The sequence below is a fragment of the Cloeon dipterum genome, chromosome 4 (assembly GCF_949628265.1).
Source record: "Cloeon dipterum chromosome 4, ieCloDipt1.1, whole genome shotgun sequence".
NCBI lineage: Eukaryota > Metazoa > Arthropoda > Insecta > Ephemeroptera > Baetidae > Cloeon > Cloeon dipterum.
The window spans coordinates 31472521-31589608 of NC_088789.1; the positions used below are offsets into that span (position 1 = coordinate 31472521).

The 117088-nt window shown below is 39.5% G+C and overlaps 19 protein-coding genes across 28 annotated transcripts; 17 read left to right on the forward strand and 2 right to left on the reverse strand.

Moving 5' to 3' along the window:
- The first annotated feature begins 3251 nt into the window (after nucleotides 1-3251).
- Nucleotides 3252-11974, forward strand: LOC135943804 (uncharacterized). Its single transcript, XM_065490468.1, has 11 exons — nucleotides 3252-3674; nucleotides 3813-4002; nucleotides 4086-4176; nucleotides 4236-4438; nucleotides 4490-4671; nucleotides 4753-4888; nucleotides 4953-5175; nucleotides 5296-5552; nucleotides 5606-5823; nucleotides 5887-5965; nucleotides 6024-11974. Exons 1-11 carry the CDS (start codon nucleotides 3252-3254, stop codon nucleotides 11732-11734), a joined length of 7713 nt encoding a protein of 2570 aa, XP_065346540.1. The 3' UTR covers nucleotides 11735-11974.
- A 4720-nt stretch (nucleotides 11975-16694) lies between these two features.
- Nucleotides 16695-18731, forward strand: LOC135943805 (PR domain zinc finger protein 5-like). The gene is made up of 3 exons (XM_065490469.1): nucleotides 16695-16789; nucleotides 16846-16940; nucleotides 17003-18731. Exons 1-3 carry the CDS (start codon nucleotides 16695-16697, stop codon nucleotides 18313-18315), a joined length of 1503 nt encoding a protein of 500 aa, XP_065346541.1. The 3' UTR covers nucleotides 18316-18731.
- A 937-nt stretch (nucleotides 18732-19668) lies between these two features.
- LOC135942995 (PR domain zinc finger protein 5-like) lies at nucleotides 19669-25946 on the forward strand. 2 transcript variants are annotated; one of them, XM_065489380.1, is made up of 5 exons: nucleotides 19669-20630; nucleotides 20686-20780; nucleotides 20843-24209; nucleotides 24268-24362; nucleotides 24425-25946. In XM_065489380.1, exons 3-5 carry the CDS (start codon nucleotides 23983-23985, stop codon nucleotides 25597-25599), a joined length of 1497 nt encoding a protein of 498 aa, XP_065345452.1. In that variant the 5' UTR covers nucleotides 19669-20630; nucleotides 20686-20780; nucleotides 20843-23982; the 3' UTR covers nucleotides 25600-25946. The 2 variants fall into 2 exon arrangements, with proteins under 2 accessions (XP_065345452.1, XP_065345451.1); XM_065489379.1 differs by lacking the exons at nucleotides 24268-24362; nucleotides 24425-25946 and having other exon boundaries at nucleotides 19693-20630; nucleotides 20843-22197.
- A 125-nt stretch (nucleotides 25947-26071) lies between these two features.
- On the forward strand, nucleotides 26072-27993 carry LOC135942999 (zinc finger protein 845-like). The gene is made up of 3 exons (XM_065489386.1): nucleotides 26072-26519; nucleotides 26573-26667; nucleotides 26729-27993. The coding sequence occupies exons 1-3, from the start codon at nucleotides 26296-26298 to the stop codon at nucleotides 27976-27978; spliced, it is 1569 nt and encodes a 522-aa protein (XP_065345458.1). The 5' UTR covers nucleotides 26072-26295; the 3' UTR covers nucleotides 27979-27993.
- A 729-nt stretch (nucleotides 27994-28722) lies between these two features.
- Nucleotides 28723-31059, forward strand: LOC135942998 (zinc finger protein 43-like). Its single transcript, XM_065489385.1, has 3 exons — nucleotides 28723-29102; nucleotides 29161-29255; nucleotides 29318-31059. The coding sequence occupies exons 1-3, from the start codon at nucleotides 28885-28887 to the stop codon at nucleotides 30571-30573; spliced, it is 1569 nt and encodes a 522-aa protein (XP_065345457.1). The 5' UTR covers nucleotides 28723-28884; the 3' UTR covers nucleotides 30574-31059.
- A 1035-nt stretch (nucleotides 31060-32094) lies between these two features.
- Nucleotides 32095-34197, forward strand: LOC135942996 (zinc finger protein 11-like). The gene is made up of 3 exons (XM_065489381.1): nucleotides 32095-32714; nucleotides 32772-32866; nucleotides 32927-34197. Exons 1-3 carry the CDS (start codon nucleotides 32473-32475, stop codon nucleotides 34180-34182), a joined length of 1593 nt encoding a protein of 530 aa, XP_065345453.1. The 5' UTR covers nucleotides 32095-32472; the 3' UTR covers nucleotides 34183-34197.
- Nucleotides 34198-35546: 1349 nt separating this feature from the next.
- Nucleotides 35547-37241, forward strand: LOC135943001 (zinc finger protein 23-like). The gene is made up of 3 exons (XM_065489388.1): nucleotides 35547-35942; nucleotides 35999-36093; nucleotides 36157-37241. The coding sequence occupies exons 1-3, from the start codon at nucleotides 35719-35721 to the stop codon at nucleotides 37065-37067; spliced, it is 1230 nt and encodes a 409-aa protein (XP_065345460.1). The 5' UTR covers nucleotides 35547-35718; the 3' UTR covers nucleotides 37068-37241.
- A 323-nt stretch (nucleotides 37242-37564) lies between these two features.
- Nucleotides 37565-45469, forward strand: LOC135942997 (zinc finger protein 58-like). Of its 4 annotated transcripts, none has more exons than XR_010575152.1 (5): nucleotides 37567-38464; nucleotides 41233-41327; nucleotides 41389-43866; nucleotides 43925-44019; nucleotides 44082-45469. XR_010575152.1 is itself a non-coding variant. In XM_065489384.1 (3 exons), the coding sequence occupies exons 1-3, from the start codon at nucleotides 38226-38228 to the stop codon at nucleotides 39931-39933; spliced, it is 1587 nt and encodes a 528-aa protein (XP_065345456.1). In that variant the 5' UTR covers nucleotides 37565-38225; the 3' UTR covers nucleotides 39934-40800. The 4 variants fall into 4 exon arrangements, 2 of the variants coding, with proteins under 2 accessions (XP_065345456.1, XP_065345455.1); XR_010575151.1 differs by lacking the exon at nucleotides 37567-38464 and adding an exon at nucleotides 40791-41175; XM_065489384.1 differs by lacking the exons at nucleotides 41233-41327; nucleotides 41389-43866; nucleotides 43925-44019; nucleotides 44082-45469 and adding exons at nucleotides 38522-38616; nucleotides 38681-40800 and having other exon boundaries at nucleotides 37565-38464.
- Nucleotides 45470-46156: 687 nt separating this feature from the next.
- LOC135943000 (zinc finger protein OZF-like) lies at nucleotides 46157-50368 on the forward strand. Its single transcript, XM_065489387.1, has 3 exons — nucleotides 46157-46570; nucleotides 48948-49045; nucleotides 49108-50368. Exons 1-3 carry the CDS (start codon nucleotides 46359-46361, stop codon nucleotides 50130-50132), a joined length of 1335 nt encoding a protein of 444 aa, XP_065345459.1. The 5' UTR covers nucleotides 46157-46358; the 3' UTR covers nucleotides 50133-50368.
- Nucleotides 50369-52241: 1873 nt separating this feature from the next.
- Nucleotides 52242-56781, forward strand: LOC135944179 (zinc finger protein 780B-like). 3 transcript variants are annotated; one of them, XM_065490970.1, is made up of 3 exons: nucleotides 52242-52746; nucleotides 52803-52897; nucleotides 55478-56781. In XM_065490970.1, exons 1-3 carry the CDS (start codon nucleotides 52523-52525, stop codon nucleotides 56731-56733), a joined length of 1575 nt encoding a protein of 524 aa, XP_065347042.1. In that variant the 5' UTR covers nucleotides 52242-52522; the 3' UTR covers nucleotides 56734-56781. The 3 variants fall into 3 exon arrangements, with proteins under 3 accessions (XP_065347042.1, XP_065347040.1, XP_065347041.1); XM_065490968.1 differs by lacking the exon at nucleotides 55478-56781 and adding an exon at nucleotides 52960-54284; XM_065490969.1 differs by lacking the exons at nucleotides 52242-52746; nucleotides 52803-52897 and adding exons at nucleotides 54879-55263; nucleotides 55321-55415.
- A 1211-nt stretch (nucleotides 56782-57992) lies between these two features.
- LOC135943806 (oocyte zinc finger protein XlCOF6-like) lies at nucleotides 57993-60090 on the reverse strand. Its single transcript, XM_065490470.1, has 3 exons — nucleotides 59846-60090; nucleotides 59695-59789; nucleotides 57993-59630 (listed from the first exon to the last, which is right to left on the reverse strand). The coding sequence occupies exons 1-3, from the start codon at nucleotides 60088-60090 to the stop codon at nucleotides 58288-58290; spliced, it is 1683 nt and encodes a 560-aa protein (XP_065346542.1). The 3' UTR covers nucleotides 57993-58287.
- A 264-nt stretch (nucleotides 60091-60354) lies between these two features.
- On the forward strand, nucleotides 60355-63638 carry LOC135943452 (zinc finger protein 91-like). Its single transcript, XM_065489986.1, has 3 exons — nucleotides 60355-61261; nucleotides 61317-61411; nucleotides 61474-63638. The coding sequence occupies exons 1-3, from the start codon at nucleotides 61008-61010 to the stop codon at nucleotides 62730-62732; spliced, it is 1608 nt and encodes a 535-aa protein (XP_065346058.1). The 5' UTR covers nucleotides 60355-61007; the 3' UTR covers nucleotides 62733-63638.
- A 2-nt stretch (nucleotides 63639-63640) lies between these two features.
- On the reverse strand, nucleotides 63641-66627 carry LOC135943450 (oocyte zinc finger protein XlCOF6-like). Its single transcript, XM_065489982.1, has 3 exons — nucleotides 65837-66627; nucleotides 65685-65779; nucleotides 63641-65622 (listed from the first exon to the last, which is right to left on the reverse strand). Exons 1-3 carry the CDS (start codon nucleotides 66076-66078, stop codon nucleotides 64232-64234), a joined length of 1728 nt encoding a protein of 575 aa, XP_065346054.1. The 5' UTR covers nucleotides 66079-66627; the 3' UTR covers nucleotides 63641-64231.
- A 71-nt stretch (nucleotides 66628-66698) lies between these two features.
- Nucleotides 66699-72076, forward strand: LOC135943451 (zinc finger protein 11-like). Of its 3 annotated transcripts, none has more exons than XM_065489983.1 (3): nucleotides 66699-67131; nucleotides 67189-67283; nucleotides 70277-72072. In XM_065489983.1, exons 1-3 carry the CDS (start codon nucleotides 66908-66910, stop codon nucleotides 71647-71649), a joined length of 1692 nt encoding a protein of 563 aa, XP_065346055.1. In that variant the 5' UTR covers nucleotides 66699-66907; the 3' UTR covers nucleotides 71650-72072. The 3 variants fall into 3 exon arrangements, with proteins under 3 accessions (XP_065346055.1, XP_065346057.1, XP_065346056.1); XM_065489985.1 differs by lacking the exon at nucleotides 70277-72072 and adding an exon at nucleotides 67344-68634 and having other exon boundaries at nucleotides 66752-67131; XM_065489984.1 differs by lacking the exons at nucleotides 66699-67131; nucleotides 67189-67283 and adding exons at nucleotides 69661-70060; nucleotides 70120-70214 and having other exon boundaries at nucleotides 70277-72076.
- Nucleotides 72077-72881: 805 nt separating this feature from the next.
- Nucleotides 72882-77630, forward strand: LOC135944052 (zinc finger protein 354C-like). The gene is made up of 3 exons (XM_065490743.1): nucleotides 72882-73368; nucleotides 73426-73520; nucleotides 73582-77630. The coding sequence occupies exons 1-3, from the start codon at nucleotides 73142-73144 to the stop codon at nucleotides 74931-74933; spliced, it is 1674 nt and encodes a 557-aa protein (XP_065346815.1). The 5' UTR covers nucleotides 72882-73141; the 3' UTR covers nucleotides 74934-77630.
- Nucleotides 77631-77832: 202 nt separating this feature from the next.
- Nucleotides 77833-80065, forward strand: LOC135942957 (zinc finger protein OZF-like). The gene is made up of 3 exons (XM_065489318.1): nucleotides 77833-78579; nucleotides 78640-78734; nucleotides 78793-80065. The coding sequence occupies exons 1-3, from the start codon at nucleotides 78356-78358 to the stop codon at nucleotides 79974-79976; spliced, it is 1503 nt and encodes a 500-aa protein (XP_065345390.1). The 5' UTR covers nucleotides 77833-78355; the 3' UTR covers nucleotides 79977-80065.
- Nucleotides 80066-84429: 4364 nt separating this feature from the next.
- Nucleotides 84430-86434, forward strand: LOC135942901 (zinc finger protein 25-like). Its single transcript, XM_065489243.1, has 3 exons — nucleotides 84430-84811; nucleotides 84868-84962; nucleotides 85021-86434. Exons 1-3 carry the CDS (start codon nucleotides 84588-84590, stop codon nucleotides 85878-85880), a joined length of 1179 nt encoding a protein of 392 aa, XP_065345315.1. The 5' UTR covers nucleotides 84430-84587; the 3' UTR covers nucleotides 85881-86434.
- Nucleotides 86435-86742: 308 nt separating this feature from the next.
- LOC135942844 (uncharacterized) lies at nucleotides 86743-88850 on the forward strand. The gene is made up of 4 exons (XM_065489173.1): nucleotides 86743-86986; nucleotides 87550-87778; nucleotides 87838-87932; nucleotides 87995-88850. The coding sequence occupies exons 2-4, from the start codon at nucleotides 87552-87554 to the stop codon at nucleotides 88510-88512; spliced, it is 840 nt and encodes a 279-aa protein (XP_065345245.1). The 5' UTR covers nucleotides 86743-86986; nucleotides 87550-87551; the 3' UTR covers nucleotides 88513-88850.
- A 1849-nt stretch (nucleotides 88851-90699) lies between these two features.
- Nucleotides 90700-115412, forward strand: LOC135942863 (phospholipid phosphatase 3-like). Of its 2 annotated transcripts, XM_065489199.1 has the most exons (7): nucleotides 90700-90852; nucleotides 94906-95071; nucleotides 111733-111887; nucleotides 112467-112720; nucleotides 113336-113456; nucleotides 113512-113700; nucleotides 114075-115412. In XM_065489199.1, the coding sequence occupies exons 1-7, from the start codon at nucleotides 90736-90738 to the stop codon at nucleotides 114303-114305; spliced, it is 1233 nt and encodes a 410-aa protein (XP_065345271.1). In that variant the 5' UTR covers nucleotides 90700-90735; the 3' UTR covers nucleotides 114306-115412. The 2 variants fall into 2 exon arrangements, with proteins under 2 accessions (XP_065345271.1, XP_065345272.1); XM_065489200.1 differs by lacking the exons at nucleotides 90700-90852; nucleotides 94906-95071 and adding an exon at nucleotides 106503-106665.
- Nucleotides 115413-117088: the final 1676 nt, after the last annotated feature.

Sequence of the window (117088 nt, forward strand, 5' to 3'; positions counted from 1 at the left end):
TTAAAAACATTTTATTTTGTCTGGCTCTGAAGTAATTTTATTTCAAAAATTATAATTTGAAAAGATCTTGATGTGGCCAATTGATTATCATCGCCCTACCGAAGCTACACTTTTTACAAAGTCTCATTATTAACTTTTTAATTTTCATCAGAATTGTCTACACTTTTCATTCCCTTCCTGATTTGAAAAATATTAAACAATAACCATCGGATTTTGATCGGAATTTCCTCTTGCGAAACGTCCGACTTGCAAAATCGCTCAGCTGATAGAAAGAGCGGCACGCGGTTGGCCTTGAAACTATTATCGGGTCGTGCAGTCAGCGCAGCAGAATAGAAGGAAAGTCTAACATTTGGATGCTATCGCGACGCGAATAAAAAAGAGGCCCGGGGAGAGCAAATACGCATGAGGTTAGGCTTAACGCGGACGAGACTTTAAAAATAAAAAAGCTTAAATTCTTACTGATAGTGGCAAAGAAAAATTAGCAGGCAGAGGCGCAGGAGTGACGAATCCGTCTGCCACCTCAAAGGCTCGGGGAATGGGGGAGTGACAACCCTTAAATTGGGGTGTTACATAATTATAGTGATTGGAAAAATACATTTTAGGGCTAGGGAGACGCCAGATCTACAATCAGTTTCACAGCGCCCGCTTGAAGTTTTTAATGAAAAATAAAGAAAAGCTAATTTTTTCATGAGAGTAGTGACTGGTAGTGACCGGACGTGCAGTCGCGTGCGCGCTGCGCCTTGTGTCTGCTGGCGCGTTTTGGGCTCATCAGGCCAGAGAGAATCACGACAATCAATGACCCGCAAATCGAAAGTTTTTAATTAATTTATAATTTTTCTCAATTAGAAAAAGCTGCTCAGTAGTTAATGGCCAGACTTTCTTTTCTTGTTGTTTGACAGTAAAAACGAGGAATATTATTTTGCACAGCCGCGTTTATCCTGTTGTTGGACTTTGTGATTATGATTATGCCTTTTGTCAGACCTCTTTCACAATTTTCAGCAACTGAATATATCCATATAGGACTCTAAATAAATAAAGATTTTCGTTGCGTATAGTTCTTAACTTTGTATTCTTTAATTCTTCAATTTAATCATTTAATCGGGATAATTATTTCGAAAATGGTTTTGGCTCGAAATCAATTTTTGATTAGACTTTTGTCAAAAGTCTACCTCTTTGTTGCGTCACTAATTGCACAAATTCGACCACAATAGCGTAGACTTTCACGCGCAGTGCTAATTTTAGTTTTTATCTTAAACTCGACTGTTGCTCAACAAAAGCCAACACGCGCACACACGCGGCGCTGGCTGTGTGAGAGGCGACGCGGGCCGCGGCGGTCTATCCTTAAATTAGATGCTGCTGCTGGCCAATAAGTCTAGTTTCTGATATCAAAACTCTCTGCCTGCCATGCCAATCAACTCCCGATCAATCCCAATACAAGGGCACGGGAACATTTAAAAATACATGAAAACGCACAATTAATATCTTCCAGAAACACTAAGACTGTGACTGCGCGCGCTTCCTGCTTGTAAAATTAGAGTACAAAAATTCTTCCCCGCGAAGAACCACGCCGCTCCCCGACGGACTCATTAATTTTCCCCAAACCTCAAAATACCCAACTTTTTATATTTATGCTCACCCCAATTTTTCTCCCCCCCCTCTCTCTCTCTCTCTGAGGGGGGCGTTTCGCGCTCTCCCTTCTGGTTGTATTGCGGAAGGTGGCCAGCGTGCAGCTTGACTTCGCACAATTTTCATTTTAATTCCGTTTTCATCATCAAAAAAAATTTAAATTTTCATACGCGGTAAACAATAAATCTGTCCTTGAAAATCAATAAAAATTTTATAAATGTATTATTAAAGCAGTCTCTGGTAGCCATAAGGGTCCGAGTTTACCTCTGAAAATCATAGAAATTATTAAAATGAAAAACATATTTTTCTTAGATATTTCTTGAATAAATTAACTTTTTTTGGAATTTTAATTTTTCCTAAAAAATTTTAAATCTTCTTTAACGACCAACTTAAAGTTTCGGACAAATTTTGTGCGAAAACAGTTAATTTGAGACAAATTTGGTCAGTGGGGAGGAAACTGGAAACTGGTAATTTGATCATCTTTCTGAATTTATGCAGTTTTTAACGCTACTATCAACTAGTGAATTTTAATGAGGCCAAACACTGACCCCTTTCGATAATCAGCAATTTTTGAAAAATAAAAAAGACTCAAAAGAACTATTTTTTATCTTCTCACTATTAAATTTGGACAATTTTTCCCAACCCTAAAGTAATTAATTTCCTTTGCTCGAAAGAGAGGGCGTAACTAGTAAAAATTTATTTTTTGCCACTTGGTCAAAAGTTGATGGAAAAAATAGGTCGGTTACGGTAAAATTTCCATGGAATTTAACTTTTTGAAATAAAAATCATTCTACTTTAATCCTGCCTGGCGGCCTGTTTTTTTAAGCTCAGTGCTAACGCACCTGGAACTATCTGTGAATGAATGTTGACGAGCAGTTCTAGTACTCTTTTAAGAAAGAAAGTCTTCTACAGTTTTTCAAAATATATAGAACTAAAATTAAGACCAATTTCAAACTATAGTCGGGCGTGCGGCCGCACCGCAGCCGACTCTGCTAAAAAAAGTTCAATGCCGAGGTGTTTTGAAGCATCGCTCATCGCAATGAGAATAATTTTGTGGCGTTTTATACACGTTTCAATCAGTCTTTTTAATCAAATTTTAGCGTTTCCTTAAACAGCCTATTATTCTAAATTTGATTTGATTTTATCTCTAATATTCATACGCAATGGAATTATCTGCTGCAACAGATGATTTCACGCGAGTAGAGACATGATCAGCGTTTGGCTATTGTTCCTGCCAATGCGAAATATACAGAAGAGAGACTGACAATGCGGCTCAATCACCTGAAAGCAAAGCCGCTTGCAGGGAAAATAAGTATCTCTTGCAGTATTTGCAGTTTCTGCTAAACTGTATACATCTTAAATAATATATTAAATTTTTGTGTTCGGTCAAATTGGGAAATATTTTACAATGTGAACTCTTTAGTCCTGAAACAGCTTTGTTTCATAATGCCCTAAATTAAATAATTATCGTCAATCATGCATTATCATTACTTAATTAATGGAATTATGTACTATATATGAGTTATTATTCTTCATTCTTTCCTTGTGTCACTTCCTTTGACTACAGATTTCTTAACGAAATGGAAAACGGCTTGTGAAAACGACATTGAAGTCATCCCAGTTCGATGGAAACGGAAGGAAATTATTTCGCGTACTGTTTGGACACGAACACCAAAAAAAATTACTTCATTGTACCGTCTAAGTATTTGAAACCAAGAGCAAATGCAAGACATTCGAATCCAGGAGTTGCCTGGGACACCCTTGGACAAGAATTCTGGGGAGGTGTGTTCCAATCAGCATGGCACGTGTCTTTGGAGGTTGACCTTGACGATGGGTCCTTCCTGGACCAGACACCCAAGACTGACGCAGATTTTGAGCACTTGCTGACCGAGGCAGAGTACAAAGAATGTCTCGTTCTTGCCACTGCTTCCTCTGTCCAAGAACTGCAACAGTACGTTGGAACGTGCAACATCAAAGTTCCAAAAAAATACCGACGGTTGGATTTTTCCGACGCTTCAGGAAGTCAACAACACGACGAGTCGCAGCAGGTATACATCAATTAGAGTTTGTTTTTATTTAAAACACTGTTATTGTAAGTCCTGAATTGATCTTGACGTCTAGAACTTGAAACTTGAAACTTATGAGAAAATGATCAAAAAAGACTATCTACGAAAATGTTTCTGCAGAATGAAAAGCGATTATGGAGTAGCGAATGCAATCAGCAAACAAAAAATGAGGATTTCTCAACGGCATCAAAAAGCTTGGAAAAGCCAAACTCCACCTCAAAAAATGTTTCTACAGGAGCAACTCCTTTCGTTACGCCAATTGTATTCGAAGATCCGATCGAGTCGCATGATGACTCAGAGAATGAGATAGGTAATTACTTTTTAATGTGTGTTTACTAGAAAGGTTTCTATTTGAGTTGTGAGGAAATAATTATTGCTAATAATTTTTTCCAGACTATTCGCACATTCGGTCTGAAGGAGTAGCTAACCTAGGATTTTTTGAATATGAAATAGATGGAAAAGTCAATAGACAAAACGCAGACAAGTAATTATCCAGACTTCCAGAGTTAATTTATAATTTGAAACTAATGTCGCTATTTCAAGTGTTTGTGTCTTAGTCATTCACTACGATTTCATAAATGATCCGCTGTTCCGAAACGGAGACGCCTCTGACATAGACAACCTCAAGACTTCTCTCGGGAAAAACCGAAATTGCAATTTCCGTGACATTCTGTCACCGAGCAAAAAGACTTTGCTCAAACTTCTCAGCGATCGAGAAAAGCTTTTGCGGTTTTTCAACTTACAAGGTGAAACACATTAAATTTAAAATTCATGTATGCTCATTTTCTTTTGTTCAGACGAAGTGCCCTCTGTTTTCATGCTTTTCTTTCTCTCTCATGGGACTGTAAACGGAGAAATATGGACCAACCATTTCGATAGGGAAACCAATAACCGCGTGTCTTTCACAACAGATGAAGTCTTTGACTCATTACAGAAGCTACAGAGATTCGACCAATGTTTGAAAGTCGTGAATTTTGGGGTAAGTTTCAAAAACACAATATCTATAATTTATATTTGAGAGTTTTTCAGTGTTACATAAAAGTATTATTCCATGTTTCAGTCATGTCGGGGGTCCTTGTACGATTCTAAGTTTTGCTCGAAGAATTCATTAGAAAACTATGAAAACAAGAATTCCTGTAGAATAACCAGTCACCCGGGAATGCACAACTGTGTCGTGTTCTATTCGACAGTAGAAAGTAAGTTTTTACGGCAACGATTGCTTCTTTCGTTAAATTAATCTATTTTTAAACATTGTTACAGCGACATTAGCAAATACTGATGGGAGTGGTTCATGGTTTGTAAAAAACATCTGCACAAGTCTGAACGAAGCAATTGACGAGCCCTTGTTGAATTTCTTCACAATTGTTCAGAGTCGAATGCATCAAACGTCATGCAAATTTACGACTTTTGATAAAAATATTCCTTTGGGGCAGACACCAGAGCTCAAAATGTTTACACAAGACAGAAAATTCTTAATCTCAAAGTGAGTGTCGTAAATAAACGGACAATGTCAATAATAAACAACCGTAGATGACTCTTCTTATATCTTTTAATGATCTTGTTAATAATCAGTATAACAAATTCACACGACAATTTTTTTCAGGACGACAATCGCAGCAAAACCTTTTTCAAACACTGATGGGTCTGGTAACGTGAGCAAGGTCTCAAATGAAATACTTTCCAGAGAGTTCTCCTGGAAATCGAATGAAGGACAAGATATCAGGGGTCGCAAAGGTTTCATTTTATCCTTGGCCCAAAACAAACAAGTGCAAGAAGTGAAAAGAGCTCTTCATAAACTAGACTTCCATATCAGAGACTGGTCTCTTAGCAGTTTGTCCAAGGACTTTTATTTTAAAATGGGTGAGTTTCAAAACAGAGAAATTATTAAATTTGGTTTAATTATGGTATTACAGTTTCCGAGTTGGAACCAGACGTGGGCTGCATTTTGACCTGCATATTTGGCCCTGTGTGTGTAAACAAACACAAAGAGGTTTGCGTGCGCGTGCAAAAGGGTCAAGAGATTCCAATCAAGGACATCCTACACAGTTTGGTCGGCCCAAAAAACGATAAATTGATAGGAAAGCCGAAAATTCTGTTCGTTGTTAACGTGGAAGCACCACAAACGGACAATGTAAGCCATTCTCCAACTGATGCAAAAGATATTAGAGTTTGATAAATATCTCTTTATTTATAGATCCCCGTGCCAATGAAAGATTTACGAGTCGATGCTACAAACCACAGTGGCTGGCTGGTGTTGATTCTAAAATTTGAAGGTAATTTTTAAATAGTTGCATGTCTCCAAGGCATTAATAAATGAATTCTCTCACATAGATGCATTAGAGAAGTTGATTGAACTTCTGGGAAATATTGGGGGAAAAAGCCTGCAAGAACATCTGGGGCCTCTGCTAACTCGTGAGTCCAATATAGAGGAGATGGTTCTTCTCAATTCTACTTTGCAGTATCTCTTGACATTTCCTACTTGGCCAAGAACATTTGTCAAACCAGATTTTGCACTAAAAAAAACTGAAATCCCCCGTGGCGAAATGAGTAGATTTAAATATTTAATGGGATATCCTTTTGAGGAGAAGATTGATTTTAAAACATTAATAGGAATGGCCAAACAATTGTTTGAGGAAAACAAAAATAAGATAGAGCTTCAGACAAAGAGTCATCAAAACAAAACAAAATCTTCAAGTGAGGATGAACCTTTGATAATATCACTCAAAAACATAAAAGCTTTCTCTACACCGAGTGATTCATCTGATGCGAGCTATTTTTGGATATTTAATTCAGTTGCTGGAGCAGGCAAATCGACCGTACTCGTAGAAATGGCGCACCAACTCGCAAAAATTGTTGAAGGGTTTCAATTACTGCTGATTCCTCTAAAAAAACATTATCGGTACTTACGTGAAATGCCACTACATAACGTGAATGAAGTCAATTTCCTCGCCAAAACAACTTGCAATTCTCATGACGACATCAACAACTGGATAAAGAAGAGAGAAGTTATTGTTTTCCTCGACGGTTTTGACGAAGTGTGCCCAGATTACAGAGAAAAAATCATCAAAATTTTGATCGCATTGAATAATGCAAGAGTCCCACTCTTCATCGGAACCAGGCCTCATGAATTGCACCACATTCAAGAAAGAATAAAAAACTCGACGATAGTTGAGATTGAAGCCCTGGATGAAGAGAAGCAAATCAAGTTTCTGAAGAAAGTGGCAGGAAAGAAAGAGGAAGAAATCAAACAATTGAGGACAAACTTCAAAGACAAACACATTCTGGGAAACCCACTCTATCTCAAATTGTTGGCGGAGTACAAAGGTGATGGAAACTTGTATGACATCTTTGACAAGATAGTGCGGAACAAAGTGCAAATTTGTTTGAAGAGAGAAAACGGAGGTAACGATGTTGGAGAGGAGGCAATTAAAAATTCATTGAAATTCATACAATTGGTGGCCTCTCGTTTCTTAACAGGAGTGAAGATCGACCAAGGCAGTGTTACTAAAGAAGCATTGGAGAAGATCAACGCTTTTGGAGTTGTGACATACTGCAATGAAAGAGTCGATTTCACTCACCAAACATTTGCAGAATTTCTTACCGCTCAAAAATTTATATACGACTTAATAAATCCAGTAGCTGAAGAAGTGCCCTTGTTCAACGATGAATTGGTGCAGTGCAGGAAGTTCGTTGACCTTTTCTTTTCTATGGAAAAGGGGAAGGACGCGACTTACTTTGATTCCTTTACGAATTGGGCAGCTAAATCAACCAGCCGTTTAAATATGGTCATAAAAATATGTGGAGAGAACTTGAGAGAAATGTTCAAGTTTCTCAAGCCAGCTGATTTCTCATTAAAAGATAACAACGGTAAAAACGCTTTGCACTTCGCATTACGGCACCTTGAGATGGTCAAGTTGGTGCACCAAAAAAATAGCGAGTTGGCGACCGAAACAACCAACACTGGAGAAAGCAGCCTCCACCTGGCGATTGATGACTACAAATGCAGCGAAGAAGTGGCTCTTTGGATCTTGAAAAACACTGAGGTGGGTAAAAATGCTGAAACTAAATTGAATTACGCAACGCTTCTGCTGGCTTGTGAAAGAAAAAAATGGGAAGTAGCAGCCCAGCTTGTAACGAAGCACAATATTGAAGTAAATGATCAAAATAAATCATGTGGAAAATCCATTTTTCAGTACGCCGTCCAGTCGAATAACACCGATTTAGTGCAAGGACTTCTTGATAGGGGCTCCAATGTGAATTCAAAAGATAATTATGGAGTAACAGCCCTTCATCTAGCAGCTGGATCGAATGGAAACTCAGAAATTGTGAAAATTTTGCTTGAAAAAGGTGCCAAAGTAAACGCACAAAACAAAGACAAACAAACTGCATTGCATTACGCCGCAGAAAATAACGAAGTTAAAGAAGTGGTCCAAAAGCTGCTAGAACACGGCGCCGACGTTAATTCACAAGACGAAGAAGGAAACACAGCTCTTCATCTAGCTGCTATGTCATACGAAAAAAACGAAATTGTGAATATTTTGCTTGAAAATGGTGCCGAATTAAACTTACAAAACAATGAAAAACAAACTGCATTACATTACGCCTTCGAAAATTTAGAAGATATGGATGATACAGAAGTGATACAAAAGCTGCTAGAACACGGTGCCGACGTTAATTCACAAGACGAAGAAGGAAACACAGCTCTTCACCTAGCAGCTAGATCATATTTAAATCCAGAAATAGTGAAAAAAATTATTACGAAAGGTGCTAAAGTAGACTTACAGAACAATGAAAAACGAACTGCATTGCATTACGCCGCTGGAAATCACAAAGATACAGAAGTAGTGCAAAAGATTATTGAATGCTGCATCGACATAAATTTACAAGACAAAGAAGGATTCACAGCGCTTCACCTAGCAGCAAGGTCAAATAGAAACCCTGAAATTGTGAAAATTTTGCTCGAAAATGGTGCCAAGGTAAACTTAACAGACAATAAAAAACGAAGTGCATTGCATCACGCCTTTAAAAATGACGAAGTTACAGAAGTGGTTCAAAAATTACTAGAATGCGGTGCTGACGTTAACCTTCAAGATGAAGAAGGAATCACAGCTCTTCACCTAGCAGCTAAATCAAATGAAAACCCAGAAATTGTACAGATTTTGCTTGAAAAAAGTGCCAAAATAAACGAATTAGAAAATGATAAATGGACCGCATTGCATTTTGCCGCTAAATTTAACAAAGCTCCAGAAATTATCCAAATGTTTCTAGAAAAAGGTGCCAACATTAATTCACGAAGTAAACAAGGATCAACGGCCCTTCACCAAGCCGCTGGTTGGAACCCAAATCCAGAAATAGTGAACATTTTGCTTAAAAATGGTGCAAAAGTAAATGAACTAGACAATGATGAACGGACCGCACTCGATTTTGCCGCTAAAAGTAACCCAGTTGCCAAAGTGGTCCAAACGTTGCTGGAAAACGGCGCTGACATTCACTCACGAAGTCAACAAGGGTCATCGCCCCTTCACCAAGCCGCAGGTTGGAACAAAAACCCTGAAATAGTGAAGATTTTGCTGGATAAAGGTGCAAAAATAAACGCAGTAGACAATAAAAAATGGACTCCACTGCATTTGGCCGCTAGATATAACGCAGCTTCAGATATTGTCCAAATGCTGCTCGAAAACGGTGCCGACGTTCATTTACAAAGTCAAGGAGAATTAACAGCCCTTCACCTAGCTGCTGGATCTAGTGGAAACCCAGAAATAGTGCAATCTTTGCTCCTTAAAGGCGCCAAAGTAGATGCGCAAGACGCGAATTATTGGACCGCACTGCATCACGCCGCTAAAAGTAACCCAGTTGCCAAAGTGGTCCAAACGTTGCTGGAAAACGGCGCTGACATTCATTCACGAAGTAAACAAGGATCATCGGCCCTTCACCAAGCCGCTGGGTGGAACAAAAACCCGGAAATAGTGAAAATTTTGCTGGATAAAGGTGCAAAAATAAACGCAGTAGACAATAAAAAATGGACTCCACTGCATTTGGCCGCTAGATATAACGCAGCTTCAGATATTGTCCAAATGCTGCTCGAAAACGGCGCTGACGTTCATTTACAAAGTCAAGGAGAATTAACAGCCCTTCACCTAGCTGCTGGATTTAATGAAAACCCAGAAATAGTGCAATCTTTGCTCCATAAAGGCGCCAAAGTAGATGCGCAAGACGAGGATATTTGGACCGCACTGCACCACGCCGCTAAAAGTAACCCAGTTGCCGAAGTTGTCCAAATGTTGCTGGAAAACGGCGCTGACGTTCATTTACAAAGTCAAGGAGAATTAACAGCCCTTCACCTAGCTGCTGGATTTAATGAAAACCCAGAAATAGTGCAATCTTTGCTCCATAAAGGCGCCAAAGTAGATGCGCAAGACGAGGATAATTGGACCGCACTGCACCACGCCGCTAAAAGTAACCCAGTTGCCGAAGTTGTCCAAATGTTGCTGGAAAACGGCGCTGACGTTCATTTACAAAGTCAAGGAGAATTAACAGCCCTTCACCTAGCTGCTGGATTTAATGAAAACCCAGAAATAGTGCAATCTTTGCTCCATAAAGGCGCCAAAGTAGATGCGCAAGACGAGGATAATTGGACCGCACTGCATCACGCCGCTAAAAGTAACCCAGTTGCCGAAGTGGTCCAAACGTTGCTGGAAAACGGCGCTGACATTCGTTCACGATGTCAACAAGGATCAACGGCCCTTCACCAAGCCGCTGGGTGGAACAAAAACCCGGAAATAGTGAAAATTTTGCTTCAAAATGATGCAAAAATAAATGAACTAGACAATGATGAATGGACCGCACTGCATTTTGCCGCTAAATTTAACCAAGCTCCAGAAATTATCCAAACATTGCTGGAAAATGGCGCTGACATTCATTCACAATGTGAAGAAGGATTAACGGCCCTTCACCAAGCCGCTGGGTGGAACAAAAACCCGGAAGTAGTGAAAATTTTGCTGGATAAAGGTGCAAAAATAAACGCAGTAGACAATAAAAAATTGACTCCACTGCATGTGGCCGCTAGATATAATCCAGCTTCAGATATTGTCCGAATGCTGCTCGAAAACGGCGCTAACGTTCATTTACAATGTCAAGGAGAATTAACAGCCCTTCACCTAGTTGCTGGATCTAGTGAAAACCCAGAAATAGTGCAATCTTTGCTCCATAAAGGCTCCAAAGTAGATGCGCAAGATAAGAATAATTGGACCGCACTGCATCACGCCGCTAAAAGTAACCCAGTTGCCGAAGTTGTCCAAACGTTGCTGGAAAACGGCGCTGAAATTCATTCACGAAGTCAACAAGGATCAACGGCCCTTCACCAAGCCGCTGGTTGGAACCCAAATCCAGAAATAGTCAAGATTTTGCTTAAAAATGGTGCAAAAGTAAATGAACTAGACAATGATGAATGGACCCCACTGCATTTTGCCGCTAAATTTAACCAAGCTCCAGAAATTATCCAAACATTGCTGGAAAACGGCGCTGACATTCATTCACGATGCAAACAAGGATCAACGGCCCTTCACCATGCCGCTGGGTGGAACAAAAACCCGGAAATAGTGAAAACTTTACTTGATAAAGGTGCAAAAATTAACGCAGTAGACTATAAAAATTGGACTCCACTGCATTCGGCCGCTAGATATAACGCAGCTTCAGATATTGTCCGAATGCTGCTCGAAAACGGCGCCGACATTCATTTACAAAGTCAAGGAGAATTGACGGCACTTCACCTAGCTGCTGGATTTAATGAAAACCCAGAAATAGTGGAAGCTTTACTTCCAAAAATTGCCGAGATAAATTTAGAAAATGCTCTTGGAGAGACTGCTTTATTTCTAGCGGCAAAGCATAATCGAGTGAAAGAAGTGGTTCAAAAACTGCTCGACCATGGTGCCAAAGTAAATGAAATGATTAGGAATGACAAAGAATGTGTCGGTGTATTACGTAAAATGAAGGTCAACTCTGAAGTTCTTAAAATACTAAATGAAAATGACTCTGATGTATAGTAGAATGATCGAAATGACTGTTACGTATTTTGTTTGTTCACAAGAGTGCGCAGGATATCCATACCAGAATAATTGTAAATGGCAAAAAAACATCTATAGTTTGCCACACAATTGCAGAGAAGAAACAATTTTTTAATCTGCAATTTGAAATGAGAAGCACAAAGGCCAGATATTTGCAAAGCTACTATTATTGTATTATAATATCAAACACAAATAAACTTTTCTAATTATGTACTATTGATGCATTTATGTACTAATATTTAGTGTATAGCATTATTAACAATTAATCATAAAGACATATTGCCTTATAGAGAAATAAAAATTACTTCAAAATAATAAATAGGTTGCTAGTATATTTTGATTTGTATCAAATTTAATACAATAATAAGTAAATATTTTTATATAATAGCATACAAATGTACATGTGTTTCATTAAAATATTTTCTTAAATGAATAATTGATTTTTAATTAATTTTTATTTCCCTTAAGAATGTATTATTACACTGTGACACATTGCTGAGAATATTCAAAATTAACCCTTTCGCACGGAAAGAGATGTCATTTCAGCTTGAATAATTTAGATTTAGATTGAAAAAATGCTTTCCTTCGTAAAATTGGTTTATATTTAATTTTATAGCTATATTTGTTTGCTCGAAAAGGGATTTCATTCACTATCGAATCACCAATTAACACTGATTGAACTTGAAGTGAGTAAACACAGATAAAAATATCTTTATTTTAATAAAAGTAGATCGCATATTTCATGCAAGTTTTGATTGAGATTCGAAGTGTTTATCTCATAAAACTAAAATATTTCATAAACAGTCGCTACATTATACTTTTAGCTGTCATTTAAAGATTTTCTCAAAGGGTCGGCCACGAGTACACTGGAGGATTTGTTTTAAGGTTAGTACAAAAAGATAATTTTGAAATTTTATGGCGTAAATGACTGCCAACACTCCTTTTTTATCTCATCTACGATTAAATAGTGATAAATACAAGTTTCAAGCATTTATTGTAAAAATATTATTTAATTTAAAAATGTTTTATTTGCTCGTCAAGATGGTGTAACTATATATGTCAATAAATACCCTTATGTTCCAGGTAAAAATGGGTCGATCTGAAGGGTTGGAGCATTTAGGTTCAATTCAACCAGACATATGACTTCGTAAAGGCTTCAGACGTGTACATTTCCAAATATTAGATCCTGCACTGATTCATTTAATTGGAATTTTATTGAAATTGTGGAATACATAATGTTTTTAATTAATAATAATTGGTGTGTAGTTTAATACGTGTAAACATACTGAATTTGGCAGTCACTATCAATGAGTGTTGTTCATTTTAGTGTCGCATTTCTGCATTGGAACATTTTGCAAAGCATCCTATTTTCCTATTATATGCGTAAGTTTGATGTTGTAATATTTCTATGAGAACCAATAACTTTAGCGTTGTGTCATCCTATCACTTAGGGGTTGGTTTACTTAACTGGGGAAATCGGTAGTCTTGGGAAGAATAAATATTCGCTTGGGAAGATACTACTAATCGCGGCACTGAACAACCATCGAGAAGTTCAATCAAGGAATTAAGCACACAAATTAATGGTTATCAAAATATTAACTCAATTCAGATTATTAATAGATATTTTACTTTTGACTTTGCTTTAAAACTCTTACAATACTTGATAGTATTTTGATTTACAATTTAAATCAGACTTTTGTTTACAATTTTAGACCTAACCGACCTAACAGTCTTATTAATCAAATGCACAACTTTGTACTTTTAGTTCGTACTTGGAATTCGCTTTAGTAACACAATTTTTAACTCTGCAATTACAGCGCTTTTGCCTTCACATATTTTACGTTAAAATCCTAACACAACTCATTATCTTTACAATTCTCAGCCTCAAAATCACTGACGCTTAACTTTTATTCGCTCTACCCACCAGCTCTCACATACAGACTTGCCTTGCGTCAGTTTTCCAAAGAAAACACCACCAACAGCAGCAGAAAAAGAAAAAAGAAATCCGTCTTTTTCCACTGCTGAATGCCAAGAGCGCGAAAATCGGATTGTGCAGATATTGTCGGTGTGTTCAAATAATTAGTACAAAATATTTGTTCAATTTTTAAATTCTTTTTACTCATAAATAGATTTAGATAAGGCGTGGTTTTACAATTAGTGTTTTAAATTTGAGATGAGACTTTTTATGATGCGAGTGATGGCTTGGCGCATCCAGCAGCAGATAGAGAGATTAAATAGAGAGAGATCGGCGGCGACGGCGGCGCAGGTCTGCTCGGCACGTCGGACAGCCCTCCCGGCTCTGCGTGGACCGTAAGTTATACAGTAGGCAACAGCCAGGCATAACATTTTTCGTGGTGTTACAGAGAGAAAGGTCACCAAAATTTACTTTCAAAATTAAATGTAATCTCATTTTAATTAATATTTCACATTAACAGAATTTTAAAGCAAAACTAATTCAGTGTGACCTGCCTGCTTATTGTTAGGTTGGAAATCCACGTTTCTCGCAGAAAAAAAAGACTAATTCACTACCTGCTACACTTATATGTGCTGAAATCAATTCTTGATGGATAACTTTGCAAAATGATAGAGAATCTCATTTTATTTACTGCAGGCATTCTCAAAATTTTATTTCCAAATACTTAAGAATTCATGACGAGAAAAAGTTCATTTCTAAAAGCGCCTGCAACGAGAGAGGGAGTGTTGCAGCAGAGCACAGAGCAGCCAAGATTGTGAATCAAAACGCAAAAAGGCGTAATGTACCAACTGCCCGGTTTAATTTTTGACTGAAGTAAATGTAATTATTTATACCATTTTATTTGCGCTCTTATCAAAAAAGAGCATTGCGTTGTTTTTGGAGCCGCGCGCGCGTAAGGAAATAAAAATGAGATAAATCCCAAGCAGAAATAACCATTCCGCCAATCAGAAGGCAGCAATCAAGGAGCGCTGAACGCTGATTGGTTGCCTCTAGAAGCATAAGAGGGTTAAGATGAGGAGTTAATATCAAAACTCAAATATTATAAAAGGTAACGAACGCAAATTCTTTATAGCTCTCTAAGATAAATAACGAATTAAAAATAATTTAATTTTAAAATGAAAAAATTAACAAATAAACCTGATAAAAAAGACAAACCAGTTTCGAATTTTCTACTCCTTGTCGCACTCACCACTGAGAAAAGGGGCGGAGTTGTTGATCAGCAGCTCTGTTTCTGTTATTATCTTGCAAGCACACAAACACGCGACGCGAGACTTATTAGGGTTGTGACTTTGTGAAAAAAACAATATCAATTATCGATATTTGATATGATATTTGAAATATCAATATCACTGATATATCAGCGAAAAAATATCAAAATTTGATATATCAACGATGATATTTCCAGATGATCAAAAAATGGCTGCCGGATGAACCGAAACCGGTTATGGCTATTTTTAAGGCTTAAAAACCGATTTTTTAAGCATTTTTCACCGGTTTTATCATATATATCGGTTAAATAAGAAAACATTTGAAAAATGGCGGTTTTCCGCAGGCATATGGGATGAGTATTCAAATAATTTAAATTTTGCGCGCCTTTAAAACAGATGTTTGAGAAGGGGGTGTGTCGGATCCCACCATATGGCGCCAAAATTTGCATCTGGCTGCTTTCCCTTCCCCCCTACCCGCCACATGGGTGTCTAATTAATTAATTAATAGCTATTATTAGGTAATAAATAAAATATTATAATTTAATTGTGCCATTTAAAATTAATTTTTGAGTTTGATGTTTACAATATCAGCTGATAATGTGAGAGCGTCAATTTTTCTTCAAATTAAAATATTGGGGTGTTTTTCTCCACATCATAATGTGCTTTTCAACCTTTATCTGGTAATAAATAATTGAGTTTAATAGATACACATAAGAGAAATCAGAATGAAATTACTTTAAACCGTAGCAGCTGTTTTGTATTAAGTATTTCAATTTTTAATTTGGGGCTATGCCATCATCAGAGCAATTTTCGCAATATTATTTGCGCTATTTGTACACATTTTGATTGGATTAGTTACAATAAGTTCTTAATTATTCACCATTGAAATCTAAAATCATTGTTTACAAACAATTTGTTACATATTATCATTTTAATTCAACAAGTAAAATAAATGTGGTACTGCCAGCTGACAGAGGTCATCTGTGACCGATCAGCTGGCGTGGGTGGCCTTTATTGTTGTCAGGGTTTTACCTGACCTACCTGACGTTGCTGACCATTGTTTACAAACAATTTAATTTAATTTTCATTCAACACAAAAGCTACTATAAGCTGACCACAGCTGAGAGATCATCTGTGATCGATCAGCTGAGACATTTTTCGCGCCTTTGTGCATTGCGAAAACTTCAATATCGGTTACGCCCATGTTTGGGGACGGAAAGTACAGTTTGATCCTAAACTTTTATGCGAAAACCGGCATGAAAAATGCCATCTGTCGGTCAAAAATGTCAACTAATATCAACCTTGATATCCGACTTAGATATCAATATCAGCCTGATATGATATATCAAATATCAGCCATGATAACTGATATGATATTTGACATATCAAATTTTTTTGATATATCGATATTGATATTGCCAACCCTAAGACTTATGTAGATGTATTGCTTGCAAACAAAGAACAAAGTAAACAAACGACTTCAGAGAGTATAAAAAGCAAGATTCGCGTGAAAAATATTTGTTTGTTTACGACTGCCAACTCAATCAGGAAGTGGGCATTGATTGAGTATTAAAAACAGCCCTTTTTCTCTTGCACAAGCCGTCACTTCAGGAGTCAAGACGAGAGATGCTGCGAGGCAAAGAAGGAAAAACACCCATTCAAAAGCCGCTGTGCAGACTATATATGCGAGTGTCCGACGTCGGACGGCCACGTCCTCGCGTCGCAGGTGGACAGGTTCAAGCTGAGGAAATGGGCCATGAAGGCCCTGAACCTGAGGGAAGAAGACGAAAACTTGCCGGACGTGGTCGGAGAAGACGCTTTGATCTGCTATTTTTGCATCTGGCAGGCAGAGTATGTTATTTACGAATGAAAAAATTGCAGTTTATTAATTTTGACCCGTGTTTTAGGTTTGGGGATGAGTCTGGAGACGAGGCTGTGGCTTGGTGGCCGAAAAATCTCGATTTGGAAGAAAACGCCAGGGTGCTGCGAGAGAATTATTCAGGTGCTTAGGATTTGTTATTAAAAATATTCATCAGAGTAATTTATATTGTTTAAATTTTACAGTTGGAGAAGTAGAGCAGTGTTGGGTGCAGTTGGAAGAGGTTGATCTGGCCAAATACACAAAGGAATCCCCTGAGAAGAGAAAATTCAACATTGATCTGGCTAATTACGAAAAGGAACAGCCTAAAAAGAGTAAAACCGTCCGGGGAGTGTGCTTTTACTGCGGCAAGATGTACAACAGTCTGATGAATCACATCAAATATTCGCACAAAGAAGCCATCAAATGCGGAATTCTGGGCTGCGCCACATTCTTTCACACCGAGGAGGAAAAGGAGCAGCACATGCAGCAAGTTTTACATGAGAAACGAAGCAAACCATGCAAAAGCAAGGAAATTCGTTGCAAATATTGTGAAAGTGACAAATTATATTCCACATTGAAGTTGTTGAGGCTGCACATGAAACGCCTCCATCCGGAATTTTCCATGCGGTGCTCGCGTGTTGGCTGCCAAGAGTTTTTCAAATCCAAGTCTGAGATGGTTGCCCATATTAACACTTGGCACAAACGAGGACAAAAACAGCGTGTTCTCCAGTGCAAGCAGTGCGAGTATTTCACCAGGCACGACGAGCACATTTTGAGACGACACGTCGAGTCGAAGCACATGCCCAAGACCTTCAAATGCGACAATTGCGACGCCAAATTCGGCTCGAAAGCGGCAGTGGATAAGCACTTCATACATTATCACACGTTTGTAAACTGCAAAACTTGTGGCCAGGACGTGGCTCTCGGACACAAACCATACCACGGAAAGCCATCGGTTTGCTACAGATGCAAACTCAGATTCAAGTGCTCGGGTTTGTACCAATCGCATCGGGAAAAATGCAAGCAAACCCTCCTTACTTGCAAAGAGTGTGGAAAATCGTTCCCTGTGGATTCGAGGTTGAAAAATCACGTGAAAAACGTTCACACCAAAACTTTGATTTTTCGCTGCGAGCATTGCGACCATTCTACCCATGACAAGATCCACATGCAGGGGCACATGCAACGCAAACATCTTCCAAAGACGGTTAAGTGTGAATTGTGCGACAAATTGTTTGCCACGGAATCTCTTGTCAATATTCACAAGTCGGCGGCGCACTCGTTCATTCACTGCGCTGAGTGCGCGCAGCAAATTCTGCGCGTTCACAAGTCTACACACATGAGCGTCAAGACTTGCCGCCGCTGCAAGTGCGAGTTCAAGTGCCAGGGACTTCTTGAAATTCATAGCAAGAGCTGCCAAAATAATAATTACTGTTGCGACATGTGCCAGAAATATTTCAAAAATAAGGCTGATTTGTATACTCACGTGGTTAACAATCACATTCGTGTGTATAAATAAATTGTCCCTTTTACAGTTATTTTGCTTAAATTTAAGATTTGGGTGGTGTTTTGTGTCAAATAAAATGAAAAATTTGATTAATTATTGTTTCTTAATTTTAAAGGAGTTTAGATTATTTGAAATATAAAGCTTTCCAACGAAAATATTGCAAAATCTTATTTTCAACACTAAAGCAAGCAATTTCTCAGGTTACCATTTAAATTTTTGAGAAAATTGGCAAGAAAGCATGCTAATAAAAATTTCCTGAGTCTAAAACCATGTTTTGTTTCACAATTTTAGGAATTTATCTTAAAAAAGATGTGAATTTTTTATTTTCAGTAAAAATGCATTCTTTGTTTCGGAAAAATGCTGCTTAATGCGAACCCTGACACCATATATATTGATGTTTAATAAATATATCATTGTATTCTGGCTAAATTGATTAAAATCATATCCTTAGAAATATAGAAATTTCAGATTCAATTAATTAAACTATGATTTACACCATTCTAATTTAAATTAATTTAATTCCGGCCCTCTTGGGCCCTCCAGACGCCAAAGTGGCGCTGACTAAACCTTAAAATATTCAATTTACTTGAAAAGGTCGGTGCGGAACTGCGGAGAATCAAATAACCGACCGGCCGTCGCCGAGCATCACCAGCTTGAAATTACTGAAAATCAGCCTTCGAGCGGATTTCAGGTCGAGATTTACCCTGAGAAAGGTCGTGAGTGTACCGCAGGTCAAAGCCCCGTCCAAGACCTGTCTGTTGAGGGTTCGTGCTGGGCGACGATCAGACCAACGGCTGAATTTTAAGACAAATAAAACCATTTTCGCTTGTGAACATCACTTGTCGTAAAGCCAAAAGACAAAAAAAAAATTTAATTTTTCTATGCGTGCAAAAATTCTGGAAATCGGTTTCCAGTCTGGGAGTATTCCTGCGTTTGCGATGAAGTCGGTAAAATAATCTCGAATTTTGAAATTTCCATGTTATCCATATGGAGAAAGTGCAAAAATAAATAACGTTTTCAAATTTCCGAAATTTCAAAAAATATCTCGTAAGATTTTGATCGGATCGCCCCGAATTTGGTCTCAAAATGATCCCAGACGAATTACGATTGAGGCGGATATATTAAAATCGCACATCAACTTTGTCAAAACTCCGGCTGAAAAAATCTTAACACCTCGAAACTGAATGTATTTTGAAAACTTCGGACCCGGGTGGACGCACCTCAACGAAGGATGTTGATTTTGGTACCAAAATCGGTGCTGTCCTGCCCGCATAAAGCCCCAAAAACAGAAGTTTGAAAGGTCGCAAATCACGTTTTTTGGAATTGAAAAATCAACAACTATTGGTTGCAAACATTACGGCCATAGATTAGAAGGTTGCAAAATGCATAAATCTAGAAAAAAACCATTATTTTGTATTTTGAAAATCACTCAAATAATTTTCAGTTTTAATTCCTGCAGCCTCTTTGATCCCATCAGCCTGTGCACTCACACGTACTTGGGCCGCCAAAATTAAGAATCAAACCCGTGAATTCTTCGAAAAGAGTCCAGCTGATCCAGCTCTGACGTTATGCGTCGAAACCGCGGACATTTTATACACTTTTAGGTTTGCCCGATTTACCTTTTGACAGATTATGCAAAATCATACATACACATTTTCCCATTCTTAAAAAGTCAAGAGCAGTACGCCAATCAGATCGCGGCAATAAAACAGTGCTGGACGCTGATTGGTTGCTTCTAGGATCCCTAGGGAGTAACGACAAGGAGCCATAATAATAACACGACATAAATTTTTAAATAATTGAAGTATAAATCTAAAGCCTTCTTCTAAGATCATGATCATATTAAATATACAATTTAACTTTAATTTAAAAAACAAATAAATAAAGAAAGCCTGGACAAACAGAAAACAGCTAAAAGTTTTCTTCTCCTTGTCGCACACACCACTGCAAAAGGGGGCGGGGATGTTGAAACTTGAAAGCAGCTGAAGACACAGGACTTCACACCTTCGACACCTTCACAGTATATGCAAGAAGTAAGATCCGCGTATAACGAAAAGCACTTCTTGGGAAAAGCTTTCTTCGAAGGAAACTAGTCGAGAGATGCAGCCGCCGAAAGTCAGAAAAGGAAAAACACCCATTCAAAAGCCGTTGTGCAGACTGTGCGAGTGCCCGACGTCGGACGGCCACGTCCTCGCGTCGCAGGTGGACAGGTTCAAGTTGAGGAAATGGGCCATGGAGGTCATGAACCTGACGGAAGAAGACGAAAACTTGCCAGACGTGGTCGAAGAAGACGCTTTGATCTGCTATTTTTGCATCTGGCAGGCAGAGTGAGTTTTTTTCAAGAATTTTAATTTATTATTTTAATTTTGACGCGTGTTCTAGGTTTGGGGATGAGTCTGGAGACGAGGCTGTCGCTTGGTGGCCGAAAAACCTTGATTTGGAAGAAAACGCTAGAGTGCTGCGGGAGAATTATTCAGGTATTTGGGAATATTTAATAAAAAAATTCATCAGAGTAATTTATATTGTTTAAATGTTACAGTCGGAGAAGTAGAACAGTGTTGGGTGCAGTTGGAAGAGGTTAATCTGGCAAAATATGAAAAGAAAATATCTAAGAAGAGAAAATTGGACATTGACCTGGCAAAATACGAAAAGGAAATCCCTAAAAAGAGGAAATACGTCAGTGGAGTGTGTATTTACTGCGGCAACAGATACGGCCGACTGATGGTGCACGTCAAGCAGATGCACAAAGAAGCAATCAAATGCGGAATTCTGGGCTGCACGACTTACTTTCACACCGAGGTGGAAAAAGAGCAGCATATGCAGCAGGACATACACGAGAAAGCTAACAAACCACGAAAATGCAGCAAAATTTACTGCAAATATTGTCAAATGAGCAAATTGTATTCCTCATTGGTTTCGTGGAAGTGGCACATGAAAAGCGTCCATCCGGAACTTCTGGTGGCGTGCACGCGTAAAGGCTGCCAAGAGTATTTCAAATCCAAGTCTGAAATGATTCTCCACTTCAACTCGTCCCATAAACAATGCATAAAACGAGATCTTCTGCTATGCAAGCATTGCGAGTTTTTCGCCACGGATAAGTTTAATTTGCGAAAACACATTGAGGGGAGGCACATGCCAAAGATCTTCAAATGCGACAGTTGCGACGCCAAATTCGGCTCAACAATGTTAGTGAATAGACACTTCAAACAATATCACACATTCCACAGGTGCAAATCTTGTGGCCAGGACGTGACTCTCGGATACAAGGCGTTCCACACAAAGCCATCGGTTTGCTCCAGATGCAAACTCAGTTTTGTGTGCTCGGGTTTGTACCAATCACATAGGAAGAAATGCAAACAAACCCTCCTTAGTTGCAAAGAGTGTGGGAAATCGTTCTCCATGAACCACTTGTTGAATCACCACCTATTAACTGTTCACAGCAAAACTGAGATTTGTCGCTGCGACCATTGCGACTATTCTACATTTGACATGAGATGCATGCAGAATCACATGAAACGCAAACATCTTCCCAAGACAATGAAGTGTGAATTTTGCAACAAATTGTATGGCTCGGAACCAATTCTCAAGCATCACATATCCGAGGTGCACAGATTCCTTCGCTGCGTCGAATGTGATCAGAAGATACGCCATCGATACATGATTAAACACCAGACCGTCAGGACTTGCCGCCGCTGCGAGTGCAAGTTCAAGTGCCGAGGACTTCTTGACAGGCATATCAAGAGCTGTGTGCATGAAAATAATAATTATTTCTATTGTGACAAGTGCCCGAAAATGTATGTAAAAAAGTTATCTTTGTATCTCCATATTGTCTCGAAGCACATTGAAATATAAAATGTGCCAAACTGAGATGAACAGCTGTATTCTGAAAAAATTGCTCTTTTTATCCCTGTCCGCGGACCGGGAAGAGCAGGAATGCTGAAACCCGTGTCCCAATAACACCGCGAACGGATATTATGGGCGCACCAGGCCGCATAGGGACCCAGCCCACTTCAAGGACCACTTGCCTCCGCACCGAGGACTGCATTGAAACGCTAGACATTCGTCCCGTGAAGCCAAATCACGCATGCTGGAAAGGTGCAAAGCAGCCCGTTGAGCAATTTGAGCATTTCGAGTCACTAAACTAACCACTTTTTGCCATTTCTGACATTCAGGTAGCCAGTATTAGATCTCCCAACTGCTCAAATACCTCCCATTGCTTTGACACTCCTGAGAATGCCTTAACAATGCAAGCCAACGGGTTCGCATTTCGAATTATCTTATTATGACCTTGTAGAATAGTGTCCCTTTACGGGTATTTTACTTCACTTTCCGTTTAGGATGGTGTTTTGTGTAAATTTCTTTTCCAATCTAATACATTGCAATATTTACAATTTATTCTAAGTTTAAAGGTTTTTTTATTATATACATATTTAAATATTAAGGAATATACACAAAAATCATGATTATAAAAGGCTCTTGACAAAAGCATATTAAGATCTGTGTGCTTGTATATAATAATGATTTCCATCGTGACATGTGTCCTAAAATTTTTAGGAAAAAGAAAATTTTGTATAGTCATATTGTCAGGTATCACTTTGTAAAATAAATTTGTGACGGATTAAAATGAAAAGCGGATTATGAAATTTTTTCGTTATAAATTTAAAAAATCCACCAGAAAATTTGTCCCACTTATAGTTATTTTATTTCAGCTTTGAATGAGTTTTGTGAAATTCCAATAGTTTAGTTTTCAATCTAAAAATATATTTAATTAAATTTTCATTAAATTATAAGGTCCTTTGAATAAATATTTTAAAATTAAAGCTTTATACAGAAAAGTTGTAAAATCCAAGTGATTAATTTTCCAAAAAAGTCCAAAAAACGTGATTTGTTACATTACAATCTTTTGTTTTCGGGGTCTTGGCGGGGCCCAATTTTCGTCAGTTATTTAAGTCGCGCCGTGAGCCAAAGTATTAACAAAAATTATATGCGGCTCAGAGACCTGTACATTTGGCCGAAAAAAATTTAATATGTACCCCAGTAAATTATTCAGTACTATTAGTTCAGCCCTGAAGTTATGCGTCTTAAGCGAGCGCATAATATGTCGTATTAAAATTTTTTCCCGATTTACCTTTTAACAGACGCATATAGAGCGTACCCACTTTCCTGACGCGTAACGAAATACAAAAATAACACGATTCTTAAATCTTGAGTGCGCCAATCAGAATGAAGCAATCAAAGAGTGCTGAACGCTGATTGGTTGTCTCTGGAAACATGAATGTTAAGACAAAGGAGTTAGTAACACAACAAAAATGTTTAGGCATAAAAGTATTAATCTAAAGCTCTGTAAGTTCATGATATCATTAAATTAATAATTCAATTTAAAAGGTAATAAAAGATGAATAAAACAAGGAAATAAAGACACCGACCAGTTACTAATTTTCTTCTCTTTGTCGCACACACCACTGAGAACGGGGGCGGAGTTGTTGAAAGCAGCTGACCAGCTGTTAGCTTGTAAACACTCGACTCGACTTGAGAGGACAATGCAAGCAGCGAGATCCGCGTGACAAATTTTGTTTGTTTGCGACCACCAACTCAAGAAGAGCCTGGGCATTGAAATTCAACGAACATAAATTTTTGCGAGAATTATTTTGGATAGAGAGTCACTAAAGGAGTCAAGAGATGCAGCCGCCGAGAGTCAAAGAAGGAAAAATTCTCATTCAAAAGCCGCTGTGCCGATTGTGCGAGTGTCCGACGTCGGACGGCCATGTCCTCGCGTGGCAGGTGGACAGGTTCAAGCTGAGGAAATGGGCCATGAAGATCATGAACCTGACGGAAGAAGACGAAAACTTGCCGGACGTGGTCGGAGAAGACGCTTTGATCTGCTATTTTTGCATCTGGCAGGCCGAGTTAGTTATTTTTACGAGCTTAAAAATTGCAGTTTATTAATTTTGACTCGTGTTTTAGGTTTGGGGATGAGTCTGGTGACGAGGCTGTTGCTTGGTGGCCGAAAAACCTTGAATTGGAAGAAAACGCTAAGGTCCTGCGGGAGAATTATTCAGGTACTTGTGAATTTTTAATATAAATATTAAACACCTTCATTTCTTCTGTTTAAATTTTCCAGTTGGAGAAGTAGAACAGTGTTGGGTGCAGTTGGAAGAGGTTGATCTGGCAAAATACACAAAGCAATCCCCTAAGAAGAGAAAATTCGTCAGTGGAGTGTGTATTTACTGCGGCAACAGATTAAACGATCTTAGGCAGCACATCAGACTGATGCACAAAGAAGCAATCAAATGTGGAGTTCGGGGCTGCGCGTCTTACTTTCACACCGAGGAGGAAAAAGAGCAGCACATGCAGCAGAATTTGCACGGGGAATACAACAAATCACGGGAAAGCCGGGAAATATATTCCGAAGAATGTAAAAAAGTCACATTGTTACCCTCGGTGGAATCGTGGAGTTGGAAATTGAATCGCAACCAGCCTGAACTTCCAGTCGCGTGCACGCATTTCGGCTGCAATGAGTATTTCAAATCCAAGTCTGAGATGATTCTCCATGTCAACTCGTCGCACAAACAAGCCATAAATCAAGATCTTCTGCAGTGCAAGCATTGCGAGTTTTTCACCACAAAGCAGTATGAGTTGCGAAAACACGAAGAGGCGAGACACCTGCCAAAAATTTTCAAATGCGGCAGTTGCGATGCCAAATTCGGCTCGAAACGGAGAGTGAATTCGCATTACAAAAGTTATCACACGTTCGACAAGTGCAAATCTTGTGTCCAGGACGTGGTTCACGGATATATATCACAACACAGAAAGCCATCGGTTTGCTCCTATTGCAAAAAAAGATTCAAGTGCTTGGGTTTGTATCGGACGCATAGGAAGAGTTGCCGACAAAACGGTCGCAAATGCAAAGATTGCGGACAATTGTTCACTTCGGGCTGGAAGTTAAGAGACCACATGAGACTCGTTCACTCCAAAAAATCGAAAGTGGAGATTTTTTTCTGCAGCCATTGTGACTTTTGTTCTTTCCGTAAAGATAGCTTCCGAGTGCACATACTAAGCATCCATCTTCCAAAGACGGTCAAGTGTGCAGAGTGCAACAATTTGTTTGCCGCGGAATCTCTTCTCAAGATTCACAAGTACAAGTCGCACGAAGACGTTCGCTGCTCCGAGTGTAATGTTGAGTTGTGCCGCGCATCCATGTTTAAACACCGCGCCGTCAAGACTTGCCCCCGCTGCAATTGCAAGTTTAAGTGCTCAGAATTATTTGCAAATCATTTAGAGAGCTGCCAGAATTAAGATTTTTACATTGACTGCCTGAAAATGTTTGTTTTCTCGTTCATCCTCAGAACTTTGCACAATGATCAACGGATTAATTTGGTTAAATAAAATTAACTGCTTCAAAAAATTCTTTGCGTATACTTAATTATGACAGCCTACCAGAATTAATTTCCTTTGTTATGTATTTTGCGATACATCAAATAACAGTTTAAATAAATGAGGAGAATCTACGCCAATAAGGTTGCAGCAATCGAAGAACGTTGAACGCTGATTGGTTGCTTCAAGAAATACAACTACGAGAGAGTAACGGAAAGGAGATAATGATATCCCAATTTAAATTTTTGCTTAATTGTGTCTGAACATAATGCTATCATTGACCTTTATCATTTTTGAGAAAATGATTATTTTAAAAAGGTCAACAAAATCATTAAAGACGGGGCAATTCTGGCCAGATGCTGACTGTCCGGCTTCAAATTATCTTCTCCTTGTTTTACTACCCACTGCAAAAAGGGGCGGAGCTGTTTTCAACTTCCATGCGTCACGCGTCACGCACAGGACCATAAAAACCGCGTAAAGGGGGTTGGGGGTCTATTTTGTATCGATTTTACGTCTACAAGCCCAAAGCTGAATGCGGCTATGAGCATTTAAAATTGGCGAAAAACCTTTTTTTGGGAAAGATTTTCTTGGATAGGGAGTCGCTTGAGGAGTCAAGAGATGCAGCTGCGAGGCAAAGCAGGAAAAACACCCATTCAAAAGCCGCTGTGCAGACTGTGCGAGTGTCCGACGTCGGACGGCTACGTCCTCGCGTCGCAGGTGGACAGGTTCAAGCTGAGGAAATGGGCCATGAAGGTCATGAACCTGACGGAAGACGACGAAAACTTGCCGGAAGTGGTCGAAGAAGACGCTTTGATCTGCTATTTTTGCATCTGGCAGGCAGAGTGAGTTTTTCACGAGATTAAAAATTTAATTTTGATTTTGACTCGTGTTTTAGGTTTGGGGATGAGTCCGGAGACGAGGCTGTCGCTTGGTGGCCGAAAAATCTTGATTTGGAAGAAAACGCTAAGGTTCTTCGGGAGAATTATTCAGGTACTTGAGTATTTTTATTAAAAATAATAAATACCTTTTTTCTATTGTTTAAATTTTACAGTTGGAGAAGTAGAACAGTGTTGGGTACAGTTAGTGGAGATTGATCTGCCCAAATACACAAAGAAAATATCCACAAAATGGACACACGTCAGCGGAGTGTGTTTTTACTGCGGCAACAGTTACAACAAGCTGAGTCAGCACGTCAAACTGATGCACAAAGAAGCCATCAAATGCGGAATTCGGGGCTGCGTGACTTACTTTCACACCGAGGAGGAAAAAGAGCAGCACATGCAGCAGGTTTTACACGAGAAACCCTACAGACCACGGGGAAGCAGCAAAATTGGTTGCAAATTTTGTGAAAACGACAAATTATATTCCACAATTAAAATTTGGAGACAACATATGAAATGCGTCCATCCGGAACTGTCAGCGCGATGCACGCGTTTAGGCTGCAACGAGTACTTTAAATCCAAGCCCGAAATGATGCTCCACTTCAATTCGCACAAACGAGCCATAAATGAAGATCTTTTCGAGTGCAAGCATTGCGAGTATTTCGCCACGAGTGAGTACAGGTTGAGAGAACACGAAGAGGCGAGGCACATGCCAAAGATCTTCAAATGCGACCTTTGCGACGCCAAATTAGGCTCGAAGCGGGTCATTGAAAAACACTATATCAGTGCACACACGCTTAGCAAGTGCAAATCTTGTGGCCTTGACGTTTCTCTGGAATGCAAGTCACGCCACTTCAAGCCAACGTTTTGCTCCAAATGCAAAGTGAGTTTTGAGTGCTCAGGTTTGTACCAATTGCATAGGAAGAAATGCAAACAAACCCTCTTTAGTTGCAAAGAGTGTGGAAAACTGTTTCCCTTGCCTAGCAGGTTGAACCAACATGTGAGACAAGCTCACACCAAATCTGAGATTTTTCACTGCGAACATTGCGACCATTCTTTATATGGGAAGAACCTCATGTCGTTGCACGTGCAACGCAAACATTTTCCAAAGACGATTAAGTGTGGAGAGTGCAACAAATTTTTTGCCTCTGAATGTATTCTCAAGATTCACAAATACAGTTCGCACTCATTCCTTCGCTGCGCTGAGTGTGCTCAGGAGGTCGGCCGTCAAAAGTTGTCTTCTCACCAGGCCGTCAAGACTTGCTTCCACTGCAAGTGCAAGTTCAAGTGCCGTGGACTTCTTGAAAAGCATATGAAAAGCTGCGACATTAAGAATTACTTTTGTGACCAGTGCCCGAAAATTTATTGGAAAAAGAAAAGTTTGTATTATCATATTTTAAGGAAGCATGTTGAAAAATAAATTGTGCCAAACCGAGATGAACAGCTGATTTCTGAAAATCTGTTGCGAATTATGACCTTCCAGAGGTTGTTGTAAGTTGTGCAATTTTTTCGGTGTACCAGAGGATGAATATATGCAAATACTACTTCTTTTATCTCATTATCTGAAAATTTAATTGCTCCTTAGTCCTAAAATGTAAACTGAAATTTTGGCGATCACGGCACGGAGCTAAAACACAAAAGCCGTCAATCAAACATCAAAATGTGGGCGGATCGAATGTCTACATTTGACAGATAAATAATTATGTTGAAGTACACCAAAATATATATTTACTCCCGCTGTTGAATTCTCAAGCAATTTCTCTAAGATCCGGCGCCGGCGCTTAACGAAATACAAAAGAATATCGGTTAATTTTTTTTAAAAAAAAAAAAAATACAGAATCCACCAATCAGATCACAGCAATCTAAGAGTGCTGCACGCTGATTATTGGTTGCCTCCAGAAGCATGATAGGGTTAAGATAAGGAGTTAATGTCATAACTTGAAATTTTACGTACAAGAGAAAAAATCTAAAGCTTTTTAAGAACGTTATCAAATTAAAGTTGCAATTTAAGTAAATAGGTATGTAATCAAATATTGAAAAGATATAAAATGTAGAAGATACCACCTTCAAATTTTCTTCTCCTTGTCGAACAGACCACTGCGAATGCGGAGCTGTAAAAAGATGATCGATGATTATTGATTATGAGTTAGCTTGCAAACACGCGACTCCACAGGTCCAAAGACAGGACAATGCAAGCAGAAAGATCAGCGGGAAAAGATTGTTTCTTCACGTCCACCTGCTCAAGAAGAGTCTGGGCATTGAAATTCAGCGAAAATCAGTGTATGAGAAATTATTTTGGATAGCGAGTCACTTGAGGAGTCGAGACATGAAGCCGAAAGAAGGAAAAAAACCCATTCAAAAGCCGCTTTGCAGACTGTGCCAGTGTCCGACGTCGGACGGCCACGTCCTCGCGTCGCAGGTGGACAGGATCAAGCTGCGGAAATGGGCCATGGAGGCCTCGAACTTGACGGAAGAAGATGAAAACTTGCCAGTGATTGTCGAAAAAGATGCGTTGATCTGCTATTTTTGCATCTGGCTGGCCGAGTGAGTTTTTCCGAATTTATGAAGTCGCAGTTTATTTAAAATTTGACGTGTCTTTCAGGTTTGAGGATGAGCCTGGAGATGATTCTGTTCATTGGTGGCCAAAAAACCTTGATTTGGATGAAAACGCAAGGTTGCTTCGGGAGAATTATTCAGGTACTTGGGTATTTCAAATAACAATATAAGCCAGCGTAATTCATTTTGTTTTAATTTAACAGCTGGAGAAGTGGATCAGTGTTGGGTCCAGTTGGAGAAATTTGATCTGACCAAATATGAAAAGGAAATCCCTAAAAAGAGGAAATACGTCAGTGGAGTGTGTTTTTACTGCGGAAACAGATTCGACAAACTGATGCAGCACATCAGACAGATGCACAAAGAAGCAATCAAATGCGGATTTTGGGGCTGCAGAACTTACTTTCACACCGAGGAGGATAAAGAGCAGCACATGCAGCAGGTTATCCACGAGAGACCTTTCAAGCCCCGGGGAAGCAACAAAGTTGGTTGCAAATTTTGTGAAATCGGAAAATTGTATTCCTCAGTAAATTTGTGGAGGAAGCACATGAAATGCGATCATCCAGAACTTCCGGTGGCGTGCATGCACGTAGGCTGCAAAGAGTACTTTAAATCCAAGTCTAAAATGACCCTCCACTACAACTCGGCGCACAGCCGAGGCAAAGACCTTTACCAATGCAAGCAGTGCGAGTATTTCACCTTGTGGAAGTCACTGTTTAAACGACACATAGAGGTGAAGCACATGCCAAAGATCTTCAAATGCGACGATTGCGTCGCAAAATATGGCTCGAAACGACTGCTTGAAGAACACTTCATCAAATGTCACACGTTCGTCAAGTGCGAATCTTGTGGCCTGGACGTGGCTTCCTCATGCAAGTCACGCCACGGAAAGCCAATGGCTTGCTCCAGATGCAAACTCGGTTTCAAGTGCTTGGGTTTGTACCAACTGCATAGGAATAGCTGCAAACAAACCCTCCTTCATTGCAAAGAGTGTGGAAAAACATTCACTCGGATCATTGATGTCAATAGGCACTTGAATGAAATTCACACCAAATCCGCGATTTTGCAGTGCGAACATTGCGACCATTCTACAGTTTACAAGAACAAATTGTGGGTGCACATTCAACGCAAACATCTTCCAAAGACGATCAAGTGTGGAGAATGCAACAAATTGTTTGCCTCCGAATTTGTTCTCGATATTCATAAGCAAAAGTCGCACTCATTTCTTCGCTGCGCTGAGTGTGCTCAGGAATTCAGCCGTAGTAAGTTGCCATATCACCAGATCGTCAAGACTTGTCGCCACTGCAAGTGCAAGTTCAAGTGCCAAGGACTTCTTGACAAGCATAAGAAGAGCTGTGTGCTGACCATGAGTAATGCTTACATTTGTGACATGTGCCCGAAAACTTATAGTCACAAGATACGTTTGTATTATCACATTATCTCGAAGCACATTGAAAAATAAATTTTGCCAAACTGACGATGAACAGCTCTATTCTGAAAATTTGTTGTGAATTTTTTATGACCTTTTAGAATATAGTTCTGCCAACAAGATTTTGCTAAAGAGCCGTCGACGTCTGTATATTCACGGCATGGAGCTAAAAAGCAAAAGCCATCAATCAAAATGTGGGTGGAAAAGATATCCCTTTTGACAGATTGGTATGTTAAAGAGTACCAAAAAACATTCCTGCGCTGTTGAATATATTACCATGTTCCGGCGCCGGCGCAAAACGAAATATAAAACATAATTTTTAAATCTCAGGAGTACGCCAATCAGATTGCAGCAATCTAAGCGCGGTGAACGCCGATTGGTTACCACCAGAAACATGAGGGGGTAAAGATAAGGAGTAAAAATGGCATAACTGAAACCTTAACATATTTAGGCATACATCCAAAGCATTTTGAGAACATTATCAAACTGAAGTAACAAGAATTCAATTAAAAGGGTATGTAAACAAATAATTAAAAAAGTTGGAAAGTATAAAATATACAAAACACCTCCAAGTTTCTTCTCCTTGTCGCACAATGCACTCCGAATCGGACCGGAGTTGTTGATAGCAGCTGTTTTGTATTGCAAAGACACGAGGACACACGAGGAGCAAGAAACGCCTGACGCCACAGAAACAGAAAGCCGATTAAGCGGAAAGCCAACGGTTTGCTCCAGACGTAGTCTCAGCTTCAAGTGCTCGGGTTTGTGTCAATTGCACGAGAAGAAGAGCTGCCAAGAATCCTTCTGTGCGTGGAAATTCGGTCACGAAGCCTTCGAAGTGTGATATCCAGGTGAGAAGAGCTCACGCAAAACCGCGAACCGCGATTTGTTTACTGCGTGCTCATTGAAACTATTCTGCATCCAGCAAGATGTTTATGCGGGAGCAGTTGCAACCCCAACACCTTCCAGAGACGATTAGGTGCGATCAGTGCAATGAATTGTTTGCAACGCAATCCCTTCTCGAGCATCACCAACGCAACAGTCACGAATGCGTTAGATGCACAGAGTGCGCACTGGAAGTCCGGCGTCAAAACATTCGTCTACACCGGCGCGTCAAGACTTGCAACCGCTGCGAGCGCAATTTCAGGTGCTCAGGGTCGTATCAGCAGCATATGGAGATCTGCCAATAAGAGCCAGTGTAGTGTTGCTAAAAGTTCAAGGGCCGTGGACTTCTTGGAAAATATATGAAGACCGATTCAATTGTGACAATAAGTGCCCGAACTTTTACAGGAAAAACATCAACTTTTGAATTTTCATATTCTCAAAAAGCGCATTGATGTATCAATAAAATAAAAATGTTCTGAAAAAAGCTGCTATTTAATTATAAAAAATAACAGAATTTGGTCTCTTTTACAGATACTTTTTTTGCTTTTACTTTCAGTTTCTTGGAATTTAAATAATTAATTTTACAATTTGAAGTAAATTTAACTAACAATTTCTTTTAAATTTGAAGGTTCTCTGATTATATTTAACGTTATTTATTGGAATTTTTTTTAAAATAAACGCGGTTTAGTTGCCTTTACAAAGAGTAAAGATAAGGAGTTAAAAACATGACTCAAATTTTTAAGTATTGAAGCATATATCTAATAATATTTAAGATAATTATCAAATGCAAGTGAAATTATACAATTTTCAAAGTCAAAAAGCAAATTTGATAGAAAAGAAACACAAAATCTAGTTTCAAGTTTTACACTCCTTGTCACACACTCCACTGAAAACGCGGCGGTGGACTTGATAACAACAACACCTGAGCTGACAACAAACAACAGTGACAAAAAGTAATAGTTTATTATTATCACTGCCAACACCGACGGGACAGTTTTCAGGAACAGACAACATTGAGAATTAAAGCTTGAAACCATTTTGGGTGGAGATATGGAAAGCATACGGAGGCACGAGATGCAGCCGAGAGAAGGAAAAACACCCATTCAAAAGCCGCTGTGTAGACTGTGCGAGTGTCCGACGTCGGACGGCCACGTCCTCGCGTCGCAGGTGGACAGGCTCAAGCTGAGGAAATGGGCCATGGAGGTCATGAACCTGACGGAAGAAGACGAAAACTTGCCGGACGTGGTCGAAGAAGACGCTTTGATCTGCTATTTTTGCATCTGGCAGGCAGAGTGAGTTTTTTCACGAGATTAAAAATTGCGATTATTTATTATTGACCTGTGTTTTAGGTTTGGGGATGAGTCGGGAGACGAGGCTGTTGCTTGGTGGCCGAAAAACCTTGATTTGGAAGAAAACGCAAAGGTGCTTCGGGAGAATTATTCAAGTATGGAGCTTTTATACAAATAATCGACGGCGTATAATTTCTATTGTTTAAAATTTACAGTTGGAGAGGTAGAACAGTGTTGGGTGCAGTTGGAAGAGGTTGATCTGGCCGAGTACGAAAAGGAAATCCCTAAAAAGAAGAAATGCGTCAGTGGAGTGTGTATTTACTGCGGCAAGAGCTACAACCATCTGATGAACCACGTCAATTATATGCACAAAAAGGCCATCAAATGCGGAATTCGGGGCTGCGTGACTTACTTTCACACCGAGGAGGAAAAAGAGCAGCACATGCAGCAGGTTTCACACGAGAAACAGAACAAACCACAAGAAAGCAGGAAAATTCGTTGTAAATATTGTGAAACCGTCCTTTTTCTTTCCTCGTCGAGTAATTTGAAGAAGCACATGTTTCGCAAGCATCCGGAATTTCCGGTGGTGTGCACGCGTCCAGGCTGCAACGAGTACTTCAAAACCAAGTCCGAAATGATGAACCATTTCAACTCGTCGCACAAACAAGCCGTAAATCAAGATCTTTACCTATGCAAGCATTGCGAGTATTTCACTCCGATGAAGTACAGGTTGAGAGAACACGAAGAGGCGAGGCACATGCCAAAGATCTTCAAATGCGGCAGTTGCGACGCCAAATTCGGTGCGAAACGGCTAGTTGGTATGCACTACAAGGAATTTCACACGTTCGACAAGTGCAAAACTTGTGGCCAGGACGTTTCTCTCTCATACAAGGCAGTCCACAGAAAGCCATCGGTTTGCTGCAGATGCAAACTAAGTTTCGGGTGCTCGGGTTTGTATCAGTTGCATTGGAAAAGCTGCAAAAAATCCCTCTTTAGTTGCAAAGAGTGTGGGAAAACGTTCCCCGTGCTTTGGAAGTTGAATAAACACGTGAGAAAAGCCCACACCAAAACCTCGATTGTTTACTGCGACCATTGCAACCATTCTACACTTGACAAGAGCAAAATGTCGATGCACATGCAACGCAAACATTTACCAAAGACGATTAAGTGTGGAGAGTGCAACAAATTTTTTGCATCTGAATGTATTCTCAAGAATCACAAGTACGAGTCGCACTCATTCCTGCGCTGCGCTGAGTGTGCTCAGGAATTAAGCCGTTGTAAGTTGTCATATCACCAGACCGTCAAGACTTGCCGCCACTGCGAGTGCAAGTTCAAGTGCCAAGGACTTCTTGAAAAGCATATGAAATGCTGCGACAGTAATAATTATTACTTTTGTGACAAGTGCCCGAAAATTTATGACAAAAAGTCAAGTTTGTATTATCATATTTTGCGGAACCATATTGAAAAATAAATTGTGCTGAACTGAGATGAACAGTTGTATTGTAAAAATTTGTTCGAATTGTATTATTATGACTTATGACCTTTTAGAATTTTTCCCTCTCTTACAGTTACTTTGCTTCACTTTTAAAGTACAATTTTGTCTAAAATTTAAGCTTCTTTGAGTCACGTATTTTAAAAATTAAGCTTCTCACAGAAAATTAGCAAAATCTCTTCAACCTAAAAATGAAATTTTTAGCGAAAATCGACAAACAAAAGCCTGAATTATAAAAGCATGTTTTTTTAAAACCATTATTTTCCCTTTTGAAATTTGGCAAAATATTAAATTAAACTTAATCACGGTCTTGATTTTATTACAACATTTTTTCTAGATTAATTATTGCTTAGTTAATTTCTAGAGCAATGAATTTCTTACAACAGTCAACGGTGCGAAAAGTATTTTATTGTTGTTCTGTTTCGTTCTTCAGAATTCCTCAATCATTTACATTTAAAAATTACACAAAATTTGTCTTTCGAATATATACACTCTGCCTAAAATAATTAAAATCCTGTACTTTAAAATTTCAATAACAGATTATATTATTTTTTACATAATTCAATTAGATATGCAATCAAGCAAGTGGCTTCCTCCCCTTGCCGCCAACAGTTGGGATAACGTTCCGTTGAAGTGACGAAATTGACGAAAATATAAGTGACACTGCGCCGACAAATCCGGAAAAATTCACGAGACTTTTGGAATGGAAGGTCGGTGAAGGTTTCAAAAATAATTAATTACTGAGTATCGCCAAAATGTGCTTAGTAGCCACTAGCCAGCCACCGACGTCTGAAATGACGGCTCGGATCAGCAAAGCCAGCCGCAAATCTAAATTAGGGCAGCTTGGATCTGATGTCTACTTTGACAGATTTATAATATGTACGTATTTTGGGTTGAAGTGAAAAGTTTCGTGCCATAATACCCGCTGTTGGCTGTTCAATTCAAGTCCCGGCGCCGGCGCGTCATGAAATACAAAAAAAAAAAATCAAAATTTTTAAAATACAGGAGTACAGTACGCCAATCGGATTGCAGCAATCAAAGAGCGCTGAACGCTGGTTGGTTGCCGTTAAAATCACGAGAGAGTTAAGTTAAGGAGTTATAAACAAGAACAATATTTTTACATTTTAAATCATACAAATCTAATCAATCTAATTCATTGTTATTTTTAAATAACAGTTCGATTGAAAAAAATACAAAAACATAATGAAAAATGTGGAAAAACTAAAAAAAAACCTTCAAGCTTTCTTCTCCTTGTCGCACACCCCACTAAAATGGGGGGGAGTGGCTGGCAAAATCTGCCTATCATATCATGCAAACACATGGCAAAGTACTTCACATTCACAACACACAAACACGCGACTTCACAGGACAATGAAAGCAAATAGATCCGCGTGAAACGGATTGTTTCTCTACGTCTACGTCCACCAGCTCAAGACAAGTCTGGGCATTGAAATTCAGTGAAAATATCTTTCTGGGAAATTCTTTTGGATAGTGAGTGACTTGCGGTGTCAAGAGATGAAGCTGCGAGGCAAAGAAGGAAAAATTCCCATTCAAAAGCCGCTGTGCCGTCTGTGCGAGTGTCCGACGTCGGACGGCCACGTCCTCGCGTCGCAGGTGGACAGGTTCAAGCTGAGAAAATGGGCCATGAAGATCATGAACCTGACGGAAAATGACGAAAACTTGCCGGAGGTGGTCGGAGAAGACGCTTTGATCTGCTATTTTTGCATCTGGCAGGCAGAGTGAGTTTTTTTACGAGCTAAAAATTGCAGTTTATTAATTTTGACACGTGTTTTAGGTTCGGGGATGAGTCTGGAGACGAGACTGTTGCTTGGTGGCCTAGAAATCTTGATTTGGAAGAAAACGCTAGGGTGCTGCGGAAGAATTACTCAGGTACTTGGGAACCTTTAATAGAAATAATTAAACACCTTCATTTCAATTGTTTAAATTTTACAGTTGGAGAAGTAGAGCAGTGTTGGGTGCAGTTGGAAGAGGTTGATCTTGCAAAATACACAAAGGAATCCCCTAAGAAGAGAAAATTCGACATTGATCTCGCCAAATACAAAAAGGAAATCCCTAAGAGGAGGAATCGCAGTGGAGTGTGTTTTTACTGCGGCAGAAGATTCAATGGTCTGATGGAGCACATAAAATCTAAGCACAAAAAAGCCATCAAATGCGGAATTCGGGGCTGCGCGACTTACTTTCACACCGAGAAGGAAAAAGAGCAGCACATGAAGCAGAATTTCCACGAGAAAGGGAACAAACCACAAGAAAGCAAGAAAATTCGTTGTAAATATTGTGAAACCGTCTATTTTTTTTCCTCATCGATGACTAGGAGGAGGCACATGAATCGCATGCATCCGGAACTTCCGGTTCCTTGCACGCGTGTAGGCTGCAAAGAGTATTTCAAATCCAAGTCTGAAATGATTCTCCATATCAACTCGTTGCACAAACAAGCCGTAAATCAAGATCTTTACCTATGCAAGCATTGCGAGTATTTCACCACGAAGAAGAAAATGTTGAGACGACACGAAGAGGCCAAGCACATGCCAAAAATCTTCAAATGCGACAGTTGCGACGCCAAATTTGGCGCCAAATGGATAGTGAATAAGCACTTCAAACGATTTCACACGTTCGAAAAGTGCAAATGTTGTGGCCAGAACGTGACTCGCGGACTCATGGAAAACCACAGAAAACCATCGTTTTGCTGCAGATGCAAACTCAGATTCAAGTGCTCGGGTTTGTATAAATTACATTGGAAGAAATGCAAACAAACCCTCTTTAGTTGCAAAGAGTGTGGCGAAGCATTCAACAAGCGTAGGATTTTGGATGGCCACGTGAAAAGATTTCACACCAAAAGTGTATGAACACTGGCGCGTCAAGATTTGCCGCCGCTGCGAGTGCAGGACTTTAGTAAAGCCAATTAAGAGCTGCCAGGAAAATAATTACTATTGTGACAATGCATATTTATAGGAACAAGAAAAGTTTCCATGCTCATATTATCAGGAAGCAAATTGGAAAATAAATCGAGCCAAAATAAAATGAATAGTGGCATTCGGAAAATTGTTGCGTATTCATTTATAAAAACCTACCAGAATTTTGTCCCTTTTACAGTTACTTACAGTGTCAGATTGCGCTGTGCAAATATATTGTTGAAATTCGATGAATTTGAGTGTCGATTTCTTTTAAATTTTAATATTTTCTGATTATATGCATTTAATTTTATAAAAAATTTAAAAAAGGACATAAATTTAGCAAATTTTCTTTCAATGCAAAAATTTGAAATAAAGCATAAAATTTTTCCAGAGGTTACACCATTAAAATGTTGAAAATATTTTGTGATTTGCATAAGCATGCTTGTTAAAAATTTTGTCCTTGCAGAATAAGCACGATTTTATTCAAAATCACAAAACTTGAGAAAGATTGCGACCAGAGGGACTGAAATACAGCGAAATATCTTCAATTTTTTCTTATTTGGCAACATCTTAATTTAACTCATTAAATTTAAGTGCTCAAATAATAATAAGTGACGCGGCGGTCGCGGCACTGACAGAGCCGCAAAAAACACATCTGCCTCTACGCCAATCAAATCGCTGAAATCAAGGAGCGCTGAACGCTGATTGGTTGGCTTTACAAACATTAAAGAGTAAAGATAAAGAGTTCAAAACATAACTCAAATTTTAAGTACTGAAGTATATATCTAATAATATTTAAGAATATTTTCAAATTTAAATTAAATTACATAATTTGCAAAGTAAAAAATCAATTTTGAGAAACGAGAAATACAGAATCTAGTTTCAAATATTCATCTCCTTGTCACACACTCCACTGAAAACGGGGGCGGATTTGATAACAACACCTGAGCATGAGCATGAGCACTTGACTGACAACGCAGTAACAATGAGTGACAAGACAAAGCAAAAAATAATTGTTTATCACTGCCAACGACGACGGGACGACAGTATTCAGGAACAGACGGCATTGAGAATTATCGCTAAAAGCTTTAAACCATTTTGAGTGGAGACATGGAGAGACATTCAAGGAGCTTAAGGAGTCGACTAGGAAAAACTCCGATTCAGAAGCCGCTGTGCAGACTGTGCGAGTGTCCGACGTCGGACGGCCACGTCCTCGCGTCGCAGGTGGACAGGTTCAAGCTGAGAAAATGGGCCATGGAGGTCATGAACCTGACGGAAGAAGACGAAAACTTGCCGGACGTGGTCGAAGAAGACGCTTTGATCTGCTATTTTTGCATCTGGCAGGCCGAGTGAGTTTTTTTACGAGTTTAAAAATTGCGATTATTTATTATTGACCCGTGTTTTAGGTTCGGGGATGAGTCCGGAGATGAAGCTGTTGCTTGGTGGCCGAAAAACCTTGATTTGGAAGAAAACGCAAGAGTGCTGCGGGAGAATTACTCAGGTACTTGGGTGTTTTTAATAAAATTAAATTCATCAGAGTGATATCTATTGCTTAAATTTCACAGTCGGAGAAGTAGAACAGTGTTGGGTGCAGTTGGAGGAGATTGATCTCGGCAAATACACGAAGAAAATATCTACAAAATGGACACACGTCAGCGGAGTGTGTATTTACTGCGGAAACAGATTCATCAAACTGATGGATCACGTCAGACTGATGCACAAAGAAGCCATCAAATGCGGGATTCGGGGCTGCACGACTTACTTTCACACCGAGGAGGAAAAAGAGCAGCACATGCAGCAGGACATTCACGCAAACCAATGCGAAAGCAGGGATAAAATACGTTGCAAATTTTGTAAAAACTGCAAAATTTTTTCCTCGCGGAGAAATTTGAGGAGGCACATGAAACTCAACCATCCGGAACTTCCGTTTGTTTGCACGCGTGTAGGCTGCGAAGAGTACTTCAAATTCCAGTCCGAGAAGATTCTCCATATTAACTCGTTTCACAGAAAAAAAGGCACAAATCAAGATCTCTTACAGTGCAAGCATTGCGAGTATTTCACAAAGATTTATTCTAATTTGAGACGACATGAAGAGGCGAAGCACATGCCAAAGACCTTCAATTGCGACCTTTGTGATGCCAAATTTTTTGGCTCCAAGTGTTTAGTGAAAGATCACTATATCAAAGTACACACGTTTAAAAAGTGCAAATCTTGCAGGCAGAACGTTGCTCTCGCAAACAAGGGACGCCACAGAAGACCAAACGTTTGCTCCAGATGCAAACTCAGTTTCGAGTGCTCGGGTTTGTACCAATTGCACGGGAAGAAATGCCAAGAATCCTTCTGTAGATGCAAAGAGTGCGGAAAATCGTTCACCAAGCCTGTGATGTGTAATCTTCACGTGAGACGCGTTCACACCAAAACCGTGCCGCTAAGCTGCGACCTTTGCTACCATTCCACATTTATCAAGAGGAGTTTGCTGGAGCACATTGAACGCATCCATTTTCCAAAGACGATTCAGTGCGGAGAGTGCGACAATTTGTTTGCCTCGACATCATTGCTCAATACGCACAAACACATGCGACATGAATACGTTCGTTGCGCAGAATGTTCTCAGGAGATTTGCCGTCAATACTTTTTTCACCATCAGACCGCCAAGACTTGCCGCCGCTGCAAGAGCAAGTTCAAGTGCCGAGGACTTCTTGAGAAGCATAATGAAAGCTGCCAGAGTAATAATGTCTATTGTGACATGTGCCCGAATATTTATACGGCAAAGAAATATTTGTATTCCCATATTGTCAAGAAGCACATCGATGTCTAAATATCAGAAATTCCGGCATACTGAGAAATATTTGCGCATTAGAATTGAGCGGGAGCTAGCGGGACTTTCCTGTCCTCCCGGTAAACCGCGGGATCCTCCTTCTTTGTCCTGGAGCGGGACAGGAAAGTACTGGGAGTGTTGAGGCAAACGCAATCGGGACTGACGGGAGAGCTCTGAAATCGACACAATTATTTAACATTTTGTTTTAATTTTATATGTTCTGATGGTTAGAACCCGAGATCTGGAGTTGCAAAAATTACGAAATGTTTCGATTCTTGAAAATAAAAATCCAATTTGAAAAGATCGGGAGTGAATTTTTCCATCATTTCGCAAACAATGAGAATTACTTGGAATAGTCACCAATGCGGAATTTCTTATATGAAATTTAATTAATCGTGTAAATAACCAAATTGCTTCCGCCTCTTGGCGCAAGCACGTGCGACAACTGTAACTGTACGTTGAAGTGGTGAAAATGTCCAAAATTCTCTAAATGAATATTAAGCGGATCATTGTCAGCGCTGAAAAAACCGCAGAAATCAAATCTGACCCTCTACGCCAATCAAATTGCAGGAAACAAGGAGTGCTGAACGCTGATTGGTTGTCTTAACAAACTCAAAAGAGTTAAGATAAGGAGTTAAAAACACAACTTGATTTTTTTGTATTTAAGTATAAATCTTAAGTAATTTAAGAACATTACTAAAATAAAAGAATTTTATCCAAAAATTGAAAAAAACATATAAAATAACAACGTGGAAAATATAGATATATCAGCTTAGATTTTTCTTCTCCTTGTCGCACACTGCAAATTGAAAGGGGCCGGAACGGTGTTGATGTTGACATTTTTTGCTTTTCGCTTTTGTTTCACGGGCAAAGGCTTGAAGGAAGAAAGGAAATCCGCATGAAAAGAGTTATTATTTATGACTGCCAACCCATTCGGGAATAGACGACATTGAAAACTAACTCTTAAAACCTTTTCGGGATAACGACTTTCTTGAGTGGAGACATGGAGAGCCATTCAAGGAGCTTAAGGAGTAAAGAAGGAAAATCTCCCATTCAAAAGCCGCTTTGCAGACTGTGCGAGTGTCCGACGTCGGACGGCCACGTCCTCGCGTCGCAGGTGGACAGAATCAAGCTGAGGAAATGGGCCATGGAGGTCATGAACCTGACGGAAGAAGACGAGAATTTGCCGGAGGTGGTCGAAGAAGACGCTTTGATCTGCTATTTTTGCATCTGGCAGGCAGAGTATGTTATTTACGATTGATTAAATTGCAGTTATTTAATATTCATGCGTGTTTTTAGGTTTGGGGATGAGTCTGGAGACGAGGCTGTTGCTTGGTGGCCGAAAAATCTTGATTTGGAAGAAAACGCTAAGGTTCTTCGGGAGAATTATTCAGGTACTTGCGATTTTTTGCTAAAAAAATTAATGCCTTCATTTCTATTCTTTAAATTTTACAGTTGGAGAAGTAGAGCAGTGTTGGGTGCAGTTGGAAGAGATTGATCTGGCAAAATATGAAAAGAAAATCCCTAAGAAGAGGAAATTCGTCAGTGGAGTGTGTATTTACTGCGGCAACAGATACGACCGACTGATGAAGCACGTCAAACGGATGCACAAAAAAGCCATCAAATGCGGAATTTGGGGCTGCACAACTTACTTTCACACCGAGGAGGAAAAAGAGCAGCACATGCAGCACGATTTTCACGGGAAACGGGACAAACCACGAGAAAGCAGGAAAATTCGTTGCAAATTTTGTGGAATCATCCGTTTTTATTCCTCATGGGAATCGTGGAGACAGCACATGACTCGGGACCATCCAGAACTCCCGGTGGTGTGTGCGCATCATGGCTGCAAAGAGTATTTCAAATCCAAGTCTGAAATGATTCTACACTTCAACTCGCACAAACGAGGCTTAAATCAAGATCTTTTCCAGTGCGAGCATTGCGAATATTTCACAAAGTTTGATTGTAATTTCAGAAAACACGTAGAGGCGAAGCACATGCCAAAGATCTTCAAATGTGACAGATGCGACGCCAAATTCGGCTCAACAATGTTAGTGAATAGACACTTCAAACAATATCACACATTCCACAGGTGCAAATCTTGTGGCCAGGACGTGGCTCACGGATTCAGCTCAAGCCACAGAAGGCCAGTAGTTTGTTCTGAATGCAATCTGAAATCCAAGTGCTTGGGTTTGCATCAATTACACAGGAAGAGCTGTCAAGAAATTGTCAGTAGATGCGAAGAGTGTGGAAAAACTTTCAAAAGTTGGATTTTGGATCAACACGTGAGAAATTTCCACACCAAAAAACCGAGTGGAATCGTCAAAAGCGTGAAATTTCGCTGCGACCATTGCGACTACTCTACAATTAATAAATTTGTCATTGAGCGGCACTTGCAATGCGCACATTTTCCAAAGACGATTAAGTGTGGAGAGTGCAACAAACTGTTTCCCTCGAAAGCTATTCTCTCTATTCACAAGTCCAGGTGGCACAAATTCGTTCGCTGCGCTGAATGTTCTCAGGAGATGTGCTATCAAAACATTTATAAACATCAGCTAATCAAGACTTTGCCGCCGCTGTAAGTACAAGTTCAAGTGCCGAGGACTTCTTGAGAAGCATAATGAGAGCTGCCAGAGTAATAATTTTTATTGTGACATGTGCCCGAATACTTATTTGACAAGGCAATGTTTGTATTGCCATATTGTCAGGAAGCACATTGTTGGCTGATGTGAGGTTTTGCCAAAAATTAAAATTAATACTGACGTTATGAAAAATTAATGCGTACGTGTTAAATTATAATAATGAACCAAAATATCCTCTCTTCTACAGTTATTTTGTTTCAGTTTTGGTAGGAGTTTTGTGTAAAAAATATTTAAATTTAAAATTTGTTCAAATTAAAATTTCTTTAACTCCTTTGTTGGCCGGGAGCAAGACTGGAAAGTCCTGGGAGGGTTAATTCACAAACAGCGAATAGTGGAAAATTCCTGTTTTTCGATAAAAGACCGGGATTAAATTTTTGCTTGAAATCACTAATAATGAGAACTAAAAAGAGTCAACAATGCGGAATATCAATTGTTGGCTGGTAAAGCTCCCTATTAAAAACAATTAAGAAATATTTTATCGTTCTTGCAATAGATATGATCAAATGGCTTCCACCCCTTGGGACAACTGTCTGTTGAAAGGGTGAAATTGTCCACAATACTCTATAAAAGAAATGACGCTGCACGGACAAATCCGCAAAAATCAAATCTATAACTCTACGCCAATCAAATCCCAGCAATCAATGAGCGCTGAACGCTGATTGGTTGCCTTTACAAACTCAGAAGTGTTAAGATAAGGAGTTAACAACACACCTCGAATTTTGGAATATTAAAAAGTCAATCTAAAACTATTTAAGAAATTTATGTATCGAAAACAATAATAGAATAAAAAAAAACCAACAAACCAATAATAAATGACGTGGAAAAACAGATACCAGCTTCGAGTTTTCTTCTCCTTGTCTCACTCTCCACTGCAAACGGGGGCGGAGTTGTTTACGTTGACATTAATTGGTTTTCGCTTTTGTTTCACAGAGCAAGAAGGAAGATCCGCGTGAAAAAAAAGTTATTATTTATGTCTGCCAATCCATTCGAGAATAAACGACATTGAAAATTAACACTTAAAACCTTTTTGGGATATAACTTTATTGAGTGGAGACATGGAGAGCCATTCAAGGAGCTTAAGGAGTAAAGAAGGAAAAACACCCATTCAAAAGCCGCTGTGCCGACTGTGCGAGTGTCCGACGTCGGACGGCCACGTCCTCGCGTCGCAGGTGGACAGGTTCAAGCTGAGGAAATGGGCCATGGAGGTCATGAACCTGACGGAAGAAGACGAAAACCTGCCGGACGTGGTCGAAGAAGACGCTTTGATATGCTATTTTTGCATCTGGCAGGCCGAGTGAGTTTTTTTACGAGCTTAAAAATTGCAGTTTATTAATTTTGACACGTGTTTTTAGGTTTGGTGATGAGTCTGGAGACGAGGCTGTTGCTTGGTGGCCGAAAAACCTTGAATTGGAAGAAAACGCTAAGGTACTGCGTGAGAATTATTCAGGTACTTTGGAATTTTTAATCTTAATAATGTCCAATTAATTTTATATTATTCAAATTTTCCAGTTGGTGAAGTAGAACAGTGTTGGGTGCAGTTGGAAGAGGTTGATCTGGCCGAATACACCAAGAAAATCCCCGAGACGAGGAAATTTTTCAGTGGAGAGTGTATTTACTGCGGAAACAGATTCAACAAACTGATGGACCACGTCAGACTGATGCACAAAGACGCCATCAAATGCGGAATTCGGGGCTGCATGACTTACTTTCACACCGAGGAGGAAAAAGAGCAGCACATGCAGCAAAATTTACACGCGAAACGGAACAAGCCAAGGGAGAGCAGTATAGTTGTTTGCGAATTTTGTCAAAACGTCAAATTTTGCTCCTCACTGGACGCTTGGAGGCATCACATGAAACGCGTTCATCCAGATTTTCCTGTGCGGTGCCCGCAATTAAGGTGCATCGAGTACTTCAAAACCAAGTCCGAGATGATTGTCCACGTCAACTCGTGGCACAAGCGAGGCATAAATCAAGAAATCTTCGAGTGCAAGCATTGCGAGTATTACTCAAGAGTTGAATCTCATTTAAGACAACATGAACAGCGGAGGCACATGCCAAAGATCTTCAAATGCGACATTTGCGACGCCAAATTCGGCTCGAAGCGGCTATTGAAAACACACTACAGTTTATCTCACACGTTCGACAAGTGCAAATCTTGTGGCCTTGACGTTTCTCTGGAAAGCAAGTCACGCCACAGGAAGCCGTTGGTTTGCCCCAAATGCAATCTCAGTCTCGAGTGCTCCGGTTTGTACCAATTGCATAGGAAGAGCTGCCGAGAAACCGTTAGTAGATGCGAAGAGTGCGGAAAAACGTTCAACACGAGCAGGCAGTTGAATCACCACTCGAGAAAAGTTCACACCAAAACCGCGATTGTTTTCTGCGAGCATTGCAACCATTCTACTTACATTAAACGACGCATGAGGTTGCACATGGAACGCAAGCATCTTCCAAAGACGATTAAGTGTGAAGATTGCAACAAATTGTATGGCTCTGAATATTTTCTCAAGGATCACAAGTCCAAGGTGCACTCTTTCCTTCGCTGCGCTGAGTGTGCGCGGGAGATAGGCCGTCACAAAATGTATAAACACCAAACCGTCAAGACCTGCCACCGTTGTAAGTGCAAATTTAAGTGCCTAGGACTGCTTGAAAATCATAGGAGGAGCTGCTGGAAGATTAATTTTCAGTGTGACAAGTGCCCGAATATTTATATAACAAAGAAAGGATTGTTTAACCATATTGTCAGGACTCACAATGATGCATCCTGAAAAATTGTCGCCTATCTATTCTATCTAATTATAAAAACCTTCCTTTTAAGGTTGTTTTTCTACACTTTCAGTTTAGGAAGGTGTTTTGTGAACATTGTTTCTGAAAATAAATTTTATTTTTCAAGCCTAAAATATATTTCAATTTATTTCAGTTTCTTGGATTAAATATTTTAAAAATAAGCACCAAAGGTAATTTGAAAACTCTATTTCGACATAACAAATTGGAAAAAACTAACATTTTCCCAGGTCAACGTTTAAATTATAGAAAAAATCAGCTTAAATAAGCATTTAAATAAAAATTTGTCTTTCTTCTCTAAAACCACGATTTATTTTACAATTTAGTAAATTTGTAAACCGTTAGAAAGATCGCGACGAGAGAGAGAGAGAAAATTTATTCTTTGAAGGTTCGATCTCCTCTTGGGTTAATCCAGGAACAATCCCGATTTGATTTTTTAGTAAATATTTGTGGATTCTCCCCATTTATACCATTATAATATGACAGGCCACCAGTTTCCCGCTGACAGTTAAAAACGAAATACAAAAATCCCGAGACGCTACACGCTGATTGGTTGCCGCCTGGTTGCCGCGTAAAACACGGGCGCGGTCAGAAAAGGAGTTAATAACTTAACTTGTATTTTTACCTAATCAAGTAAAAATCTAAAGCTTTCTAAGATCATGATTACGTGATTTAGTGATTTCATTTCAAAAGCATGCAACAAAGTAAAGAAAACCAGGAAAAACAGATTATATCGGCTTCTAATTTTCTTCTCCTCATCGCACGCACCTCAGCGAAATCAGAAATCTGACTCCGGCAGTCAGTCAGATGTTATTGTTATACCCACGCTGCCGCCACGAGGGACGACTGACGACGCCGACGCGCGACTTCACATCACAAGGCTGAAAAAATTTGTTTTTGTGCGGCTGCTCAGCTCACTCAAGAACAATCTTGGCATTGCTATTGAACGAACACCTCTGTTTGGGAAAGTTTTCTTTTATTGGAAGTCACTAAAGCAGTGCAGAGATGAACGGAACAAAGCAACCCATTCAAAAGCCGCTGTGCCATCTGTGCGAGTGTCCGACGTCGGACGGCCACGTCCTCGCATCGCAGGTGGACAGGATCAAGCTGAGGAAATGGGCCATGAAGGTCATGAACCTGACGGAAGAAGACGAAAACTTGCCGGAGGTGTTCGAAAAAGACGATTTGATCTGCTATTTTTGCATCTGGCTGGCTGAGTGAGTTTTTCAGAGTTAATTTAAAGACAGGGTTCCAAAAAACCCGGGTTTTTTACATTTTGCCCGACCCGCCTGGGTTTTATTGGGGAGTAATATGGTTTTTTTCGTTTTTTTTCCAAATTTGCTATTCACTGCATTTTTTCAAGAATCGAAGAAATTTAGGCCTCACCTCACGCCCCGAGACTTACTAAAAAGGGTTATTTTAAAAACACAGACGATCCGTGTATTTGTCAAAATTTTGTGCATATTTGTTATTTGCACAGACGATCTGTGTACTTGAATTGCGTGTTTTCTAGTTGCACAGACCGCAGAGACGTTCTAGGGATTTGATACGATGACGTCGGTCATAATATTATCCATATTATCCGTGAAACGAGGAGCGTTTGGCGGTAAATTTTTGCAAGAAAATGCTATTCACACCATATCTGGTGCGAATAAGAACTCAATTTGCTATTCGCACCAGGTCCTAGTGCCAACTGCCCTCCCAGGTAACTATTCGCACCAGGTCGTAGTTGTGCATTTGAAGCACGTGTTGGCGCACCTGGTGCGAATAATTTTGCTCAGGTGTCTGCTCGCACCATATTTGAGAGGGAAATTAGATACGATGACGTCATAATATTATTCGTGTAACGAGGAACATTCAGCTTCCTTTTGACGGTGAATTTTTACAAAATGGCGGACGAACGGAAACGGCGTAGTGACGCTCCTCGCTTTCCCAGGTCATAGTCAGCCTTTTCAGGGTGGCAATCGCGTTTATTTAATCGTTTATTTAAGGGTTAGTTCGAATACACAGACGATCCGTGTATATATCAAAATTTTGTGCATATTTGTTATTTGCACAGACGATCTGAGTGACAAGAATGCGTGTATTTGTTATTTGCACAGACGACAGAGACGCTAAAGGGATTTGATACGATGACGTCGGTCATAATATTACCCGTGAAACGAGGAGCGTTTGGCGGTGAATTTTTACAAAATTGCGGACGAACGGAAATGGCGTAGTGACGCTCATCGCTTTCCCGGGTCATAGTCAGCCTTTTCAGGGTGGCAATCGCGCCTAAAGCGACCTAAATAAGTGTCATCATGAGCGTCGGTTAGGGTGGACACAAGAAAGGTAACAAACTTTTTCTTTTTTTGACCAATGATGAAAACTGTAGCTAATATTCAACCATGTACGCTGTTCCCAAATATTATGCTAATTCGCTGCAATAATATGCGTGATGAGCATGGGCAGGCGCCACTTCGCAGATTCCTGAGAGCAGAACGACGCCAAGCTCGATGGTCAGGCAGGCGCCGCCATGCATATTCAGCAGCGCGACGGCGTAGCGGATGGGCAGGCGCTGCCATGCAGATTATGGCCATGCGCCGCTGTGGCTGATGGGCCGGCGCCGCCATGAATATTCTCCAGAGCATAGTGACGCCGAGCTTTAAGAGCTCGTGCCCATCAGCTACGCCGTCGCGCTGCCCCGGAGAATGTGCATGGCGGCGCCTGCCTGCCAATCGAGCTTGGCATCGTTCAGCTCTCAGGAATCTGCGAAGTGGCGCCTGCCCGTGCTCATCACGCATATTATTGCAGCGATTTAGCATAATATTTGGGAACTGCGAATGACATATTTGAATATTAGCTACAATTTTCATCATTGGTCAAATAAAGATAAACGTTTCGTACCTTTCTTGTGTCCACCCTACCCGACGCTCATGATGACCCTTATTTAGGTCGCTTTAGGCGCGATTGCCACCCTGAAAAGGCTGACCATGACCTGGGAAAGCGATGGGCGTCACTACGCCATTTCCGTTCGTGCACTATTTTGTAAAAATTCACCGCCAAACGCTCCTCGTTTCACGGGTAATATTATGACGTCACCGTATCAAATCCCTTAAGCGTCTCTGTGGTCTGTGCAAATAACAAATATGCACAAAATTTTGATAAATACCGTTCGTGCCGCGGAAAAATGACCGACGCCCACTTTTTCAACCGGGTTTTTAGTGCGGAAGGAGTGGTCTTATCGGCTTGAAGTTAGCTCCTGGGAATGTGCCCCGCTGCATATTACACGGATAGAGTGATTTCACTCCGGTCACGTGACTCAGCTGGGTGATGGGGAGGGATTTTCAAGTCGTCGGCGGACTTTTTTCCGCGGCACGAACGATACACGGATCGTCTTTGTATTTCAAGTTACCCTTAAATAAACGGTTAAAATTACGACATTTTTTATTTTTCACCCTATTTTATTTTTGATACTAAGAGGGTTGGAGCCTTTGGTAAAATAGTGGGTTTTATTGGGTTTTTTAGCCTGGTTAAACCGGATAAAACCCGGGTGGGGAAAATTCGGAACCCTGTATAAATATGCTGTTAATTTTAAATTTGACGCGTTTTTAGGCAAGAATGTGATACTGCAGACGAGTCTGAGGCTTGGTGGCCGAAAAACCTGGATTATTTGGACAAAAACGCTAAGGTGCTTCGGGAAAATTTTAGAGGTACTAGGGTATTTTAAGTAATAATATTAGCCAGCGTAATTCATTTTGTTTTATTTTTTCAGCCTATGAAGTGGATCAGTGTTGGGTGCAGTTGGAGAAGATTGATGTTGCCAAATATCAAGGGGCAACTCCATTGAAGAGGAAAGCTGGCCGTGGTACGTGTCTTTACTGCGGCAAGACCTACAACCAGCTGGTGGAGCACGTAAAAAAGAAGCACAGTGGAGGCATCAAATGCGGAGTGTGGGGCTGCTCGACTTACTTCCACACCGAGGAAGAAAAAGAGCGGCACATGCAAGAGGACTTTCACGAAAAACGTGACAAACCACAGAAATGCGTGGAAGTTCGCTGCAAATTTTGCAAACAAGCCGTTTTCACCTCTGTCACAGCGTGGAAGCATCACATTACCCGCAAGCATCCGAAACTGGTGGCTTGCATGCATAAAGGCTGCAACGAGTTCTTCAAATCCAAGCCTGAAATGATACGCCACGTCAACTCGTTGCACAAGCGCGGCACAAATCGAGACATCTTCCAGTGCGAGCATTGCGAGTACTACACAAAGAACGAGTGTAACTTGCAAAGACACGAAGAGGCGATCCACATGCCGAAGCTCTTCAAATGCGACACTTGCGACTCCACGTTCGGCTCCAAACGCCTGGTGGCTCAACATTACATCAGGAATCACACGTTCGTCAAGTGCACATCTTGTGACGAGGACGTGCCTCACGGCTACAAGTCTCCCCACGCAAAGCAAATTGTCTGCTCCAAATGCAAAGTCACATTCAAGTGCTTGGGTTTGTACCAAGTGCACAAGAAGAGCTGCAAGAAAATCCTCCGTACTTGCAAAGAGTGTGAAAAGTCGTTCAACTACAGTTACGAGTTGAATTTGCACGTGAGAAAGGTCCACGCCAACGCCCCGGCTTTTTACTGCAACCACTGCACCCATTCCACCTTTAAAAAGGGCAACATGGTCGAGCACATGCTGTGCAAACATCTGCCAAAGATGCTCAGCTGTATTGTCTGCAAAAAAATGTTTTCTCTGCCAGCCAGCCTCAAGCGTCACATCTACGCCTTTCACAAGACTGCATGAATGCCTGATCTTCAAGACTTGCCGCCGCTTTCAGTACAAATTCAAGTTCCTACGACTTCTTTAGAAGTATATCTAGAGTTCCTAAGTAATAATTTCTATTGTGCCAAGTGCCCGAGAATTTTTTCCATGTCAGGAAGCTCCTTGATGTGTAAATATAATGAATGGCAGCATTAAAAAGATTGCAGCGTATTGACCAGTCGAATCAACCCTTAGTGTTTGAAGCCGCCAACAGATGGCGCCACCGTAGGCCTTCCATTTTAAGGCATTTCCGCTGTGATTTCAGTCTGAATCTAGCTATTTTGTATTCTTTAATTAAATTGCTTTATTTTGACGTGCTGAAAACCAAAATCGGTTCAGCCATTCGCCGTAGAAACGTTGGAAATGATTTTTTTATTTCAAATAATAGTTTTTCACGATTCTACGGTGATTGGCTGAACCGATTTTGGTTTTCAGCACGTCAAAAAATAGAAAATTAATTGAAGAATGCACAGTGGCTAGATTGAGTCTGAAATCGCAGCGGAAGTGCCTTAAAATCGAAAGTCTACGGTGGCGCCATCTGTTGGTGGCTTCGAACACTTAGGGTTTATGCAACTGGTCAATTTAATTGTTTAAACCTACCAGGAGCGGGAGCCAGGTGAGCGATCAAATTGGTTCGCACTGCGAATATCCAAGATGGCGTCTGAATGTGGGAATCAAAAAGCTCCCTTTGGATTGCCGGACGAGTGTCTAGAGTTTGTTTTTACGATCCGAAAGACGCGATTAATGCCAATTGTGTCACAATATTGACCAAAACTTGCTTCCTTTCGCGCATTTTTACTAGAATATTTTTTCGCACTTTACTCCACCGGACGCCATATCTGCGCGTGGCACGAATCTGGCCCCCGCTGCCTCCCAGTATTATTTAGAGCGTTTTCAAGAAGATCATGTTCAGGGAAAAAATTCTCATGGTGTCCTGTTCCTGTTCTAAAATTGGATTTTCCGGTTATGTCCTGTTCCGTCGGCTATGTTCCTGTTTTACCTGTTTTTTATCTTTCAGTTCCTTTAACAAAATGGTATTTTTTAAATGTTTTTACGTGTCTGAAGGCAAATAAATAGTTAATATATATACTCTTATCAGGATTTGCCAACTCTGCAATGCTTAAAAGTGCAATATTAAGTTACATTTAAGAGAGTAAGCGATGTTAAACATAATCAAAATGAAAATTTTTAATACTCTTGTCCTTTATTGAGATTATATTTGATATGAATTCGGCCAACAATATAATTGTTCTGAAGCAAATTTTATGTATCGACTTGTACCTGAAAAATATTTTCCTCTCCTGCCGGAATCCCAGGAAAAATAAGGATCTCTTGTTTCCAATCCGTCTTTGGAATCTGCTCAAATATAATTATTGTCTTATTTGCAATGAATTTGCTTAACTTTTGGTGTTGGGTGGTTTTTGGGGGAAATTTTTTAGGGAATTTAAAGAGATGCATCTTTTGACTTAAAAACGCATTTATTTTGAAATTCGTTTCAAAGGTTGGGGTTCTTTAGATTGTATGTATCACAACAAATCTTTCAAAAATAAAATTGAACAATTTCTTTCAACTTGATATTCCTTTAATTTTTCCTTTTTTTCAGAAAAAAACAGGCTTCAAAGCATTCTAATAACATTTTTGATCAACTGTATTCACGCGAATTTTCTTTGATTAAGTTGCATTAACCCTGGTAAATTTGCGTCGAAAGCGTGTACTTATGTCGTATCTATACTGGCTGCCCGATTTTCCTTTTGACAGAAAGGTATGTATATATACCATTCTCCCGCTGACGCCTAAAAAGCATTTTAAATTATACTTTTTCCCATGCAGAACGATGTACAAAAAAAGATGACTAAAAAAAATACAAGAACGCCGATCAGATCGAGCGATCAAAGATTTCTGACTGCTGATTGGTTGCCTCTGGTGACACACCCCCCTGGTTGCCTCTAGAAACAGAAGAATGCGAAGACAAGGATTTAGAAAAAACAACTCGTATTTTATGAATTTACTGTATAAAACTGAATCAAACTAAGACTATTATCATACGTAAATAGTTATTTTGCTTTTTAATTAAACAAAACACAAAAAATACTAAGAAATTCAGTTAAACCAGCGTCAAGTACTTTTATCCTTGTCGCACTCTCCACTCTATCTCCACCGCTAATGTGGGCGGAGTTGTTGTTTACAGCTAACAGCTGACTTTGAATCGCTTGCTTAACAGGACACAGGACCACGCACGAAGCAAGGTCCGCGTGTTAACGTGAACAAAGTTTTTTTCCAACCCAGGGAGAATCTGTGCCTTGAAAAGTATCACAGGACCCTTTTTTTGTAAAGATTATCTCGGTTAGGGTGTCAATTTGAGGAGTCGAGAGATGAAGCTGCGAGGCAAGGAAGGAAAAGCACCCATTCAAAAGCCGCTGTGCAGACTGTGCGAGTGTCCGACGTCGGACGGGCACGTCCTCGCGTCGCAGGTGGACAGGTTCAAGCTGAGGAAATGGGCCATGGAGGTCATGAACCTGACGGAAGAAGACGAAAACTTGCCGGATGTGGTCGAAGAAGACGCTTTGATCTGCTATTTTTGCATTTGGCAGGCCGAGTGAGTTTTTTCCATGAATTTAATTTATTATTTTAATATTGACACGTGCATTTTAGGTTTGGGGATGAGTCTGGAGATGAATCTGTGGCTTGGTGGCCGAAAAAACTTGATTTGGAAGAAAACGCTAGGGTGCTGCGGGAGAATTATTCAGGTAATTCGGTATTTTTAATGAAAATAATATCCAATTTAATTTATATTATTCAAATTTTCCAGTTGGTGAAGTAGAGCAGTGTTGGGTGCAGTTGGAAGAGGTTGATCTGGCAAAATATACAAAGGAATCCCCTAAGAAGAGAAAATTCGACATTGATCTGGCCAAATACGAAAAGGAAATCCCTCTGAAGGGGAAATACGGCAGTGGAGTGTGTTCTTACTGTGGCAAGAGATGCAACGATCTGAGACAGCACGTCAGAGGGCATCACAAAGAAGCAATCAAATGTGGAATTCGGGGCTTCATGACTTTCTTTCACACCGAGGAGGAAAAAGAGCAGCACATGCAAGAGGATCTTCACTCGATACACAAAAACCCACGCAGGGAAATATGTTGTGAATATTGTGAAAAGGTCAATATTTTTTCCTCACTCAAATCTTGGAGGATGCACATGAATCGCAAGCATCCGGAACTGGTGGCGTGCACGCATCGTGGTTGCAAAGAGTTCTTCAAATCTAAGTCTGAAATGATTCTCCATATCAACTCGCACAAACAAGCCATAAATAAAAATCTTTACCTATGCAAGCATTGCGAGTATTTCGCCACAAGGAAGAACAGGTTGAGACAACATGAAGAGGCGAAGCATATGCCAAAGATCTTCAAATGCGACAGTTGCGGCGCCAGTTTTGGCTCGAAATTGATGGTGAAAAGACATTTCAAACAATGTAACATTCTCGACAAGTGCAAATCTTGCAGCAAGGACGTGGCTCTCAAATACAAAGCACGCCACAGAAAGTCATCAGTTTGCTCGAAGTGCAAACTCAGTTTCGAGTGCGCGGGTTTGTACCAATTGCATCGGGAAAAATGCAAACAACCCCTCTTTAGTTGCGAAGAGTGTGGAAAATCATTCAACGAGCGTTGGAAGTTGAATCGTCATGTGAGACAATTTCACACCAAATCTGCGACCTTTCGCTGCGACCATTGCGACTATTCTGCATTTTATAAGGCATACATGGCGGACCACATCCAATGGAATCATTTTCCAAAGACGATTAGGTGTGAAGAGTGCAACACATTTTATGCTTCTGAACGAATTTTAAAAATACACAAGCGCAGGTGGCACGAATACATTCGGTGCGCAGAATGTGGTCAGGAGGAGCGCCGTCACAACATGACGAGACACCGGCGCGTCAAGACTTGCCGCCACTGCAAATGCAAGTTGAAGTGCTCAGGACTCCTTCAAAAGCACATTAATAAGTGCTATGTGCACGCAAATCGTAATAATTTCTATTGTGACAAGTGCCCGAGAATATTTTGCCACAAGAGACAATTGTTTTCTCATTTTGTCAGGATGCATAATGATGTATAAATAAAATGAATACTGGCACTCTAAAAAATGCTTGCTTCTTACCAGAATATTTTTCCTTTTTACGGTTATTTTGCGTCCAATCCATAGAGACCAGTTAAAAGATTTTAAAATCAAATTTTGTAAAATTTTTCTTACCCTAAACTTTATTTCAATAATGAAAAACAAAAACGTGGTGCGTCAAAAGCACGTTTATACCGATTGCCTCTCTTTTACCTTTTGACAAAAAGTGTAGAGATCTATTACTTTCCCGCTAACGCATAAAGAGCGCCTACTTTTATCTCGACGCGTAAAGAAATAAAAAAACCACGAGTACGCCAATCAGAGCGCAGCAATCAAAGAGCGCTGAACGCTGATTGGTTGCCTTTACGAACTTGAAGGAGATAAGACAAAGGAGTTAATAACAAAAAACTAATTGTTACGTCTTTAAGTAAAAATCTACTGCTATCTAAGATTAAAATAATAATAAACCAGAGAAGTTAAATTAAAAATGAACAAGAGTTATTTAAAAGCTTGAACAAGAAGGTACCAGCTTCATAAATTCTCTTCTCCTTATCGTACATACCAATGCAAACGGGGGCGGAGTTGTTCCAAATAGCTTGCAAACAAACTCAAACACACACATGGCTTCACAGGACAATGAAAAAGAACCAAGATCCGCGTGAATAATTTTGTTTGTTTACGACCACCAACTCAAGAAGAGTCTGGACATTGAAATTCAACGAACATCACTTTAAGGGAAAATCTTTTGGATAGCGAGTCACTTGAGGAGTCGAGAGATGAAGCTGCGAGGAAAAGAAGCAAAAATTCCCATTCAAAAGCCGCTGTGCCATCTGTGCGAGTGTCCGACGTCGGACGGCCACGTCCTCGCGTCGCAGGTGGACAGGTTCAAGCTGAGGAAATGGGCCATGAAGGTCATGAACCTGACGGAAGAAGACGAAAACCTGCCGGAAGTGGTCGGAGAAGACGCTTTGATCTGCTATTTTTGCATCTGGCAGGCCGAGTGGGTTTTTTCACGAGTTTAAAAATTGCGATTATTTATTATTGACCCGTGTTTTAGGTTCGGGGATGAGTCCGGAGACGAGGCTGTTGCTTGGTGGCCGAAAAATCTCGATTTGGAAGAAAACGCTAGAGTGCTGCGGGAGAATTATTCAGGTATTTGGGAATTTTTATTAAAAATATTCATCAGAGTGATATCTATTGTTTAAATTTTACAGTTGGAGAAGTGGAACAGTGTTGGGTGCAGTTGGAAGAGGTTGAACTTGCTAAAAACACCAAGAAAATCGCTAAGAAGAGGAAATACTTCAGTGGAGACTGTATTTATTGCGGCAACAGTTACAACCATCTGATGGAGCACGTCAAATATATGCACAAAGAAGCAATCAAATGCGGATTTCCGGGCTGCAGAACCTACTTTCACACCGAGGAGGATAAAGAGCAGCACATGCAGCAGGTTTCACACGAGAAACGTTCCAAACCACGCCGGGAAATCAGGAAAATTCTTTGTAAATATTGTGAAAAAGGCAAATTGTATTCCACAGTGGAGTTGTGGAGGCGGCATATGGATAGCAAGCATCCAGAACAGGTTCTTTGTACTCAGTACGGCTGCAACGAGTACTTCAAATCGAAGCCTGAAATGATTCTCCACGTCAACTCGGCGCACAAACGAGGCTTAAATCAAGATCTTTTCCAGTGCAAGCATTGCGATCATTTCGCAACTCTTGAATATAATTTGAGACGACACGAAGAGTCGAAGCACATGCCAAAGATCTTCAAATGCGACAAGTGCGACGCCAAATTCGGCTCCAAGGTATTAGTGAAACTGCACTCTAACAAATACCACACGATCGACAAGTGCAAAACTTGCGGCCAGGACGTTTTTCACGGACACAAGGCGTTCCACCGAAAGGCATCGGTTTGCTCCAAATGCAAAGTGAGTTTCAAGTGCTTGGGTTTGTATCAACTGCATGGCGAGAGTTGCAAACAAACCCCATTCACTTGCAAAGAGTGTGGAAAAGCATTCAAATTTATCAAGGGGTTGAATCGCCATGTGAAAACAGTTCACACCAAATCTGTCAGGAATTTCGGCTGCGAGCACTGCGACTATTCTGCATCTAACAAGTATTACATGCTGAACCACATGACACGCCAACATCTTCCAAAGACGATTAAGTGTGAAAAGTGCAGCAAAATGTTTCCCACGAAATGTCTACTCAAGAATCACAAGTCCAAGGCGCACTCGTTCGTCCGCTGCGCCGAGTGTTCGCGGAAGTTGCGCCGCGATAGCATGTACAAACACCGGCGCGCGCAGACCTGCGGCCGCTGCGAGTGCAAACTCAAGTGCCAAGGACTTCTTGACATGCACATCTGTCCGCGGAGTAATAATATTTTCTGTTGTGACATGTGTCCAGATATATTTGGGAAAAAGAGAAGTTTGTATGCTCACATTGTCAAGGAGCACTTTAATTTGTAAATAAAATTAATCACAGAATTGTGAATAAATATTGTGTTTAAAAACCTACCAGAATATTGTCTTTTTTTGTTTCAGTTTCAGTTTTGTACGGTGTTTTGCGTAAAAATATTATTTAAATTTAATTAATTATTTTCACAATCTAAACTATGTCAGAGGGAAGTTACAAATTCTTCTAATTTTTTTTAAACATACATTTATTTTGAAAGCTCCAGAAGTCCAGCCAATTCACCAGTTGCATAAACCCTAAGTGTTGGAAGCCGCCAATAGATGGCGCCACCGTAGACTTTCGATTTTAAGGCACTTTCCGCTGCGATTTCAGACTCAATCTAGCTACTGTGCATTCTTCAATTAATTTGCTAATTTTTGACGTGCTGAAAACCAAAATCGGTTCAGCCATTCGCCGTAGAAAAGATTTTTTTATTTCAAAAAATAGTTTTTCACAATTCCACGGCGATTGGCTGAACCGATTTTGGTTTTCAGCACGTCAAAAAATATAAAATTAATTCAAGAATGCACAGTAGCTAGATTGAGTCTGAAATCGGAGCGGAAGTGCCTTAAAATCGAAAGTCTACGGTGGCGCCATCTGTTAATTGGCGGCTTCGAACACTTAAGGATTTATGCAACTGGTGAATTTTGACATCTTTAATTTTGGTGCCAAGGGCCCAGCAGGCCCCTAATGGCCAAACGGCGCTAATTCTGGTACCAGTCGTAGCTTCTTTTGGTAAGTCGTGTCCACCTCTGTGTGCAGTTTTTCAAATTTGAATCATTTCTCGTGTATTCAAGAATTTTTTTCTGTCGGGTTTTCAAAAAAGTAGAAAATTTTCATAAATTTGTCCTCTATCAACGAGAAATTCGTCTGGGATTGTTTTGAGATCATCAAATTCAGGCCGATGCGATCAATTTTCTTGGACTTTCTCGTAAATTCGCAATTTCCCCGATTAGTTTAGTTTCCACCGGTTCGATCGCCGTTCCTGGGAACCAATTTATAAATTTTTCAACCCAAAGAAAAATTAAAAATAATTTGTTTTCCGATTTTTCTCTCCGCACAAGTGGATATATGTGCTTTTATTTATCTGAAAATTCGGCAGCTCTTCCGATTTTTGCGACCACGACCCCTCATCGGAAAAATTTGACCTTGTGAAATGAGAATTAATTCTTTAAGAAATATCCAAAACTGAAAGTGAAGCAAAGTGTAACCGTAAAAGGGACGATATTCTGGTAAATTTTTGTAATTAACCGCGAATTTTTTTTCGTAATACAGCTATTTTATTTATGCATCAATACAAACTATACGAACGTGTCTCTTGCCTAAACAATTTGAGGCACTTGTCACAATTATTATTTTGGTAACTCTTCCTATTATGCTTTTCAAGAAGTCCCTGATTGGCACTAAACTTTTGCACTCACAGCGGCGGCAAGTCTTTTATTGGTCCGATGTCTAAATATTGTTTGACGGCGAATCTCCTGATTGTGAGCACATTGTGCCGCCTGTGCTTGTGACGCTTAAAAATATTCCCTGGAAAACAATTGCTGCACTTTCAACACCTAACAGTCTTACGGAAAATGTACGATTTGAATGTGCCTTTCCATTAGGCTCTTGTTAAATGTAGAGAAGTCACAATGGTCGCAGAGAAAAATCGCACTTTTATTGTGAACTTGTTTCACGTGGCAATTCAACTTCCAGCACTTGTTGAACGTTTTTCCACACTCTTTGCAACTTAAATTTAAAAGGGTTGGATTGCAGCTCTTTTTATGCTTTTGAAGAAGTCCCGAGCACTTCAACTTGCAATCGCAGTGGCAGCAAGTCTTGGCAGTTCGATGTTTAAGCATGGTTTCATGGCATATCTCCTGAGCACATTCTGCACAACGAACGTATTTGTGCCACCTCTGTTTGTGGATCTTGAGAAATGATTCAGAGGCAAACCATTTGTCGCACTCATCACACTTAACAGTCTTTGGAACATGTTTGCGTCGCAAGTGCTCCCGCATATTGCTCTTTTCACATGCCGAATAGTCGCAATGTTCGCAGTGAAAAATCTCAGTTTTGGTGTGAACTCGTCTCACGTGTAGATTCAACCTGCAAGGCAATGGGAACTGTTTTCCACACTCTTTGCAACTTAGGAGGGTTTGTTTGCAGCCCTTCCTATGCGATTGGTACAAACCCAAGCACTCAAAACGGAGTTTGCATCTGGAGCAAACCGATGGCTCTCTGTGGGGTGCTTTGTATTTGAGAGCCTCGTCCTGGCCGCAAGATTTGCACCTGTAGAATGTGTGATATTGTTTGTAGTGAGAATTGACCAACACTTTTGACCCGAATTTTGCGTCGCAATTGTCGCATTTGAAGATCTTTGGCTTGTGCCTCGACTGTTCGTGTTTTCTCAAATTATATTCCAACGTTGTGAAATACTCGCAATGCTTGCACTGGAAAAGAACTTGATTTATGTCTTGTTTGTGGATCGAATTCACGTGGAGAACCATCTTGGGCTTGGATTTGAAGTACTCCTTGCAGCCGTGATGCCTGCATGCCACCGACAATTCCGGATGATAACGTTTCATGTGCTTTCTCCACGTTGTCCATGAGGAAAATATATTAACATCTTCACAAAATTTGCAACGAATTTCCGTGCTTTCGCTTGGTTTGCTATGTTTCTTGTAACAATAGTTCTGCATGTGCTGCTCTTTTTCCTCCTCAGTGTGAAAATATGTCGTGCAGTCCCGAATTCCGCATTTGATGGCTTCTTTGTGTTGCCTTCTGACGTGCTGTCTCAGATCGTTGTATCTCTTGCTGCAGTAAAGACACACTCCACTGACGTATTTCCTCTTCTTAGCGATTTCCTTGGTGTTTTTAGCAAGTTCAACCTCTTCCAACTGCACCCAACACTGTTCTACTTCTCCAACTGTAAAATTTAAATAGTGTGAATTAAATTTGATATTATATTTCCATTAAAAATACCGAAGTACCTGAATAATTCTCCCGAAGCACCTTAGCGTTTTCTTCCAATTCAAGGTTTTTCGGCCACCAAGCCACAGCCTCGTCACCAGACTCATCCCCAAACCTAAAACACGAGTCAAAATTAATAAACTGCAATTTTTAATTTCGTGAAAAACTCACTCTGCCTGCCAGATGCAAAAATAGCAGATCAAAGCGTCTTCTCCGACCACCTCCGGCAGGTTTTCGTTCTCTTCCGTAAGGTTCATGGCCTTCATGGCCCATTTCCTCAGCTTGAACCTGTCCACCTGCGACGCGAGGACGTGGCCGTCCGACGTCGGACACTCGCACAGTCTGCAAAGCGGCTTTTGAATGGGTTTTTTTCCTTCTCTCTGCTGCCTCCTTAAGCTCCTTGAATGATTCTCCATGTCTCCGTCTCCACTCGAAAGTGTTTTCCCCCACAAAGGGTTTAAGCGTTGATATTAATGCCGTCTGCTCCTGAATAATGGATTGGGAAAAGTTTGATAAGTAATAAATTTCACGCTGATTCTTCCCTCTTACATTGAACCGTTAATATGCGAATGCGAGTCACTTAAAGTCGGGTTGAGTCAGGTCTGGTGATTATGTCAACATTGTCAACAACTCCGCCTTTTCGTTCCGAGTGGCATGTGCGACAGGGAGATAAAAACTCGACGCTGGTTTAAGAGATTTAACGTTTCCATGTTAATGTTAACCCAAACAATTCAATGGATTAAAAAATTTTAATGAATTTAAAACGTATATGTCCCATTTATATTTGCCAAATTTACCGTTTGACAGATTTAGATGTACCAAGTTCCTCCTGGCCTTTTTTTGGCCCTAATGTGAATGAGGAATAGCAAATCAGATTTTATATTTAAAAACAATGAATACGCCAAACAGCGTTCGGCAACCAAAAACTGCTGAACGCTGATTGGTTGGCTCGAAAACTCGGGAGAGTTTAGACAAGGAGGTAATAACACATCTCCAAAATTTTACGGATTAGCATCCAAGTAGAAATCTAAAGCATTTTAATTGTAATTCCATAAATAAATTAAAGTAGTTTGAAATTAACAAGTACGTAGGAAAACAGAAAAAGGAGCAATATGAACTTTGAAATTTCTTCTCCTTGTCTCACTTGCCATTGCTAACGGGGGCAGAGTTGTTGACAACAACACAGCTGATTATAATTTCGCATTTCGCACGTTTCACAAATAACAGACATTGCAAAAAGGAAGATCTGTGTGAATATATTATTGTTTACGACTGCCAACGTGCAAACCCATTCTCAGAAACAGAGAGCATTGAAAATTAACTGAGTGGCGACATGGAGAGCCATTCAAGGAGCATAAGGAGGCAGAAGATGCAGCCGAGAGAAGGAAAGAAACCCATTCAAAAGCCGCTGTGCAGACTGTGCGAGTGTCCGACGTCGGACGGCCACGTCCTCGCGTCGAAGGTGGACAGGTTCAAGCTGAGGAAATGGGCCATGGAGGTCATGAACCTGACGGAAGAAGACGAAAACCTGCCGGAGGTGGTCGAAGAAGACGCTTTGATCTGCTATTTTTGCATCTGGCAGGCAGAGTGAGTTTTTTTCAAGAATTTTAATTTATTATTTTAATTTTGACTCGTGTTCTAGGTTTGGGGATGAGTCTGGAGACGAGGCTGTTGCTTGGTGGCCGAAAAACCTTGAATTGGAAGAAAACGCCAGGGTGCTGCGGGAGAATTATTCAGGTACTTCGGTATTTTTAATGGAAATAATATCCAATTTAATTTATATTATTAAAATTTTACAGTTGGAGAAGTAGAACAGTGTTGGGTGCAGTTGGAGGAGATTGATCTCGGCAAATACACGAAGAAAATATCTACAAAATGGACACCCGTCAGCGGAGTGTGTCTTTACTGCGGCAAGAGCTACAACCATCTGATGAACCACGTCAATTATATGCACAAAAAGGCCATCAAATGCGGAATTAAGGGCTGCACAACTTACTTTCACACCCAGAAGGAAAAAGAGCAGCACATGCAGCAGGTTTCACACGAGAAACGGAAAATTCCATGTGAAAGCATAAAAATTCGTTGCAAATGTTGTCCAAATGGAAAGTTGTTTTCCACAGTGGAATTGTGGAGGCAGCACATGAGACGCGTGCATCCAGAACTGGTGGCATGCACGCATCATGGCTGCAAAGTGTACTTCAGATCCAAGACTAAAATGATTGTCCATATTAACTCGTGCCACAAGCAAGGCATAAATCAAGATCGTTACCTATGCAAGCATTGCGAGTATTTCACAAACAAAGATTCTTATTTGAGACGACACGAAGAGGCCAAGCACATGCCAAAGATCTTCAAATGCGACAGATGCGACGCAAAATTCGGCTCAAAATTGTTAGTGGAATGGCACTACAAAAAATTTCACACGTTCGACAAGTGCAAATCTTGTGGCCAGGACGTTTCTCTCTCATACAAGGCAGTCCACAGAAGACCATCGGTTTGCCGCGGATGCAAACTGAGTTTTGAGTGCTCAGGTTTGTACCAATCACATAGGAAGAAATGCAAACAAACCCTCTTTAGTTGCAAAGAGTGTGGAAAATCATTCAACAAGCGTTGGAAGTTGAATCACCACGTGAAAGAAGTTCACACCAAATCCGCGATTTTTCGCTGCGACCATTGCGACTATTCTGCATTTATTAAGCGGTACATGCAGTGGCACATGCAATGTAAACATCTTCCAAAGACGATTAAGTGTGAAGAGTGCAAGAAACTATGTTCCACGAAATCGACACTCAGGGTTCACAAGTCCAGGTCGCACTCATTCATTCGCTGCGCTGAGTGTGCTCGGGAGATGCGCCATCAAAACATGTCGAAACATCAGATTGCCAAGACTTGCCGCCGCTGCGAGAGCAAGTTCAAGTGCCGCGGACTTCTTGCAAATCATACTAAGAGTTGTGTGCCTTTAAATAGTAATTATTTCTGTTGTGACAAGTGCCCGAGATCATACGGGAAAAAGATATGTTTGTATGCTCATATTGTCAAGAAGCACATTGATCGATAAATAAAATGAATAACGGCATTTGCGATTGGGGAAAAATTCGACAATCCCCACGCGGTAAATCAATGTGCGTGGAACCGCGGAACGGTGTGTCGAACGGTCAAAATGTAAACAAGCCCATTGGCGATTTTTAAAAATAAAAACGAATATCTTCTAGGGCGGCAGCTAAAAATAATCTTAATTGGATGCAGAATTTTACGGCGATTCTAACGAACCTTGCATTTTTACCCTACGGCCCATACGAACAGAGTTAATAATTTTTAATGCAAAATAATTAAACGAGAATTTTGTTGTTTCAAATTTTGGTATCCAGGGCCAAATGGCGCTGATTTTGATATCAATCGAAGCTTCTTCCATCTATGTGCAGTTTTTTAAAAGTAGACCATTTTTCGATTTTTCAAGAATTTCTTTTTTCAGACGGATTTTCGAAAAAGAAAATATTCATGATTATGTGCTTCTTGATATATCGACGCGAAATTCATCTAGGATCATTTAGAGACTAAATACGAGCCGACCTAATTAATATTTTTGGATTAAATGGATTTTAAATTTTGAAAAACGAGACTCGTATAATTTCTCCAAATCCGCAATTTTTTTTTTTTTTTTGAACAATAAAAGGGCTAATAATGAATTCCCACCGGATCCAACGCCGTATGTACTCTATGAACCAATTTATATATTTTTCAAACCCATGGAAAAATTAAAAATAATTGTTTCCCAAATTTTTCCCTCCGCACGATCGAATATATATTAATTTAAAAATACTACCGTTCTTTCGATTGGCGAACACGACCCTTCATCCAACAGGTCTTGGACAGGGCGCTTTTTGACTTGTGGTACGCGCTTAAGACCTTTTTCAGGGTTACCCTCTATTATCTACTAGAAAAATTGAAAGATTTTTCACTTGAATCGAATCTCTCTTGCCGCGATCTATTTCATACGTTTTGCGAATTTTCGGGAAAAATTTCCTCAATAGGAAAAATAAATTGTAGTTTGCTATTTGTTGATTTTTCTAAAAGAAATTAAAGATTTTGCTTGTTCCTAATTTTTTAATATAATTTCAATTAAGAAGAAATTTTGCACAAATTTTCTGTGTAAATCCGGATGGAAAAAAAAGAATCCAAGGGCATGGAAATTTAATGAAAATTGTGTTTGAAAATATTTGTAGATAAAAAATTATTTATTGCTATATATTTTAGAAAAAAACCCTTTCCCAAACTATAAAAGTGAAGCAATATAACCGTAAAAGGAGCAATATTCTGGTTAATTTGTCTAATTTTTCATAATACTGCTGCACATTTCATTTACACATCAATGTGCTTCTCGCGACAGTATGAAAATTTAGGCTCTCGTCACAATAAAAATTATTATTCTGGCAGCTCTTAAAATGCTTTTCAAGGACGGCGAATCATCTCCTGAGCACATTGTGCCGCCTGTGCTTTTGACGCTTGAGAAAATATTTCCTGGCAAACAATTGCTGCACTTTCAACACCTAAACAGTCTTACGGAAAATGTTTGTATTGAATGTGCCTTTCTATTAGGTTCTTCTTAAATGCAGAAAATTCGCAATGGTCGCAGCGAAAAATCGCACTTTTGTTGTGAACTTGTTTCACGTGGCAATTCAACTTCCAACGCACGTTGAATGCTTTTCCACACACTTTGCAACTAAGGAGGGCAGTTTCTTCGCAACTCTTCTTATGCTTTTCGAGAAATCCCTGGCACTTGAAATTGCAATTGCAGCGGCGACAATTCTTTACGGTCCGGTGAATCGGCATGTTTTGACGGCGTACCTCCTGACCACATTCTGCACAACGAACGTATTCGTGCCACCTCTGTTTGTGGTACTTGAGAAATGATTCGGAGGAATACAATTTGTCGCACTCATCACACTTGATCGTCTTTGGAAAATGTTTGCGTTGCATGTGCTTTATTATTTGGTGTTTTTCATATAAAATTTGGTCGCAATGGCCGCAGCGAAAAATCGTACTTTTGGTGTGAACGATTTTCACGTGGCGATTCAACTGCTTATTCAAGGTGAACGGTTTCCCACATTCTGTGCATTTAAGAAGAACTGATTTGCAGCTTTTCTTATGTAATTGATTCAAACCCGAGCAATCAAAACTAACTTTGCATCTGGAGCAAACCGATGGCTTTGTGTGAAATGGCTTGTATCCGAGAGTCACGACCTGACCACAAGACTTGCAATTTTCGAACGTGTGACATCGTTTGAAGTGCTTATTCACCAACACTTTTGAGCCGAATTTGGCGTCGCAACTGTCGCATTTGAAGATCTTTGGCTTGTGCTTTGCCTGTTCGTGCTTTCTCAACAGAAACTCATGCGTAGTGAAAAACTCGCAATGCTCGCATAAGTAAAGGTCATGATTTATCCCTTCTTTGTGCGACAGGTTAATGTGGAGAATCCACTCGGACCTGGATTTGAAGGACTCTTTGCAGCCGTAATGTGTGCACGTCACCGGAAGTTCTGGATGATAACGTTTCATGTGATATCTCAACATTTGGTTTGAGGAAAATGTTGTGAAATTTTCACAAAATTTGCAGCATATGTTTTTCTTTTCACACGTTTTGTTTAGTTTCTCATGTAAATCCTCTATCATGTGCTGCTCTTTTTCCTCCTCTGTGTGAAAGTAAGTCCTGCAACCCCGAATTCCGCATTTGATGGCTTCTTTGTGCATCAGCTTGACGTGATGCCTCAGACTGTTGTACATCTTGCCGCAGTAAAAACACACTCCACTGCCGTATTTCCACTTCTTAGGGATTTTCTTTTCGTATTTGGCCAGATCAATGTCGAATTTTCTCTTCTTAGGGGATTCCTTTGTGCATTTTGCCAGATCAACCTCTTCCAACTGCACCCAACACTGTTCTACTTCACCAACTGGAAAATTTGAATAATATAAATTAAATTGGATATTATTCCCATTAAAAATACCCAAGTACCTGAATAATTCTCGCGCAACACCTTAGCGTTTTCTTCCAAATCAAGATTTTTCGGCCACCAAGCGACAGCCTCGTCTCCAGACTCATCCCCAAACCTAAAACACGGGTCAATAATAAATAATCGCAATGTTTAAACTCATGAAAAAACTCACTCTGCCTGCCAGATGCAAAAATAGCAGATCAAAGCGTCTTCTCCGACCACGTCCGGCAAGTTTTCGTCTTCTTCCGTCAGGTTCATGACCTCCATGGCCCATTTCCTCAGCTTCCACCTGTCCACCTGCGACGCGAGGACGTGGCCGTCCGACGTCGGACACTCGCACAGTCGGCACAGCGGCTTTTGAATTGGTGTTTTTCCTACTTGACTCCTTAGGCTCCTGGAATGTCGACTCTCCATGTCTCCACTCAAAAGTGTTCTTCGTTCTTCCCACAAAGGTTAAAAGCGTTGATTTTCAATACCCTCGCCCCTGCTCCCTCTGTTTCTACGAATGTGTTGGGCGCGTTGGCAGTCACAAGAAATAATTTAACGCTGATCCTCTTCCTTCCTTTTTCTTACAATGTACCGTTAAAAATATTAGAGTATGCAAATCGTAGTCTCTGCAGTGAGGCGATGTCAACAACTTCGCCTTCGTTCGGAGTGGTATAACATGTGCGACAAGCGACAAGGAGGAGAAAACGAATAAAGCTCGAAGCTGGTTAATTGTACGAGTATAAACATAAACATACAAAAATCACGAGTGCGCCAATCAGATCGCAGCAATCAAAGAACGCTGAACGCTGATTGGTTGCCCTTACAAACTCGAGAAGGTTAAGTTAAGGAGTTATGGAGTTAATAATACAACACAAATTTTTACGTATATAGAGTTATTTATCGAAAGAATGTAAGGTTATGAGAACAATAACTTAGTAATTTTATTTAAAAAGTAAACAAAATTTATATAAATAAAAAAGAGGGGAAAAAATCTTTTTAAAGTTTCTTCTCCTTGTCGCACACTACACGACTACACGACGAACGGGGGCGGAGTTGTTGATAGCAGCCGATTGTGAGTTAGCTTTAGCTAAATAGCTAACGCTTCACACAGGTATAGTGGGTCAAGTTTCCCGTGAAAAGGAATTTTTCTTTACGACCACCAGGCACCAACTCAAGAAGAGTCTGGGCATTGAAATTCAACACATCACTTTACGGGAAAATCTTTTGGATAGCGAGTCACTTGAGGAGTCGAGAGATGAAGCTGCGAGGCAAAGAAGGAAAAACACCCATTCAAAAGCCGCTGTGCCGTCTGTGCGAGTGTCCGACGTCGGACGGCCACGTCCTCGCGTCGCAGGTTGACAGAATCAAGTTGAGGAAATGGGCCATGGAGGTCATGAACCTGACGGAAGGAGACGAAAACCTGCCGGAGGTGGTCGGAGAAGACGATTTGATCTGCTATTTTTGCATCTGGCAGGCCGAGTGAGTTTTTTCATGATTAAAAATTGCATAGTTATTTAATTTTGACCCGTGTTTTAGGTTTGGGGATGAGTCCGGAGACGAGGCTGTCGCTTGGTGGCCGAAAAACCTTGATTTGGAGGAAAACGCTAAGGTGTTGCGCGAGAATTATTCAAGTAGGGAACTTTTTTATAAAAATAATCCACGGCGTAACTTCTGTTGTTTAAATTTTTCAGTTGGAGAAGTAGAACAGTGTTGGGTGCAGTTGGATGAGATTGATCTGGCCGAGTACGAGAAGGAAATCCCTAAAAAGAAGAAACGTGTCAGTGGAGTGTGTTTTTATTGCGGCAACAGTTTCAACCATCTGTTGCATCACGTCAGAAATGTGCACAAAGAAGCCATCAAATGCGGAATTCGGGGCTGCGCGACGTACTTTCACACCCAGGAGGAAAAAGAGCGGCACATGCAAGGGGATCTTCACAAACCACGGGAAAGGATGAAAATTCGTTGCAAATATTGTGAAATAATCAAGTTGTATTCCTCAGTGGAATCATGGAGAAAGCACATGAATCGCGACCATCCAGAACTCCCGGTGGCGTGCGCGCATTACGGCTGCAACGAGTATTTCAAATCCAAGTCTGAAATGATTCTACACTTCAACTCGCACAAGCGAGCCTTAAATCAAGATCTTTTTGAGTGCAAGCACTGCGAGTATTTCGCAACGAGTGATTCTAATTTGAGACGACACGAAGAGGCCAAGCACATGCCAAAGATCTTCAAATGCGACAGATGCGACGCCAAATTCGGCTCGAAATTTTTAGTGGAATCGCACTACAAAAATTATCACACGTACGAAAAGTGCAAATCTTGTGTCCAGGACGTGGCTTTCGGGATCAAAGCACGCCACAGAAGACAATATGTTTGCCCCAAATGCAAACTGAGATTCAAGTGCTTGGGTTTGTATCAGTTGCATTGGAAGAGCTGCAAAAAAATGAACCTTGTTAGTTGCAAAGAGAGTAGAAAACAGTTCGCCTTGACTTCCAGGTTGAATCAACACGTGAAAAAAGTTCACACTAAAACTGCGACTTTTCGCTGCGACCATTGCGACTATTTTGCATTTAGTAGGCCGTACATGCGAAAACACATACAATGCAAACATCTTCCAAAGACAATTAAGTGTGAAGAGTGCAAGAAACTGTATTCCACGGAATCTACACTAAATGATCACAAGTCCAGGTGCCACTCATTCATTCGCTGCGATGAGTGCGCGCAGGAAATTAGCCGCCATAAAATGCGGATACACCGGACCATTAAGACTTGCGGCCGCTGCGAGTGCAAGTTCCAGTGCCGTGGACTTCTTGCAAATCATATTAAAGAGTTGTGTGCATATAAATAGTAATCATTTTCTATTGCGACAAGTGCCCGAGATCATACGGGAAAAAGAGAAGTTTGTATGCTCATAATGCCAGGAAGCACATTGATCGATAAATAAAATGAAAACAGTCACTCTAAAAAATTGTTGCTTATTTAATTGTAATAACCAACCAAAATATTGTCTTTTGTACGGTTATTTTGCTTCACTTTAAATTTTGATTGTTGATTTGTTTAAAATATATTGGATAAATTTCATAACAATTACTTTTATCTGATCTAAAAATATTTTCAAATTAATTTTTTCTAAATATCCAAGTCCTTTAAATACAGCTTTATACAATATATTTCTGCAAAATTTCTTCAAATTCCATCTAAAAATAAGGAACAAGCAAAATATTTCCAAGTTACCGTTAAAAAGTATGAGAAAAGCATAATTATGTGGTGCTCGCCGCTCAATGGTCTCAAGTCCTCCAGACATGCTAAATGCTAATCTGAATTTATTACAATTTATAAACATGCACACGGGCAGTTTCCGCCCCACGTGGGCCCTCCAGACGTACGCTTTCGCGACAAACCTGGGGGTAAACTCATTATCATTATGTTGAGAGTCTGGCAATGAAAATGGTTTTTTTCCTATTTTAGAAGTCAGGTCGCTGTGATGCCCTGTTAATTCTGACCAAAAACTTTATTTCATTAGTGCAAAGCAAAGCAAAAACGTTATTCGTCAAAAGCGCGCTTCTTATACCATTTTTTGCCTGATTTTCCTTTTGAATATAAGTCTACGTGTACCATTATTTTGCATAAAAAGCGGGTACTTTAATTTCCCCCGATGCGTAACGAAATTCAAAAATCGCGAGTACGCCAATCAGAAAGAAAAGCAATCAAAATCTGCTGAACGCTGATTGGTTGCTTTTAGAAACTCGAGGGAGATAACACAAAGGAGTTAATAACTCAACAAAAAATGTGTACGCATTAAAGTATTAATCTAAAGCTCTGTAAGTTCATGATAACATTTAATTAGTAATTTACTTGAACAGGTAACATAAGATGGTTAAAACGAGGAAATAAAGACATCGACCAGCTTGGAATTTTCTTCTCTATGTCGCACACACCACTGAGAACGGGGGCGGAGTTGTTGATAGCACTGAAATCAGCTGTGTTAGCTTGTAAACACGCGACCACGCGCACGCGACTCGACTGGAGAGAACAAAGGACAATGCAAGCAGCGAGATCCGCGTGACAAATTTGGTTTGTTTACGACCACCAACTCAAGAAGAGTCTGGGCATTGAAATTCAACGAACATCACTTTTTGCGAGAGTTATTTTGGATAGAGAGTCTCTTAAGGAGTCGAGAGATGAAGCTGCGAGGCAAAGAAGAAAAAACACCCATTCAAAAGCCGCTGTGCCGACTGTGCGAGTGTCCGACGTCGGACGGCTACGTCCTCGCGTCGCAGGTGGACAGGTTCAAGCTTAGGAAATGGGCCATGGAGGTCATGAACCTTACGGAAGAAGACGAAAACTTGCCAGACGTGGTCGAAGAAGACGCTTTGATCTGCTATTTTTGCATCTGGCAGGCAGAGTGAGTTTTCTTACGAGCCCTAAATATTTTATTTTGATTTTGACACTTATTGTTTTTAGATTTGGGGACGAGTCTGGAGACGAGGCTGTGGCTTGGTGGCCAAAAAATCTTGATTTGGAAGAAAACGCTAAGGTGCTGCGGGAGAATTATTCAGGTACTTAGGAATTTTTATTAAAAATATTCATCAGATTAATTTATATTGTTTAAAATTTACAGTTGGAGAAGTAGAACAGTGTTGGGTGCAGTTGGAGGAGATTGATCTGGCCAAATACACAAAGAAATCGAAAGAGGTTGATCTGGGCAAAAAAACAGATGAAATTCCTAAGAAGAAAGGTGGCAGTAGAGTGTGTTTTTACTGCAGCAAGAGATACATTAATCTGAGACAGCACATCAAATTTCATCACAAAGAAGCCATCAAATGCGGAATTAAGGGCTGCACAACTTACTTTCACACCCAGAAGGAGAAAGAGCAGCACATGCAGCAGGTTTCACACGAGAAACGTTCCAAACCACGCGAAAAGAGGGAAATTCGTTGCGCCTTCTGTGAAAATTTCACATCGTTTTCCTCTGAACAAAGGTGGAGGCGGCACATGAAACGCGATCATCCAGAACTTCCTGTGATGTGCGCGCGTAAAGGCTGCAAAGAGTTCTTCAAATGCAAGTCTGAAATGATTCTCCACATCAACTCGTTCCACAAAAAAGCCGTAAATCAAGATCTTTACCAATGCAAGAATTGCGAGTATTACACCAGACTTAAGGGTGATTTGAAAATACACGAAGAGGCGAAGCACAATCCAAAGATCTTCAAATGCGACGGTTGCGGCGCCAAATACGGCTCGAAAATCCTGGTGAATAATCACTATATCAGAGTTCACACGTTCGACAAGTGCAAATCTTGTGACCAGGACGTGGCTGTTGGATGTACGAGAAATCACAGAAAGCCATCGATTTGCTTAAAATGCAAACTCAGTTTCGAGTGTTTGGGTTTGAATCAATTACATTGGAAGAAATGCAAACAAACCCCTTTAACTTGCAAAGAGTGTGGAAAAACGTTCACCGCGAATTTGAGGTTGAATTGGCACGTGAATAAAGTTCACACCAAAAGTGTGATTTTTCGGTGCGACCACTGCGACCAAATTATTTATGACAGAAACCAAATGATGGCGCACATGCAACGCAATCATTTTCCAAAGACGTTTAAGTGTGATGAGTGCGACAAATCGTATCCCTCCAAATCATTTCTCAAGGTTCACAAACAGAATTTGCACGAAAACGTTCGCTGCGGAGAATGTGCTCAGGAGATGTGCCGCGATATCATGAGGAGACACCGGACCAGTAAGATTTGCCGCAAATGCAAGTGCAAGTTGAAGTGCTCAGGACTTCTTCGAAAGCATAAGAAAAGCTGCGAAGAATTTGCCCCTTTTATTTGCAAAGAGTGTGGAAAAGTATTCAACGTGCGAATGGTATTGAATCGGCACGTGAAACAAGTTCACAACAAAGGGGTGATTTCTCGCTGCGACCAATGTGAATTTTCGACATTTAACAAGAGCCTAATGGAAAGGCACATTCAAATCGTACACTTACCGTAAGACGGTCTTAGGAGTGGAGAGTGCAACAAATTTGTTCGCCACGGAATAAAAGCGTCTCAAGCACAGGCGGCACAATGTGCTCAGGAGATGATTCGCCGGTTGTCCTCGGAAAGCATTTTAAGAGCTGCCAGAATAATAATTTTTATTGTGACGAGAGCCAAAATTGGACAGGCGCAAGTCACGTTTGTATTTTCATACTGTCGCGAGAAGCATATTGATGTGTAAATGAAATGTACAGCAGTATTATGAAAAATTAGAAAAATTTACCGGAATATTGTCCCTTTATTTACGGTTATATTGCTTCGCTTTTAATGTTTTGGAAAGGGTTTTTTCTGTAAAATATATTTAATAATAAATAATTTTTTATCTACTAATATTTTCAAATACAACTTTTTTTCTAAATTTCCACGTCCTTGAATTTTTGAGAATTATGCCAATCAAAATTTTATTTCCCTCCTTTAAAAGCACGTATTGTTTCCTTTTATCTTTGGACATTTTTCACATTATTCATGCAACTTAAAGAAAGATCGCGATTCAATTCTATCTAGCGAAAATTCTGTTATTTTTTTGGATGTTTACCATGCATACATAATCTTAAATTTAACTGTTCCATGGTCCTGATTTCATAAATCATTGCTTAATTTCTCAAATAAGGAACTACATGCAACGGTTTACAATTCAAAAAGTCCTTTTAATTGTTTGGTCTGTGTAGTGCTCCATTAAAACTGTATTCTTGCATCTGTATAATTTGTCTTTTGACTAAATTCAGGTTAAAAATAAATAAATTCTTGCTCAAAATCACTGAAAACAGGCATTTGAGTTAATCTCAGGGCACGGGATGCCCTGAAAAGGACGTCAGGATACCGCAGGTCAAAGCCCTGTCTGACACTTGGACGATCGGCCGAATTTTAAGAAAAATAAAACCATTTTCACTCGTGCAGAGGGAATAATCGGAAAAAATTTACTTTTAATTTTTCAATGGGTGTGAACGCTGAACGCTGATTGGTTGAAATTAGAAACACTTGGGAGAGCTATGACAAGGAGTTAAGAACGCAACTTACGCAACTAGAATTTTTACGTATTGAAGCATAAATCTTAAGCTATTTAAGATCGTGTAAACAACTAACTATAGCAATTAATTTAAAAAGTCAACAAAAATAATAAAAAACGTGGAAAAAAGGATAGAGTCTTAAAATTTTCCTCTCCTTGTTGCACTCACCATTACGAACGGGGGCGGAGTTGTTAGCAGCTGATGAACAACAATAATCAATAATATTTCTAAACACATTCGACTTCGAAGCGCTTCAAAGCAGCTTCAAAGTGAAATGCAAAAAGCAAAATTCGCTTGGGCGGGCGTGTGATTTGTTTGTATACGACTGCAAATCGAAGCAGCTAGTAACTGGGCATGGAAAATTGACGAAAACCCTCTCTGGGGAAGACTTTCATGGATGGAGAGACATTCAGCAAAAGGAGCTGAAAGAGACATCAAGAGATGCAGCCGCCAAGTGTAAAAGAAGGAAAAATTCCCATTCAAAAGCCGCTGTGCAGACTGTGCGAGTGTCCGACGTCGGACGGGCACGTCCTCGCCTCGCAGGTGGACAGGATGAAGCTGAGGAAATGGGCCATGGAGGTCATGAACCTTACGGAAGAAGACGAAAACTTGCCGGACGTGGTGGAAGAAGACGCTTTGATCTGCTTTTTTTGCATCTGGCAGGCCGAGTGAGCTATTTTTACGAGCTTAAAAATTGCGATTTTTATTATTGACCCGTGTTTTAGGTTTGGGGATGAATCCGGAGACGAGGCTGTTGCTTGGTGGCCGAAAAATCTCGATTTGGAACAAAACGCCAGGGTGCTTCGGGAGAATTATTCAGGTATTGAGAAATTTTAATATAAATAATAAACACCTTCATTTCAATTGTTTAAATTTTCCAGTTGGAGAAGTAGAGCAGTGTTGGGTGCAGTTGGAAGAGGTTGATCTGGCCAAATACGAGAAGAAAATTCCTTTGAAAAGCAAAGAAGGCCAAAGATTGTGTTTATACTGCGGCAAAAGTTTCAACCATCTGTTGGATCACGTCAGAGTGTATCACAAAGAAGCCATCAAATGCGGAATTCGGGGCTGCTGGACATTCTTTCACACCCAGGAGGAAAAAGAGCAGCACATGCAAGGGGATCTTCACAAACCACGGGAAAGGATGAAAATTCGTTGCAAATATTGTGAAATTGGCAAATTGCATTCCTCAGTGGAATCGTGGAGACAGCACGTGAATCGCATCCACCCAGAACTCCCAGTGGCGTGCACGCGTTTGGGCTGCAAAGAGTATTTCAAATCCAAGTCCGAAATGATCCTCCATATCAGCTCGTCGCACAGGCAAGACATAAACCAAGATCTTTACTTATGCAAGCATTGCGAGTTTTTCGCCACGAGGAAATCCATTTTGAGTCGACACGTAGAGGGGAGGCACATACCAAAGATCTTCAAATGCGACAGTTGCGACGCCAAATTCGGCTCGAAATGGAAAGTGAATTACCACGTCAAACAAATTCACACGCTCGACAAGTGCAAATCTTGTGGCCAGGACGTGGCTCTCATGTACAAGAAACGCCACAGAAAGCCATCGGTTTGCTCCAGATGCAAACTCAGTTTCGTGTGCTCGGGTTTGTATCAATTACATAGGAAGAGCTTCAAACAAACTCTTCTTAATTGCGAAGAGTGTGGAAAATCGTTCGCCACATCGCCGAATATGAAATGTCACGTTCAAACTTTCCACAAATCCGCGATTTATCGCTGCGACCATTGCAACTATTCTGCATTTAATAAGCGGTACATGCTGTGGCACATGCAATGTCAACATCTTCTAAAGACGATTATGTGTGAACAGTGCAAGAAACTATTTTCCACGGAATCGACACTCAAGGCTCACATGTCCAGGTGCCACTCATTCATTTCCTGCGATGAGTGTGCGCAGGAAATTAGCCGCCATAAAATGCGGATACACCGGACCATTAAGACTTGCGGCCGCTGCGAGTGCAAGTTCAAGTGCCAAGGACTTCTTGAAAATCATATTAAGAGTTGTTTTCCTTTAAATAGTAATAATTTCTGTTGTTACAACTGCCCGAAATCATACGGGACAAAGAAAAGTTTGTATGCTCATAATGCCAGGAAGCACCAGGCCCGGATAGCCCATCGGGCGAATCGGGCAATGCCCTGGTGGGCCGCCGGGCCGGCCACCAGACCGGCCGCAGGACTAGTCGCCCGCCGACACTTGATTAACTCGATTCCTTAAAATAGCACGTTTCGTTGTGCGCCCCACGATCTGGGTACACAAACACCCAGACTGAAAATTTCAGCGTTGTTTTTTTTTATTAATTTTGAGAAATTCTTCAAATCAAAAATGAAAAAAATTACATAATTTTTTTATTTTTCGCCAGGTTCTTTGCAAATCTAAATCTCGGATTCTAACCATCAGAAATGCATAAACTACCCACCGTTAGACTTGGCCCAACCTCCACTAACCAGCCAAACTGCCTAGGGGGAGCTTTCCCTCATCCCCTTTCAACCCCATTGCTATAATTTTGAAAAAAAAATATTTTAGCATGCTTCCTCTGAGCTTAAACATAGTTTAAATTGCCTATAACTCGTTCTTAACTACCACTACGTCCTTTCTTTTAAAATTAAAACAGACAAATATATATTTTACAATACAAATTAATAAATTAATTTTGAGTTAAAAAGTTTTACTTTTTCGAAGGTTTTTTTATGTATTACCACTTACAATAATTAGGGGTGCAGGGAAACCCATTAGCTTGTCAGGGGAGGTGGAGATTAGTCCAACGGTGTTAATAATAGCAATTTTAATGGTTAAACCCCGAGATTTCGAGTGTGCAAAATTCGAAAAGTCAAGAAATTATAGTGCTTTTTTTGTTTTGTGCCAACATTTCAAACTCCAAAATCTCGAGTTCTAACCATCAGAATTGCAAAAAGTACCCACTGTTAGACTCGTATCGACCTCCACTAACCAGCAAAAGTATTTGGGGGTGCTTATCAACATCACCTTTCAACCCCATTGCTATAATTTTGATTCAATTTTTTTTAGCTTGCTTCTTCAGGGCTTAAAAATATTTTAGTGTATCTTAAATTCTTTTCTTTCAAAATTTCAACAGAAAAATACTTTTAAGTTAAATTGTTAATTAATACAAAAATCCAGAGTGCATAAAAATTGTTTACTTTTTCGAGGGAGAAGAAGTATTGCAACTTATGGATGGAGGGTAAGCACCTCTAAATCCTTCAGCTGGTCAAGGGAGGTCGGGTCTAGTTCAATTGTGTTTAGTTTTTGAAATTCTGATCGTTAAAAACCGAGATATGGAGTTGCGAAAGTACCAATTTTTGAAAATTTTCTACTTTTTCGACCTTTCAAGAGAATTTACTTATTCATAAATATTCCATCTCTATGAAATTTTCCGCCTGCAAAGTTCGGAATTGTCATGGGACTACTTTTAAACACTTTTTCTAATTTTCAAAAGAAAATTCTAGAATACACTTTGATTTTTTTTAATTATTTGAACCTTCCTATTTGTTTGATTTTCAAAGTTTTTGTAACTATAAAAAAAATTAAATTAACCTCTCTTTGAATAAATTACGTGTTTAACCAAGACTTAAGCCAATTAACCTCTATGCAACGCTAAAATTTATGAAAGCTATAATTCCTATTTGTTAACTAAATGGAAAAAGATTGGATAAAATTACATCCACAAACTTAAATGCCCATAAAAATATTCATTTTTGTCGAAACGCATATAAACAACTGCAAAAATGCCATAAAACCCGCAAAAACAGTGTTTTTGCAATACAGTGTTTTTTTTCGAAAAATGTGATTTTTTGCGAACCCTGATCCCAAGAACCGGAATCCGGTTTATCCGGTTTTTCACACGGAACCGGAAATATTTTTACCGGAACAGGACCGGACAGGACTTTTTGTAAATAGTTGAAACAAGAACCGGAAACAACCGGAATAATTTTTTCCGGAACTGGAAAGACAGGATTGGAAAATCTGTTCTTGTATACGCTCTAGTTGCAATGCACAAAAATGCACCACTGTTTTTTTGCGCAAAAAATCAGCAGAAAAAACACGAGTTTTGGTTTTTTTCACATTAATTTTTCTGAATTTAACCCCAAAAAGGTCACATTCCACGCAAAAAGCGCCAGAAAATTTGGAAAAATTCGACTAGTGCTAGAATTTTTAGTCTTTGGTGAAACCAGTGGCATAGTTTTCTGATTTTTAAAGATCCCCATTATTTTATTTTCTATAAAAATTCATTTGTTTTGGAAAAATGCGCAAATTTTCAGAAAAAAACAGTTTTTGCAATTTATTCGGTTTTTTTCCGGAAAAATCCGGGTTTCTGGCTTGCGAACCCCGGATGGAGGGGGGGGGGGCCGCTGCGGTCTCGTGGGCCGCCAAAATTAAGAATGCCCCGGTGAATTTTTCGATACCAGTCCGGCCCTGGGAAGCACATTGATCGATAAATAAAATGAATACTGTCACTCTCAAAAATTGTTGCTAATTTAATTGTAAAAACCTACCAAAATATTGTCTTTTTACGGTTATTTTGCTTCACTTTAATTTTTGATTGTTGATTTGTCTAAAATATATTGGATAAATTTAATAACAATTTTATCTGATCTAAAAATATTTTCAAATTAATTTTATCTAAATTTCCAAGTTCTAACAATTTTTTAAATATGGCTTTATACAATATATTTCTGCAAAATTTCTTCAAATTCCATCTAAAAATAAGGAACAAGCAAAATATTACCGTTAAAAAGTATGAGAAAAAGCATAAATATGTGGTGCTCGCCGCTCAATGGTCTCAAGTCATCCAGACATGCTTATCTGAATTTATTATAATTAAAAAACTTGCACACGGGCAGTTTCCGCCCCCACGTGGGCCCTCCAGACGTACGCTTTCGCGACAAACCTTGGGAAAAACTCATTATCATTATGTTAAGAGTCTGGCAATGAAAATTTATTGTTTTTTTCCTATTTTAGAAGTCAGAACGCTGTGATGCCCTGTTAATTCTGACCAAAACAAAAACGTTACTCGTCAAAAGCGCGTTTTTACCATTTTTTGCCTGATTTTACTTTTGACTATAAGTGTACGTGTACATGAACAATTATTTTGCATAAAAAGCGGGTACTTTACTTTTCCCCCGGTGCGTAACGAAACTCAAAAATCGCGAGTACGCCAATCAGATTGCAGCAATCAAAGAGTGTTAAACGCTGATTGGTTGCCATTAGAATCTCGGGAGAGTGAAGACAAGGAGTTGATAACACAGCTCAAATTTTTACGCATTAAAGTATTCATTTAAAGCTCTGTAAGTTCATGATATCATTTAATTAGTAACTTTCTTGAAAAGGTAACATAAGATGGTTAAAACAAGGAAATAAAAACACCGACCAGCTTGGAATTTTCTTCTCTTTGTCGCACACGCCACTGAGAACAGGGGCGGAGTTGTTGAAAGCAGCTGTGTCAGCTTGTAAACACGCGACTCGACTTGAGAGGACAATGCAAGCAGCGAGATCAGCGTGACCTTTTTTGTTTGTTTACGATCACCAACTCAAGAAGAGTCTGGACATTGAAATTCAACGAACATCAATTTTTGCGAGAATTATTTTGGATAGCGAGTCTCTAACTCTAAAGGAGTCGACAGATGAAGCTGCGAGGCAAAGAAGCAAAAATTCCCACTCAAAAGCCGCTTTGCAGACTATGCGAGTGTCCGACGTCGGACGGCCACGTCCTCGCGTCGCAGGTGGACAGGTTCAAGCTGAGGAAATGGGCCATGAAGGTGATGAACCTGACGGAAGAAGACGAAAACCTGCCGGAGGTGGTCGGAGAAGAAGATTTGATCTGCTATTTTTGCATCTGGCAGGCAGAGTGAGTTTTCTTACGAGCCCTAAATATTTTATTTTGATTTTGACACTTATTGTTTTTTAGATTTGGGGACGAGTCTGGAGACGAGGCTGTGGCTTGGTGGCCGAAAAACCTTGATTTGGAAGAAAGCGCTAAGGTGCTTCGCGAGAATTATTCAGGTACTTTGGGAATTAAAAAAAAATAATCAGGGCAATTTTTAATATTTAAATTTTTCAGTTGGAGAAGTAGAACAGTGTTGGGTCCAGTTGGATGAGATTGATCTGCCCGAATATGAAAAGGAAATCCCTAAAAAGAAGAAATGCGTCAGCGGAGTGTGTCTTTACTGTGGAAAGAGCTACAACCATCTGATGAACCACGTCAATTATATGCACAAAAAAGCCATCAAATGCGAAATTAAGGGCTGCACGACTTACTTTCACACCCAGAAGGAAAAAGAGCTGCACATGCAAGAGGATCTTCACAAGAAACGTAATAAACCACGGGAAAGCAAGAGAATTCGTTGCAAATATTGTGAAAGCGTTCATTTTTTTTCCTCGGGGCAATCGTGGAGACAGCACATGAAATACGTCCATTCAAAACTTTCAGTGCGATGCTCGCGTGTAGGCTGCAAGGAGTACTTCAAATCCAAGTCTGAATTGATTCTCCACTTCAACTCGCACAAACAAGCCGTAAATCAAGATCTTTTTGAGTGCAAGCATTGCGAGTATTTCACAACGGTTGAATTTAATTTGAGAAAGCACGAACAGTCGAAGCACATGCCAAAGATCTTCAAATGCGACGGTTGCGACGCCAAATTCGGCTCGGAAATGTTAGTGAATAAGCACTTCAAACGATGTCACACGTTCGAAAAGTGCAAATCTTGTGGCCAGGAAGTGGCTCTCATGAGTATTGCACGCCACATAAAGCCATCGGTTTGCCAGAAATGCAAACTCAGTTTGGAGTGCTCGGGTGTGTATCAATTGCATAGGAAGAAATGCAAACAAACCCTCCTTAGTTGCAAAGAGTGTGGGAAATCTTTCAGCTGGAGCTATGATTTAAATATCCACTTGAATAAAGTTCACACCAAAACAGTGATTTTTTGCTGCGAACACTGCGACTTTTCCACATATTTCGGAAAGGGCCAAATGTCGGTGCACATGCAACGCAAACATTTACCAAAGACGATCAAGTGTGGAGAATGCAACAAATTGTTTGCTTCTGAACGTATTCTCAAGCATCACAAATACAGTTCGCACGAATACGTTCGCTGTGCTGAGTGTGCTCAGGAGGTCGGCCGTCGAAAGATGTATTATCACCAGACCGTCAAGACTTGCCGCCGCTGCGAGTGCAAGTTCAAGTGCCGTGGACTTCTTAAAAAGCATATGAAAAGCTGCGACAATAAGAATTACTTTTGTGACTAGTGCCCGAATATTTATAGGAAAAAGTTTTGTCATATTGTCAGGAATCACATTGAAAAAAATTCTACAAAAATAAAAATAATAGCGGCATTTTGAAAAAAGTTTGCGTAAAAATTTTTACAAACCTACTTGAATATTTGGTCTTTTTTACGGTTATTTTGGTTCAGTTTTGGAAGCTGATGTCTGTAAGAATAGTTAGGTAATTTAATTTTTTCTGTCAAAAATAGATAAAACGACAGTTTCCTTTAAATTTCAGCGTTCGGAATTATTATTTTTTTAAATAATAATAATAAATAAATGTTTTGACACTCTTTGGCCTGTCACTGACCTTAAGAGGCGCCAATATCGACAGTCAAGAGCACCGTATATTTTACAGAATTGGCATTTTTGTTGAAAGCTTAAGACGAGCACTGTTTATTTTTTTGTATTTTCGCGCCCTCAGCATTTAATTGTCTGAGTCTGAACTAACCACTTCACCACTTGCTGACGCGTAAAACTGACAGACAAATGCACCCTCTACCCCGAGTTATCGGAGAGGCTGCATATTTGGGCCGTGTTTATTCTAATCCAAAACTTTATTTCAATGGTGCAAAACGTAAACGTTTTGCGTTAAAAGCACGTTATTTGTGCCATTTGCCTATGATTTTCCTTTTGACGGGAAGTGTAGATGTATTATTTTCCCACTGAGACGCATAAAAAGCGCGTACTTTTTCCCGAAGCGTAACAAAATACGAAAATCACGAGTACGCCAATCAGATTGCAGCAATCAAAGAGCGCTGAACGCTGATTGGTTGCCATTTGAAACTCGAGAGAGTTAAGACAAGGAGTTGATAACACAACTGAAATGTTTACGCTTTAAAGTATTAATCTAAAGCTCTCTAAGTTTATGATATCATTTAATTAATAATTTAATTTAAAACGTAACATAAGATGGTTAAAACAAGGCAATAAAGACACCAACCAGCTTGGAGTTTTCTTCTCTTTGTCGCACACACCACTGAGAACGGGGGCGGAGTTGTTGAAAGCAGCTGTGTTAGCTTGTAAACACAAACTCGCGACTAGACATGGTCAAAATTTTTAAGGCATCGCGATATTTTCGATGTCGATGTTTTCAAAAAATATCGATAAAAATCGATATTTATCGTGCAAAAAAAATATCGCCGGAAAATATCGCCGATATTTTTTTAAAATTTGCGGATTTCGTTTAAAACTGCTACCAAGGCCAAAAAATAACGAAAATTGGCTGCAAAGTTGCTGTGCACGCCCCCAACCACAACTATACTGCGTTGTGGAGCAGCTATTGACTGCAGTTGCATAAACCTTAGTGTTCAAAGCTGTCAACAGATGTCGCCACCATATACTTTCATAATAATTTTTATTTTATGACACTTAAGCTGCGATTTCAGACTCAACCCTGCCACTGTGCATTCTCTACTTAATAATTATGCTTTTCTTTTGACGGGCTGCAAAACAAAATTGGATCAGACAACTGGCGTAGAGTTGTGAAAAGCTATTTTTTAAATATAAAATATTAAATAACGTTTCTACGACGAATGGCTGGACTGATTTTGGTTTTAAGCACGTCAAAATAAATAGTTCTAGCTAAATATTTGCAGCGGAAGTGTCTTAAAATTAAATTTATTACGAAAGTAATACGGTGGGGCTTTCTGTGGCAGCTTCGAACACTATTAATGGTCAGCTGGTGAATTGACCAGTTGCATAAACCCTTAGTGTTTGAAGCCGCCAACAGATAGCGCAACCACAGACTTTCTTAAAAAAATTTGTTTTAAGTGGTTTGAAGGCATTTTCGCTGCGATTTCAGACTCAATCTAGCTATGTTGCATTCTTCAATTAATTTTCTTTCTTTTTTTGACGTGCTGATAACCAAAATCGGTTGAGCCATTCGCTGTAGAAACGTTGGAAAAGATTTTTTTATTTCAAAAATAGTTTTTCACGATTCTACGGCGATTGGCTGAACCGATTTTCAGCACGTCAAAAAAAGCATATTAATTGAAGAATGCACGGTAGCTAGATTGAGTCTGAAATCGCAGCGGAAGTGCCTTAAAAGCGAAAGTCTACGGTGGCGCCATCTGTTGGCGGCTTCGAACACTTATGGTTTATGCAACTGGTGAATTGACTGGAATTTATACGCTTACGCTTGGTAGCGAGCGCAAAATGACTTGGTCGTCTATGGGTCATCACACATCTTTGGCTTTTATACATATATACCTACACAAGAATTTGATTCAAAGCATCGTGTTACCACAATTTCGTTTCATGAAACACTATTAAGAAAACAACTCTTTATAAGTCACAAAAATAAATACCTGATGGACACTTTATTAACACACGACTATTATAATATTGTTTTGAACAATATTTCATTTTTCAAAACATGCATTATTAAAGATTTTATATATTTAAGGTCTGCGTTAAAAATGATTTATTTTCAATTCTTGATGAAATTTTTCAAAATTTGCGTTCAAATAATTTTTATTGTGGACTATTAAGACAGTAAGATAGAGGTCATATTAATTAACATTGCTTGAATTGCTTCTTCACAATATCAGAGCGAGAAGTGTCGAAGTGAGCAGAAACCGTATAAGGTTAACCTAGAAAATTATTCTTATGAATATTCCAGGAATATTTCTTTAAGATGCCCACTAAAATAAATTAACTACTTCCCCCATATATATATATATATATATATATATATATGGGTATAGTTTTAGCAAATTCTGATTACTATAGCCCAGCAAGATTTGGTGGAGGCTATATTAGCAAAATTATCTATTTATGATGGTTAAAAAACTAGATTTTTGCCATTATTGTAATCGCAAAATCTCTGGTCTCGGGTTCTAACTGCGTCAGAATAGCAAAACTGCACACCGTTCAATACTCGTGTCAATCTCCTAATATAGAGCCAATGAAATTTAGGGTAAAATTTTTCGAATTTTTTAATTTAGGAAACTTGTGATCAGAGAATAAATGACTGGAAGTGCAAAAAATAGTGCAATGCGATGTGATTTAATTCGCCTTATTCTTTAATAACGTAAGAGGTGGAAGAGGGATGAGGGTTGATCACCCTCAAACTCCAGGGGAGGTTAAGACAAGTCGAACAGCGTGCTGTTTTTGAAATTTGGACAATTTGAACCCGAGATTTGGTGCTCACAATATTGGCAAAAAATTAAACCATCGATATTTTGTCAACCTTGTCATCGCTTAATCTCAGGTTGTGACCGAAGTCAGAATTGCAAAAGCAGAATATCGTTCGAATTATCTCAACTTCCCCTAGATAGCCGATGGGTTTTGGGGGGTTAATTGATTTCCTACCAACCCCCATTAGCCTTTCTTCTAACTCAGAGGAAAATTGTGTTTGGTAAAATGCGATGGTATTTCTGTGATGTACGTATATTTTATTTTTTATCTCTTAACCCTCTATAAGGGATTAAAGGGGGTGGTTTGGGATATATTTTACTAATATGAGTTATTTATGATCAGTGAAAAGTTGCAGTATTGGCGAAGTAAAGCGATTTTTATCGTTACTGCAAATACAGGGGGAGGAAGAGGGATGATAGTTGACCGCGCCTTAAATAAACAAAAACGGCTATCTAGGTGCGAATCGGGCGGTGTTTATTTTTTTTTGCGTTTTTGCAATTTAGATTTTAGAACCCAAGATTTAGTGGTGGCAATAAACGAAAAATAAATTTAAAACTCGAGTCAAATAGTGAATTTTATTATATGATTTTTTTCCAACATTGTCATCGCTTATTCCTCGGGTTTTAATTGCAAAAAACACACCGTTTGATCCGTCTTAATCTCCTCTAGACAGCCAATGAAATTTGGGGTAGATTTTTTTAATTTAAGAGACTTATTGTGATCAGTGAATAAATGTCTGAAAAGTATAAAAAATGCAAAGCGACACGCGATTTTATCCTCTACTGCAATGCATAGGGTGGAAAATGGGGATGACAGTTGATCACCCTCTAAACCCTTTGGCTATCTAATCTAGGGAAGGTTAAGACGAGTTAAACAGTGTCCAGTTTATTTTGTTATTCTGATGATCATTCTGATAGCTTTTAAACACGAAATTTGGCGATGACAATAATGTTGGTGATTCTTTGAGTTTTGATTTCTGCAAGGCTCTGCTATGGCTCAATAGTCAACACACTGATTCCACAATAGATGGCGATAAATTAGGCTTGCAATGACATAAAATTGTAGGTAAAGGTCTAAAATTTAAAAAATCCGCGCGAAAACGTACTTGCCAACACGCGAGTGTCGGGGAAAAAGATTCTACCAAACGGCGCCACTGAAGCCAAGGTTTTAAAAAAAAATCGTACTAATTTTATGAAAAATCATCGATAAATATCGTTTTTGCAAAAAAAATCGATAATATCGTGCCGAAAAAATATCGATTTTGAATATCGATATTTTTTTGGCCATGACTACTCGCGACTCGACTTGAGAGGACAATGCAAGCAGCAAGATCCGCGTGACCTTTTTTGTTTGTTTACGATCACCAACTCAAGAAGAGTCTGGACATTGAAATTCGACGAACATCACTTTTTGCGAGAATTATTTTGGATAGCGAGTCATTTAAGGAGTCAAGAGATGCAGCTGCGAGGCAAAGAAGGAAAACCCCCGATTCAAAAGCCGCTGTGCCGATTGTGCGAGTGTCCGACGTCGGACGGCCACGTCCTCGCGTCGCAGGTGGACAGGTTCAAGCTGAGGAAATGGGCCATGAAGGTCATGAACCTGACGGAAGAAGACGAAAACCTGCCGGACGTGGTCGGAGAAGACGCTTTGATCTGCTATTTTTGCATCTGGCAGGCAGAGTATGTTTTTTTACGAGCTAAAAATTGCAGTTTATTAATTTTGACACGTGTTTTAGGTTCGGGGATGAGTCTGGAGGCGAAGCTGTTGCTTGGTGGCCGAAAAACCTTGATTTGGAAGAAAACGCAAAGGTGCTTCGCGAGAATTATTCAGGTACTTTGGGAATTTAAAAAAAATTATCAGGGCAATTTTTAATATTTGAATTTTTCAGTTGGAGAAGTAGAACAGTGTTGGGTGCAGTTGGATGAGATTGATCTGCCCGAATATGAAAAGGAAATCCCTAAAAAGAGGAAATACTTCAGTGGAGTGTGTCTTTACTGCGGCAACAGATACAACAAACTGATGCAACACGTCAAACTGATGCACAAAGAAGCCATCAAATGCGGAATTAAGGGCTGCACAACTTACTTTCACACTGAGAAGGAAAAAGAGCAGCACATGCAGCAGGTTTCACACGAGAAACGGAACAAACCACAAGAAAGCAGGAAAATTCGTTGCAAATATTGTGAAACCGTCCTTTTTCTTTCCTCGTCGAGTAATTTGAAGAAGCACATGTTTCGCAAGCATCCAGAATATCCGGTGGTGTGCACGCGTCCAGGCTGCAACGAGTACTTCAAAACCAAGTCCGAAATGATGAACCATTTCAACTCGTCGCACAAACAAGCCATAAATCAAGATCTTTTCCAGTGCAAGCGTTGCGATTTTTTCGCCACGAAGAAGTCCATTTTGAGTCGACACGTAGAGGGGAGGCACATGCCAAAGATCTTCAAATGCGACAGTTGCGACGCCAAATTCGGCTCGAAATGGATAGTGAATTACCACGTCAAACAAACTCACACGTTCGACAAGTGCAAATCTTGTGGCCAGGACGTTTCTCTATCATATAAGGTACGCCACAGAAAGCCAAAGTTTTGCTCCAAATGCAAACTAAGATTCAAGTGCTCAGGTTTGTATCAACTGCATAGGAAGAGCTGCAAACAAACTCTCTTTAGTTGTGAAGAGTGTGGGAAATCGTTCATCAGGAGTAGTACTAAAAATCGTCACGTGAGAGAAGTTCACACCATTGTATGAACATATTGTCAGGAAGCACATTAAAAAATAAATTTTGACAAAACGAAATGAATAGCGGCATTGTCCAACATTTTGCGTATTTAATTTTAAAAACCTGCTTGAAAATATGCGAAAAGTCCTTAATTGTTGGTCTGTATATAGCTCCAATAAAATTGAACCTTTTGCAAACCGTATAAATTTTTTGAGAAAAGACTTGTCTTTCAATTGATTTGTGGCTAAAATAATTAAATTCCTGAATTACTTAAAAATTTCCATTTCGGATTGAATTGAAGTATGATTATTTACAGTAATTTACACAATTATAATTTGAAGACATTCACAAGTGCGGTTTCCGCCCCTCTTTTGACCTCCCGACGTGCGCTTTCGCGACAAACCTTGTGCAAGCAAGTGTTGAAATCGACCAATAAACTCTAACATAATTAAGTTGAACAAACACCCTAAAAAATTAACGTAACCTGTAACCTGACGAAGGGTCATCGTGTTGAGAGTCTGGTTATAAATATACAAAAATCACGAGAAAGCCAATCAGATAACAGCAACCAAAGAGCGCTGAACGCTGATTGGTTGCCTCTATAAAGACGAGAATGTAAAGACAAGGAGTTTAATATCACAACACAAATCTTTGCGTATTTAAGTAAATATCTAGGATTTTTAACGTAATAACAACATTTAATTAGTAATTTAATTAAAATAGTCAGCAAACGATGACTAATTAAAGACGTGGAAAAAAGTACCAGCATTGAGTTTTGTTCTCCTTGTCGCACTACCACTGAAAACGGGCCTGAACTGGAGCGGAGATATATATTTATGGCAGCTGACAGCTGACAGCTGATTGTGAGTTAGCTTGCAAACACACTACTTCACAGGACAAGATCCGCACGATCCGCATAAAAAAAATTTGTTTGGTTACGACTTCCAACCCGAAGAGATTCTGGTCATTGAAATTCAACGTAAACCCCTAATTTGGGAAAAAATTTTTGGATAGCAAGTCACTTGAGGAGTCGAAAGAAGAGCCCTGCACGGCTGAATTTTTTTCACCCGCACCCACCCACGGAATTCTAAATTTGAACCCGCACCCGGCGCACCCTACCCGCACCCGCAGTGAGGTTCGTTCCGAAAACCCGCACCCGCTAATTGTTAAACCGCAAACTTCATACAATAAATTTTTGCAATCCACCAGTTGCTTTAAGCCTTTAGTGTACAAAGCCGTAAACAGATGGCGCCACCGTATACTTTGGTAATTAATTTAATTTCAAGGTACTTCCGCTGCAAATTCAGTCTACTGTGTATTCTTCACTAAACATGCTTTCTTGTGGCGTGCTGAAAACCAAAATCAGTCCAGACATTCGCCGTGGGAACGTTGGAAAAGATTTAATATTTAAAAAAAACTATTTAAACCATTTTAACGGTTCTACGGCGGAACCAATTTTGGTTTTCAGCACGTCAAAAGAAAGCATTTTAAGTGAAGAATGCTCATTAGCTAGATTGAGTCTGGAATCGCAGCGGAAGTGCCTTAAAATTAAATTTATAACTTAAGTATACGGTGGCGCCGTCTGTTGGTGGCTTCAAAAAATATTTCGCGGTTTTTTAATGCGTTAAACCGCAACCGAACCGCACCCACCAAAAATGACAAAAAATTAAACTAACTCACACTTTTACTCCTGTGCAGAGATGCAGCCGCCGACAGTCAAAGGAAAACCTCCGGTTCAAAAGCCGCTGTGCAGACTGTGCGAGTGTCCGACGTCGGACGGCCACGTCCTCGCGTCGCAAGTGGACAGGATCAAGCTGAGGACATGGGCCATGAAGGTCTTGGAGCTGACAGCAACAGATGATGACAATTTGCCGATGTTGATCGGAATAGACCATTTGATCTGCTATTTTTGCCTCTGGCAGGCAGAGTGAGTTATTATTCAAGATGATAAAATTGCAGCTATTTAATTTTGAATCACCTTTTTAGGTTTGATGATGAGACTGGAGACGAGGCTGTTGCTTGGTGGCCGGAAAACCTTGATTTGGATGAAAACGCTAGGATTCTTCGGGAGAATTATTCAAGTACTTTGGAATTTCAAATGGAGATAATATCCCATTTAATTTATATTATTAAAATTTTGCAGTTGGAGAAGTGGATCAGTGTTGGGTGCAGTTGGAAGAGATTGATCTCTCCAAATACGAAAAGGAAATCCCTAAGAAGACGAATCGCAGTGGAGTGTGTTTTTACTGCGGCAGGAGATTCAATGGTCTGATGAATCACATCAAATCTAAGCACAAAGAAGCCATCAAATGCGGAATTCGGGGCTGCAGGACATTCTTTCACACCGAGGAGGAAAAGGAGCAGCACATGATAGAGGATTCACACGAGAAACGGAACAAACCATGCGAATGCAGGAAAATTCGCTGCAAATATTGTGAAATCGGCAAATTTTATTCCTCGGTAAGAAGGTGGAGGTGGCACTTGAAACAATACCATCCGGAATTTCCGGTCATGTGCTCGCGCTATGGCTGCAAAAAGTTCTTCAAAACCAAGTCTGAAATGATTCTGCACATAAACTCGTGGCACAAACGAGGCGTAAATGAAGAAATTTTCCAGTGCGAGCATTGCGAGTATTTCACCACGCAGGAGTACAGTTTGTGACGACACGTAGAGGCGAGGCACATGCCAAAGACCTTCATATGCGACATTTGCGACTCCAAATTCGGGTCGAAATGGCAAGTGAGACACCACTATAATAAAGTCCACACGTTCGAAAAGTGCAAATGTTGTGGCCAGGACGTGACTCTGATGATGATTGCACGCCACAGAAAGCCATCCGTCTGCCGCAAATGCAAACTCAGTCTGGAGTGCTCGGGTTTGTATCAATTGCACAGGGAAAAATGCAAACAAATTCTCCATAGTTGCAAAGAGTGTGGAAAATCATTCAGCAAGCAATGGATTATGTTTCGCCACGTGAGAAATGTCCACACCAAAGCAGCTGCCAAAAAAAGGATTTTTCACTGCCAGCATTGCAACTATTCTACATTAGATAGGTCATGCCTGGTGTGGCACTTGGAAAGCAATCATTTTCCAAAGACGTTCAAGTGTGGAGAGTGCGACAAATTGTTTTCTGCTGAATATTTCCTCAAGCGTCACAAACACAGGGGGCACGAATACGTTCGCTGCCCTGAATGTGCTCAGGAGGTAGGCCGTCAAAACATTTCGAAACATCGGATTGCCAAGAGTTGCCGCCGCTGCAAGTGCAAGTTGAAGTGCTCAGGACTTCTTCAAAAGCACGTCAAGAGCTGCGTGCAGACCAATTGTAGTGTTTTCTATTGTGACATGTGCCCGAAATTTTATGGTAAAAAATCTGTTTTATATTCCCATATTGTCAGCAAGCACATTGATGTAAAAAAATTTCCAAAATAAAATGAATAGCAGCATTCTGAAATATGTTCTGTATTAAATTTTAAAATCCTGTATAAATATTTTGTCCCTTTACGGTTTTTTATCAGTTAATTTCAGTTTTGGAAGCTGTTTTCTGTAAAAATAGTTGTGGAATTTATTTTTTTCTGGCTAAAAAATTAATTTCAATTTAATTCTTCTAAATGTTAATAAAGCTTTATACACAGAAAACGTGATCAAAATTTATGTAATATTAAAATTCAATTTTAAAATAGGAACGACAAAATTTCCAGTTAACCTTTTACATTTTTCGAGAAAATCGGTTTAAAATCCTGCTAATCAAAAGAGGAATGATACTGCAAAAGCCTGGAAAATGCTTGTTGCCAATGCATAAAATCATCCCGAAGGATTCAGTTAAAGCCTAAATTGACCTAAGGAGCGCTGTAATTTTTCGAGAAAATTGGCTGGAGAGTTAGCGTGCTTTTCAAATGGTAATGGCTGTCTCCTTACTTGAAATCCGATTTAATTTCAAAACCAAGAGTTTCCCCAATAAGTGGCATACACCGTTGGACAGATCCCGACGAGAGGAATCAGAAAATGCCAAGGAAATATGTTCAAGCACTGCAAATTTTGGAGAAAATCGGCAAAATTTGAATTTTTACTGCAGGAAGGTCCTTTTTATGATTGTTAATTGTTGAACAAATTGTTAATCGATCAGTTGTTTATGGCATCTAACAATTTAAATAATGATCATTTGTTGTCCAGTATCACTCCACTTTAAAATCTCACATTTTTATCAAAATTCGCTTTTGGAAAAATCGTAAAAATTCGAAAAAAAATCGAAATTCGGAAAACTAAACTCAAATGGACGCGTCATACTTAGGGACATCGATTGGTACCAGAATCGTCCCCTTCCTGCCCATAGGACCCCGTCTGGGCCCCAAAAACAAAAGTTTGAAATGTCACAAATTTCGTTTTTTTTTAAACTTAAAAAATTTATAACTCGGCTCCTATGGATTGTAGAGGAAAATACCAGAGTTTTTTGGAATTTTCGTCAATTTTTGCGTCTTTTAGACTACCCCTGCTGCCCCCACAATTGGTTTTTATTTTAAAATTTGTCAAAAGGCTTGATTTTGATCTGTACTGCTCGACACACCGTTTCTACGTGGGGAAAAGTTGATGTTTTATACTTTTGATCATGCCCACAATTTAAATTACCAGTCTAGAAATTTTTGGCAAGCAACAACCTGAAAATATCACGAGTTTAATCACGTTTTTCGATCGCAAAGTGCGTCAAAGTGGGGGAGTGCGCGCGGATGCGGGAACCTGCGGACGGAGCGGAGTGAGTCAGGGTCGTTTGCGGCGCTTTGGATTCCCGACGAGCGCACACGCGCGCCTGCAATTTCCTCGATTCGAGTCATTTTCATTCGGTCGGTCGGTCGTTCAGTGCACGGCGAGCTAGCTATCCTACAGTACAAAATGATCAAGTTCAACCTGCAGCAGCAGCCAGGTGGCAGGGTGCGAGACGAGCAGCAACCCTCCGTCTTCTCCATCTCGACGCTGGACCCTGCCCAACTCAAAGGGTTCCACTGCCAGGTACGTCCTTAAATATGTAAATTTTAAGACGAATTTTTGTTAATTTCCAACCTTGAGAAACACACACAAATCGTGCGTGGGAAAAAATCAAACAAAGGAAAAAAAACAGCTCCTGCAGAGGCTCTAATAATAATTTAAAACAAATATTTGCCTTCGTCGGATGGAGTAGCTGCATGTTTTCACCTTTGGAACGAAAGCGAAGGCGAAGCTGAATGAGTCAGAACAATCTTGTCACGACGAGAGCGTAATTTCTTTACCTGCTGACACATTTATTTATAATAACATGCATTCAAAGCAATTTCGCAAAGCAAATCCTGCTCGTGTACATATTTGTGGTGTTTATATAATTGTTCGCATTTTTTTCGCCGGGCTCGGTGCACAAACACAATAGGCCGGCCTTCAACGAGAGTCAATTTTTGAGGTCAAACGGCCGCAAGCTCTTCTTTATGATTCAACCGTAACGAGACAGACGCTCGTCAGATGCCTTAATAGATTTTATACCAAAAAGGCCGAGAAAAATTCATTTTAAAATTTTACCGAAGTTCGGAAATCGCTTTGTATAAGCGCGGAAATGGTTAAACTATTTTTAAACATGTTCAATCCATCGCGAGAAGCCGGAAAAATTACTCATATCCATTAATTCGGTTTTCCTTGATTGCTCACTGCTATTTTGTCGAGATCAGGAAGTCCTGTTGTGTCTTCAGAAGACCTAAAGTAGTCTAAATATCAAGGAAAATTAGTTGCAAAAACGAAAAGTCAGGCTGTAAAATCATTTATTATATTTTTCTCCCTACTGGATCAGGTCACAAAGCGGTTTCTTTGTTGACAACTGGAATAGGAGACGTATAAAATGCAGCACGCATCGCCGTAATTATCAGAGAAAAATTCAAAGACGCTGGAGAAATATTAAATTTTCTGTTAGGAAATAGTTTCCCCTTTTTGAATGCGGTTAAACGGAGCAGCAACAAAAGGCGACCGTGAGAGATTCGAGCTATAAAAAAATTCCCAAAAGGATGAACGTGTCCAAAAGCAGCCAGGGAATTTACAGGATGCGGCTGTTGGTGGCAATGAAAAATATTTGTAAGAAATGCAATAGAAATAGTAAAAAAAAAAACAGGAAATTGAAAGGCACAAATTCAAATCTATTAATTTTAACGAGTTTTTATATTATTTAATTTTTGATGCATTATGGAACTTGGGGGATGCGGATACAATTAACTTCAATTAAATTAAAACAAAAATAAAATAAACACACGCAGGCAGTTTTATAAAATTAAAATTCTCCTCCGTGTCACGAGAATTAAAGCCAAAATTACAAAATAATTTCCAATTTAAATAATAAAATAATAAATAAATAGAAAACAAATCAATTGATTAATTTTTGTTTTGAATTTGTGCCTTTCTTTTAATTTCCTGTTTTTATATTTTTATCGCCTCGAGTCGCATTTCTTCACGTCTCCCTCGCCGTAAAGTGTTTTTCCTAAATCTTTTCGCTGTCGGGCCGCATCCTGTGAATCCTGCTTTTGGAGGCGTTTATCCTTTGTGGTATTTCACTGCGCCTTTTTTTGTTGCACGGACCCCTCGTCACGGAGTCGTGTCTTTTGTTGCTGCTTCGTTTGATCGATCACAGTCAAAGGGAAACTATTTCCTCGTAAATAAAATTTAATATTTCTCCAGCGTCTTAGAGTTTTTCTCTGATAATTACGGCGATACGTGCTGCATTTTACGTCTCCTATTCCAGTTGTCAACAAAGAAACCGCTTTGTGACCTGATCCAGTAGGGAGAAAAATATAATAATAAATTACTTCTGATTTTACAGCCTGACTTTTCGTTTTTACAACTAATTTTTCCTTGATATATTAAGACTATTTTAGATCTTCTGAAGGCACAGGACTTCCTGATCTCGACAAATAGCAGTGAGCAATCAAGGAAAACCGAATTAATGGATATGAGTAATTTTTCCGGCTTCTCGCGATGGATTGAACATGTTTAAAAATAGTTTAACCATTTCCGCAATTGTAAATAAATTTATCAGTATGCCTCACAAAGCGTTTTACACGCAAATTAAAATTGTTATGATAACAAGAAGTGTTTTATTATTTAGTCTCTTCGCTAATTGTGGATTTTTTTAAAACGTGCACGTCATAAAAATTAATTATATTATTTAAAGACTGTCTTTAACGTAGTTTCTGAGCCCACCAATCGATTCCTGAGGGATGAATTAGTTAAAATGGACATTTTTTCCGTTAAAAAGGTGCAGCACGACGTGCGAACTTTTTTCCCGCCAAAACTAAATTAACGTATTTGCGAGAACTGCGCATGCGTGAGCCGGCTGGACCTGACGAAGAAGTCATCCGTTCAGGAGGTCTCTCTGCAAGTGCTCAAACCAGCTCTCACGCATGCGCAGTTCCCGCAAATACGTTAATTTAGTTATGGCGGGAAAAAAGTTCGCACGTCGTGCTGCACCTTTTTAACGGAAAAAATATCAATTCTAACTAATTCAACCCTCAGGAATCGATTGGTGGGCTCAGAAACCTCGTCAAAGACGGTCTTTAACCTGTCCACTCTGTTTTGCCAAGCGACTATTAGGAATTGGCGGAGGGGACGCGGCTGCAACGAATATATTATGGCGAAAGATCAAAACAAGTGCGCCGTTTGCCGTTTGAGAGTGCGGGGTGACATTGAACTTGGCTGCGCGCAGATTCGAATGAATGAGCTGCCTCCCTCGTGTCGTGACGATTCGCAATTTATACGTGTGGGAAGCCGGTTTTATTCTCAAATCCCCGCAGGTTCCCACACGCGCACGAATTGAGAATTACCGAGTCGATTCATCGAAAGTCGCACGGCCAGATGTCCGCGTGTTTTTCCCATCGCGGCAGCTGATTTTGAGAGTGAGAAGGAAGAGCATTTTTACGACTGAAGCGTAAATAAATATTGGTCTTGGTTATTTTATCTCGAAATAAAGCAATAAACGCAGAGCTTTTATTTTGATAGGACACTCGTGACTTTTTGCAGCGACAAAACGCAGTAAACATTTCGACACTGCGCCGCGATAAAAATTTTAAATGACTTTTGGAGTGATTTTTTGTTAAAGCCAAAGGTTTTTATGCAGCTCTCTATTTTAAAATATTGTTTTTTATATTTTTAATTCACAAATTTCCCTTCAAGGTGGAGGAAAGTTATTTTGAAAAGGTTATTACCCTATTTTAACATTTTAAAAGCAATTCTCTGTAATTTCTAACTGTTTTTAAGATCAAATTTTGAAAAATCGAGGCTATTTTCTGGAATTTTCAACAAAATTTCTCTGTAAATTTTGGTCAATGTTTTTCATAAATCAATTTAAATCAACTGCAAAATTAAAACAATTGAAAAAGACATAATTTTTCTTGCGATAGTAAATTTTTAATGCAAAGATGAGCCTTTTAATGAAAATATCCAAAAATAAGGGAAATTTCAGGGCCAGTTTTTAAATGGAAAAATAAATTAAGTTTGTTATTGTTCCGATTTTTAATTAAAAAAATTAAATAATTAATTTAAATTAAATAGATATTTTAGTTTCCCTGATTTTAGAAGCTAAAAATATACTTTTTCCGTCTGAAAATTTCAACTGGCTGTTTGAAAACCTTTAATTTGTTGGGAAAGATAAAAATACCCAAAGTTAAGTTGATTTTTATTCGAGAATCATGTTAGAAAACAATTTCCGCCTCAAAGCCTGCCTCCTATTTTCTGATTCAATGTTCAAGGGTTTCCAGAATTCATTGTGTTTCATTAAAAAGAAAAAAAACATAAAAAAGGGTGCGTTTAACTTTCTACTGTCACCTCTGCCAGCAATAAATTTTCCCAAAGAATCCCTTCTTACATTCATTATTTATTTTTTGTGGCTAAAGGGTTAAAAATAAATCGTGTCTGCGCATATATTTTTCCCTTTGGTGTGCACCCTCGCTGCGGGGGTGCATTGTGCGCGGGCGGCCCCCTCCCTGCTGGCCCCCTCCCTCGAGAGTCGAGAGAGAGAGAACGAGAGATTGAGTTTGGTTGGCGTTTGCATTATTGCAGGACGGCTGGCAGTGCGAGGCGTGCGCGCTCTCGGCCTCGGTCGTCACTCTGCCCCATGCCGCCGACGCTGCCGCCGCCGCCGCCAACGACACAGACAACACCAGACGCTGTCCCGCCATGAAGCTGCCGCTCAAGCTGATCATCGACCTCCTCTGCATCGCCTCAGGTAATTACAATCATTTTTTATTTTTTTAAACTCTTTTAAATATTTAATTCCGAAGCCTTCCGAAGGCAAAATAAAATTAAAAATTTAATCAGCTGGAAATCAAAAGGTTCAATTTAGGCTAAAAACGTTGCTTATAAAATTATAATTCATTTTTATTTTAGAAAAAATATCTAATAAGCTTGGAAAAAATTATTGTAACCTTTTTATAATGTTTTTATCTCGTTTTTTAATTAAAAGTCCAATATTTTCAATTTCAATTTCTTTAAAAATTAAATTTTCGTATTAAAAAATTTTATTTTTAATTCTGAAGCCTTCCGAGGACTGAATAAAAATTTAAGGAAGCATTAAAAACATCTCAAATTTGAAAATTTAATTAGGTAAGGATTAAAATGTTCAATTTTGGTTAAAAATTGAGTTATAAAATTGAAAATAATTTTTTTAATTCGTAAATAAGCATCTAAAACGTTTAAAAATAATAATTCAACATTTTATGCCAGTTTAATTAATATTTTCGGTCAAAATTCAATTCGTTTTCTTAAAAATAGAATTTTTTAGCAGCTAAATATTTCTGTAATTTATTTTCTCGCAATTAGAATGTGAGTGCTAACGAAGAGAACTGCTTTTTATTGTTGTGGTTTGGGTTAATGTCGTGTCCTTCCAACGGCCTCGCTTCCTTTCCTTTTCTTCGTTTCTCTGCCCCCGAACTGCCCCAGGAATACAGCGCCGCGATTTTGTGGTTTTCCAGCCGTGTTTTATCTTTTATCTTATCTCGCCCCGACACAATTGACGCCCAGAGAGAGAAAGAGAGAAAACAGAGTCGAAAAAAACGCCAAGTTTGATTGTTTCTTATCGGAATCGAGTTAAAATTTAAGTCAAACGCACGAATTAATCAGTTCAAGGAGACTGAAGCCGCGCCTAATCGGTTTCTAATCAATTTTTAATTTATTTTTCCTCACATAACGATTTCACGCTCTAGAAAATTAATTTAAAAATAATCATTTCAGTCGGGAAAATTCAGAACTCGCATTTGAAATCAAGAGTGTTAATTTTTAGAACCAACCAAACGCGTTAGGTGTCAATTTGGTTTTCGCTCGGTCGCTCTAATTGTGTTTTCTTTTTTTTCTCGGCGTTAAATCACGTAAGAAATCGGTGCGAAGCCGTATAAGGTTGCCGCTTTGGTCGTGACACAAAAACAAAGCGAATTAGCAAAAGTTAGTTATTTAACGGCGTTGCTCCCGTTTTTTACAAGGAAAGGTCGTTTTTTACAGCCGAGAGATGAGCCAATATTTATAATATCTAATTGTAAAAAAGGCGTTATTTCGCAAACAGGCCGTGAAAGCTGCTAAATATTTGCGCAATAAATTTTATTTTGCTGCCGCCGAGATAAAATACAAAATACAGAAAACTAGACATTCCAAGGAGCGCTAATTGATCCAGAAACTTTCACAAAAAAGATCTAATGTGTCAAGCTGTCTACTCTGTCGGCTTATCCGTCACGAGAGTGCATCGAGAGTAAAAAAAAAAAAAAATAGGAGGAGATTAACGCGAGGGCAAAGGATTATAATATGCATTTTTTATTTCGAAATTGGATTTTTTTGTCTCTTGTCGAGTGGAAAATTAGATGATTATCGAATTTTTCCTCTCGTGGTTGTTAATAAATGTTTAGAAACATTTTGCTCTCGACTTTTCATAGTTTGGAACTAAATTTTTAATAAAATTCAACAGTAAATTTTATTAAAATCGCCTTTTTTTAAATGTTGATATTTGAAATAATAGTTTAAAAGGATTTAAAGGCGAGACGGTCATATTTTAATTATGAAATCGTTAGAAATAAAAAATTAGCAGCCATTTACCGTATTAAAACGCATTGAAAATGGTCTTCCGTTTAAAAATGACGTAATTACTCGAATGAAACCGTTATTTATGTAAACAAAACTCTATTAATTAGGAAAACAAACCAATTATCATTAATTTCCAGCTGATATAGATATAAAAAATAATTCTCAGGCAAATAGGGCTGTTTTCTTAATTTCATCCACGATTTATTTCACAATTCAGGGATTTTTTCCTCAAAATTCGCACACCACTGGAGAGATAGGGATCGAAATGAAGCGAAAAATAATTTTAAACAATAAAAATTGCATCCGATTTAAATATAAGCTCGCAATGCGATCGGAATTGGGGCGATTTGCAATTACGATCTCGATTTGCATAGACGGCTTTCGCTCGTGGCAGTCAGCAATTGCCATTTAAGTAGCCGCAATGATCAATGGAAACAGGATTGCGCCTGCCTATTTAATTGTTGCTGTCCGGCCGAGCTAAATAGCAGCGAAACCAGCGACCTTTTATTGCAACTCGATGCACTCTGTTCTATCTGACGCAGAGTCGCAGGCCAGGCGTGGGTCCGCGCGTTTATTCTTGTTCCAATTCGTGGGCGATCCACTTTTGCAAAACGGCTGAAAAAAAATAAAAAATAAATTCCCAGACGAGTTGTTTCTGTGGGAGAAATAATAAAAAAGCACAGTCTTGTTTCCAACTGTCCAACGGAGAAGTTTCATAATTTTCTTTTATTTTAAAAATTGCAATTAATTTTTGGAGAAACAAATAATGTCAGATGGAATTTTAATTTCATTTTCTGAGACGAAACATGCTTGAAATATTAAATAAAACCACTGCGAAAATTCAAATAAAATTAAAAACGTTCTTAATTTAAAATTAAATGATTATTTCGCTTGATTTCGATTCTTCTCATTGCGAATTTTGAGGAAAAATCTCTAAAAAAATTAATTTCTCTTTTGAATCAAACAAACGAACAATAAGGATGAGTCATTTATTGCGCACGAGTTCCATTATTAAATTTTGTGTCTGTACGTCTGCAGCGCATCATGATGTACAATAATTTATTTTTATTCGAAGAGCGCGCGGGAGGAATGGAATAATTGCAGATGCGGGCACTTTGCGTTTTTTCGTCTACAGACGCGTGTAGTGTGTAGTCAGAGTGTGTACTCTCTGCTCAAGACATAATATGTATAAACTAGCAGCCGCGTGTTCGTGCGAACGCATTGTTTTCCCATCGAATGTCTGTCCCACCCCCATCCCATCTATTTCGCGTCCGCAGACTTTTTGTATAAACACGACGGGCAGATATATAGTCGTGCCTGCGTTTTATCTAATCGCTTCACTATGCGCCATGAAGATTATACTCTTTTCGCGGGTTAAACATCGTAAATAAATCCAACTTTGATGATGAATGGCTTGGGAAAAAATTTTACCGCGTAAATATTTGCTTGGTAACCAAAAATATATTTTTAGACCTTCTTGAAATAAAAATTTGATAGGATTTCTTTTTAAGGACATCTTTGACGAAGTTTCTGAGCACACCAATCGATTCCTGAGGGTTGAATTAGTTAAAATGGACCTTTTTTCCGACCAAAACGTCAACCGGGAAGCTGCGAACTTTTTCCCGCCAAAACAATTTAAGCGAATATTCGAGAACTGCGCATGCGTGAGAGCTGGCTGGATCTGACAAATAATTCATTCGCACAGGTGGTCTCTCTGCAAATGCTCAAACCAGCTCTCACGCATGCGCAGCTCTCGCATTTACGTTCATATTGTTTTGGCGGGAAAAAAGTTCGCACGTCGCTCTGGACTTTTTGGTCGGAAAAAACATCCATTTTACCTAATTCGACCCTCAGGAATCGATTGGTGAGCTCAGAATCTTCGTCAAAGACTTTTTTTGAAGAATTCAGTTGTTTTCAAGAGCTAAAAATGTCAGAAAACGGTTCCAAAAAATCTTGACGCTTCGAGGAAACGAAACAACAATTATTCAGAATTTTTGTCGCCTTGTCAAAAATGATTCTACAAATTTAAATTAAAAATTAGGTCAGGAATAGAAATAAATTGCGGTGCAAAATTTTAACAAGATTGTTGTGCCATCATTTACCCTTTGACAGATTGGGATTGTTGGCAAAGCGCCCTCGATTCTCTCGAAACACGTGAGACTTTTATATCCTCCGCGAATTAATTTGACCCTGAATATATATCGAAGCGATTATATATCGGCTCTCGTTCTCCGCGCGCGTGACGTCAAAAAGCAATTAAAAATAATAAAACACTTACTCGAATTAATGCAAATTTAATTCAACTGAAATTCCAAAACCAAAAGGAGCAGAATTTATTTCTTTTTTTTTGCGAGAGGAGAAACGCCCAATTAATGGAGCTAATTATAGCCGGCGCGGTCGTAACTCACACGATATATTATCCGCGCGCGATAAGAGATCTGCTGCTGGCCAAATCGCCGCCCCAGGAAATAAAAGAGCAGAAGAAAAGTATGCAGGTGCGTCTCCTTTGATGATGAATTCTAAATTGGAATGAGAGGCTTCGGCTTTTGGCTCGCGGCGCACCTGCTCTTTATCTCAAACACACCACACGTGTCATGTGTGTCCGTGTTTTCGTGCTCACAAAATTGATGTAAACACAATTTTATTAATTAGATTCCAGCTACCGATCAGGTATTTTTTTTAACATCTATTAAAATCAGTAATTTAATTTTTAAATTATTTTTAAACTAATCAAGGGATAAGATTGTCCTATTTTTTAGTTCCAAAAATTAAAATTTATTTAAAAAAACCAAGCAAAACGTCTCAGTAAATTTTATCCAGGACCGAACGTACCTTGAAACTCCTTTTTGATGGTCATTTTGCGTTTTTATAATAAAAAATTATTTTTTGAAAAATTCTATTTAATTTTAAAATCCCGAAAAACCTCGAAATTAGAAGAAAATGGCCTGTAATGACCTGAAATATGACGTTTAATCGTTCAGGAGTGACGAGAAAAATCCAAAATGCACACCTAATTATTTAAATTAGACCTTATAAAATTTAAATTAACCGAAAGGAAAAAACCTCAGTCCTTCATGGAATTAAAATTGACCTTTTGAGGTGTAGTTATTTCCATACCAAAGTCTAGAAATTAATGCCGTTAACGGGGAGAAGAGCGAGAATAACAGGCTTGGCGCCTTGAGTAACACGGATTTGCATAATTGAGCGGGCTGGCCGAACGAAAACAAAGCGAGCGATCCTCAATTTGCACTTGAATGGGCTCGTCAACAACAACAAGTTGCCCTGCTCGCACGTCGTCTCGAAAATGACACCACCCACTTGTTAAGACACTTAAAACTTCTTGCAGATTAAATTTATATAGAAATTTTTTAATTTAATTTATGTATTTATGATTTTTTTTAACAAATTTCATTTAAAAACCGTTTTTAACGAAGTTTCTGAGCTCACCAATCAATTCCTGAGGGTCGAATTAGGTAAAATGGATGTTTTTTCCGTTAAAAAAGTGCAGCTTGACGTGCGAACTTTTTTCCCGCCAAAACAATATGAGCCTATATACAAGAATTGCGCATGCGTCAGAGCTGGCTGGATGTGACAAGGAAGTCATTCGTACAGGCGGTCTCTCTGCAAGTGCTCAAACCAGCTCTCACGCATGCGCAGTCCTCGCATATAGGCTCATATTTGTTTTGGCGGGAAAAAAGTTCGCACGTCGCGCTGCACTTTTTTAACGGAAAAAATATCAATTTTAACTAATTCGACCCTCAGGAATCGATTGGTGTGCTCAGAAACGTCGTCAAAGACGGTCTTTAAGAAATCTGTAGCTTTGAAAATAATCATCATGCAAATTGGATTAGAAATGACGTCAGCAGGGCCACTTCCTCACGAGTTCTGAGCTTTTTATTCTCTTAGCCATAAAACTACGGAAAGGGTTTGACTGCGTATTTAGCCAGTCGATAAAGGAAAACAGGGTCGGTGGTTTGAAATCCATACCTATGGCGGTTTATTGGTGTCGGATGCGATGAGAGTTCTCCTCCGTGAGGGGTGGTTGTATAACCTGAGACTTTCCCTCCACGCTCCCCTTTGGGTTTGGGCGCCCGAATATTTCACATTGATTGCCTCGTTACAAATATAATATTGATCGTAATATCGTCAGGTAAAACCCTGACAAATGACCGTCTAAAATTTCACTGAAACCCTCTAACCGTTAAAAACAACTTTATGCAACCTAAGAAAAAATTATTAGGGCTTCAAGTTTAAATTTAAATATTCTAGTGGTTTATATTTAGTTCATTTTCCTTCTCGTAAGTTCCTGTAATATTTCCATCCAACAAAAAAACCGCTCTCATTACGAATGCTAACGTCGAAACAGGAACATTCAAACGCTGCTTTGTGTTCCGTGTGTTGTCGTGAGATGATAATGAGCCTGCTCTTTTTACAAGAAGAAAAGCCGCGCGCGCGTTGAATAAAGCATCTCTTTTGTTACATTCAGAGTTACTGGAGCGCGCAGTTCAAGCACAAAAGCGACGAGTGCTGAGCGAGCGACACTCTGCCGTGCGTCACAAACTAAATGCTAAATGTAGCTATTTCTAACAAAAAAATAAATAAAAAGAAGAAGCCAGCACACTGCGGTGAATGATGGATTTTTACCCAAACGGGAAACTGGGAAGCTCGCATGAAATGGCGTTTTAGCCTTATATGACAAGGAATCTTTTTATTACTGTTCTTCAGCTGATAATTCGCGTGTAAAATGTGTAAATTAATCTCCTCTTGGCTTGAAAATAAAATTTAAATTTAAAAATAATCACAAAATCAACTTTTTGGGAATGCAAACATTTAATTTAACATAAGAAAAAATAGATTTTGCAAATATTACCAGCTCTAGTTTAATTTAATCCCAATTTTCCACCACAGAAGTCAATATGGCGTCGAAATAAATAGTTGTTCGAATATTCGCCCATTTTGAAGCTGCGCAGTAAATTTGTGCGCATCTTAAGCATGCGCAGTATGTTCAAATCGCTTCTTCATCTCACTGGGAGGCTAAAACGCATCACTGCGCATGCTTGACCCAAATTGAAACCTTCTGCGCAGTCGTAATTCCCACTGGGGTCCAGGTTGTGATCTGTGTGGATTTCCTGCCGGTCTGAATTCAAAATCAGGAGACGGTCCAGAGGCCAATCAGAAGCGTCGGAAAAGAGGCGTGCCGACCTAATAATTTCATTCCCGCGTATTTTTTTTACATTTCCATCAGCCTGATGTGCCATCTAACGGTCGATTCACCAATTACTGGGCTAATCAGCTGTTAGTAAAGAAATAACAACAAAAATATCAGTCAGCTTGAAAAGTTCGCCGATTTTGAAGCTGCGCAGTAAACTTGTGCGCCTCTTAAGCATGCGCAGTATGTTCAGATCGCTTCTTTTTCTCACAGGGAGGCTCAAAATCGTCACTGCGCATGCGTGACTCAATTTAAAAACTTCTGCGCAGTCGTAATTCCCACCGGGGGGACCAGATTGTGATATGTGTCGGTTTTCCGCCGGTCAGAAGTCAAAATGGCGTTGAAATAATGGAGGCAAATCAGGAGACAGTCAAGCGGCCAATTAGAAGCGTCAAAAAAGAGGCGTGCCGACCTAATAATTTCTTTCTCGTGTATTTTGTTACATTTCCATCAGCCTGACGAGACATCTAACTGTCGATTCGTTAATTACCGGACTAATCAGCTGTTAGTAAGGAAATAACAACAAAAATGGTCATTGTGCTGAAGGAATTTTCATGATAAATATTCCGAGCCAATTTAATTTTACGTTTTACTGTAACTACCAGACGCCATATCTGCGCGTCGCGTGTATCCGGCCCCCGGTGCACAGAATCAAATTTTTATTTTTTCCATTTTCCACAAAAATTGATCAGTAATTCACCTGAAAAACGATAATTTTTTCACTTTAAATAAAATAATTTAATTTTTAGTTGAATTGCAAATAAAAAAATAAAATCAATTTAAACGGTATCTTTTTTCGATTTTCTTTCAATTAAATTTTAAATTCTATGAATTTTTACATTAATTTGCAAATTTTTAAATATTGTTCGCAAATGTAATTTGATAGCGAATTTTAAATCATACAATTAATAACTAATTAATCAGCTTAAATTCATATTCAATTAAAAAAATCCATTTAACTTCTATTTGAAAGGGAAAAAATGTGGGTCGTGCGGTCGCGGCGCGGGTTAAGTGTATGATGTATGATCTTCTGGGCGCACGTTTGTTTGCATATCCTGTTTACAAATCGTGATTTGTTCGAGCCCCGGAGTGCATCCTGCCGCTTTGCTTGGGGGCCGTCGCCGCGCTGCCAATCGTCAATGTCAATGTCTCTCGGTGCCGAGGACAAAAAGAGTATTTATTAAAATATCAATCCCGTGACACATGCAGCACAGCCGCCGTCAATGGATTTAATCCAGATTGTGTGCGTGCGTGTGTAGTGAGTGGCCTTCACCTTGTCGCGAAAACCGGCTCGAAAGCCGTAAACTCGCTCCACACCTTCCACGTGTTTGTTTCTCTACAAAATAAGCCTGACATTTCCTTTTGTTCTTTGATGCTATTTTGTCTGCTATTTGCACGGAGAAGGGGTTAGTTGCTGTCCAAGCGAGGACAAAAGAATAATTTTTAAAATGGAATAAAGCAATTTTTTATTAAAAATTTTCTTTTAATTTATTAAAAAAATTATCTACCTTGAAAACCTTGAAGGCTAGCCACCCTGATCTCAATTTGAAAAGGACAAGTGGTTTATTCCACCCCTTTAGCCCTTCGGCTCCGGAAAATTCCGTTTAATTTTTTCAATTTTCGATTTTTTCTAAATATAAATTCTTAAAAATTCGAAAAACTGTCCGATTTTTGAAAACTGAACACAGTCGGACGCTTCCAACCAAGGGGCGTCGACTGGTGCTGGAATCGACGGCCACCGGCCCACAGGGGGCCCCGCCTGGGACCCATAAACGAAAGTTTGAAATGTCACAAATTGTTCGCGTTTCTTGGGCTTAAAATATTAATAACTCAGCTGCTATTGATTGTGGAGAAGAAAACCAAAATTCTTCAGACTCACCGTAAAATTCTGCATATTTTAGGCACCTTTTTGGCCCGCCTCCAAAATCTGCATAATTTTTTTATTTTTTATTTTTTAATTCGCCTATGGGCCAGATCGAGGTTCTGACTTTCGTATTTAATTTATTTTATTATATTTTACCCGAGCGAGAATAATAAACCTTCAGAAATCCGTTTAATTTTTGTAAATTTTGATTTTTTCAAAAAATCGTCAGAATTTTTTTTAAATTCGAAAAACGGTCAAATTTTGAAAAATTGCACATGAGCGGACATGCCCCACCGAGGGGCATCGACTGGTGCAGGAAAAAACGCCATCCGACCCATAGGGCCCAGGGTTCGCCAATTTTGCAATGCGCAAAAATGCACCACTGGTTTTTTGCGCAAAAAACCGGCTGGAAAAACCCACCAGTTTTGGTTTTTTCCGCATTTTTCCAAATTTATCCCAAAAATAGTCAATTTTTGCTCCAAATCAGTCTGAAATTTCATAAAATTACGTTGAGAGTTAAAATTTTATGTCTCTTGAAGGAACCCGTGGCTCTAATACTGATTTTGGGGATTTTGAAAAATCCTATTTTTGGTCATCCGCACCATGAGAATTTTTTATTTTCCATAAGAATGCATGTGTTTTGGAAAAATGCGCAAAATTGCAGAAAACCCCGCAAAAAAACAGTTTTTTGCAATGCAGTGGGTTTTTCCGGTAAAACGCGGGTTTTTGCGAACCCTGATAGGGCCCCGTCTGGGCCCCAAAAACAAAAGTTTGAAATGTCACAAATTGCGTTTTTTGACTTAAAAAATTTCTAAATCGGCTGCTATTGGTCGTAGAGGGAAAAACTGACAATTTTCGGACTCGCCGTAAAATTTTGCGTATTTTAGGCATGTTTTTCACCCCAAAATATGCACAGTAATATATTTTTTTTAATTTTCTAATCGGCCGGATCGACGTTTTTCTTGTAAACACGCGGTTCCGCGTTGCCACGCGTCTATTGCTCTGGTTTTGCGGCGAAGTTCGTCGAATATTTGATATTTTTTCAAGGAAAGATAGGGAAGCGGTTTGGTCGACAGGCCCCGGTGCACACAGCAGCTAACAATAAACAAAAATAAAAATAAATCACGATGCTTTTTTATTCAAATTTTTTTGCTTAAGGAAAAATAATAAAATCGCCCTTTTTTAATATTTTATTATCAAGATAATTTTGATAAAAACAAATTTAACACGACTTTAAAATAAAATAGACGGTCTTTACATTTCATAATTTTATTTAATTGACCAGTTGCATAAACCGTTAGTTATTGAAGCCGCCAACAGATGGCGCAACCACAGACTTTCTTAAAAATTTTGTTTAAAGCGGTTTTAAGGCATTTCCGCTGCGATTTCAGACTCAATCTAGCTATTTTGCTTTTTTTTTTTAATTAATTTGCTTTCTTTTTGACGCGCTGAAAACCAAAATCGGTTCAGCCATTCGCCGTAAAAACGTTGGAAAAGATTTTTTTATTTCAAAAAATAGTTGTTCACGATTCTACGGCGATTGGTTGAACCGATTTAGGTTTTCAGCACTTCAAAAAATAGCAAATTAATTGAAGAATGCACAGAAGCTAGATTGAGTCTGAAATCGCAGCGGAAGTGCCTTAAAAGCGAAAGTCGACGGTGGCGCCATCTGTTGGCGGTTTCGAACACTTAGGGTTTATGCAACTGGTGAATTAATTCATTATTTTTAATTAAAAATCGGAATAACAAACATTGTTTATTTTTCCATATAAAAACTGGCGCCGAAATTTCCCATGGATATATTTTGATATTTTTATTAAAAGGCTCATCTTTACATTAAAAATTTAATATCGCAAGAAAAATCACATCTTTTTGCTGTAGATTTAAATTTATTTATGAAAAACATTGACCAAAATTTACATAGAAAAAGTTTAAATTAATTTTTTTATTAATATCGTGCTAAAAATTCAAGAAAATGCTCTTGATTTTTCAAAAACGGTTAGAAATTATAGAGAATTGGTTTTAAAATTTTAAAATCGGAAAATCGTTTAATTTATAACTTTTAAAAATAATTTTCCTTTAAAAATCAAGCATTTAACTACTCTAAAATTTTTATATCAAACCAACTATAAAAAAAATCAGAGATTTCTTTGGACAAAACGCCTAATTTAAGAGTAAGAAAACCGTATAGGTCTATTTTAAAATTTGATAATTGAAATGGATGGTCGAATTACGGCATCATCCAATTGAAAACGCATAAACACTTTAATCCCATTGATAAAAAAGCAAAAAGTCAAGAGACGCGCGTGATTATAATGATAATAATTCTCAATTTGGTCGAGCAGGCGCCTAATCCTCACTTTCTTTCTCCTCACGGCCAGTCTCGAGTTAGTTCTTGCCGGCGACGTTTTTTTCGGCTGGCGCTGTGCTCGGCGCCGCGCGGCCTCGAATCTGCGGCTGCGGCGGCGGCGGCGGCGATCAGCTCAGCTGGCAATCAGTTGTTGGTTGGCCGGAGGCAGGGAGAGAGAGATAGAAGTTAGAAGGCACTCGCGACCGAATAATCCGCTGCGTCCGCTCGCTCGCCCCTCGGCTGGCTGTCCACGTGTCCGCGTGGACATGGGCAAGAAGCAGCCGCGCCGCCGGCACGTGCCGTTCGCCTCCTGGACCAAGGGCTTCTTCGGTGAGCACCGCCAAATTAAATAATATAGCAGCAGCACCTTCAGGGCCCACCGTGACCTTCTTTCCGCCTTTCAATGTATCGATTCTTTAATTCCGACGACACCGGGTGAAATTTATTTTTTAATTAATTCCGGTTTGGTAATGATAAAAATGTGATTTTAATTAAACTTCCGTCCCTTTGGCGCTTCGGAAATCCGTTAGGTTTTTTAAAATTTCGACTTTTTCGAAAATTCGTCAGAAAAAAATTCGTGAAAATTCTAAAAACGGTTTGATTTTGAAAATCCACAATTGGGCGGACACGTCTCACCATGGGGCGTCGATTGGTGCCAAAATCGGCGTCATCCGGCCCACAGGGCCCCGCCTGGGCCCCAAAAATAAAAGTTCGAAATGTCACAAATCGCGTTTTTTGGACTTAAAAAATTCATATCTCTTCTCCTATGGGTCGTAGAGAAGAAAACCAAACATTTTCAGACTCTCCATAAAATTCTGCATATTTTAGACCCCTTAGCCGCCCTCGCCCCAAAAATCTACGCAATTTTAATTTTTTCGGTTTATTTTTTTTTAATTTCCCTATGGACCAGATCAAGGTTCTGACTTTCATATTTAATTCATTTATTATTTTATCCAAACAATAATAATAAACACCCGTGGCCCTTTAGAAATCCGTTTCGTTTTTAAAAATTTGGACTTTTTCGAAAAATCATCCAAAATAAAGTCGTGAAAATTCGAAAAACGGTCCGATTTTGAAAAACTTAACACGGGTGGACGCGCCCTACCGAGGAGCATCGACTGGAGCCAGAGAAAAAGCCGTTTGGCCCACAGGGCCCCACCTGGGCCCCGAAAACAAAATTTTGAAATGTCACAAATCGTGTTTTTTGGACTTAAAAAATTAATAACTCGGCTTGTATGGGGCGTAGACTAAAATAGTACAATTTTTTAAGCTCGCCATGAAATTCACTATATTTTAGACCCATCTGCCGCCCTTTTTCCATAAATATGCGCAATTTTAATTTTTTTTATTAAATTTCCCCATGGGCCAGATTAAGGTTCTGACTTTCAAATTTAATGAATTTTATTGTATTTAACTCAGAAAATAATAAAAACTTCCATCCCTTTGGCCCTTCGATAATCCGTTTAATTTTAAAAAAATTTGACTTTTTAAAAAATTGCGCGAAAAGAATTCGTGAAAATTCGAAAAACGCTCCAATCTTAAAAAACTGCACACGGTCAGACGCGCCTCACCAAGGGGCGTCGATTGGTACCAATATCGGTGCCATCCGGCCCACAAGGCCCCGCCTGGGCCCCGAAAACAAAATTTTGAAATGTCACAAATCGCGTTTTTTGGACTTAAAAAATTAATAACTCGGCTTGTATGGGGCGTAGACTAAAATAGTACAATTTTTTAAGCTCGCCATGAAATTCTGCGTATTCAATTTAGTTTATTGTATTTATTTGACCTGAAAAAAAATAATTTAAAACGTTATTTTAATTATAAACAGTTCAAAAGTCAGGATAAAATATTTATTTTGTCCACTAATTAATTAATATTCACGTGTTATATCTGAGCTGACTTGCAAGATGTAGTGATTGCGCAAAATCAACAATCTCCTGCTCCTGCGTCACGCACTGTTCAAATACATAGACAAAAAGAAAAGACACTTCTCATATTCTATTCTTTTCATTTTTTTCTCTTTTAACGAGTCGAGTGAGCGCCCAAGGCTGCCTTTCCAATTGCGACAAAGACGCTGATTGGGACATCTTTTTTTCTTTCTCTCGTGAATATACCGAAAAGTGATTCAACAGTTTCAATATAAATTCGGGAATCTGTTATTGGACGAGTGCGACGAGATAAGCGAAGCAGCGCGGGTCCGAGTGTCAAGGCCGGCGAAAAGCGAAAAGGCGAAAAGGCTCTTGTGTTTAGTTTAGTTTCGTTGGTTCATTACTCTTTTGCACACACACTGCGCCAGACAGCCTGGCCTGTCCCGCTTTTTGCCCGCCTTCATTTGTCATGCTGCTCAATTCCGAATTGAGAAACTTTGCGTTGCGCGTCACATGTTTTTCGAGCCGGAGCGGAGAGAGAGAAAGAGGCAGCGGAAGTTTATTAAGATATAACATTATTTTTTATTATGAAAAGTCCCGGTATTTTTGTACTATTTTTCCTTGAGATGCTTCTCGAATAAATTAATTTCATTTTGTTTTGTTTTTATTTTTCTCTAGCGGCCAGTTGAAATTTTCAGACGGATTTTGCGCGAAAATAATAAAATTTACCCAATAGGAAATTTAATTAGCTTTCTGAATTTTGGCAGTTTTTGACGCTAAAATAAACTTGTGAATTTTAATGAGGTCAAATACACACCCCTTTCGAAAATCTGCAATTTTTGAAAAAATTAAAAATAACTTTGAAGACTCAAAAGTACTATTTTTTATCTTCTCGCTATTAAATTTTCATAATTTTTCTCACCCTGGAAGCAATTATTTTCCCTTGCTGAAAAAGGGGGCGTAACCGATAAAATTCGAAAAAATTGGATTTTTGGGCAATTTTGGTCAGAAGTTTATTAAAAAAATAAAAACTAAGCGCACAAGCCAGAATTTGCACTTTATTCTCTAATTTTAACATATTTGGACGGTTTTAAATTGCCTCAATTAAATAAAAAGGGGCGTTCCCTGTTTTTTTACTTGAAAAACTCCAAAAATTAAAGACTAACCTTTGATTTTTCTGGAATATGATCTTAAAATAATCCCCATTCAACCTAATTTTTGATCCTGAACAAGTTTTACATTTACCAAAAAGTCGTAGGTCAAAGGTCAGGGTCACCTTTCGTGACCTTTTTTCAAAAATTCGATTTTTCTGGCTTTTAAATTTTTTTTTAAAATGATCCTAAGATTGATAAGTTAAAAATTTCACGTCAAATTTACTTCCGAGTCTAACCCTGACTGTACCCTGAGGGTCAAAATGCGAAAAAATGTCTGAAAGCAACGACTTTGGTGTCATTTTAAACGTAATTACTGACAATTACAGACAAACACAAATTTTATTTCTTTATTGAACACTAAAAATTAAAAAAAAAAAATGAAGAAAGCCGGCACTTGTAAAATGATTTTTCTGTTGATTATGCTATCAGAGGAAATTCCCCAAGCTGTTTTTATTACTCCGTTTGAGGTTTGAGAGATAATAATTATTGCAAAACAGAAATTTGAACCTTCCCTGTTTTATATTTTTCGAATTTTGTCAATTGTGAGGCCGAGCGCAGTGGCGTAGCGGCAGCTGGCGTTGCTGGAATACATTTATCCAATTTGCCCGGCAATTACGCCAATTGCCGCCGCGTCGACGAGATGACAACAACGCCGTCCGCCCGGCCTCGTCCTGCCAGCCTCTCTCTCTCTCTCTCTCTCTCTCTCTTTCTCTCTCTCTCGCTTTTGCGCCGCTTTGATCTGCCCTTTGTCTTTGCCCGCGCACCCCTTCCGCCTTCCACCCCGCTGCTTCATTCCTCGCGTCCAGACGAGTAGACGACACAGAAAAAATAAAAGAGAAAATTAGTCAGACTTTTGCAAGGGGCTTTTGTCTAAATTGACCAACTTCTGATCTAAAAAAAATATTTTTTAATTATTTTATTGATAGAATATTAAATTTAACTTTTAAATTGATTTTGGTAACATTGTTTGGAATTTAAAATATGTAAATAATGCAGGAATTAAGCCGAGATAACCATTTTTAAACATTTCGTTTTATCCGAAAAATCGGCAAAAAAAAAATTCGCAATAATTTCAAAAACGGTCCGATTTTGAAAAACTTTACACGGGGGGACGTGCCCCACCGAGGGGCATCAAAGGGTGCCAAAAAAAGCGCCGTTCGGCCCACAGGGCCCCGCCCGGGCCCCGAAAACAAAGGTTTGAAATGTCACAAATCACGGTTTTTTACCCTTCTGCCGCTCTCGCCCTAAAATTCTGCGTAATTTAAATTTATTTATTTTTTATTTATTTTTCATTTCCCAGTGAGTTGGATCAAGGCTTTGACTTTTATATTATTTTATTTTGATTTTCTCCTTCTTGTTAGTGTCTTATAAAAACATTGCACGCATTATCCGACAGAGAGGTTTCTCTTAAAATTATTTATTTGGACCTGGATGGACCTAAAAACCTATATATTAATAAAATTAATTTAAAAATCAGTTTACTTTAATCTTTTATGTATGATAAAATATTGAAAAAAGCAGACAGTGAATTAAAATTAAATATTTTTAGAATTTATTTGATCTTAAAAATAAAATTCATTAGTTTTCTTAAATATTTAAACCAAATTTCAATTGTTAAAAATGTTCAGGTGACATTTTCTACAAAATATTAAATTTAGTTAACAAAATTAAAAATGAGGCAATTGACCAGTTGCACAAACCCTTACTTATTGAAGCCGCCAACAGATGGCGCAACCACAGACTTTCTTAAATTTTTTGTTTTAATCGGTTTTAAGGCATTTCCGCTGCGATTTCAGACTCAATCTAGCTACTGTGCATTCTTCAATTAATTTGCTATTTTTAGACGTGCTGAAAACCAAAATCGGTTCAGCCATTCGCCGTAGAAACGTTGGAAAAGATTTTTTTATTTAAAAAATATTTTTTCACGATTCTACGGTGATTGGCTGAACCGATTTTGGTTTTCAGCACGTCAAAAAATAGCAAATTAATTGAAGAATGCACAGTAGCTCGATTGAGTCTGAAATCGCAGCGGAAGTGCCTTAAAATCGAAAGTCTACGGTGGCGCCATCTGTTAATTGGCGGCTTCGAACACTTAGGGTTTATGCAACTGGTCAATTTTTTAAAAAAATCTAAATATTCTCAATTTTCATCTTTGTATTTTAATTCTTTTTAATTATTCCGGCGCGTGCAGGAATTAATCCGAGATAAGCATTGTACTTTTTTTTATCTCTGAAACGAGAGCAATCAGTGGTTGATTACGCGGCTCTGGACCCGCGAAAGGGTCCAGTTGGCGCGGAGGCGATCAAAGTCGCATATTCTTCGATCAGCAGGCATGCGTTTCAAATTCAAACTTCGCGTCTGGTGGTTTTTTTCAGTGCTGCTGCTGCTGCTGGTGATCGAGACGGGATGGCTGCCCGGCGCCAAGACGGGATTCTTCTGCCAGGACAGCAGCATCGCGCACAAATTCACCGGCGACACCATCTCGCTCAATGTCCTGCTCGGCGTCGCCTTCGTCGCGCCGGTCATCGCGGTAAAAAAATTTTAATTCCTAATTTTTGACAAATTATTTATTTTTAATTAAATCTTTACATATCATTTAGAATTAATTTTCTTAATAATAAAAAATATAAATATATTGATTTAATTTACCAGTTGCATAAACCCTAAGTGTTCGAAGCCGCCAATTAACAGATGGCGCCACCGTAGACTTTCGCTTTTAAGGCATTTCCGCTGCGATTTCAGACTCAATCTAGCTACTGTGCATTCTTCAATTAATTTGCTATTTTTTGACGTGCTGAAAACCAAAATCGGTTCAGCCAATCGCCGTAGAATCGTGAAAAACTATTTTTTGAAATAAAAAATCTTTTCCAACGTTTCTACGGCGAATGGCTGAACCGATTTTGGTTTTCAGCACGTCAAAGAAAAAGCAAATTAATTAAAAAAAGCAAAACAGCTAGATTGAGTCTGAAATCGCAGCGAAAATGCCTTAAAACCGCTTAAAACAAAATTTTTAAGAAAGTCTGTGGTTGCGCCATCTGTTGGCGGCTTCAAACACTAAGGGTTTATGCAACTGGTCAATTAAAAATAAATCTAAATTAAAAATTGTCAGGTTTTCTCGATTGAGTCTGGTTGCGGCCTGTGCTCCGGGGCGCCGGACGAGGGGCCGCGGCTGCTGCGCATCTGGCGGCACACGTGGGTGTGGTACCGCGAGTACCTGCTCGGCCTCGGCATGGTCATCCTGGCCACCGAGCTGGCCAAAATCATGGTCAGCGAGCCGCGGCCGCACTTTCTGCACACCTGCAAGCCGGACGCCATGGCTAACGGCCTCGAGCACTGCAAACTCCTCGCCGCCGACACGCAAGGGTGAGTTTCTAACCCTGAAAAAGGTCGATACCCTTCCTTCATTAATTTTTGATGCTGAATTGCTTTAAAATTGCTTAAGAGCATTTTTCTCAAATCAGGTCGTTTACCCTGAGATGTACCCTGAGCCAGGGTAAACAATTTAATTTGATTTCTCTTGCTCTTTAAATACCTAAAATGATTGCAAAGGAGTTAGGGCAGTTAAAAATCTCTACAGGTATTTACCCTGAAAAATACCCTGAGCAAAGGTTCATTATTTTCAAGCTTAAAATATTCAAGAGATTATAGTCCAGACAGTTTTAAAATGTTTTATTGATGAAGAAACCTCAATTTAGGACTTTACCCTGAGATTGACCCTTTGAAAGGTTGACCCTGAGCAAAAAAATTTTAACAGTAGAGGAATTAACCCTTTAGAAGATATATTTTCTGTTTAATAATATAAAGTTGATGAATTTTTCAAGTGAGATCAGGTCTTACCCTGAAGGTGGTTAAACCTTTTAAAGACCCTGAAAATTTAAAAATGGAAAATTAACTCTGTTAGCAATATAAATGAAAGTTTGGCTTAATTTGAAGACCCTCAGCAATTTTGATTAATTTTTAAATTTCAACCTTTTTCAGGTACATAGAAGAATTCAACTGCACCAACACAGAAGTGAGCGACTACAGGTTGCGCGACTCGATCAAGTCTTTCCCGTCGGGCCACGCGTCCGTCTCGGTGTTCACCGCCTACTTCCTCATTGTAAGCATTCATTTTTCTATTTAATTTAAATTAATTCCCGCCCTTTTTTAAACAGTGTTTCCTTCAACGGCGGTTGGCTGGATTGCCGAGGAAGAGTCCGTCGCAGTTCTTGAAGCCGTGGCTGCAGTGCGTCTGCATGACGTGGGCCCTGCTGTGCGCCCTCTCCAGGGTCAATGACCACCGACACCACGCACACGACGTCATCGCTGGCTCCATCTTGGGCGCCATCTTCGGAATGATAACCGTAAGATTAAATAATTGCCAACGAGATAAGATTTTTAATTGTTTTGCTTTGTTTGAAGGCAGTATAGAAGTCTAAATATAAGTTGTTTTTAAGCCGTGGGGATTTTTCATGATAAAGAGTTCGTTCAGATAATAATTTGCCATAAAAGGTCACTTTTCCTACTTATATCTCATTAATTTAAAACAAGATGGCGGACCTTCACGGTTCCTTTAAGATTTTGACGCCATCTTGAATTTTTAAAAAATTCTCCATCATCATTAACCGTTAATTCATTCCAAAACGGTTCAAAACTGAACAAAATTCCCATTATTTTAGATTTCCAACATGGCGGCCAAGCGCAACGACCATTAAAGCGTTTCGAATTCTGTTTTCAGGCTCGTTTCTTCTGCGGCGACTTTTGGCCGGGCCAGTGCGCGGTGCGGCTGAACCAGGACGCGGGGAGCGAGGGGGCGTCGTCGGGCAGCACTGCGGTCGGCTCGCTGGACGAACGCAACAGCAACGGACTGAAGACGCAGCACCAACACCCGTCGGTGCGGCGGCTGCTGTCGTCCACGTCGTCCTACTCGGGCTCCGTCAGCGCCGACGAGCTGCGCGAAGTCAGATGAGCCGGTGGCGCCACCGGAAATACGCATATATACCGCAGCAGTCTGTGATCAGAGCAGTGTATTTATTGCTTATGCATGCGCGCGGGAATATTTGAATTTCCAGAATTCCCCTCCCGCGCGCGTGCGAGAACACAAAAATGTTTATTGTTAAGTGGGAGAAGTGACGGCGACGCAATTTCCAAAGTACAACGCACCGCGACGGTTAATATATATTATCAAAGCAGAGATGTATTTTTTGTAAACGTTTACGGAAGTCGGTGCGAAAGTCGATTATTCGATCGCGTCGCTGTTGACTAAAGTGAATAAAGAAAGTCGGTCGGCCATGTTGTCTGGGCGAAAAAATCAGGTTCTGAAGATGTCAAAAACTTGAGAATTTGGCAGGTTTACTTCATGCTTTTTCGCGCGAATGTCTGGACGTCTGGTCACGTGACGCGGGCGACGCGCTGGTTGGTTAATGGTCACGCCCACTTTTTCAGCTACAAAACAACAAAAATTCTTGGCATAGCGCTGAAACTTCGCGCAGCAAAACAAACTGAAAATTTGTTTGTTTTTGTTGTGGTCTGAAAAGTGGGCGTGGCCAGCAACCAATCAGCGCGCTTGCCTGCGTAACGTGAGATAAATTCGCCGATATTTCTCGAAATCTGTCGCTTTCTTAATTCACTTTGCTGTTGACCAGTATTATAAGTATTAAAATAATAGTTATATTATGGATTGTGTGTTCGAATGATAGAATTAATTAATAAGACCGCAAAAATCAGATTCTTGCGCAAACATGGCCGTCGACAACGCCATTTATTGGATCGCTCTGCGCATAAAAACAATTATTATTTATCTTCAGCTGCAGCTGCTTTGAAGACGATACAATTATCCTGAAAAAATTGACTCTCTAAAAATTTCAAAGTCTGCGTAAAATAACCCTCTCTGTATACCTCAACGAATTATTCAGGTCGAATTTATATATATTTACTACATACACTGTTGAAAGACAAAACAAAAACGGGGCCAACTCGAACCATCCGCTGATTGAATTGATGAACAAGTGTGATTACTTAAAGGCGCCAAAGGAAATTAACAAAAAATAAAACTAGCGTTGCGTAAATTGATATATATTTGTTGTATTTTTGTGTTTATTTATCACTTTATAATCAATTGTGACTGCTAGAACTCAATCAACTGGTACAACTCGTCTTCTTTCTGCACACATACATACAAGACTTTGCTCGAACGTCGGGAGATGCTGATGAGATACAATTTTATATAATTACATATGCTTTGAATTCGTGTGTGGGTGGGTGGGTGGGTGTGTCCGCCGCGTAATTAAGTCTTTATAGGGGGTAGCGAGTACTTGTTGCATTTTCGTAGTTTATTTAATCTTTAATCTGCTTTTGCGGGCGAGCTACATTCAATAATTAATTTCTGGGTATTTGTCAACAACAATAATAGTCATCTTAGTGTATGCAATACGATAACAAGCAACCGCTAAAACCAAACAACTTTAGCCTGGACTCGACCAGAAAGGAAGTGTTTTTTTATTCGTGATTCGAGAGTTAGAGAGAGAGAGAGATGACGATAACATCAAGGCATTATACAAATAGGTATCATAATTATTGTTCCCCGACCATCAAGATATTCATTTTTGCTGTCTGTCCGTCTGTCTGATTCTGATTAGCTTACTTAGTTATTTGCACGTGTGTGATTGCTTTCTAATTTTTCTTTTTTAACTGCTACTATTCCCGTTTTCCGCTGATGTTCCGAGTTCGAGTTGCGTAAAACAGTTAACAAAATACCACTCGAATTTCGGTCAGTGCGGAAGATCAGATCTACACGTAGGCCTGACTTTCGATCCATCTGTTTCGTCAGAATACAATGCAACAACAATGTGTGTGTGTGTGTGTGTGTGTGTGGTTGCCGAATGCCACCTCCGGGGTCCTCCACACTCGGCCCCCCCTCTGACAACGGAGGTCACAAGCCTGAATTTAACCAATTTAGTAGGTTTTTATCCCATTTCACCGACTGGATTTGCAGTTTAAGCTTAGAGGCCCTCCAGGCTGAGGAGGGGGGTCCCAAAGGTAGTTTTTGACCTCCGGTGTGGAAGAGTGGGTCCAGTGTGCGGATTTCCCGACGCGGCCATTCACTCGCCGTAAAACTATTTTATAATTTATAATTATACGCACCGTGATGAGTGTGAGACGAGGAGGAAAGAAAGGTAGCGTTTGAACACAAATTATGGTGGCACAATTTGCTTTGGTGCACCATACACATCATACCTCCTTCGGAATCCGCGCTCTCTCTCAGCACCACTGCGGAATGTGTTTGTTTGTTTGTTTGTCTCTAAGTGTGAGTGTTTTGAGCCTAAATTCGCAGCGCACGCGCACACTCAAGCAACTTCTCTCGCGTCGCGTGTGTCTCGTTTAAAAACTATATTGTCATCAATGTAAGGATTTACGCGTTAAATGTATGGTAGTAGATTTATTGCTGCCGGGGAGTCTGCATCTATACGCGCCTACGGAGATTACCACCGACCGACTGAGACTCACTCGTCGAACCACTCAAAACCAGCGGAAACATGCGTGATATGGTTAATGTAGATCTTAAAGGACCTCCAACTCGCGTGTTTGGAGCCACCGGTAGACGGCACCAGCCGAAGAATGCAATTAAATTAGTCAAAATCCGTTACGGTACAGTGGCGCCACCTGTTGGCAACTCCGAACACTAACAACTTATGATAATGGAAAATTCCCAAACTCTTTGATTTTGTGACAAGCTCCCAATGATGACAGTGA

Coding starts and splice junctions, on each gene's coding strand:
- LOC135943804 (XM_065490468.1), top strand. CDS start 3,252: ATGGAAACGGAAGGAAATTATTTCGCGTACTGTTTGGACACGAACACC. Junction 3,675..3,812: donor AACACGACGAGTCGCAGCAG/GTATACATCAAT, acceptor ATGTTTCTGCAG/AATGAAAAGCGATTATGGAG. Junction 5,966..6,023: donor GTTGATTCTAAAATTTGAAG/GTAATTTTTAAA, acceptor TCTCTCACATAG/ATGCATTAGAGAAGTTGATT.
- LOC135943805 (XM_065490469.1), top strand. CDS start 16,695: ATGAAGGCCCTGAACCTGAGGGAAGAAGACGAAAACTTGCCGGACGTG. Junction 16,790..16,845: donor TTTTGCATCTGGCAGGCAGA/GTATGTTATTTA, acceptor CCCGTGTTTTAG/GTTTGGGGATGAGTCTGGAG. Junction 16,941..17,002: donor GCTGCGAGAGAATTATTCAG/GTGCTTAGGATT, acceptor TAAATTTTACAG/TTGGAGAAGTAGAGCAGTGT.
- LOC135942995 (XM_065489379.1), top strand. CDS start 20,404: ATGCAGCCGCCGAAAGTCAGAAAAGGAAAAACACCCATTCAAAAGCCG. Junction 20,631..20,685: donor TTTTGCATCTGGCAGGCAGA/GTGAGTTTTTTT, acceptor CGCGTGTTCTAG/GTTTGGGGATGAGTCTGGAG. Junction 20,781..20,842: donor GCTGCGGGAGAATTATTCAG/GTATTTGGGAAT, acceptor TAAATGTTACAG/TCGGAGAAGTAGAACAGTGT.
- LOC135942999 (XM_065489386.1), top strand. CDS start 26,296: ATGCAGCTGCGAGGCAAAGCAGGAAAAACACCCATTCAAAAGCCGCTG. Junction 26,520..26,572: donor TTTTGCATCTGGCAGGCAGA/GTGAGTTTTTCA, acceptor CTCGTGTTTTAG/GTTTGGGGATGAGTCCGGAG. Junction 26,668..26,728: donor TCTTCGGGAGAATTATTCAG/GTACTTGAGTAT, acceptor TAAATTTTACAG/TTGGAGAAGTAGAACAGTGT.
- LOC135942998 (XM_065489385.1), top strand. CDS start 28,885: ATGAAGCCGAAAGAAGGAAAAAAACCCATTCAAAAGCCGCTTTGCAGA. Junction 29,103..29,160: donor TTTTGCATCTGGCTGGCCGA/GTGAGTTTTTCC, acceptor CGTGTCTTTCAG/GTTTGAGGATGAGCCTGGAG. Junction 29,256..29,317: donor GCTTCGGGAGAATTATTCAG/GTACTTGGGTAT, acceptor TTAATTTAACAG/CTGGAGAAGTGGATCAGTGT.
- LOC135942996 (XM_065489381.1), top strand. CDS start 32,473: ATGGAAAGCATACGGAGGCACGAGATGCAGCCGAGAGAAGGAAAAACA. Junction 32,715..32,771: donor TTTTGCATCTGGCAGGCAGA/GTGAGTTTTTTC, acceptor CCTGTGTTTTAG/GTTTGGGGATGAGTCGGGAG. Junction 32,867..32,926: donor GCTTCGGGAGAATTATTCAA/GTATGGAGCTTT, acceptor TAAAATTTACAG/TTGGAGAGGTAGAACAGTGT.
- LOC135943001 (XM_065489388.1), top strand. CDS start 35,719: ATGAAGCTGCGAGGCAAAGAAGGAAAAATTCCCATTCAAAAGCCGCTG. Junction 35,943..35,998: donor TTTTGCATCTGGCAGGCAGA/GTGAGTTTTTTT, acceptor CACGTGTTTTAG/GTTCGGGGATGAGTCTGGAG. Junction 36,094..36,156: donor GCTGCGGAAGAATTACTCAG/GTACTTGGGAAC, acceptor TAAATTTTACAG/TTGGAGAAGTAGAGCAGTGT.
- LOC135942997 (XM_065489383.1), top strand. CDS start 43,628: ATGGAGAGCCATTCAAGGAGCTTAAGGAGTAAAGAAGGAAAAACACCC. Junction 43,867..43,924: donor TTTTGCATCTGGCAGGCCGA/GTGAGTTTTTTT, acceptor ACGTGTTTTTAG/GTTTGGTGATGAGTCTGGAG. Junction 44,020..44,081: donor ACTGCGTGAGAATTATTCAG/GTACTTTGGAAT, acceptor CAAATTTTCCAG/TTGGTGAAGTAGAACAGTGT.
- LOC135943000 (XM_065489387.1), top strand. CDS start 46,359: ATGAACGGAACAAAGCAACCCATTCAAAAGCCGCTGTGCCATCTGTGC. Junction 46,571..48,947: donor TTTTGCATCTGGCTGGCTGA/GTGAGTTTTTCA, acceptor ACGCGTTTTTAG/GCAAGAATGTGATACTGCAG. Junction 49,046..49,107: donor GCTTCGGGAAAATTTTAGAG/GTACTAGGGTAT, acceptor TTATTTTTTCAG/CCTATGAAGTGGATCAGTGT.
- LOC135944179 (XM_065490968.1), top strand. CDS start 52,523: ATGAAGCTGCGAGGCAAGGAAGGAAAAGCACCCATTCAAAAGCCGCTG. Junction 52,747..52,802: donor TTTTGCATTTGGCAGGCCGA/GTGAGTTTTTTC, acceptor CGTGCATTTTAG/GTTTGGGGATGAGTCTGGAG. Junction 52,898..52,959: donor GCTGCGGGAGAATTATTCAG/GTAATTCGGTAT, acceptor CAAATTTTCCAG/TTGGTGAAGTAGAGCAGTGT.
- LOC135943806 (XM_065490470.1), bottom strand. CDS start 60,090: ATGGAGAATCATTCAAGGAGCTTAAGGAGGCAGCAGAGAGAAGGAAAA. Junction 59,790..59,845: donor TTTTGCATCTGGCAGGCAGA/GTGAGTTTTTCA, acceptor CTCGTGTTTTAG/GTTTGGGGATGAGTCTGGTG. Junction 59,631..59,694: donor GCTTCGGGAGAATTATTCAG/GTACTTCGGTAT, acceptor TAAATTTTACAG/TTGGAGAAGTAGAACAGTGT.
- LOC135943452 (XM_065489986.1), top strand. CDS start 61,008: ATGGAGAGCCATTCAAGGAGCATAAGGAGGCAGAAGATGCAGCCGAGA. Junction 61,262..61,316: donor TTTTGCATCTGGCAGGCAGA/GTGAGTTTTTTT, acceptor CTCGTGTTCTAG/GTTTGGGGATGAGTCTGGAG. Junction 61,412..61,473: donor GCTGCGGGAGAATTATTCAG/GTACTTCGGTAT, acceptor AAAATTTTACAG/TTGGAGAAGTAGAACAGTGT.
- LOC135943450 (XM_065489982.1), bottom strand. CDS start 66,078: ATGGAGAGTCGACATTCCAGGAGCCTAAGGAGTCAAGTAGGAAAAACA. Junction 65,780..65,836: donor TTTTGCATCTGGCAGGCAGA/GTGAGTTTTTTC, acceptor CCCGTGTTTTAG/GTTTGGGGATGAGTCTGGAG. Junction 65,623..65,684: donor GTTGCGCGAGAATTATTCAG/GTACTTGGGTAT, acceptor CAAATTTTCCAG/TTGGTGAAGTAGAACAGTGT.
- LOC135943451 (XM_065489983.1), top strand. CDS start 66,908: ATGAAGCTGCGAGGCAAAGAAGGAAAAACACCCATTCAAAAGCCGCTG. Junction 67,132..67,188: donor TTTTGCATCTGGCAGGCCGA/GTGAGTTTTTTC, acceptor CCCGTGTTTTAG/GTTTGGGGATGAGTCCGGAG. Junction 67,284..70,276: donor GTTGCGCGAGAATTATTCAA/GTAGGGAACTTT, acceptor TAAAATTTACAG/TTGGAGAAGTAGAACAGTGT.
- LOC135944052 (XM_065490743.1), top strand. CDS start 73,142: ATGCAGCCGCCAAGTGTAAAAGAAGGAAAAATTCCCATTCAAAAGCCG. Junction 73,369..73,425: donor TTTTGCATCTGGCAGGCCGA/GTGAGCTATTTT, acceptor CCCGTGTTTTAG/GTTTGGGGATGAATCCGGAG. Junction 73,521..73,581: donor GCTTCGGGAGAATTATTCAG/GTATTGAGAAAT, acceptor TAAATTTTCCAG/TTGGAGAAGTAGAGCAGTGT.
- LOC135942957 (XM_065489318.1), top strand. CDS start 78,356: ATGAAGCTGCGAGGCAAAGAAGCAAAAATTCCCACTCAAAAGCCGCTT. Junction 78,580..78,639: donor TTTTGCATCTGGCAGGCAGA/GTGAGTTTTCTT, acceptor ATTGTTTTTTAG/ATTTGGGGACGAGTCTGGAG. Junction 78,735..78,792: donor GCTTCGCGAGAATTATTCAG/GTACTTTGGGAA, acceptor TAAATTTTTCAG/TTGGAGAAGTAGAACAGTGT.
- LOC135942901 (XM_065489243.1), top strand. CDS start 84,588: ATGCAGCTGCGAGGCAAAGAAGGAAAACCCCCGATTCAAAAGCCGCTG. Junction 84,812..84,867: donor TTTTGCATCTGGCAGGCAGA/GTATGTTTTTTT, acceptor CACGTGTTTTAG/GTTCGGGGATGAGTCTGGAG. Junction 84,963..85,020: donor GCTTCGCGAGAATTATTCAG/GTACTTTGGGAA, acceptor TGAATTTTTCAG/TTGGAGAAGTAGAACAGTGT.
- LOC135942844 (XM_065489173.1), top strand. CDS start 87,552: ATGCAGCCGCCGACAGTCAAAGGAAAACCTCCGGTTCAAAAGCCGCTG. Junction 87,779..87,837: donor TTTTGCCTCTGGCAGGCAGA/GTGAGTTATTAT, acceptor TCACCTTTTTAG/GTTTGATGATGAGACTGGAG. Junction 87,933..87,994: donor TCTTCGGGAGAATTATTCAA/GTACTTTGGAAT, acceptor AAAATTTTGCAG/TTGGAGAAGTGGATCAGTGT.
- LOC135942863 (XM_065489199.1), top strand. CDS start 90,736: ATGATCAAGTTCAACCTGCAGCAGCAGCCAGGTGGCAGGGTGCGAGAC. Junction 90,853..94,905: donor TCAAAGGGTTCCACTGCCAG/GTACGTCCTTAA, acceptor GCATTATTGCAG/GACGGCTGGCAGTGCGAGGC. Junction 112,721..113,335: donor CTCGCCGCCGACACGCAAGG/GTGAGTTTCTAA, acceptor AACCTTTTTCAG/GTACATAGAAGAATTCAACT.